The 144,179-nt window shown below is 49.2% G+C and overlaps 1 long non-coding RNA gene across 1 annotated transcript; it reads right to left on the bottom strand.

Annotated features, from left to right (window-relative positions):
• Nucleotides 1–41,627: 41,627 nt before the first annotated feature.
• LOC141160920 (uncharacterized) lies at nucleotides 41,628–100,154 on the bottom strand. The gene is made up of 4 exons (XR_012250573.1): nucleotides 100,107–100,154; nucleotides 49,822–49,951; nucleotides 49,569–49,634; nucleotides 41,628–42,318 (listed from the first exon to the last, which is right to left on the bottom strand). It is a non-coding gene; the product is annotated as an uncharacterized lncRNA (long non-coding RNA).
• Between the last annotated feature and the right edge of the window lie 44,025 nt (nucleotides 100,155–144,179).

Here is a 144,179-nt window from a genome sequence, read left to right as displayed (position 1 = left end):
AGCCTGGAACCCTGACACTAGCAGACATCAGGACGTTCTTTGTAGGCAGAGAGCCCGCACCCTGCTCTCCCTCCCTTGTAACACTGCAGCCGCTGCCATAGTAATCTGTAGTGGTAAGCAGCTCCATTCAGCGTGTTCACCTCCATCAGTGATTGGTAGGTGTGCAGTTCCAGACCCCCACCAATCTCATATTGATGACTTATCCTGTGGAAAGGTTATTAGCATGTCGTTATTGGACAAACTCTTTCAGTTTTTCTTTATGTGGTTATAACATTAAGGCCATGGCCCCACTATCAGTCAGTATTCGGTCAGTATTTTTCCTCAGGAGTGGGAGCCAAAACCAGGAGTGGGTGATAAATGCAGAATTGGTGACTTGTTTCTATTATACCTTTTATCTGATTGTTCCTCACCTGGTTTTGGCATATCTAGGGGAGGGGGGTTTAGCTGGGGCATGTGCCTCAGGCGCAGCCGGCAGGGGGAGCGCAGTTGGGCCGCCTAATGTGTCGGTCCGAAGTGTCTCCCCCCGGCAGCAGCATTCTGCCGCCCCCCCGGACTGAGAGTCAGTCGTTCTCTGAGCCGGGTGTCAAACTGACAGTCTGCTCCCAGAACAGGCAGCGCGCTGGCTCCCAGTGATTGTACTCGCGTCTTTCAGACTGTTTCAGTGATTGTACTCGCGTCTGACTACTGTCTTTCCCTCTCTCCATGCCCAGTACCATATGTACCTGTCAGAGGTAATGGCCCATCTCACGTGTCCTTCCTGGTCGCCGACCCGACCGTCAATCTCTGATCGGACACCTCCGGAGCTTCTGCGATGTCCTGTCACTGGCGTCTGAGAACCGTGCCACCGCAACCTGTTCCCGTTCTGTCGACCAACGTCACCTGGGTAAGGAACCTTGACTAAAGTCGCTCGGGTCTTCGGGGCCTCAGCTCGTTTCCTTGACAACGCTGTACCCAGAGTCCTGATCAAACTCCTCCCCTCTGCCACGCCTGTTCTGGTTCCACAGTGGCTTGTCTCCTTACAGATCTGCAACTTTTGCAAAGCCTGCAAGATCAGGCTTCTGCACAGGAGAAAGAAGAATGGGAAAAGCACTCAGATGCTAAAGAAGAGGATGAACTATGGAAGGCAGACAGTAAGTACTGCCTGCCTAAAGCAACGGCAGGAAAGAGAGATTTATCCAGCACAAAATCCAGAGAAATAATTAAAAACTAGAAAACTAGGAGGAGGATGATGATGATGGGGGCCATATACAAGGAGGAGGAGGATGATGGGAGCCATATATAAGGAGAAGGAGGATGATGATGATGGGGGCCATATACGAGGAGGAGGACGATGAGGCCATATACAAGGAGGAGGAGCATGATGATTATGGGAGCCAAATACAAGGAGGAGGATGATGATGATGGGGCCATATACAGGAGGAGGCTTATGATGATGGGGGCCATATATAAGGAGGATGATGATGAGGGCCATATATAAGGAGGAGGATGATGGACCATATACAAGGAGGATTATGATGGCAGGGCTGTGGAGTTGGAGCCCATATTGGTGGAGTCGGAGTCGGTATAAAACCGACTCAGACTCTGAAAATATACAATAAATTGGGTACAGTAATTCAATGCAGTTTGTGGTGAATATTTTTCATAAGAATTTGAGAAAGTTCTGAAATGTTCTGTAAATGTCTGTCCTATTCCTGATCTAAGGATCTAGACTTTTAGCTGAGATTAATCTGTGCTACAGTAAATTTATCACTTAAACATGAGCCATGTATGAGGGAGTCAGAGTCGTGGAGTTGGAGTCGGTGTCATGGAAATTGAAGAGTTGGAGGATTGGCTTACCAACTCCACAGCCCTGGATGATGGGGCTACATACAAGGAGGATGATGATGAGGCCATATACAAGGAGGAGGAGGAGGATGGGGGCCATATATAAGACTGGGTAGGATGATGGGGACCATATATAAGGAGGAGGCTGATGATGGGGCCATATACCAAGAGGAGGAGGATGATGATGGGGCCATATACAAGGAGGATGATGATGAGGCCATATACAAGGAGGATGATGATGGGGCCATATGTACCATATATATATACTATATATACCCATAGAAGTGCATGGAGCAGGGTCACACATTACACTACTGCTCCTACAGAAATGTGTGACCCTGCTCCATACATTAGCTACTGCGTATCTAATCCCTTCCTGTGTGATACACTCCGCTGAGCGCAATATCTAATCCCATAATGTGATATACTACACTTAGCACTCCTTTATCCTGTTACAAACACCCAGAAGGGGAGGAGAAGAGTAACATCACACACATATGAGCAGTGCCAACTCCAATTTACTGCAGTAGTAATGTGAGCTAGTTGTACACTAGGTTTTCATGGCAAATTTTAGCAGCTGCTCCACCTAGTGTTTAAAAGTGGAAATACCAGACCCTTTTAAATTATTTTTCATATTTTACATCATTAAAAACAAATGATAATATTTATAAAGAAATAAAACATTAATACTTTATTTCTTCAATTGTTAAAATGTATTATTTTTTTATAACTTCCCTTTAAGGATGGTGTAAGAAAAGCAAATGCTCCCTCTCTCCCATCAGTCCCCTCTGAGCCTGACGTCATTATAATACAGACTCAGCCTATGAGGGGGGCACATTATTCTACAGACTCTGCCTATGGGGGGGGGGGCACATTATACTACAGACTCTGCCTATGAAGGGGGGCACATTATACTACAGACTCTGCCTATGAGGGGGGGCACATTATACTACAGACTCGGCCTATGAGGGGGGGGACATTATACTACAGACTCTGCCTATTGGGGGCGGCATATTATACTACAGACTCTGCCTATGAGGGGGGGGGGGCACATTATACTACAGACTCTGCCTATGGGGTAAGCATTATACTACAGACTCTGCCTATGGGGGGACCATTATACTGCAGACTCTGCCTATGGGGGGTGGCATTGTACTACAGACTCTGCTTATGAGGGGGGGGCATTATACTACAGACTCTGCCTATGAGGGGGGGCATTATACTACAGACTCTGCCTATGGGGGGGAGCATTATACTACAGACTCTGCCTATGAGGGGGGGACAAACTGCCTATGGGGGGGCACATTATACTACAGACTCTGCCTATGGGGGGGCATTATACTAAAGACTCTGCCAATGGGGGGAGCATTGCACTACAGACTCAGTCTATGGGGGGAGCATTATATTACAGACTAGGCCTATGGAGGGGGGGAGCATTATACTACAGACTCTGCCTATGGGGGCCATTATACCACAGACTCAGCCTATGGGGGGAAACATTATACTACAGACTCTGCCTATGGGGGGCATTGTACTACAGACTCTGCCTATGGGAAGGGGGGGAGCATTATACTACAGAATCTGCCTATGGGAAGGGAGGGAGCATTATACTACAGACTCTGCCTATGGGAAGGGGAGAGTATTATACTACAGACTCTGCCTACGGGGGGGGGGGCATCTGCCTATGGGGGGGAAGCATAATACTACAGACTCTGCCTATGGGGGGGCATTATACTACAGACTCTGCCTGTGGGGGGGCATTTTACTATAGACTCAGCCTATGGGGGGAAACATTATACTTCAGACTCTGCCTATGGGGGGAGCATTATACTACAGACACTGCCTATGGGGGGGGCATTATATTACAGACTCTGCCTATGAGGGGGGCATTATACTACAGACTTTGCCTATGGGAAGGGGGGGCATTATACTACAAACTCTGCCTATGGGGGGGATTATACTATAGACTCTGCCTATGGGAAGGGGGGGAGCATTATACTACAGACTCTGCCTATGGGGGGGCATTTTACTATAGACTCTGCCTATGGGGGGGAAACATTATACTACAGACTCTGCCTATGGCGGGAGCATTATACTACAGACTCTGCCTATGGGGGAGCATTATACTACAGACTCTGCCTATGGGGGGACCATTATACTGCAGACTCTGCCTATGGGGGGGAGCATTATACTACAGACTCTGCCTATGAGGAGGGGACAAACTGCCTATGGGGGGCACATTATACTACAGACTCTGCCTATGAGGGGGGGGCACATTATACTACAGACTCTGCCTATGGGGGGGCATTATACTAAAGACTCTGCCTATGGGGGGAGCATTACACTACAGACTCTGTCTATGAGGGGGAGCATTATACTACAGACTCTGCCTATGGAGGGGGGGAGCATTATACTACAGACTCTGCCTATCGGGGACATTATACTACCGACTCTGCCTATGGGGGGGAAACATTATACTACAGACTCTGCCTATGGGGGGGGGGCATTATACTACAGACTCTGCCTATGAGGGGGGCACATTATTCTACAGACTCTGCCTATGGGGGGGCACATTATACTACATACTCTGCCTATGAAGGGGGGCATATTATACTACAGACTCTGCCTATGAGGGGGGGCACATTATACTACAGACTCGGCCTATGAGGGGGGGGACATTATACTACAGACTCTGCCTATTGGGGGCGGCATATTATACTACAGACTCTGCCTATGAGGGGGGGGGGCACATTATACTACAGACTCTGCCTATGGGGTAAGCATTATACTACAGACTCTGCCTATGGGGGGACCATTATACTGAAGACTCTGCCTATGGGGGGTGGCATTGTACTACAGACTCTGCTTATGAGGGGGGGGCATTATACTACAGACTCTGCCTATGACGGGGGGCATTATACTACAGACTCTGCCTATGGGGGGGAGCATTATACTACAGACTCTGCCTATGAGGGGGGGACAAACTGCCTATGGGGGGCACATTATACTACAGACTCTGCCTATGGGGGGGGCATTATACTAAAGACTCTGCCAATGGGGGGAGCATTACACTACAGACTCAGTCTATGGGGGGAGCATTATATTACAGACTCGGCCTATGGAGGGGGGAGCATTATACTACAGACTCTGCCTATGGGGGCCATTATACCACAGACTCAGCCTATGGGGGGAAACATTATACTACAGACTCTGCCTATGGGGGGCATTGTACTACAGACTCTGCCTATGGGAAGGGGGGGAGCATTATACTACAGAATCTGCCTATGGGAAGGGAGGGAGCATTATACTACAGACTCTGCCTATGGGAAGGGGAGAGCATTATACTACAGACTCTGCCTATGGGGGGGGGCATCTGCCTATGGGGGGGAAGCATAATACTACAGACTCTGCCTATGGGGGGGCATTATACTACAGACTCTGCCTGTGGGGGGGCATTTTACTATAGACTCAGCCTATGGGGGGAAACATTATACTACAGACTCTGCCTATGGGGGGAGCATTATACTACAGACTCTGCCTATGGGGGGGGGCATTATATTACAGACTCTGCCTATGAGGGGGGCATTATACTACAGACTTTGCCTATGGGAAGGGGGGGCATTATACTACAAACTCTGCCTATGGGGGGGATTATACTATAGACTCTGCCTATGGGAAGGGGGGGAGCATTATACTACAGACTCTGCCTATGGGGGGGGCATTTTACTATAGACTCTGCCTATGGGGGGGAAACATTATACTACAGACTCTGCCTATGGCGGGAGCATTATACTACAGACTCTGCCTATGGGGGAGCATTATACTACAGACTCTGCCTATGGGGGGACCATTATACTGCAGACTCTGCCTATGGGGGGGAGCATTATACTACAGACTCTGCCTATGAGGAGGGGACAAACTGCCTATGGGGGGCACATTATACTACAGACTCTGCCTATGAGGGGGGGGCACATTATACTACAGACTCTGCCTATGGGGGGGCATTATACTAAAGACTCTGCCTATGGGGGGAGCATTACACTACAGACTCTGTCTATGAGGGGGAGCATTATACTACAGACTCTGCCTATGGAGGGGGGGAGCATTATACTACAGACTCTGCCTATCGGGGACATTATACTACCGACTCTGCCTATGGGGGGGAAACATTATACTACAGACTCTGCCTATGGGGGGGGGCATTATACTACAGACTCTGCCTATGGGAAGGGGGGGAGCATTATACTACAGACTCTGCCTATGGGAAGGGAGGGAGCATTATACTACAGACTCTGCCTATGGGAAGGGGGGGAGCATTATACTACAGACTCTGCCTACGGGGGGGGGGGGCATTATACTACAGACTCTGCCGATGGGGGGAAACATTATACTACAGACTCTGCCTATGGAGGGGCATTATACTACAGACTCTGCCTATGGGGGGGCATTATACTATAGACTCTGCCTATGGGGGGGAAACATTATACTACAGACTCTGCCTATGGGGGGAGCATTATGCTACAGACTCTGCCTATGGGGGGGCATTATATTACAGACTGCCTATGAGGGGGGCATTATACTACAGACTTTGCCTATGGGAAGGGGGGGAGCATTATACTACAGACTCTGCCTATGGGGGGGGGTTATACTATAGACTCTGCCTATGGGAAGGGGGGGGGCATTATACTACAAACTCTGCCTATGGGGGGGATTATACTATAGACTCTGCCTATGGGAAGGGGGGGCATTATACTACAGACTCTGCCTATGGGGGGGCATTTTACTATAGACTCTGCCTATGGGGGGGGGAAACATTATACTACAGACTCTGCCTATAGGGGGAGCATTATACTACAGACTCTGCCTATGGGGGAGCATTATACTACAGACTCTGCCTATGGGTGGGGGAACATTATACTACAGACTCTGCCTTTGGGGGGGGGCATTATACTATAGACTCTGCCTATGAGGGGGGCATTATACTACAGACTTTGCCTATGGGGGGGATTATACTACAGACTCTGCCTATGGGGGGACCATTATACTGGTGACTCTGCTTATGGGGGGTGGCATTGTACTACAGACTCTGCTTATGAGGGGGGGCATTATACTACAGACTCTGCCTATGAGGGGGGCATTATATTACAGACTCTGCCTATGGGGGGAGCATTATACTACAGACTCTGCCTATGAGGGGGGGACAGACTGCCTATGGGGGGGCACATTATACTACAGACTGTGCCTATGGGGGGGCATTATACTAAAGACTCTGCCAATGGGGGGAGCATTACACTACAGACTCAGTCTATGGGGGGAGCATTATACTACAGACTCTGCCTATGGAGGGGGGGAGCATTATACTACAGACTCTGCCTATGGGGGCCATTATACCACAGACTCAGCCTATGGGGGGAAACTTTATACTACAGACTCTGCCTATGGGGGGCATTATACTACAGACTCTGCCTATGGGACGGGGGTTGGGAGCATTATACTACAGAATCTGCCTATGGGAAGGGAGGGAGCATTATACTACAGACTCTGCCTATAGGAAGGCAAGAGCATTATACTACAGACTCTGCCTACGGGGGGGGGGGGCATTATACTACAGACTCTGCCTATGGGGGGGAAAAATTATACTACAGACTCTGCCTATGGGGGGGAAGCATAATACTACAGACTCTGCCTATGGGGGGACATTATACTACAGACTCTGCCTATGGGGGGGCATTTTACTATAGACTCTGCCTATGGGGGGGAAACATTATACTACAGACTCAGCCTATGGGGGGAGCATTATACTACAGACTCTGCCTATGGGGGGGGGGCATTATACTACAGACTTTGCCTATGGGAAGGGGGGGCATTTTACTACAAACTCTGCCTATGGGGGGGATTATACTGTAGACTCTGCCTATGGGGGGGAAACATTATACTACAGACTCTGCCTATGGGGGGAGCATTATACTACTGACTCTGCCTATGGGGGAGCATTATACTACAGACTCTGCCTATGGGGGGGAGGGCATTATATTACAGACTCTGCCTATGAGGGGGGCATTATACTACAGACTTTGCCTATGGGAAGGGGGGGAGCATTATACTACAGACTATGCCTATGGGGGGGATTATACTATAGTCTCTGCCTATGGGAAGGGGGGGAGCATTATACTACAGACTCTGCCTACGGGGGGGGGGGCATTATACTACAGACTCTGCCTATGGGGGGGGGAAACATTATACTACAGACTCAGCCTATGGGGGGGAGCATTATACTATAGACTCTGCCTATGGGGGAGCATTATACTACAGACTCTGCCTATGGGGAGGGGGGCATTATACTACAGACTTTGCCTATGGGAAGGGGGGGAGAATTATACTATAGACTCTGCCTATGGGGGGATTATACTACAGACTCTGCCTATGGGGGGACCATTATACTGCAGACTCTGCTTATGGGGGGTGGCATTGTACTACAGACTCTGCTTATGAGGGGGGAGGCATTATACTACAGACTCTGCCTATGAGGGGGGCATTATATTACAGAGTCTGCCTATGGGAGGGAGCATTATACTACAGACTCTGCCTATGGGGGGGGGGGGCACATTATACTACAGACTCTGCCTATGAGGGAGGGCACATTATACTAGAGACTCTGCCTATGGGGGGGCATTATACTAAAGACTCTGCCTATGGGGGGAGCATTACACTACAGACTCTGTCTATGGGGGGAGCATTATACTACAGACTCTGCCTATGGAGGGGGGGGGCATTATACTACAGACTCTGCCTATGGGGGGGCATTATACTACAGACTCAGCCTATGGGGGGGAAACATTATACTACAGACTCTGCCTCTGGGGGGCATTATACTACAGACTCTGCCTATGGGAAGGGGGGAGCATTGTACTACAGACTCTGCCTATGGGAAGGGAGGGAGCATTATACTACAGACTCTGCCTATGGGAAGGGGGGAGCATTATACTACAGACTCTGCCTAAGGGGGGGCATTATACTACAGACTCTGCCTATGGGGGGGACATTATACTACAGACTCTGCCTATGGGGGGAGCATTATACTACAGACTCTGCCTATGGGGGGAGCATTATACTACAGACTCTGCCTATGGGGGGGCATTATACTATAGACTCTGCCTCTGAGGGGGAAACATTATACTACAGACTCAACCTATGGGGGGGCATTATACTACAGACTCTGCCTATGGGGGAGCATTATACTACAGACTCTGCCTATGGGGGGAGCATTATACTACAGACTCTGCCTATGAGGGGGGCATTATATTACAGACTCTGCCTATGGGGGGGGATAATTATACTACAGACTCTGCCTATGAGGGGGGGAGGCATTATACTACAGACTTTGCCTATGGGAAGGGGGGGAGCATAATACTACAGACTCAGCCTATGGGGAGATTATACTACAGACTTTGCCTATGGGGGGGATTACGCTACAGACAGCCTATTGGAGGGATTATGCTACAGACTCTGCCTATGAGGGGATTATACTATATGAAGGACTATCTTGTGCATTATACTATAAGTAGGCTATTTATACAATGTGGGGATTACAGTAAAGGTCAATCAGTGTGGGAGATAATGTGGGGTCTTTGCACAGTGTCGGAGATAATGTAGGGTCTTTGCACAGTGTGGGGGCCATCATACAGTGTGGGAGATAATGTGGGGTCTTTGTACAGTGTGGGGGCCATCATACAGTGTGGGAGATAATGTGGGGTCTTTACACAGTGTGGGGGCCATCATAAAGTGTGGGAGATAATGTGGGGTCTTTGTATAGTGTGGGGGCCATCATACAGTGTGGGAGATTATGTGGGGTCTTTGCACAGTGTGAGGGCCATTATACAGTGTGGGAGACATCAGTTTGGAGGTTACTAAGGGGTAAGTATACTGTGTGGGGGGTACTGTACAGTGAGGGGGCATTTTACTATGTATAGGAGAGCATCATACTGTGTATAGGGGAGCTGTACATGGGGGGAGACTCAGGACATTATTAAATCTTAAGCGGGCAGTTATAGTTATAGGGGAACTCAGGTTATTATGACTGTCAAAGAGGCACACAAAGGGCATTATTACTTTTAAGGGGGCACAATGTGGTCACTGTTTTCTAGGACACTTGCACACGGCATTACTATATTCTAGAGCAGGGGTCTCAAACACGCGGCCCTCGGGCCGCATGCGGCCCCTCCGGCTGCTTCTTGCGGCCCGCAGGCACAGACCCCGTAACTATCTTGGCTCTCTCCAGCAGCCGCCGACATCAGCGCTGTAATGCAGTGTATTGCCGCGCAGAGAATTTCTCTCTGCACAGCAATACCAGTGTCAGCCGCCGGCCTATCAGAAGCCAGCAGCTGACCTCTGCGTCCCAGCGCAGCGGCGTATGACGTCACTGCCATGCGCAGATGTCAGCTGCTGGCCTCTGATAGGCCGGTGGCTGACACTGGTTTTGCTGTGCAGAGAGCCGGTCTCTGTGCGGCAAAACTCAGCATTACAGCGCTGATGTCCGCGGCTGCTGGAGAGAGCCGCGATCGTTACGGGGTCTGTGCCTGCGGGCCACAGATGCAGAAAGGACGCCGAGGGAACGGAGGACAGGTGAGAATCTTTTTTTTTCTCTCCGTCATGTGAAATACAGCACAGGGGACCTGTGCTCAGTATAGGGGGGGGGCACTGTGCGCAGTATGGGGGGACGGGGACCCTGAGTGCTGTATGGGGGGGACGGGGACCCTGAGCGCTGTATGGGAGGACGGGGACCCTGAGCGCAGTATGGGGGAGGACGGGGACCCTGAGCGCAGTATGGGGGAGGACAGGGACCCTGAGCGCAGTATGGGGGGGATGGGGACCCTGAGCGCAGTATGGGGGGGGACCGGGACCCTGAGCACAGTATGGGGGGACGGGGACCCTGAGCGCATTATGGGGGGACGGGGACCCTGAGCACTGTATGGGGGGACGGGGACCCTGAGCACAGTATGGGGGAGGACGGGGACCCTGAGCACAGTATGGGAGAGGCGTGGACCCTGAGCGCAGTATGGGGGGATGGGGACCCTGAGCGCAGTATGGGGGGATGGGGACCCTGAGCGCAGTATGGGGGGGGCGGGGACCCTGAGCGCATTATTTGGGGGACGGGAACCCTAAGCACAGAATGGGGGGGACGGGGACCCTGAGCGCAGTATGGGGGGACGGGGACCCTCAGCGCAGTATGGGGGAACGGGGACCCTGAGCGCAGTATGGGGGGGGACGGGGACCCTGAGTGCAGTATGGGGGGGACGGGGACCCTGAGCGCAGTATGGGGGGGACGGGGACCCTGAGCGCAGTATGGGGGGACGGGGTCCCTGAGCGCAGTATGGGGGGATGGGGACCCTGAGCACAGTATGGGGGACTGGGACCCTGAGCGCAGTATGGGGGGGACGGGGACCCTGAGTGCAGTATGGGGGGGACGGGGACCCTGAGCGCAGTATGGGGGGGGACGGGGATACCGAGCGCAGTATGGGGGGGACGGGGGCCCTGTGCGCAGTATGGGGGGGTGCGGCCCTGTGCGCAGTATGGGGGGGGACCTGGATGGGGGACATGTCTGCAGCATAAGGACCAGGATGGGGGACCATGTCTGCAATATGGGGGCCCATGTCTGCAATATGGGAGACCTGGATGGGGGACCATGTCTGCAATATGGGGACCATGTCTGCAATATGAAGACCATGTCTGCAAAATGGGGGACCTGGATGGGGGACCATGTCTGCAATATGGGGGACCATGTCTGCAATATGGGGGACCTGGATGGGAGACCATGTCTGCTGGATGGGGGACCATGTCTGCAATATGGGGGACCTGGATGGGAGACCATGTCTGCAATATGGGGGACCTGGACAGGAGACCGTGTCTGCAATATGGGGGACCTGGATGGGAGACCATGTCTGCAATATGGGGGACCTGGATGGGGGACCATGTCTGCAATATGGGGGATCTGGATGGGAGACCATGTCTGCAATATGGGGGACCTGCCTGGACAGGAGACTGTGTCTGCAGTATGTGGGACCTGGAGGGGAGACCGTGTCTGCAATATGGGGGACCATGTCTGCAATATGGGGGACCTGGATGGGAGACCATGTCTGCTGGATGGGGGACCTGGATGGGGGACCATGTCTGCAATATGGGGGACCATGTCTGCAATATGGGGGACCTGGATGGGAGACCATGTCTGCTGGATGGGGGACCTGGATGGGGGACCATGTCTGCAATATGGGGGACCTGGATGGGAGACCATGTCTGCAATATGGGGGACCTGGACGGGAGACCGTGTCTGCAATATGGGGGACCTGGATGGGAGACCGTGTCTGCAATATGGGGGACCTGGATGGGGGACCATGTCTGCAATATGGGGGACCTGGAAGGGAGACCATGTCTGCAATATGGGGGACCTGGACGGGAGACCGTGTCTGCAATATGGGGGACCTGGATGGGAGACCGTGTCTGCAATATTTGGGACCTGGATGGGGGACCATGTCTGCAATATGGGGAGTCTGGATGGGAGACCATGTCTGCAATATGGGGGACCTGGACGGGAGACCGTGTCTGCAGTATGTGGGACCTGGAGGGGAGACCGTGTCTGCAATATGGGGGACCTGGAGGGGAGACCATGTCTGCAATATGGGGGACCTGGAGGGGAGACCATGTCTGCAATATGGGGGACCTGGAGTGGAGACCATGTCTGCAATATGGGGGACCTGGAGGGGAGACCATGTCTGCAATATGGGGGACCTGGAGGGGAGACCATGTCTGCAATATGGGGGACCTGGAGGGGAGAACATGTCTACAAGATGAGGACCAGTTCAAAAGGTGTATAGAAAATAAAATGATATCACTAAAAATGTCACTTTGTCATGCAAATAATGCGGCCCCCCAAATTAAATGTTTTTCCGTGTGCGGCCCATATGCCCAGCTGAGTTTGAGAGCCCTGTTCTAGAGGGTTGTTTTACCATCTAGAGAGCACACAAATTGATACAGACACTGAAGTGAAACAAACCCAAGTCCTGACTACAATAATAACCACAGCACAGCGAGAATGCATCTTCTGCAACAAGATGACTGCAGCAGACTTATCGGATTGTATGTTCTGCTCAAAGCCATTGGTCTGAAAAGCAAATCCCACCAGCAGAGGATGGAACCTGATAGATGCTGAACTCTCAGCTACTATTTACTCAAGATACCGAAACATATAACCTATAGTTGTATATACACAGCAGTCTATTATATTAAAGCAGACATATATATAACAATCCCTCTATACATATAGTAACTATACTCAGAAATTAGTAGGGAAAGTAAGGGACAGTGGGTCTGATAACAAATTAATTTGAATGGATGTGACGCGCCCCCTGGGCCATGTTGTTAGGGATACCCGGAGCCGGATCAGATGGGGGTTGTAGTCTCCGAGTGGCTGTGACCCGGTCCGTGCCCAGGGTGTCAAACTCAGTGTGCGGCAGTCCTTGCAGATGTTCTTAGTGTCGACTACGCCACCCGTTGATTTGCGGTCAAAAGGCCGCCGCTGCAGGATGGTCCGCTGAGGCTGGTGGTGTGTGTGCAGCTGTGGTAGTATAACCCCCAACGGGAGGGGTATAGCCTCAGGGGGTCAGACGTGGAGGATGGTGGTTGTGAAGGTGCAGCAAGGAGACTCAGAGTCAGGAGATGCAGTTCAGGGCTTTTACTTACTGGTGTTCTTTTGGTCACTCTGGCCTTGAGTGACCACCCGAGCCGTGCTGCGTCCACCAGGTCCTGGACTCGGCCAACCCCCAGGCAATTCTGGAGCGTGGTCCTGAGCTCCTTTCTGACTCTCCCTTCCTCTGGCCGTTCCCACCAGGGATCCACTTATGTCCGGCTCCCTTGGGTCTCTTGTTGGTCAAGCCTCCTCTGGGCTCCCTGACCCTATGCTCGGTGTGCCTTTCTAGTGGATTTGGTGAGGGTCGTGGCAGATCCTGCCCACAACCTCCGGTTCCTGGTTAAGGTTCGTTTTGGCCTCTGCCAGCTTGGGTTCCGGTACCCTTGTGCGCCAACCCTTCACCCTTTTGTCTTTATTCTGGGATCTTGGGGTTCCCTTCTTGTCTCCTCTCTGGGTCCTTCTTTTCTCCTCTCTCCCTCTGCAGGCTCTGCTCTGGAGCTGGGCCCAGCCGGAGCCACAGCTCCCTGTCAGCCCTCCTGGCTGAGCTCCTCTGCTCTGCTCCTCAGGCTAAACTCTCACTGACTGACCCTGTTCTAAGATGGTGCCCACCTTATATACTCCCTCTATGTGTGAGCTCAGGTGACCAGCACCCAATGAGCTCCTATCTTTACCCAGACTACTCCCCCTATCTGCCCCTACACTACTGGGATGTTCCACCCCCCCTCCCACTCCAGCCAGGGACAGACGCTGTCGTACCTGCACATATACTGGTGGGAGTACCGTCGTTCTGTCCCCCGGAAATGGGATGTATGTAGTGCATGCAGCCTACTAGCTCAGTTCCACACTCCATCCTTACCCGGGAGTGGAATACCACACCTCTGGCTTGAGGTGTAATACCCCTGTAGCAGCCGAGTCCTCAGGGTGCTACAGATGCACAGCAGGACTGGCATCCCACTACATACGGAGGGTTAGCCCCGTGATGTCGTGAAGTAGGTTTAATTTGCAGGCCTAGAATTTAGGTAGGGACATGAGGGACAGACAGTATGACAAGATGATAAAAAGAGGGGAATTGTTAAAATAATGGTTCAGTTTCAATCATTGCCTTTAAGAAGACTTGTTTTTCAGTCAGATAATCCTTATTTAGCAATTCTTTTGTTTGTTCTGATTTCTTATAGTGTTCTCATGACCTTCATAAAGAATTGGCTCATTGGTTTATAATTATCATACTTGTCCTATGTCTGTACACAAAATAAAGTCCCAATATATCACCACCAGGAAACTCCCTAAGTTCACCATGACCTGGACTGTATTCAGTACTATCAGTGAGAAAGGATGTTGGGAGTATCATATGTAGCACCCTGAGGATTCGGCTGCTACAGGGGTATTACACCTCAAGCCAGAGGTGTGGTATTCCACTCCCGGGTAAGGATGGAGTGTGGAACTGAGCTCAGTAGGCTGCATGCACTACATACATCCCATTTCCGGGGGACAGACCAATGGTACTCCCACTAGAGAAATGTGCAGGTACGACAGCGTCTGTCCCTGGCTGGAGTGGGAGGGGGGGTGGAACATCCCAGTAGTGTAGGGGCAGATAGGGGGAGCAGTCTGGGTAATGCTAGGAGCTCATTGGGTGCTGGTCACCTGAGCTCACACATAGAGGGAGTATATAAGGTGGGAACCATCTTAGAACAGGGTCTTTTGTAGAGGTTTGGTCAGACAAGCAGAGCAGCTCAGCCAGCTCCAAGGCCAAGAGAGTGAGAGAGAGGAGAAAAGAAGGACCCAGAGGGGGAGAAGAGGGAACTCCAAGAACCCAAAATTAGACCAGAGGGTGAAGAGTTGGCACAAGGGTACCGGATCCCAAGCTGGTGGAGGGCACTAATCCTTAGCCAGAGACCGGAGGTCGTGGGCAGGATCTGCCACGACCACCCACTAAATCCACCCGGAAGGCAAACCAAGAATAGGGTCAGGGAACCCAGAGACAAGGGTTTTACCAACAAGAGGCCCGAGGGAGCCGGACTTAGGTGGATCCCTGGTGGGGAAGGCCAGAGAGAAGGACAAGTCAGAAAGGGAGCTCAGGAACACGCTCCAGAATCACCTGGGGGTTGGCCGAGTCCAGGACCTGGTGGACGCAGCACGGCTCGGGTGGTCACTCAAGGCCGGAGTGACCAACACAAAAGCAGTAAGTAAAAACCCTGAACTGCACAGCCCGACTCTGAGTTTCATTACCATCCTCACTGCACCTCCACAACCACCATCCTCTGCAACTGACCCCCTGAGGCTATACCCCTCCCGTTGGGGGTTATACTACCTGAGCTGCACACACACCACCAGCCTCAGCGGACCCTGCTGCAGCGGCGGCCGTAGTGACCGCAAATCAACGGGTGGCGTAGTCGACACTAAAGAACATCCAGTAACATCCTGTAGGACTGCCACACACTGAGCTTGACACCCTGGGCACGGACCGGGTCACCGCCACTCGGAGACTACAACCCCCATCTGATCCGGCTCCGGGTATCCCCCAAACAACACTGGCCCAGGGGGCGCGTCAACTTTGGCGTAGTCGGCAGGATTACGTGCCCGCAACAACCGGGTACTGCGTGCCTGAAGAAAAGTTCACCGTTACCTTAAAAAGAAGTCTCCCGCCGGTTCCGGAGGGTCCCCGCCAACGGACCCCATCACAGGTCGTTTTCCGCCGGTTGTCCGCCATTTGCAGCTTTTTCCCGCCATCTATGGAGTTTCCCGCCACTGGGAGACGATTCCCGCCATTTCCAAAGATTTCCCGCCTTGGAAGAGCGGACGCCATTATGGGCGTGCCAGAGGGTGGCAAGAGGTCACCTCCCATCGTGGGCCAGGTCGCCAAAAGCGGAAACCGCGCCCACCAACAGAGACTGTGATGCTGGAAGTGTCCATCAGCGTGAGAGAACTGCCCCTGGAACTGACAATCACAAAGTTGCCCCGGGTCCACCTTCAATGTGGGCGGAGACAGAACAAGAGAACAAAGATGGGTGTCGCCTGGAGCAGTCTGGAGAGAGCGCACCCGGAGACAAGAAGTCTGGAGAGGAGTCCAGAGAGAGCCTACCCGGAGATGGAGGGAGAGTCAGGCAGCACCGACCCAGTGGTCAGGAGCCTGCTACAAGCCACAACCCCACTAGGCCTAGTGGAGGTCCTGGCACAGCTCCCCCGAGACCGGGAGTGTGCACAGACTGCGCTGGAGGGCCTCGCACGGAGGATGGCCCGGGTGCAGCGAGAGACGTTGGCGGAGTGGAGCCGAGAGATGGCCCAGCGGACCGAAACCCGTCAGCGGAGCACGCCACCCGAGATGAGGAGACAGACCGCCTCTGAGGATGGTGCAGGAGGACTCAAGGCCGGAGACGGCGCCGAGAAGGGAGCTGAACGAATGGAGGCAGGTAAAGGGGACGTCTCTACCCCGAGCCGGGAAACTGCGTGCCTGCCCCAGCTCCCCGTCGCAGAGCCCGAAATTCCCCCTGCCGTGCCCGTCGCTGCATCGTCACCGCCGCAGACTAGGCCTCAACCGGAAACAGCGGCCGCGATCCCTGTGACGTCACGCGCTTCGACCCTGAGCGCGGCAAAGCAGGAAATACCATCGGCCTGGTCGCAAGGCCTAGTACACCCGGGCGCCGCCATTCCAACAGCGCCCCCTACCTCCGCGGAGCCACCAGCCTGGTCGCAGGGCCGAGTAACCACGGGCGCCGCCGTTCTTACGGTGCCCTTTTCCTTTAGCGTGCCCCAAGCCTGGTCGCAAGGCCTGGTCAACCCGGGCGCCGCTACCACCACAGCGCCCATAACACCCAAAGTACCGCACCTGGGTGAGGACCTGTTCGCCCAGCATACGTGCCCGGATGGGCAGCCCTTCATATGGCCCCAGGAGTACTACCAACTGGAACTCCAAAGGGCGAGGCCCCTGTGTGAGCCCCTGATTCCGGCTCCGAAGCCCGTCAGGAGGACCCAGCCCACGCTAGAGGAGGCACAATTTGAGTGGGACCCCACCGGAGGAGACCTCATGGGGTTCACTCAGGAGACTCGGGCGGCCGCAGCGGAGCGTGCAGAGTGCTGCCGCCAGCAGCTCGAGGTCTTCGAGAAGGAGCGGAGAGAGAGGCGGGTCCGGGAACAGCAAGCACAGATAAGGAGCGCGGAGCAGAAGAGCCGGACCAGGAGAGATCCCCGTGCAGCTCATGGTCCCCGTACCACCGGGACTGTGATTAAATTCAACCTGCAGCATGGGTGGGGCTTCATAAGAGACCATCATACCCCCGGCGACGTCTTTGTCACCCGCAGAGACGTAGAAAGCCATCTGCCGGAGGGACACAGAGGTCGTGACCTGTATGTAGGGGACGAGGTCACCTTCACCCGGCACAAGTGTGCCAAAGGACCCTACGCCCTCCATGTGCATCGCCTGACGGAGGAGGAGCTGCGGTGTGAGGAGGAGCAGGAGGACCCGGACGGGTCTGAATCCAAAGAAGGAGCAGGAGGACGCCGTCGTTAAAGTACGGTAAAGAGACTGTAAATAGTTACCCATCGGGGTACAGTGAACTGTTGCTGCTTTAAATATGTCCCCGTTGGGACAAGAGTGAACTGTTAACCCGTGTGTCCCTATTCCCCTTTACCTGGCCGAGGACTGAGAGCGGCCATATTCCCCCTGTATATAGTTGCGCTTTCTAAGGCGCCCTCTACAGGTTTTATAGGAAAACCGTGTTTCTAAAGGAGACTGTCGCCTTTTTCCCGGTCACAAGTTGCACCGTGGCCGGAGGAGCAAGAGTGTTTACAAGGATGTTATTTATGAAAAGTTTTATATGAAAAGTTTTATTGCTGATAATATATGTGATGTTTTATATGTTTATGTTTATGAAAAAAAAAAAAATTGTATGTTTTGGATGTTTTTTATATCTTACAGCCCGAGTACGTGCTGTGGTTTACCGGGGGGGAATGTAGCACCCTGAGGATTCGGCTGCTACAGGGGTATTACACCTCAAGCCAGAGGTGTGGTATTCCACTCCCGGGTAAGGATGGAGTGTGGAACTGAGCTCAGTAGGCTGCATGTGTTAGAACCTTGCTGTTAGGTTTTTTTTCCTTTGCTGGTCACATGACCTTGTTGGCCTATTTAATCCTGCTCCGCCCTTCTGGCTTTGCTGGACTTCTTTGTATATCTACTTTCTAGCTAGCCTGTGCTCTGTATCTAACTCTGTTAGTTTGCTTGGTCTACGGACCTCTATGTTCTATCTATTTTGTTTGTTCGTCTGTCTGCTACTATTTCTGTTAGGAGGTGTCACATACTCCTGCTGCGGGGTTGCTTTGTCCTTTGGAGGTCCCCAGTGCTCCTTGGACACATTTGGCTATGGACTTTATAACTGACCTTCCCTCCTCTGAGGGTTTTACTGTCATCTGGGTGGTCGTGGACCGTTTTAGCAAGATGTGTCACTTGGTTCCCTTCGTCAAACTGCCCTGCGCTAAAACTCTCGCTAAGGCCTTTGTCAAGGAAATTGTCAGACTTCATGGCGTTCCTACTGACATTGTTTCTGATAGGGGTCCTCAGTTCGTGGCTCGTTTTTGGCGTGCCTTTTGTGACAGGTTGGGAATTCATTTGTTGTTTTCGTCCGGATATCATCCTGAATCTAATGGCCAGACAGAAAGGAAAAACCAGGATGTTGAGCAGTTCTTGCGTTGTTTTGTGGCAGACAATCAAGAGGGGTGGTCTGAGTTTCTGCCACTTGCCGAATTTGCTCTGAACAATCATACATCTTCTGCTGCTGGTTGTTCGCCTTTTTTTTGTTGTTCTGGGAGACATCCGTCGTTTGGGTCGTTCTCCAAGTTGGGATCTGCCGTGCCTGAGGAGGAGAATTTTTCCGGTGATTTGGAAAGAGTTTGGACGGATGTGCGTGGTAATCTTCAGGAGGCCAACAGAAAATCTAAAGACTACTTTGATAGGAAACGACAGGAGGTTTTGTTCGCTGTTGGTGACATGGTTTGGTTGTCCTCTAGGAATCTGCGGTTGAGGATTCCTTCTAAGAAATTGGGTCCCAAGTTTGTAGGGCCCTTTAAGGTGCTTCAGGTTGTCAACCAATCTGCTGTTAGGTTGGAGGTTCCTACCTCCTGGAGAATTAATCCGGTCTTTCATGTCTCTCTGTTAAAAAAAGCTGTTGTGTCGGATGGTGACGCCTCTGCCTCTGTTCCTCCGGTGGTGGAGGACGGGGAATATGAAATTTCTCGCATCCTTGACTCTAGACGGTATAGAGGTAGTTTGCAGTATCTTGTGGCCTGGAAAGGTTTCGGACCCGAGGATAACTCTTGGGTGAGGTCAGATGATGTTTCCGCGTCCAGACTTATCAGAGCGTTTCACAGGAGATTTCCTGATAAGCCTGGTCCTAGGGGATCCGGAGGATCCTCTTAGAAGGGGGGGTACTGTTAGAACCTTGCTGTTAGGTTTTTTTTCCTTTGCTGGTCACATGACCTTGTTGGCCTATTTAATCCTGCTCCGCCCTTCTGGCTTTGCTGGACTTCTTTGTATATCTACTTTCTAGCTAGCCTGTGCTCTGTATCTAACTCTGTTAGTTTGCTTGGTCTACGGACCTCTATGTTCTATCTATTTTGTTTGTTCGTCTGTCTGCTACTATTTCTGTTAGGAGGTGTCCCATATTCCTCCCAGTCCTTAGTACTTGTAGGGATTCCCTCCTCACATCTATAGGTCTCCGTACAGACTAGATTAGGACTTTAGCAGGTCTGATCGCAGGATCAGGTTCCCTGTTACATCGTAGGGATTCAGCTGAGTCTTATAGTAGGGACAGATCTCCTCTCTTTCCTTAGCTTTGGTAGCAGAACATAACAGCATGCACTACATACATCCCATTTCCGGGGGACAGACCAATGGTACTCCCACTAGAGAAATGTGCAGGTACGACAGCGTCTGTCCCTGGCTGGAGTGGGAGGGGGGGTGGAACATCCCAGTAGTGTAGGGGCAGATAGGGGGAGCAGTCTGGGTAATGCTAGGAGCTCATTGGGTGCTGGTCACCTGAGCTCACACATAGAGGGAGTATATAAGGTGGGAACCATCTTAGAACAGGGTCTTTTGTAGAGGTTTGGTCAGACAAGCAGAGCAGCTCAGCCAGCTCCAAGGCCAAGAGAGTGAGAGAGAGGAGAAAAGAAGGACCCAGAGGGGGAGAAGAGGGAACTCCAAGAACCCAAAATTAGACCAGAGGGTGAAGAGTTGGCACAAGGGTACCGGATCCCAAGCTGGTGGAGGGCACTAATCCTTAGCCAGAGACCGGAGGTCGTGGGCAGGATCTGCCACGACCACCCACTAAATCCACCCGGAAGGCAAACCAAGAATAGGGTCAGGGAACCCAGAGACAAGGGTTTTACCAACAAGAGGCCCGAGGGAGCCGGACTTAGGTGGATCCCTGGTGGGGAAGGCCAGAGAGAAGGACAAGTCAGAAAGGGAGCTCAGGAACACGCTCCAGAATCACCTGGGGGTTGGCCGAGTCCAGGACCTGGTGGACGCAGCACGGCTCGGGTGGTCACTCAAGGCCGGAGTGACCAACACAAAAGCAGTAAGTAAAAACCCTGAACTGCACAGCCCGACTCTGAGTTTCATTACCATCCTCACTGCACCTCCACAACCACCATCCTCTGCAACTGACCCCCTGAGGCTATACCCCTCCCGTTGGGGGTTATACTACCTGAGCTGCACACACACCACCAGCCTCAGCGGACCCTGCTGCAGCGGCGGCCGTAGTGACCGCAAATCAACGGGTGGCGTAGTCGACACTAAAGAACATCCAGTAACATCTGTAGGACTGCCACACACTGAGCTTGACACCCTGGGCACGGACCGGGTCACCGCCACTCGGAGACTACAACCCCCATCTGATCCGGCTCCGGGTATCCCCCAAACAACACTGGCCCAGGGGGCGCGTCACATACATCATGAATATCCTGCAGATGTATTGACAAGCAACTGTTATTTAATTATTCTGTGCCAAAGATAACATATTATTTACATAATCGCATATGCATGTATCAAAGCACAACCCACTTTGTTGGGGTATATAATTATATTACATCTTAAAATAAACAGAATCATTTCTCTTGAGACAGTCTGTACTGAGTGTCTTATTTGAAGCATCATTCCTATAGGAAATCTATATAGGTAATCTCTTTTGTCTACCTGAGAAGAAGTGAGATCCCCTCCCGTCTTTAACAGTAGGTGCAGTAATAGAGACACATACAGCAACAGAGGCTCAGTATTGGATTATCAGCAGGATGAGGGGTTTGTGCTGGTTGGGAATAGATGGGGACGGGGCCTGAAATGTAAGGAGTCAAATGTGTCTTTGTTGTGATCTCTGCAGACCTGAGACTCTGAGTCCTGGATGGAGACGTTGTCGTGTCGGTCTGGGCCAGATGGAAAAGATGGGAAAAGTGAACAATTTAATCAGAAAGAACATCAGCTGTAAGTTACTATATATAACTGTACTGTAATCTCCTATATGTTCTGCAGGACTGGTATCTATCAATATATGTCACCATATGGCGGTAATATCAGTGCTGTATAGAGATTATTTTCAGTAACAACGCGGTCATCTGCTGAGGTTCCCCTACATCCACTATCTGGGTGCGCCACCATAGCTGTTATCAGGATTACCTGGTTAGGGGCCCACTCAGAAGTTTTGCCCCCCCCTACTGAACCAAAACCCTAGCTATACCTCTGGTTTCCACACCTCCAACCACAGACACTGAATGAGACACTCGGTCTCCATTTTATTTACAGGCCCAGGGGTGGATATATGTGAGCAGCCAATCCTTCTCAACTCTTATGACTGTAAAAACCGTCCCTGATGCGCCCTATTAACCCTCTCAGCACTATGTGTGCTGGAGCATGCTTCCCGGGTTTACAGTTAGGTCCATATATATTTGGACAGAGACAACATTTTACTAATTTTGGTTCTAGACATTACCACAATGAATTTTAAACAAAACAATTCAGATGCAGTTGAAGTTCAGACTTTCAGCTTTCATTTGAGGGTATCCACATTAAAATTGGATGAAGGGTTTAGGAGTTTCAGCTCCTTAACATGTGCCACCCTGTTTTTAAAGGGACCAAAAGTAATTGGACAATTGACTCCAAGGCTATTTCATGGACAAGTGTGGGCAATCCCTTCGTTATGTCATTCTCAATTAAGCAGATAAAAGGCCTGGAGTTGATTTGAGGTGTGGTGCTTGCATTTGGATGGTTTTGCTGTGAAGTAAACATATGGTCAAAGGAGCTCTCCATGCAGGTGAAACAAGCCATCCTTAGGCTGCAAAAACAGAAAAAACCCATCTGAGAAATTTATACAATATTAGGAGTGGCAAAATCTACAGTTTGGTACATCCTGAGAAAGAAAGAAAGCACTGGTGAACTCATGAATGCAAAAAGACCTGGGCGCCCACGGAAGACAACAGTGGTGGATAATCGCAGAATAATCTCCATGGTGAAGAGAACCCCATTCACAACAGCCAACCAAGTGAACAACACTCTCCAGGAGAGTGCAGGAGAATTTTCCCACGCTGTCAGTGACATGCATGAGGTGAGCTGAGTTCATTGGACATGAGCTCACCTCATGCACGTCACTGACAGCGTGGGAAAATTCTCCTGCACTCAGCGCTTCAGCATGAGAATTTTCCCACGCTGTCAGTGACGTGCATGAGGTGAGCTGAGTTCATTGGACATGACCTCGGCTCATCTTTATGCCGTCACACCCAGACACTGAGGAGAACAAGCATTCCTGCGCTTCTCAGTGTCTGCGGCATGGCAAGCGGGATGGCAGCTTTCTGCAGCGATCCAGCCTGTCATGTGAATGTAGCAGAGCTGAAGCTGTCGTGGGAACCATGGAAAGGTAAGGATGAGGTTGCTTTATTATTTTACTTTTATTGCAGGAGATCGTTGGCTTCAGCTGGAATGGGCGTGATGGTAAGTATGGTTTAATTTAGAACAATAAAGAATTGTGTGTTTATTTCAATTAAAGGACTTTATTCTGGGTGTTGTGTTTTTTTAAATACTTTACTAGAAATTCATGGCGGTCATGTCTAATATTGGCGTGACCCCATGAATTTCGGGCTTAGGGGCAGCTGATAATACCAAGCTGGCCCTAACCCCTTTATTACCCAGTGAGCCACCGCACCAGGGCCCTGGATGAGTTGGGTACAGCGCCAGAAGATGGTGCTTTTATGAACGCGCCATTTTCCGGGGTGGCTGCGGACTGCAGTTTGCAGCGGGGGGGGGGGGGGCAGAAAGCTTGGGCCTCCCTGCGCTGCGGATTCCAGCCCCCAGCTGCCTAGTTGTACCTGGCTGGACACCCCGGAAAATGAATTTCTAGTAAAGTATTTAAAAAGAACACAACACCCAGAAAAAAAGTCCTTTAATTGAAATAAACACACAATTCTTTATTGTTCTAAATTAAACCATACTTACCATCACGCCCATTCCAGCTGAAGCCAACGATCTCCTGCAATAAAAGTAAAATAATAAACCAACATCATCCTTACCTTTCGATGGTTCCCAGGACAGCTCCAGCTCTGCTACATCGAGATGACAGGCTGGACCGCAACAGAAAGCTGCCATCCAGCCTGTCATCCCGCAGACACTGAGAAGCTCAGGCATGCTTGCGCTCTGCAGTGTCTTGCTGTGTGTAACATACCTGGCGGCGTCCTTGCATAGTGGTCCATCTCCCACTGTGCAAGAGCGCGCACTTGATCTCCAGTCCAGTTTGCTAGCCTGGCTTCCCTCCATGCTGTCTGTTTGTGTCTGTGTCTGCTGCTTAAGGGCGGCGCCCGATCACTTCCTGCTTTTTGTACCTGCTGCAGGCACACCCCTTGTGCGTCCTCAGCCTATTGCTGTCTGTCACCTGGTATTTAAAGCAGCTGCTCCAATTAACCCATGCCTGAGCATCTTGCCCTGTCAGTTGGCTTTTTGTCTCTGACATGCCAGGTCCTGTGTATGTTACCTGTCTTGCAGTATCTGTTTCCGTTTCCGTGTCTGTACTGTGTCCTACCTGTGTACTCTAATCTGCAGTCTGTACACGCTCTCTAGCCTGTTGTCTTCTGCCTATCCTGGAGGCTGTATTTCCAGGCTTGTGTGAACTCGCTCCTAGCCTGTTCGTTCATACCTAGACCCGCTCCTGTATCTTGCTGCTGTGTCTGTTCTTGTCTGTATACTCTCCTAACCCCTTTCCTATTTTTTCTCTATGTCCGTACCTTCCCTTTTTCTGCAGAGTCTGAACTCGTACCTAACTCCTGCTCGTTGTCACTGTACTTCCGTTTGTGAGTTTGTGGTCCATTCGCTACTTCTCTGCAAGTACCCTGTGGGTATCTGGTTCTGCCTTTCCCTTCTAGTCTGTTCCGTGTGAACAGAGCCCTGTCCCTTCCGCGTCTGCGGTTTCGCTTTGCTCAGCTCTGTCCACCGCGTCTGCGGTTTTCGCTTTGCTCAGCTCTGTCCACCGCGTCTGCGGTTTTCGCTTTGCTCAGCTCTGTCCACCGCGTCTGCGGTTTTCGCTTTGCTCAGCTCTGTCCACCGCGTCTGCGGTTTTCGCTTTGCTCAGCTCTGTCCACCGCGTCTGCGGTTTTCGCTTTGCTCATCTCTGTCCACCGCGTCTGCGGTTTTCGCTTTGCTCAGCTCTGTGCACCGCGTCTGCGGTTTTCGCTTTGCTCAGCTCTGTCCACCGCGTCTGCGGTTTTCGCTTTGCTCAGCTCTGTCCACCGCGTCTGCGGTTTTCGCTTTGCTCAGCTCTGTCCACCGCGTCTGCGGTTTTCGCTTTGCTCAGCTCTGTCCACCGCGTCTGCGGTTTTCGCTTTGCTCAGCTCTGTCCACCGCGTCTGCGGTTTTCGCTTTGCTCAGCTCTGTCCACCGCGTCTGCGGTTTTCGCTTTGCTCAGCTCTGTCCACCGCTTCTGCGGTTTTCGCTTTGCTCAGCTCTGTCCACCGTGTCTGCGGTTTTCGCTTTGCTCAGCCCTGTCCACCGCGTCTGCGGTTTTCGCTTTGCTCAGGCCTGTCCACCGCGTCTGCGGTTTTCGCTTTGCTCAGGCCTGTCCACCGCGTCTGCGGTTTTCGCTTTGCTCAGCCCTGTCCACCGCGTCTGCGGTTTTCGCTTTGCTCAGCCCTGTCCACCGCGTCTGCGGTTTTCGCTTTGCTCAGCCCTGTCCACCGCGTCTGCGGTTTTCGCTTTGCTCAGCCCTGTCCACCGCGTCTGCGGTTTTCGCTTTGCTCAGCCCTGTCCACCGCGTCTGTGGTTTTCGCTTTGCTCAGCCCTGTCCACCGCGTCTGCGCTTTTCGCTTTGCTCAGCCCTGTCCACCGCGTCTGCGGTTTTCGCTTTGCTCAGCCCTGTCCACCGCGTCTGTGGTTTTCACTTTGCTCATCCCTGTCCACCGCGTCTGCGGTTTCGAATTTGTCTCCCAGTCTGTACTGGACCCTACCCAGCCTGCGCTCTAGTCTGTCTGTTCCTGTATTCCCCGGTGTGGGTCAACAGCCGTGTCCGGAGTCTGACCTGGAGTAGACCCTGGTTCCTCTGCTCGGTTCCTCCCTGGTGCACTGGCGTCGTATGCCGTCGTGCGACCTTGGTCGGATCGGGCAGATACTTAGTTACGCCCCTCCAGGCACTCTCCGGTTCATGGCACAGTGGAATCACTACATAAACACGCACACGCCAGTCAGTCCGGGCGTGTGCATTACAGCATGCTCAGGCCATGGTTCCCGTTGAGCCCCACGGCCTTCGCTCTTTGAGACGTTTTTCAGCGAATACGTGCATTAAAAATAAATAATTTTTTTTTTTTTCTCTAGCTGAGTTCCAGGCGAATTACGCACCCGTCCAGATGGATTTATCAGCTCTCGTTCCTGCGGATCCGCCACGGTACTATGGGGATCCAAGACAGAGTCGTGCATTTATGGAGCAATGCATGCTACACTTCAAGTTCTACCCTCTTTGTTTTCCCACCGATCGGGTTAAGGTGGGATTCATTATGTCTAACCTAGCGGGAGATGCCTTGGAATGGATCAACCCCCTATGGGAAACACAGGATCCTATCGTCCTGGACATAATGGCCTTCCTGGTGGCCTTTCTAATGGTCTTCGATGATCCTAACCCGGAGGCTCCTGCTGAAGCTTCACTTCCCAATATCCCGGAGCAGCCCCGATGGGTAATGTGTGTGGGTAGCGCAATAGTCCTCCAGCCCAATGAGACTACTGCCCACCCAGAATCCTCACAGGGTGACTACGCTCTCTGGAATACTTCTCCCAGCCTCAAGAGGCAGTCCAGACGTGCTAGACGTAGAGGCAAGCCGTCACGTCAGGGTCTGTCCTCCCTGAGACCTCCTGACCCCAACCTTGAAGTCCCTACTGAAGCTTCATCTCCCTGTATCCTGGAGAAGCCCCAACGGGTAATGTGCGTGGGTAGTGCACCAGTTCTCCTGCCCGAAGAAACTACTGCCCATCCAGACTCCACACAGGAGAACTTCCTGCACCCGGCATCAGATACTTCACCCTCTTTAACAAGTGTGCATGTCCTAGGATGCTCCGAAGCTGTGATTACCTCCGAGTCTGTGCACCTCTCCTACCTGGCGGAGGACCCCCTGTTGCCTCCGGGATACCACTCGATGACAAATGGAGAGAGACTTCTCTACACCCGGTACTCGATACTTTGTCCGCTCCGTCCTGTGAGCCAGACAATGGGTACCCCAAAGTGGTAGTTACCCCCGAGTCTCTACACCCCTCCGACCAGGCGGAGGACCTCCAGTTGTCTCCAGAACCCTTCGGGGTGCTACCTGGTAGTGAAAGGACAGAGACTCTCCTATACTCTGTACCTGATACCTCGCCCATTTCATTCTGTGAGCTTGACAAGATGTACCCCGAAGCAGAGGTTACCCCTGAGTCTCTGCACCCCTCCAACCCGTCGGAGGGCTTCCAGTTGTCTCCTGAACCCTCTGGGGTGCTACCTGATAATAAGTGGAGAGAGACTTCCTTGTGTGCTCTTCCTGGTACTCCACCCGTTTCGTCTGTTGCTGAGGATGGCTGGATAGGAGGTAGCATCCTAGCTACCCAGAGGAGACCAGTTTTTCCGGTGGACAGTGGAAGTGATCTCCTTGATGTAAAGGATTGGCCCTCGAATTCCCTGCGGAATATTCTGGCAGGCCTGAAGAAGAGGGGGCGTAATGTGGGGGGGGGTACTGTAACATACCTGGCGGCGTCCTTGCATAGTGGTCCATCTCCCACTGTGCAAGAGCGCGCACTTGATCTCCAGTCCAGTTTGCTAGCCTGGCTTCCCTCCATGCTGTCTGTTTGTGTCTGTGTCTGCTGCTTAAGGGCGGCACCCGATCACTTCCTGCTTTTTGTACCTGCTGCAGGCACACCCCTTGTGCGTCCTCAGCCTATTGCTGTCTGTCACCTGGTATTTAAAGCAGCTGCTCCAATTAACCCATGCCTGAGCATCTTGCCCTGTCAGTTGGCTTTTTGTCTCTGACATGCCAGGTCCTGTGTATGTTACCTGTCTTGCAGTATCTGTTTCCGTGTCTGTACTGTGTCCTACCTGTGTACTCTAATCTGCAGTCTGTACACGCTCTCTAGCCTGTTGTCTTCTGCCTATCCTGGAGGCTGTATTTCCAGGCTTGTGTGAACTCGCTCCTAGCCTGTTCGTTCATACCTAGACCCGCTCCTGTATCTTGCTGCTGTGTCTGTTATTGTCTGTATACTCTCCTAACCCCTTTCCTATTTTTTCTCTATGTCCGTACCTTCCCTTTTTCTGCAGAGTCTGAACTCGTACCTAACTCCTGCTCGTTGTCACTGTACTTCCGTTTGTGAGTTTGTGGTCCACTCGCTACTTCTCTGCAAGTACCCTGTGGGTATCTGGTTCTGCCTTTCCCTTCTAGTCTGTTCCGTGTGAACAGAGCCCTGTCCTCTCCGCGTCTGCGGTTTCGCTTTGCTCAGCTCTGTCCACCGCGTCTGCGGTTTTCGCTTTGCTCAGCTCTGTCCACCGCGTCTGCGGTTTTCGCTTTGCTCAGCTCTGTCCACCGCGTCTGCGGTTTTCGCTTTGCTCAGCTCTGTCCACCGCGTCTGCGGTTTTCGCTTTGCTCAGCTCTGTCCACCGCGTCTGCGGTTTTCGCTTTGCTCAGCTCTGTCCACCGCGTCTGCGGTTTTCGCTTTGCTCAGCTCTGTCCACCGCGTCTGCGGTTTTCGCTTTGCTCAGCTCTGTCCACCGCTTCTGCGGTTTTCGCTTTGCTCAGCTCTGTCCACCGCGTCTGCGGTTTTCGCTTTGCTCAGCTCTGTCCACCGCTTCTGCGGTTTTCGCTTTGCTCAGCTCTGTCCACCGCGTCTGCGGTTTTCGCTTTGCTCAGCCCTGTCCACCGCGTCTGCGGTTTTCGCTTTGCTCAGCCCTGTCCACCGCGTCTGCGGTTTTCGCTTTGCTCAGCCCTGTCCACCGCGTCTGCGGTTTTCGCTTTGCTCAGCCCTGTCCACCGCGTCTGCGGTTTTCGCTTTGCTCAGCCCTGTCCACCGCGTCTGCGGTTTTCGCTTTGCTCAGCCCTGTCCACCGCGTCTGTGGTTTTCGCTTTGCTCATCCCTGTCCACCGCGTCTGCGGTTTCGAATTTGTCTCCCAGTCTGTACTGGACCCTACCCAGCCTGCGCTCTAGTCTGTCTGTTCCTGTATTCCCCGGTGTGGGTCAACAGCCGTGTCCGGAGTCTGACCTGGAGTAGACCCTGGTTCCTCTGCTCGGTTCCTCCCTGGTGCACTGGCGTCGTATGCCGTCGTGCGACCTTGGTCGGATCGGGCAGATACTTAGTTACGCCCCTCCAGGCACTCTCCGGTTCATGGCACAGTGGAATCACTACATAAACACGCACACGCCAGTCAGTCCGGGCGTGTGCATTACAGCATGCTCAGGCCATGGTTCCCGTTGAGCCCCACGGCCTTCGCTCTTTGAGACGTTTTTCAGCGAATACGTGCATTAAAAATAAATAAAATTTTTTTTTTTTCTCTAGCTGAGTTCCAGGCGAATTATGCACCCGTCCAGATGGATTTATCAGCTCTCGTTCCTGCGGATCCGCCACGGTACTATGGGGATCCAAGACAGAGTCGTGCATTTATGGAGCAATGCATGCTACACTTCAAGTTCTACCCTCTTTGTTTTCCCACCGATCGGGTTAAGGTGGGATTCATTATGTCTAACCTAGCGGGAGATGCCTTGGAATGGATCAACCCCCTATGGGAAACACAGGATCCTATCGTCCTGGACATAATGGCCTTCCTGGTGGCCTTTCTAATGGTCTTCGATGATCCTAACCCGGAGGCTCCTGCTGAAGCTTCACTTCCCAATATCCCGGAGCAGCCCCGATGGGTAATGTGTGTGGGTAGCGCAATAGTCCTCCAGCCCAATGAGACTACTGCCCACCCAGAATCCTCACAGGGTGACTACGCTCTCTGGAATACTTCTCCCAGCCTCAAGAGGCAGTCCAGACGTGCTAGACGTAGAGGCAAGCCGTCACGTCAGGGTCTGTCCTCCCTGAGACCTCCTGACCCCAACCTTGAAGTCCCTACTGAAGCTTCATCTCCCTGTATCCCGGAGAAGCCCCAACGGGTAATGTGCGTGGGTAGTGCACCAGTTCTCCTGCCCGAAGAGACTACTGCCCATCCAGACTCCACACAGGAGAACTTCCTGCACCCGGCATCAGATACTTCACCCACTTTAACAAGTGTGCATGTCCTAGGATGCTCCGAAGCTGTGATTACCTCCGAGTCTGTGCACCTCTCCTACCTGGCGGAGGACCCCCTGTTGCCTCCGGAATCCTCCGGGATACCACTCGATGACAAATGGAGAGAGACTTCTCTACACCCGGTACTCGATACTTTGTCCGCTCCGTCCTGTGAGCCAGACAATGGGTACCCCAAAGTGGTAGTTACCCCCGAGTCTCTACACCCCTCCGACCAGGCGGAGGACCTCCAGTTGTCTCCAGAACCCTTCGGGGTGCTACCTGGTAGTGAAAGGACAGAGACTCTCCTATACTCTGTACCTGATACCTCGCCCATTTCATTCTGTGAGCTTGACAAGATGTACCCCGAAGCAGAGGTTACCCCTGAGTCTCTGCACCCCTCCAACCCGTCGGAGGGCTTCCAGTTGTCTCCTGAACCCTCTGGGGTGCTACCTGATAATAAGTGGAGAGAGACTTCCTTGTGTGCTCTTCCTGGTACTCCACCCGTTTCGTCTGTTGCTGAGGATGGCTGGATAGGAGGTAGCATCCTAGCTACCCAGAGGAGACCAGTTTTTCCGGTGGACAGTGGAAGTGATCTCCTTGATGTAAAGGATTGGCCCTCGAATTCCCTGCGGAATATTCTGGCAGGCCTGAAGAAGAGGGGGCGTAAGGGGGGGGGGGGTACTGTAACATACCTGGCGGCGTCCTTGCATAGTGGTCCATCTCCCACTGTGCAAGACGCGCACTTGATCTCCAGTCCAGTTTGCTAGCCTGGCTTCCCTCCATGCTGTCTGTTTGTGTCTGTGTCTGCTGCTTAAGGGCGGCACCCGATCACTTCCTGCTTTTTGTACCTGCTGCAGGCACACCCCTTGTGCGTCCTCAGCCTATTGCTGTCTGTCACCTGGTATTTAAAGCAGCTGCTCCAATTAACCCATGCCTGAGCATCTTGCCCTGTCAGTTGGCTTTTTGTCTCTGACATGCCAGGTCCTGTGTATGTTACCTGTCTTGCAGTATCTGTTTCTTTTTCTGTACTGTGTCCTACCTGTGTACTCTAATCTACAGTCTGTACACGCTCTCTAGCCTGTTGTCTTCTGCCTATCCTGGAGGCTGTATTTTCAGGCTTGTGTGAACTCGCTCCTAGCCTGTTCGTCCATACCTAGACCCGCTCCTGTATCTTGCTGCTGTGTCTGTTCTTGTTTGTATACTCTCCTAACCCCTTTCCTATTTTTTCTCTATGTCCGTACCTTCCCTTTTTCTGCAGAGTCTGAACTCGTACCTAACTCCTGCTCGTTGTCACTGTACTTCCGTTTGTGAGTTTGTGGTCCACTCGCTACTTCTCTGCAAGTACCCTGTGGGTATCTGGTTCCGCCTTTCCCTTCTAGTCTGTTCCGTGTGAACAGAGCCCTGTCCCCTCCGCGTCTGCGGTTTCGCTTTGCTCAGCTCTGTCCACCGCGTCTGCGGTTTTCGCTTTGCTCAGCTCTGTCCACCGCGTCTGCGGTTTTCGCTTTGCTCAGCTCTGTCCACCGCGTCTGCGGTTTTCGCTTTGCTCAGCTCTGTCCACCGCGTCTGCGGTTTTCGCTTTGCTCAGCTCTGTCCACCGCGTCTGCGGTTTTCGCTTTGCTCAGCCCTGTCCACCGCGTCTGCGGTTTTCGCTTTGCTCAGCCCTGTCCACCGCGTCTGCGGTTTTCGCTTTGCTCAGCCCTGTCCACCGCGTCTGCGGTTTTCGCTTTGCTCAGCCCTGTCCACCGCGTCTGCGGTTTTCGCTTTGCTCAGCCCTGTCCACCGCGTCTGCGGTTTTCGCTTTGCTCAGCCCTGTCCACCGCGTCTGCGGTTTTCACTTTGCTCAGCCCTGTCCACCGCGTCTGCGGTTTTCGCTTTGCCCAGCCCTGTCCACCGCGTCTGCGGTTTCGAATTTGTCTCCCAGTCTGTACTGGACCCTACCCAGCCTGCGCTCTAGTCTGTCTGTTCCTGTATTCCCCGGTGTGAGTCAACAGCCATGTCCGGAGTCTGACCTGGAGTAGACCCTGGTTCCTCTGCTCGGTTCCTCCCTGGTGCACTGGCGTCGTATGCCGTCGTGCGACCTTGGTCGGATCGGGCAGATACTTAGTTACGCCCCTCCAGGCACTCTCCGGTTCATGGCACAGTGGAATCACTACATAAACACGCACACGCCAGTCAGTCCGGGCGTGTGCATTACACTGTGACGGCATCCAGATGAGCCGATGTCATGTCCAATGAACTCAGCTCACCTCATGCACGTCACTGACAGCGTGGGAAAATTCTCCTGCGCTCAGCGCTTCAGCAGGAGAATTCTCTCACGCTCACCGCATGCGCAGGAGAATTCTCCCACGCTGTCAGTGACGTGCATGAGGTGAGCTGAGTTCATTGTCGGCTCATCTGGATGCTGTCACAGCCAGACACTGAGGAGCGCAAGCATGCCTGCGCTTCTCAGTGTCTGCGGGATGACAGGCTGGATGGCAGCTTTCTGCTGCAGTCCAGCCTGTCATCTTGATGTAGCAGAGCTGAAGCTGTCGTGGGAACCATGGAAAGGTAAGGATGATGTTGCTTTATTATTTTTCTTTTATTGCAGGAGATTGTTGGCTTCAGCTGGAATGGGCGTGATGGTAAGTATGGTTTAATTTAGAACAATAAAGAATTGCGTGTTTATTTCAATTAAAGGACTTTATTCTGGGTGTTTGTGTTTTTTTGTAACTTTGACTATGGGGTTAGTAATGGGGGTGTCTTATAGACGCCTCTCCATTACTAACCTGGGCTTGATGTCAGCTGGCATTATAAGCTGACATCAACCCCAGCCCTATTGCCCCACTGCCACCTCTACGGGGCAGTGGGAAGAGTGAGCCTAAGTGCCAGAATTGGCGCATCCTATGGATGCGCCATTTCTGGGGCGGCTGACGGTTGGTGATTCTAGCCTGGGAGGGGGCCAATATTCATGGCACCCTTCCTGGGCTATTAATATCAGCCCCCAGCTGTCTGCCTAGCCTTTGCTAGCTATTAAAATAGGGGGGACCCCACGTCATTTTTTTGGGGGGTTCCCCATTTTAATAGCTAGTAAAGGCTAGGTATTCAGCTGGGGGCTGATATTAGTAGCCTGGGAAGCTCCGTGGGTATTACCCCCTTCCCAGACTTCAAACATCTGCCCCAGCAGTCTGCTTAACCTCCGCTAGAGACTAAAATTACGGGGAACCCCACGGCAATTTTTTTTTTAATAAATCCTTTATTTTAACACTAAATGACAAGTATAGTAATCAACACTGTCACTGTACTTCTTATATATGGGACTGACATGTTTCTATCTATCTAATCTATGTGTGATGCTCTATCTTTCTGTTCTAAATTGTCGGGTACAGATGCTGAATTGCCGGCCGGCTTTTTTAAAGAGACGGTGCATGAAAACATTATTATTTTTTAAAATAAATCCTTTACACTAAATGACAAGTACAGTAAGCAACACTGTCACTATACTTATTATATATGTGACTGACATGTTTCTATCTATCTAATCTATGTGTGAAGCTCTATTCTTTCTGTTCTAAATTGTCGGGTACCGGTGTATGCCGCTGCTGAATTGCCGGCTTTTCATGTTTCACTGTGAGCACTGTTCCCATCGATTTGGGCAACCACCTCCCCCAATACATTCTACATTATTGTTAGTTGTTTTCCTTCATGTAGAATTAACCTACAAGGAAAGAAAGTACAAGGAAAGAAAGGGTTTATTTTCATTCCGATATTTGTGTCCCATTGACTTGCATTGGTTTCCGGTATCGGAAGGCGATATCCGATACTTTTTGAGTATCGGCCCGATCCAATACGATCCGATATTTCCTGATATCAGAAGGTATCGCTCAACACTAGTGATGCCCATGAGTTCAAGACTTCAGGCAGTCATTGCCAACAAAGGGTTTTCAACCAAGTACTAGAAATTAACATTTTATTTGCAATTATTTAATCTGTAAAATTACTTTTGGTCCCTTTAAAAACAGGGTGGCACATGTTAAGGAGCTGAAACTCCTAAACCCTTCATCCAATTTTAATGTGGATACCCTCAAATGAAAGCTGAAAGTCTGAACTTCAACTGCATCTGAATTGTTTTGTTTAAAATTCATTGTGGTAATGTCTAGAACCAAAATTAGAAAAATGTTGTCTCTAACTGTACATCACCGAAGCTACCAACCTCGGTGACACATATCTCCCCTCAGGGACCTGTCTGGCAGCCATCTTACAAGGGATAGGTGGTTAGATAACTGGAGTACCGGATTTTTTGGACCATAAGATGCACTTTTTCCCCCAAATTTGGTGGGAAAAAGGGGCTGCGTCTTATGGTTCGAATGTAGCACAAATACAGTTCTAGTGCTTACTGTGGGGTGGTGTGGGGCGGAAGCGGCGGCGATGGAGCGTGGTCGCGTTCTGGTAGTGGGGTCGCAGGGTCGGGCAGGATGAGGGATCGTACAGCAGGGATCAGCGGCGACACCATTAATGCACTATGGCCAGTCCAGATCACGTGCTGCAGTGACGATACTAAGAGGCAGGGCCGGGACAACACAGAACAGTACAGTGCGCAGTCCCCCCGGTCACTGCAGCACATGATGTGGACCGGAGACCGGCCAATTTATCCTGGCAAGGGCGGCTGTAGTGAATTCATAACAGCGCCGTTCATCCCTGCTGTGTGATCCCTCTTCCTGCTGTGCGACCCAGCTCCCTGCCTATTCGAGACAAACAGTGAGGCAAGCGTTATTCTGCAGTTTAAGTTACAGCACATACAGTAAAACACTGTACCACTGTGGTAAACTATAACTCCCAGCATGCCATAGAAGCTGAAGGACATGCTGGGAGTTATAGTTCTCAGGGCAACCACTTGACATAAATGATACCTATGGACTCTTAAAGAGGACATACTGTACGTGGCTGAAGTCATACAGCCAGTACCTGATACACGCTGCCTGTGGATTGTGGAACATGTATTAGGTGCTGGCTGTATGACTTCAGCCACGTGTATTATGTTATTTATGTTATTAAATATTTTAACACATTTTTTACTTCAAAAGTTTTTTTCCCCTATTTTCTACCTCTAAAACCTGGGTGCGTCTTATGGTCGGGTGCGTCTTATGGTCCGTTGCGTCTTATAGTCCAAAAAATACGGTATTTCATTTCTTGATTCAAGCAGTTTTTGTGATATTGATCATTGCTATAATGATAAAACTTTTTGTGATGATGATAAAGAAAATTCTTGCTTCTAATTGTAAATGTCTTCCAAAATTGACACAGACTCAGACTCAGACATAAAGCAAACTCAAGTGATGACTACAATAATCACTACAGTTCAGCGGGAATGTCTTTTCTGCAATAAAGCAACCGTAGCCGATCTAGCTGACTGCATGTACTGTGGAAAACCACTGGTCTAAAGCAATCCCGAAGCAAGATGATTCCTAACATATATATGGACTATAATAATGGACTTTACTAAACAGTTCTAAAAATTTATTTTTATCCTATTAACCTTTTAATATGTATACGTTTCATTTATTGTCAAGTATTTCCAATATTCATATATACATATAATCCCTCTTTTATAACAACATATACAGTACAGACCAAAAGTTTGGTTAACAAAAAAGTGTGAAACAACTGAAAATATGTCTTATATTCTAGGTTCTTCAAAGTAGCCACCTTTTGCTTTGATGACTGCTTTGCACACTCTTGGCATTCTCTTGATGAGCTTCAAGAGGTAGTCACCGGAAATGGTCTTCCAACAATCTTGAAGGAGTTCCCAGAGATGCTTAGCACTTGTCGGCCCTTTTGCCTTCACTCTGCAGTCCAGCTCACCCCAAACCATCTAGATTGGGTTCAGGTCTGGTGATTGTGGAGGCCAGGTCATCTGGCGTAGCACCCCATCACTCTCCTTCTTGGTCAAATAGCCCTTACACAGCCTGGAGGTGTGTTTGGGGTCATTGTCCTGTTGAAAAATAAATGATGGTCCAACTAAACGCAAACCGGATGGAATAGCATGCCGCTGCAAGATGCTGTGGAAGCCATGCTGGTTCAGTATGCCTTCAATTTTGAATAAATCCCCAACAGTGTCACCAGCAAAGCACCCCCACACCATCACACCTCCTCCTCCATGCTTCATGGTAGGAACCAGGCATGTAGAGTCCATCCGTTCACCTTTTCTGCGTCGCACAAAGACACGGTGGTTGGAACCAAAGATCTCAAATTTATACTCATAAGACCACAGCACAGATTTCCGCTGGTCTAATGTCCATTCCTTGTGTTCTTTAGCCCAAACAAGTCTCTTCTGCTTGTTGCCTGTCCTTAGCAGTGGTTTCCTAGCAGCTATTTTACCATGAAGGCCTGCTGCACAAAGTCTCCTCTTAACAGTTGTTGAAGAGATGTGTCTGCTGCTAGAACTCTGTGTGGCATTGACCTGGTCTCTAATCTGAGCTGCTGTTTACCTGCGATTTCTGAGGCTGGTGACTCGGATAAACTTATCCTTAGAAGCAGAGAGGACTCTTGGTCTTCCTTTCCTGGGGCGGTCCTCATGTGAGCCAGTTTCTTTGTAACAAGAGATAGAAAAGACAGCACACATAGGGCTTTATCTGTATAAAAGTAAATACCAGGTCCCACAATCAGTCTGACTCACCTTCTGAGGTTGTGTGAGTCACAACCAGCTGTGAAGCACCTGTAAGATGGCCGCTGCAGCAGACCCCGCTGATCAGTAAACAATGAGAGGAGATAAGAAGCCGGGCTGATCCTTCGCGCTACAATGACTAAATTAACTCACAACATCGGCACAGACCAGGGGGAAGAAAAAGTAAGAATCTTCATGGGGTTTGTACTATAACCATTAATAATGTAAGTAAACCCCCCAAGACTGTGCAGAGGCCAGAGAAAAAGAAGTCACAGAAAAAAGGCTAGGTGTTATGCACACGCCCGGACTGACTGGCGTGTGCGTGTTTAGTGATCCCACTGGGCCATGAACCAGAGAGTGCCTGGAGGGGCGTAACTAAGTATCTACCCGATCCGACCAAGGTCGCACGACGGCTAATGACGCCAGTGCACCAGAGAGGAACCGAGCAGAGGGACCAGGTGCTACTCCAGGACAGACCCCGGACACGGCTGTTGACCCACACCGTAGAATACAGGAACAGGCAGGTTAGGCTGGCACACTGAGTGGTGGGTATAGGCAGGCACGGCAGGTATGCAGACAGGCGGGCACTGGTAACCACGACTGGTATGCAGGCTGGGAGTACTGGCAAGCACGGCTGGAGTGCCGACAGGGAGGCACTAGCAGGTTGGAGCACAGGCTGGATAAGGTCCAGTACAGACTGGGACTCAGGAACAGAACCGCAGATGCGGTAGACAAGTAGAGCAGAGCGAGACTGCCGGAGCGGTGAACAAGAGCAGAGCAGGGCGAGACCGCCTGGAGAGGTGAGCAAAGGCAGAGCAGAGCGAGACCGCCTGGAGCGGTGAGCAAAGTCAGAGCAGAGCGAGACCGCCTGGAGCGGTGAGCAAAGGATGAGCAGAGCGAGACCGCCTGGAGCGGTGAGCAAGAGCAGAGCGAGACTGCCTGGAGCGGTGAGCAAAGGCAGGGCAGAGCGAGACCGCCTGGAGCGGTGAGCAAAGGCAGAGCAGAGCGAGACCGCCTGGAGCGGTGAGCAAAGGCAGAGCAGAGCGAGACCGCCTGGAGCGGTGAGCAAGAGCAGAGCGAGACCGCCTGGAGCGGTGAGCAAAGGCAGGGCAGAGCGAGACCGCCTGGAGCGGTGAGCAAAGGCAGAGCAGAGCGAGACCGCCTGGAGCGGTGAGCAAAGGCAGAGCAGAGCGAGACCGCCTGGAGCGGTGAGAAAAGGCAGGGCAGAGCGAGACCGCCAGGAGAGGCGAGCAAAGGCAGAGCAGGCAAGAACAGCCGGAGCGGTGAGCAAGGCAGAGCAGGCAAGAACCGCCAGAGCGGTGAGCAAGGCAGAGCAAGCAAGAACCGCCGGAGCGGAGAGCAAGGCAGAGCAGGCAAGAACCGCCGGAGCGGTGAGCAAGGCAGAGCAGGCAAGAACCGCCGGAGCGGTGAGCAAAAGCAGAGCAGAGGGGACAGGGTTCTGTTCACATGGAACAGACTGGAAGGGAAAGGCAGAACCAGAAACACACAAGATACTTGCAATGAAGTAGTGAGTGGACTCTAAACTCACAAACGGAAGTACAGCGACAACTAGTAGGAGTTAGGTGCAGGTTCAGACTCTGCAGAAAAAGGAAAGGTAAGGACATAGAGAAAAACAGGAAACAGGCTAGGAGAGTGTTCAGACAGGAACTGAGTGTACAGACAGAAACTGACACTGTAGCGAGATACAGGAGCGAGTCTGGGTATGCGGCCCCCAGAAAAGGCGGAACGAACAGGCTAGGAGCGTGTTCAGACTGGCCTGGAAATACAGCCTCCAGGAAGGCGAACGGACAGGCAAGAAAACACAGACAACAGGTCTAGGTATGCGGCCCCTAGAAGGCGGGACGAACAGGCTAGGATACAGTTCAGACAGGAACTGCTACAGAAGAGATACAGGAGCCAGTCTGGGAATACAGTCCCCAGAGTGGTGGAAACAGACAAGAACAGAACAGGACCTGGCACATTCAGAGTAAGGCAGCGCACTGAATGATAGCGTTGCTCAGGCCTCAGCTACCAGGTGAAGCTGGTTTAAATATCCAGTGACTGACAGCAATAGGCTGAGGACGCATTAGGGGTGTGCCCACAGCAGCTACAAGAAACAGGAAGTGACCGGGCCACCGCCCTAAACAGTCAGAACAGAGACAAACAGACAGCATGGAAAGAAGCCACGCTAGCAAACTGGACTGATGCGATCTTGCATAGTGGGAGATGGTACCCTATGCAAGAACGCTGCCAGGTATACTACACTAGGATATATACTAACCAAGCATATAAAATATATATTCGATATTCAAATCTCCCAATACTATGAAAAAATACAGAAAATAATCAATTACATCACATTGCGAATGTAAACCACGCACATCATTATGACTCCCGGTATCAAAAAAACTGAGTGTTCACAAAAAATAGAGGCACACAAGAATGCGTGGGTACATACATGATACATCTATGCATAAATATACATGACATAGTATCAAACTGCATCATGATTTCTTGTTACGATGAATTGCCATTTCACACAGGGATATATAATCTTGCTGTATGTCATGAATGGAATGGTTCACGTCGCTACGGCAAAGAGGAAATCATAGAGAGCAAACAGCTGTATACCGACATATTAGAGATGAATGCCACAGGACCAGAGGACCTTGTAAAGAATAAAAATAATTAAAAAAGGGCTATAAACAACACATGGCAAAAACGTGCATGTATAAGATGTGGGCAAAGATCTAAGCTCATATATAACTGGTGATCACAAAAATGGCGCAAAGCTTAGATTTTCATTCAGCCCTGCCGGATGAACAGTATTCAAAGTCCATATCCACCTGGACTCCAATTGGCAATTGGGCCAGGCATTGCGATATCTGTCCACCCCGAATTCCTACTTGGATCAAATCGATTCCTCTCACCCTTAGGAGGTTACCATTGCTCTGATGGTGTAATTTAAAATGACGTGGAATCGATTTCAATGTGGATGTGTCCGTGTGATCCGCTGCTGCAATTATGCCCAAGACGTGTTCTCTTACACATACTTTGAGCTGGCGTGTCGTAAACATAAATTAACCCACCTGGTCATGTGGCATAGTACACAACATTTTTCGATAGACACGTGATATATTTTTTCAGCTCATAATTGGTGGAACCACTAGAATCGAAGAAATCATTACAGCGTTCCACATTAGGACAAGCCACGCAGCGTCCACACGGAACACATCCACTTTTCCTTACAGCACCACCCAAAAATGTCACTGCAGACTCACCCACAAAATGGCTTCTAACAAGCCGATCACGCAGGTTCTTAGACCGTCGAAACACAATGGCAGGTGTCTCTGGTATAAATTTTGAGACTATTGGGACTGCTTTCAAGGTTGTCCATGCTTTACAAAGGGCTTCCCTCATTGCAGGGGCTTGTGAGTGAAATTTAGTTATAAATCTCACCAGATCACCATCCTTGGTGGATCAAGAAACATAGAGAAGATTCTGACGGGAAGAATGTTTAGCCCTGTGATATGCTCTCTTGATCATCCTATGGCTATACCCGCTATAGTAGAACCTATTTTTTAGGTCTTGTGCCTGATTTTTAAAGTCTTGATCCGTGGAACAGATCCTGCGGAGACGCAGGAACTGTCCCACGGGAACAGATTGTACCACATGTCTCGGATGCAAAGATGATGCATGCAAGAGCATATTAGTAGATGTGGGCTTCCTATATATAGGTTTGTATAGCATTCTCACCATCCTTCCTGAGTGTAACATCAAGAAAAACCTCCTTATTAGGATCGTATTGATATGTAATATGGATTTTTAGGTCATTGCCATTAAGGCCGGACATAAAGGTTTCTAACTGTTGAACAGAACCCTGCAAGATCAGCAATATGTTGTCGATGTACCGCGTCCAGGACGCGGTCCATCGACGACTGCTGATCCGACAGGAGGAGGTCCCTCTCCCACAGCCCCAGGAACAGATTGGCATATGAGCGAGCAAACGCGGCAGCCATAGCTCTTCCCTGGAGCTGCAGGAAAAAAGGACCACTTAAAAACAAAAAAATTATGTGTTAATGTGAATTCCAGTAACTCAATCACCAGTTGACGGATATTGACCGGTAAATAAGAGCTGTCCAAAAAGAATTTGGTTGCTCTAACACCATCATTATGCCTTATGTTGGTGACGCGCCCCTGGGCCTGTGTCGCGCTGCGTTGCGCACGCGGGAGCTTACCCGGAGCCGGATCTCTTGAGGGTTGTAGTCTCGTGGCGGTGACCCGGTCCGTGCCCAGGGAGTCAAACTGAGCGGCGATGTAACAGCGGTAGATGTAGGACGACTACGCCACCCGTTGAATGCAGCTATGGAGCTGCTGCTGCAGGACAGTCCGCTGAGGCCGGTGGATGGATGGTGCAGCGTAGATGGTATAACCCCCAACGGGAGGGGTATGGCCTCAGGGCAGCAGATGTGGATGATGGGGGTAGCAGGAACCACTCAGAGACGGTGCGGTGTAATTCAGGGTCTTTACTGGTAACAACGATAGACCCTCCCGGAGTACTTGCTAGTGAACGGGGCCTGGTCAGTCCTTGAGCAGATGGGATCTCCCCTGGCCAGGCGGAGTTGTAGGCCTCCCAAACTGACTGTACTCTTCTGGCTACCTTGCTAGAAGCGGATATAAGTAGCCCACGTCCCTGAGTGTACCGTGTGGTGCTCACCCGTATGGCCGGTGACTCGGGGCCTTCTAATGGCTTCCGCTCCACGATGGCGGTGCTGGTCCCACGCGTGTGACCGTGCCTTCGGGTTTCTGGGCCTGAGGACCTGAAATCCCCTGCCGGTCGGCTTCTGCTGCTGGGTAAGAGTTAGTCCCCACAGCCTCGGACGCCAGGTCCGGTAAGAAAGCTTCTCAGTCAGGGCGAGCTCTGCAGCTGCCAGCCCCTGACTCGTAGTAGTATTCCTTCTGCTGTTTCTTGTCTCTACTCTCCTTGACTGCTCACCCTGCTTCAGCCCCGGGTTTATACAGGGGAAGTTCTTCCCCTCCCAAGACTGGGCAGGAGGTGTGGCATGCACAGGATCCCTGACCAAAGGACCTCCCACCTGCTCTCAGACATAACATTACATTACTGTGGAAAACCAGACCCCTGGGGTGCCACATTCCCCCCTAGTGAAATTTAGTACTCCGGGACTAAACATATTTTAGAAAAAAACATAACAAGATATAACAACAATAATAGTACAATAAGAAGAAACACATAAAGGTGGTCACGGCATGTCCGTAACCGGGTGTAGTCTTTGAAGAAAGCAAGGTGTCCATTTCACCAAAACAGGGAGACGTAACCAGGTAAGGGTCTGTCCTACCCCGAGTCCTTAACAGTCTCTAGTCCATCCTGGGTTACGCTCCAACTATGTACAAGGATTCCCGGTAAATCCACCAAGGATTCCTAAAAATAACTGGAAACACAAAATTATACACAAGCAACAATACACAGATAAACATAAATAAAACAATTTATACACTTCAAATCCTCCAGCGTGCGGGTAACTGGCCTCTAGTGGCCCTAGTGGACCTACGGAGCTGACTGTCTGGCCCTGAACTACAGGGTGTAGGAGCTGTCAAGGGTAAACTGGGCAGCTGTCTACCGGCTCTTTGTCTCACTAGGGGTACGGCAGGCTCACTATAAGCAGAGGGTTGATCCTCCTGTTCTGCTTGTGTGGAGTCTTCTGCCTCCTGGACCGGCTGTTCTTCCAGCTCTACCTGTTGCTCCGTAGGTGCTTGGGATGCTGGTTGGAGGAAGGTGAGTACGGGTACCACAACTGCACTATTGACTTGAGTCCAAGACCGAGGAAAGTCCCCGAGCACAGTACTAACCATATCTTCCCTTTCCTCTACGGGTCGATGGTCTTCTTGTTCCTCTTCAGGGTTCCTCAGTTGTTCGGGACACTTCTTCAGGTGGTCCCGGGATACAATGGCTGTGGTTTCCCCTCCGTCTTTACTGATGGTACAAACCTTCGGGTTCTCGTGGCTTGAGGGCAGTATGGTGTACGGGTCCTTCTCCCACTGGTCATCCAACTTGTGGAGCCGTCTCTTCCTCTTCAAGACCTGCTCTCCGGGTACCAGGGGAACAGCGGGAGCATACTGGTTGTAAGTTTTTTCTTGTCTTTCCCTAGCCTGACAGAGACTTCGCTCCACGCTCTCCTGTACTCTCCGGTACTGCTGCTGCCTCTCTGTGTCCCAGTCTGTTTCTGGTGAAGTGTCCTCGGGTGTCAGGACTCCCATTTCCAGGTCAACAGGTAACTTACCAGGTCTTGCCCTCATTAGGTAAGCCGGGGTACAGTTGGTGGAACCTACCGGGATGTGGTTGTATAGGTCCACCAGATCGGGCAACTTCTCAGGCCACAGACTGCGTTCTTCCAGGGGCAACGTTTTTAGAAGATCCATTACCACCTGGTTCATTTTCTCACAAAGTCCATTAGTTTGCGGATGGTAGGGTGTCGTCCTTATCTTCCGGCAGCCATACAGATTGCAGAATTCCTGGAAGACCTCCGCTTCAAAGGCAGGTCCCTGGTCCGTCAGCACTTGGTCCGGGTACCCGTGTGGACGGCAAAAGTGCTGCTGGAAGGCTCTAGCTGCTGTTTGAGCCGTTAAGTCCTTGACGGGGACGACAACCAGAAACCGGGAGTAATGATCCACGATGGTTAACGCGTAGACGTAGCCACTTCTGCTTGGGGTCAGTTTTACATGATCCAAGGCTACCAGTTCCAACGGTTGCCGGGTGACGATGGACTGCAGGGGAGTCTTCTGGCTGGCACGGTCCTTCCTTCTCAGGTTGCACGGGCCACAGTCTCTGCACCACTTCTCGATGGTTCCCCTCATGCCTACCCAGTGGAACCGCTCGCGCAGCAGGAACTCCAGCTTCTTCCACCCGAAGTGTCCAGCTCCGTCGTGGTATGCCTCCATCACCATGGCTGCGTCTCTTCGTGGCACCACTACTTGCCAGAGTAATTCATGCGTCCGGGAGTTAACCATTCTGCGGCACAACTTCCCTTTGTAAAGGAACAGTCGACTCTTTTCTGCCCATAGTTGTTTGGCTTCCTCCGGAGCGTCTGGTTCAAGGCGAGCCTCGGGCCGAGTCAGCATCTCCTTCACCAGTCGGACGGCAGGGTCGCTGTCTTGCGTTTCCGCCCAGTTGTAGTGGGGTAAGGGGTTCAACGTAGCAGCCTGCTTACTCCTTACCCGGTGGGAATACTGGATAGTCCCATGACGGTGGAATGCAGGGAGTTCAACTTCTTCCAGTCCCTCCGGATCTTCTCCTCCGTCCGGCAGGTTGGGCATCCTGGACAGGGCGTCCGCGTTGGTATTGGAGCGTCCTGCCCGGTATTTGATTGTGAACTCGTAGTTGGACAGACGGGCCATCCACCTCTGCTCCAGGGCACCGAGTCTTGCCGTGTCCAGGTGTGTCAACGGGTTGTTATCCGTGTACACGGTGAACCGGGAAGAAGCGAGGTAATGCTTAAAGCGCTCGGTGACTGCCCATACTACGGCCAGGAACTCTAACTTAAATGAGCTGTAATTCTCGGGGTTCCTTTCGGTGGGTCGCAGTTTTCGGCTGGCGTAGGCAATTACTCGTTCCTTCCCCTGCTGGATCTGGGACAGTACGGCTCCTAGCCCGATGTTACTGGCGTCGGTGTAGAGGATAAAGGGCTGGCTATAATCCGGGTACGCCAGGATTTCGTCCCCCGTGAGGGCCATCTTCAGCTGGCGGAAGGACTCTTCTTCCAGCTCCTCCCATTTGAAGGGCGGTTTCTGGTTCTTGGCCTTCCGGGACTGGCCTATCAGGAGGTCCTGCATAGGTGCTGCCTTTTTGGTGAAACCGGGAATAAACTTTCGGTAGTAGCCTACCAACCCGAGGAACTGCCGCACTTCTTTTACGCTGGAGGGGCTTGGCCATTCCTTAATTGCGGTGATCTTATCAGGGTCGGGAGCCACTCCGTCAGCGCTCACCACGTGTCCCAGGTACTGCACCTTTGGTTTCAGGAGGTGACACTTGGAGGGTTTCACCTTTAGGCCGTAACTTGCCAGAGCTTCGAACACTTCCGCCAGGTGTTTCAGGTGGTCCTCATACGTCTTGGAATATACGATGACGTCGTCCAGGTACAACAGGACCGTCTCGAAGTTTCTGTGGCCCAGACAACACTCCATTAGTCGTTGGAAGGTTCCCGGTGCGTTGCAGAGTCCGAACGGCATGCAGGTGAACTCGCTAAGTCCCATCGGGGTGGTGAATGCGGTCTTCTCCCGGTCCGCCTCTGCTACAGGAACCTGCCAGTACCCGCTAGTGAGATCCAAGGTAGAGAAGAAGTTAGCAGATCTTAAAGCAGCCAATGACTCCTCTATCCTTGGTAAGGGGTACGCATCCTTGTGTGTGATACGATTGATTTTCCGGTAATCTACACACATCCTCATGGTGTTGTCTTTCTTTCGGACTAAGACTAGTGGAGCTGCCCAGGGGCTACAGCTATCCCTGATCACCCCAGCCTCCTTCATGTCTCTAAGCATCCCCTTGGCGTGTTGGTAGTGGGCAGGGGGTACGGGTCGATACCTCTCTTTTATAGGAGGATGGTCTCCCGTGGGGATGTGGTGTTCTACCCCCTTGACTCGCCCGAAGTCTAACGGGTGTTTACTGAACACTCTCTCGTACTCCTGAACCACCCGATAGACTCCTTGTTTCTGATGTGCGGGAGTGGAGTCAGTACCCAGATGTAGTTGCTGACACCAGTCCTCCATGTTTTTCTTAGAGCCGTTACCTTCCTCCGGGTGAGATGGAGGCAAGGGTTCCACAGATTGTATAGAATTTTGGTTAATGGTATATAATTTGGCTAGCGTGGCATACCGGGGCAGGTACACTTCCCTCTCCCCGATATTTATTATGCGAACGGGCACCCTCCCATGGCGTACATCAACCACCCCCCGTGCTGTCAAAATGGTGGGCCTACTGTCCGAGTAAACTGGTTCTACCATTGCCTGGTAATCTCTACCTCTCAGACCAATAGCTGCCCGGCACCAAATCATCATTTCACTTTTTGGGGGCATGGCAATAGGAAAAGGGTCACACATTCTTACGCTACCAATCTCACCGCCGGAGAGTTCCACCTGTTGCCGTCGCATCAGTGCCCGGATCTCTTTCTGGAGCACCCGCTGCTCGCCGGAGCTGGCGTTCTTGGCAACCTGCTGTAAAAGGAAAATCACCTCTGCAAGACAATTTTCAATTACATTAGTTCCTAGAGTTATTTTTGGGTGACTCTCATGTTTGTCAATATCTACAATGATCAGTCCCTGTGCTGCCAGTTCGACTCTACCGATTTTGATGGTCACCTCTTTAAATCCGATCTGTGGCACGGGCTGGCCATTGCTGGCGATGATACTCAAGTCGTCGTCAGGGTAGCGGGTAATATCCGAGTCATTCCAGTACTGCTTAAAGAGCACGTACGGGATAGTGGTGACCTGTGACCCGGTGTCCAGTAGGGCACTCATGGGAATGCCATCCAGTACCACAGGCAAGACTGGACGTCCTCCCACATATCTGTCGCGCCAGTTCGATGGGCCTGGTGATCTTTTTCCTGGGGGTTGGCCCTCTACCCCAGGTTGTGCCCGTTTAAAGAACAGTACCTTGCCATATGTCCAGGTTGATTGCAGCGGCGGCAGATGGGTCGTCCGTCCTCGCTGTATCGGTCACTGGGTCTTCCTCTGGCCGGTGGGGTCCTCCTTGGTCGACGCCACGGGATGTCCTCCGGTCCGGATGCCAGCTGGATCTTCCCTGGGGTGGAAGCCTGTAAAGACTGCACAGTTCGGGTTAGCGCAGCAACGCTCTTAGCTAGCTCTTGGACCTGATGGTGTAGGTCTGGAGCCGGGTCATTGTCCAAAGCCTGCGCATCAGCTCCCACAGGCCCTGCCGACAAGGGCGCCGCCTCCTGGTGGTAAGTGATAGCAGGGCGCTTGTGGGTCACAACGCCACCCGGTGCCGGTTCTCGGAGCACCCGGATGGCTCTGTCCTTGAACTGTGCAAAGCCCAGATGGGGATCCTGTAAGGCCATTGCCCGCAACTGGGTTCGGTGGGTATTACAATACAGTCCCTCTATAAACTGTTCGGTCAACAGCCTGTCCTCGTTTCCCACTTCATCAGGGTCAGTCTGCTTAATGGCCCTCAGGGCCTCTTGTAGGTTTAGTGCATAGTCCCTTATACTCTCATGCGCTCGCTGCTTGCACCCGTAGAATCTAAGCTTAATCTCGGCTGAGGTGCGGGTATCAAAGGTGTCCTTCAGCCGGGTTAGTATCCCTGCGACAGTCTTCCTCCCAGGTGGCCAGGATTTTACTTCCCTTTTGGCTGCCCCGGTTAGTTGGGCCACCAGGATGCTCACTTTTTGCTCTTCTGTGAGGGGGTACACCTGGAAGAGGCTATCCAGCTTTTCTCTAAAGTCATGCAGGGTATGTGACTCCCCTGAGTACTGGGGTAGCCAAGCTGCTCCCGGGATATAGGGCATGGTGAAGGGCATAACTGCAGCAGCGGTGGCGCTGGCGGGGGTTGAGGCAATGAAGCTCTCCTCCGCATCCGACATCTTCCTCCCCCCTAGTGGACCGTGGCCTACCTTGCGATGATCCTGTTCCGTAGGCCGCGGCTCCGCAGTAGATCGTCAGGGTTGAGGACCTTCCGTCGCGCTCCGGTGACGTCGGCGTCTGCTGGGCTCCTTCCAGGACCTTACGCAACGTCCGGACGTGAGGCGGGGCTTCAGTTCTCGCGCGCTTTCGGAGTCCACGCCCCTCTTCTTCCCGCGCGGCGTCCTCAAGATGGCGTCCAACGGCGGGAAAACTCCACGGATGGCGGGAAGAAGGCTGAAGATGGCGCCGGATGGCGGGAATCTTCACAGATGGCGGGAAGAAGGCTGAAAATGGCGCCGGATGGCGGGAATCTTCACCGATGGCGGGAAAACTTCACCACAGGTAAGTTTGAAAAGTCTCTTTTTCAGGCACGCAGTACCCGGTGGTTGCGGGCACGAAATCCTGCCGACTACGCCAAAGTTGACGCGCCCCTGGGCCTGTGTCGCGCTGCGTTGCGCACGCGGGAGCTTACCCGGAGCCGGATCTCTTGAGGGTTGTAGTCTCGTGGCGGTGACCCGGTCCGTGCCCAGGGAGTCAAACTGAGCGGCGATGTAACAGCGGTAGATGTAGGACGACTACGCCACCCGTTGAATGCAGCTATGGAGCTGCCGCTGCAGGACAGTCCGCTGAGGCCGGTGGATGGATGGTGCAGCGTAGATGGTATAACCCCCAACGGGAGGGGTATGGCCTCAGGGCAGCAGATGTGGATGATGGGGGTAGCAGGAACCACTCAGAGACGGTGCGGTGTAATTCAGGGTCTTTACTGGTAACAACGATAGACCCTCCCGGAGTACTTGCTAGTGAACGGGGCCTGGTCAGTCCTTGAGCAGATGGGATCTCCCCTGGCCAGGCGGAGTTGTAGGCCTCCCAAACTGACTGTACTCTTCTGGCTACCTTGCTAGAAGCGGATATAAGTAGCCCACGTCCCTGAGTGTACCGTGTGGTGCTCACCCGTATGGCCGGTGACTCGGGGCCTTCTAATGGCTTCCGCTCCACGATGGCGGTGCTGGTCCCACGCGTGTGACCGTGCCTTCGGGTTTCTGGGCCTGAGGACCTGAAATCCCCTGCCGGTCGGCTTCTGCTGCTGGGTAAGAGTTAGTCCCCACAGCCTCGGACGCCAGGTCCGGTAAGAAAGCTTCTCAGTCAGGGCGAGCTCTGCAGCTGCCAGCCCCTGACTCGTAGTAGTATTCCTTCTGCTGTTTCTTGTCTCTACTCTCCTTGACTGCTCACCCTGCTTCAGCCCCGGGTTTATACAGGGGAAGTTCTTCCCCTCCCAAGACTGGGCAGGAGGTGTGGCATGCACAGGATCCCTGACCAAAGGACCTCCCACCTGCTCTCAGACATAACATTACATTACTGTGGAAAACCAGACCCCTGGGGTGCCACATTGGTATACAGGGACTCTACGTCGGCTGTTACCAACAATACGTCAGGCTCTAAATAGACCCCATCAACCCTCCGTAATAGATCCACTGTATCTTTTAAGAATGAGGGAAGATTCTCAACCAAAGGCTGTAGTTTAGAATCAATCCATCTATAAACGTGCTCCAAATTATTTCCCCTTCCAGATATAATGGAATGCCCCGGAGGTGTCTCTAAATTTTTGTGGAGTTTAGGGAGCAAATAGAAAGTAGGTATTGTGGGCTCTGTGACTGACAATGCTGAAGCCAGATCACGGGTGATAACCCCACTATCAATGGCATTATCAAGGATGGTTTGCAGTTGCTGCCTAAAAGCAGACAAGGGGTTGTATGTAAGCTTCTTATAACATATTTTATTGTTAAGTTGGCAAAATGCCTCTTTCTCGTACATTTGTATCGGTCAGATGACAATATTCCCCTCCTTGTCTGCTGGTTTCAATACAACATCTGTCAAACCACTCAATACCTTAAGCCTATCACGCTTCTCACTAGTGAGATTATCACCCCTAATATGGCGGGGGATCTTTTGAAATTTGTTGGAGACAATCTGCACAAAAAGTTCTACATTTGTACATGCCAAAAGGGGGGGAATTTCTTTGAAAGTTGTTGAATCGATGGCGGTATCTTACCATTTTCAGTTGTGTTATGTTCAACCGACAACTCCTCCAATGTCCTTAGGGCCAATTGTTCCTCCTCTGTGGGGAACAATTGATGGAGATCATCATTATAAAAATGACGTTTGAAAATTAGTGACCGTGCGAAGATGTGCAGGTCTTTTATAGCGGTAAAGCTGTCAAACCCAGAGGATGAGGAGAAGGACAGACCCTTGCTAAGTAGAGAGAGATCGACAGCAGAGAGAATATGTTTACTTAGATTGATTACCTTAATATCTCTCTTTTTCTTTTCTGCTGGTCGAAAGTCATATGGGATGGTAATTATATTCCCGTTGTTTAATGGAGTTTGTCCCGGACCGTGAAACCATGGACGTGGACGGCACATCTGATGTATCACTCTGGAACAACATGGACGTAACAGATGGTGTACGAGAGGATGGAGGACGTGAAGAGGATGCTTGCCACCAGCGGTACACTGTACTAAGTAGGTAATCTCGTATATCTTTATTGAGTTTAGTTGATTGGGTGTCATGAATTTTTTTCACCGTAAAAGCCTGTACTTTTTCAGGTGGACAATTAGATCTAAGATCAGTCTGTGCCGCATTAATCAATTTATCCAAATTTGTGATGGCATTAGTGTTAGATTCAACTAATAGTTGCATAAAGATGTTGGAGCAATTGTCACATACCTCCTCCCATTTCACAACAAACATTACATCATCCACAGGAAAGGTACGAGTAACGTGTACACGAAGACCTCTAGGGATCAATTTACGTTTCATACATTTTTCTAAAAAAGCTCTGTTCCACCAAAGCTTAAGGCCCCGTCACACTTAGCGACGCTGCAGCGATCCCGACAATGATACGACCTGTCAGGGATCGTTGCTGCGTCGCTATGTGGTCGCTGGTGAGCTGTCAAACAGGCAGGCTCACCAACGATCAGGGGAGCAGCGACATCGTGGAAAGAATCTTTCCACGATGTCCTGCTCCTGGTTACGAGCCTGCTGAAGCAGGAGCAGGCTGGTAATCATGGTAAACATCGGGTTACTAGGGGCACACGCGCACCTAGTAACCCGTTGTTTATCATGGTTACCAGTCTGCTACAGTGAGCGGGAGGTTACCGCTCACTGTAGCAGAGTTGTAACCATGATAAACAACGGGTTACTAGGTGCGCGTGTGCCCCTAGTAACCAGATGTTTACCATGGTTACCAGCCTGATCGCTGCTCCCTCTGGTCACACACAGCGATGTGTGCTGACCAAACGGGAGGGCAACGACCAAAAAATGGTCCAGGACACTTTGCAGCGATCAGCGACCTCACAGCAGGTGCCTGATCGTTGCAAAGTGTCACACATAGCGACATCGCTGGTGAGGTCGCTGTTGCGTCACCAAAACAGTGACACAGCAGCGATCTCGCTAGCGATCTCGCTATGTGAGATGGGGGCTTTAGTCCTTTTAATTAATAAAGATTGAATAGTAGAAAATTGATTGTCCAATTTGTGATCACCAGTTAGTTGAGCATCACCATTATCACCACCAAAAACCTGCTCAATCTGAGAAAGCCTTGGCCTTGTAGTCCATTGTTTCTGAAGTTGAGCCTGTGCAAGACACAGCAAATACAATGAAGAGATAGCTAACAGAAATCAGCCATATCTGTAAATTAGCTCTAAGCATGTTAACATATATAGTATTAATGGCTGTCAAATCTAGGACTATCTGGAAGACAAATCATCATACATAACAATGGGGGGAGACGACTAGGTCGCCTAAATAATGATACGGACATCCATAGTATAGAAAGATCAAAATATTGACAGGTTAATGTGAGATAAAAATATCATTAGTAGTGTTGAGCCACCCCCGTAGTGTTCGAGTTCGGTTCGTCGAACACCCGTGTGTTCGCCGAACTGTTCGTCGAACTGTTCGTCGAACACCTTCGAACACCGTTAAAACCAATGGCAGGCAAACAAAAACACATAGAAACACATAGAAAACACCTTCAAAGGTGTCCAAAAGCTGACAAACTGCTCAGAAGACACAACTAACACATGGAAAAGTGACAAGTACATATAGTCATGCGAAAAGAAAAGAGGTGGAGGAGTAAAAGGAGGGGGAGACACAGATATAGGCATGTCATGCCCTTCTAAAATCCAAAAAGTGAGAAGCCGACACGGCCAGTCCGCTCCTGCCCGTGCCACCTCCGTGTCGCCGGGTTTGTGCCAGAGCCGCGGTGAACCCTGACGGCCAGCCCCCCTCTCCCAATACTGGTGCCTGTCCGCTGGTGGGTCGAGCGAGCCCCCCTGTGGTGGAGGCAGCTCTAAGCTTTTTAATTTAAATTGTCTCTCTAATTTGAATGAATACACTTTAAATCCATTTACAAGGACCTATTGGAGGGCAAGTCTCATGCCAGCAGCCGCGTAATTCCAGCTCCAGTAGCGTCCACTAAAGCTGCTGCAGTTAAAAAGCTTTTATAAGGATCGAGCTCGGCTGTCCACCGCAAGGCATCCTACTGCCAGTCCCAGCCCCTATGCCTTGGGATGCCTCCTGATGCTCTTCACTGAGTATCCCGTGGTCCCGAAGCATTTCCTTTGAAAAAATTAAGTGTCCAAACTACAGGTGGTGTAGCTTGCTTAACAGCCGGGATAATCCGCTGACTAGCAGACACTGCTACTAGGCACAAAGTATTTCCTGGGCTAGATGCAGTTAAAAATTTGTAATTAGATACTCTCGTTGGATGCTGAGAAAGCATTCCATAGAGTCTCCTGGCACGCCATATATGATTCTCTTAAAAAGCTTGGGGTAGGGGTCTAGGGGACCCTTTTATAGCCAAAATCACGGCCCTGTATCGCAATACGTCACCTAGGCTGAAGATAGATGGAACTGTAGCACCCTGAGGGCTCAGTTGCTACAGAGGTATTGCACCTCACCCAGAGGTGTGATATCTCACTCTCAGGTAAGGATGGAGTGTGGATCAGGACCCGACACCTGCATGCATTACACCACATTGCCGTGGGGCAGGGCGACCAATATGCCCCTGAGATGGGCACGACAGTCCCTGTCCCTGGCTGGAGTGGTGGGAGGGAACATTGAGAAAGGGGAACCCTGTAGTGCAGGAGCAGGGAGGAAGCAGTTCCTGGGTGCATTGAGAAGGGAGAATAAAAGGTGGGCACCATCTTAGTTCAGTGCAGAGAAGTCTGAGCAGAAGTGACAGGGAGCAGGGGCTCTGCATGAGCTCTGCTCCGGAGGCGGGCCTAGTAACAGAGGCCCAGGCCTGGAAGAGGGAGAAGGAAGGAAGAGGATCGGAGAAGGCTCCAGGAACGAGGAACGAAGGGATCCCAGGGGTGCGGACGGGCGAGTCGCCACCGCACGCCCGAATCCACCTGCGTGGAGGGGTCAGGCCAAAGGGGGAGACCGGTCCCCGAAACTAGTGGAGGCAGGAAACGACCCTCAGCTAGAAACCGGAGGCTGTGACATTTTATGTGGCGCAGCTCCTCGCTACACCTGCTAGGAAGGCACCACATAGGGTCAGGGAAACTGGCGCCAAGTTTACCAAGAGGAGACCCGAGGCAGCCGGACAGAAGGGTTGGTAAGAAAGGCCAGACAAAAGACACACAAAGGGGGTCCTGTGAAGCGCTCCAAAGTTATCTGGGAGTTGTCTGAGCCCCTCACCTGGTGAGCACAGTACGACGTGGGCAGCCGTTACCTGCAGACGTGGTCTGGATAATAAGAACTGTGAGTAAAGGCCCTGGACTGCATCACTGACTCCGTGTCGTTACTGCTGCTGCCCTGCACCATCACCCCCATCCTCCGCATACACTGCCCTGAGGCTATACTCCTCCCATGGGGAGTTATGCTACGCTCTGCTGCACCCACAACACCAGCCTCAGCGGTCTGCCCTGCAGCGGCGGTTCACTCTGACCGCAATCCACGGGTGGCGTAGTCGGACATTTAAACATCAAAACCACATAAATAGTTCCGCCACTGGTTTGACCACTCTGAGCCACGGAACCGGGTCGCCGCCACGGAGACTACAACCACCAGCATCCACCAAAAAGGGTCCGGCTCCGGGTGTCCCAAGGCCCAGGGGGTGCATCAGAACATTTTCATCACCTTTCACAATCACCAATGGGACAAGGCAGGCATGTCACCTGTCCCCTCTCTTATACATCCTAGTGACGGAGCACCTGCTCTCATCAATTCGCCATAACCCCAATATTAGGTGGATTGAGGTGGAAGGCACCGAGTACAAGTGCTCTCTATTTGCTGATGATGTCCTAGTATATATCACTCAATCACATATATCCATCCATGCTGTTATGGCTGAAATAGATCACTTTGTTACATGGTCAAATTTTAAAATCAATGCAGCGAAGTCTGAGGCCCTCGATGTCTCCCTCCCCAAATCCATACAGGATTCCATCCAGTCCAACTTTCCCTTTGCCTGGCCCTCACAGGGTATCAAATACTTAGGAATTCCTATTCATAGAGACCTCTCCCATCTATGTTATCTTAATTTTGGGCCCTTTATTGAACAACTCCATACAGACCACGGTTGGCAAGTTAGAACTGTAAGATTCACTACGTGAACCACTGGTGTTTTGTGGAAAAGCACATGTACACTGTGTTCCAAATTATTATGCAAAAAGTGTTTAGGAGTGATAAGGGAAGAATTTGTTTGTTTGTCAGTTAAACTCATTGATGGTGATGTGTGTCAGGGCTCTTTATATCACTGTAAGCAATTGCAGACACCTGTGCTAATTAGTTTGGCAGGTGTGTCCAATGAAAGGCAAGACTACTTAAGAAGGCTGTCTCACATTATTAAGCAGCCTACATTTTCTGCCAAAATGGGAAAGAAAAAGGATGTGTCGGCTGCTGAGAAGCAACAAATTGTGGAGTGTTTAGGTCAAGGCATGACTACAATCAACATTGTGCGATGATCAGGATGAAGTGTCTTGGCAATCAAGAAGTATGTAGCTGATTCACAGTACACACGTGTGCGTGCTGATAAGGGCAAATTTAGGACTCTTTCCTACAGGCAATTACGTCAGGTTAAAAGAGCAGCGGCAAAAAAGCCTTGTCATAGCAGCAGACAAGTTTTTGAAGCTGCTGGTGCCTCCAACGTCCCCCGAACAACAAGATGCAGGGTCCTTCAGAGGTTTGCAGCTGTGCATACGCCATCCTGTCGACCTCCTCTATCCACTTCACACAAGCAGAAACGGCTCCAGTGGGCCAAACATTATATGAAGACTGATTTCCAAACTGTTTTGTTCACGGATGAGTGTCGTGCAACGCTCGATGGTCCAGATGGATGGAGTGGAGGATGGCTGGTTGATGGACACCCCACGCAAACACGGCTACAGCGCCAACAAGGAGGAGGTGGAGTAATGTTTTGGGCTGGAATCATGGGGAGAGAGATTGTCGGCCCCTTTAGGATCCCTGAAGGGGTAAAGATGAACTCCATAATGTATGTGGAGTTTCTCAAACAGCACTTCCTGCCATGGTTCAAGAAGAAGAACCGTGTATTCCACAGCAAGATCATTTTTATGCATGATAATGCACCATCTCATGCTGCACATAAAACATCTGCATCTCTGGCTGATATGGGCATAAAAAGGGGACAAACTTATGGTGTGACACCCATGCTCCCCTGACCTCTACCCCATTCAGAACCTCTGGAGCATCATCAAAAGGAGTGTCTATGATGGCGGGAGGCAGTTCACATCTAAGCAACAGCTCTGGGAGGGTATTCTGTCCTCATGCAAAACAATTGAAGCAGAAACCATCCAAAACCTGACAAATTCAATGGACGAGAGAGTTCAGAAGCTCCTTTCGAACAAGGGGTCCTATGTGAAAATGTAACATCACCTAGAATAAAGTTTTGAGTTGAAAACTGTTTGATTTCAGTTTCTAATAACCTGCTAATGCTTATAATTTCAAAAATGACCATTTTTTTGGTCTTTATTAAAATGAAAAGGTTGATCGAAAAGTTTGGGGGATCTAAGAGTGTGGCAACCCAGTAGTCAGGATTACTTCGAATTCTGACAATATGAGGGTCATGTTGCAGGTAGTGCAGCAGGAAGGCACTTATGTGTCTTGCGCATCTCGGAGCCCCAAAATTATTTTCCGGGCTAGATGCAGCTAAAAATTATTATTAATTTTAAATCTGGTGGAGCTTAGTATAGATGGCCTAATAGAATCAGTGCTGCACACTGCTACAAAGCCCAAATTATTTTCCAGCCAAGGTACAGATAAACATGATTAGTAATTTTAAATCTGGTGGAGCTTAGTATAGATGGCCTAATAGAATCAGTACTGCACACTGCTACAAAGCCCAAATTATTTTCCAGCCAAGATACAGATAAACATGATTAGTAATTTTAAATCTGGTGGAGCTTATTATAGATGGCCTAATAGAATCAGTGCTGCACACTGCTACAAAGCCCAAATTATTTTCCAGCCAAGATACAGATAAACATGATTAGTAATTTGAAAGCTTAAAATGGTTGGTGAGGTGATTTTAACCAATCATCAAGCTTTTACTCTCCCCAGGATGACACAGGGGTAGAAAAGTCGTTTCGGATCCATGATTTGTTCATCTTTATGAACGTAAGTCTGTCTACATTATCAGTGGAGAGCCACGTGCGCTTATCTGTCAGCACACCACCAGCAGTGCTGAACACACGTTCAGACAGAACGCTGGCTGCGGGGCATGACAAGATCTCCAAGGCGTAAGTGGCTAGCTCCGGCCATTTATCCAGATTGGAAGCCCAAAAAGAGCAAGGGTCCAGTGACACAGTCATGGCTTCAATGTTTACTTGGAGATACTCCTGTACCATCGTCTCTAGGCGTTGACTATGTGTCAGACTTCTTGTCTCCTGTGGCCTTGCAAAGGATGGGCTAAAAAAGTGGTGAAATGATTCCGCAAAATTGATGTTACCAGCAGATACTGTGGTTCTGTTACGGTTTGAGTGCTGAACACTCGACGGTCCCACGGTTGGCAAGTTGGAACTGTGAGATTCACTACGTGCACCACTGGTGTTTTGTGGAAAAGCACATGTAAGATTCTGCAACAGTCTCTGCTGATACTCCTGCATGCGTGCATCCCTTTCTATGGCAGGAATAATTTCTGCAAATTTACTTTTGTACCGGGGATCTAACAGTGTGGCAACCCAGTAGTCAGGATTATTTCTAATTCTCACAATTCGAGGGTCATGTTGCAGGTAGTGCAGCAAGAAGGCACTCATGTGTGTGGCGCATCCAGGAGCACCAAGTCCCTGTTGTGTTGGTGGCGAGGTTACAATCATGCTTCCTTCCTCTGTCCTCTCCCCCCAACCTCGCACAACAGAAATGTGATCAAGGTCTCCCTCATCTGATGAGTCTTCCATCAGTTTGTCCTCCACTTCTTCCTGGGCTCCTGCACCTTCCTCACTAGTTTGGCTGCTACCATGCGCCCTGGTAAAACCATCTCCCCCACCCTCACATGCCTGCCGCCTTGGTGCTGCCGACCGTCTGGACCTTGCAGATGTTAGCCCTTCCGCATACAACTCCTCCTCCTCTACTTCCTCCACCTCCTCTTGTGCCACCACCTGACTCCGAATTCTGTTTAACATGTGCTCCAGCATGTAAATCACCGGAATAGTCATGCTGATAATGGCATCGTCAGCACTAAACATCTTCGTCGCCATTTCAAAACTGTGCAGAAGAGTGCATAGGTCCCTGATCTGAGACCACTCCTCCAGCGTGATTTGCCCCACCTCTGGATCTCGTTGGCCCAGGCTATACGTCAGAACGTATTGCACCAGGGCTTGTCGGTGCTGCCACAGTCGCTGCAACATGTGCAGAGTTGAATTCCACCGGGTAGGCACATCGCATTTTAGCCGGTGAAGTGGCAGGCCCAACGACTTCTGTAGAGATGTAAGTCGCTGAGCTGCGGGATGCGAACGGCGGAAGTGAGCACACAGCGACCGTGCCCTCTGCAGAAGGCCATCTAGTCCGGGATAGTGGGCTAAAAATTGCTGGACAACCAGGTTCAACACGTGAGCCATACAAGGCACGTGTGTAACATTGCCCTGGCGAAGGGCCGCACCCAGGTTTGCAGCATTGTCGCACACGGCCTTCCCTGGTTTCAGGTCCAGTGGAGACAACCATTCATGAAATTGGTTCTCCAGAGCTGACCACAACTCCTCAGCTGTGTGACTCACATTTCCCAGACATTTCAAAGTAAAAACCGCCTGATGACGTTGAGCCCTACTGCCAGCATAGTAAGGAGGTGTGCAGGATCCCTTCTGCGCAGTTAGAAAGCTTGTGGCATGACCAGACAGGCTTTGGGTGCAGGTGGAGGACCGAGAGGAGGTTGAGGAGGCAGAAGCAGTGGAGGAACTTTGAGATAAAGAGGATGGACGCACAACTCGTGGGGACGGCAAGACTTGGACAGCAGCCCCTTGTCCTGCTGTCACCATAGTTACCCAGTGCCCAGTCAGCGACATGTAACGCCCCTGTCCATGCCTACTCGTCCAAGTGTCTGTGGTGAAATGCACCCTGTCACACACAGAGTTTCTCAAAGAAGCGGTGATGTTGTGTGCCACATGCTGGTGGAGCGCAGGCACACCTTTCTTTGAGAAGTAGTGCCGACTGGGCATCTGGTACTGGGGCACTGCGACGGACATAAGGTCTCGAAAATCCTCTGTGTCCACCAGGCGGAAAGGCAGCATTTCTGTAGCCAAGAGCTTGCAGATGGTGAAATTCAACCTCTTAGCTTTCTCATGGCTAGGAGGAAATGGTCTTTTACTTGTCCACATCTGAGGGACCGAGGGCTGGCTATTGTGCTTAGACGGGGTTGATAAGGGTGTCCCCGGCAAACTGCCGGTCTGTGAGGAAGATGCAGGCGGACATGTTAGGTTGCCTTGATCCAAAGTTGGTGCTATCGATGTCGGACAGCGCTCAACACCAGCTGGTGTTACCACCTCCAAAGAAAATGATGACCTGCCAATCACGCTGGCTGTTGCGGGTAAAGAGGTGGCAGGTCTGCGCCCCAAAACAGGTGTGACTGCTGTCCCCCCAGTCACAGAGGATGAAGAGGCCGCGGATGCACAAGATATGGCAGACGGTGGTTGGCCCGGCCGGCTAGGCCGCATTGTAGCACAATGAGCTTCCTACTACAACTTATGCTTCATGTGCATGTGCCGGTTCATGCATGAAGTACTCAAACTATGTATTTTTTGGCCTCTACTTAGCTTTTGCTGACAAATGTTACAGATAACACGAGTTGGGTCATCTTTATCGATCTGAAAAAATGCCCAGGCTATGCAAGGCTTAGCACCCATGCGACCTGAAGAGCCACCACGACTTGTGGTGAGAGGCAGAGTTGTGTTTGAGGATGCAGTTGTTGACGTGTTTCCAGTACTACGTCTCTGTCCAGGAAGGCGCAACCTGACCTCGTCGTCACTAGCATCCTCCTCCACCTCCTCTGCTGACCTCATCTCTTGGCTGACTGTGGGTTGACAGTAAGTGGGATCTCCAACCTCATCATCATCACCCTGTGCGTTATCACACCCGTCGTCCTCAGAGCCAACCTGTTCCTGCCCTGACAAAAAACTAAAGTTGTCGCTCCAATCAGGTATTTGAGTCTCATCATCGTCTTCCTCATTGTCTCCACCAACAGGAGTTACAGTTTGGGAATGAGGGTCTACATTATGGTCAGAACCTTCTGCGTCTGGTCCTGGATCCGACTCATAAAGATTCTGGGCATCAGTGCAGATCATTTCCTCGTCTGGATTCACAGAAGCGCTGGAGTCGACCTCTGATTCCCAGGCTATAGTATGAGTAAACAGCTCTGCAGACTCAACCATCTGTTCTACCTCATACTCAGACGGGCAGCTGGAGATTTGGGAGCTGTGAGGAAGCAAGTGCGATTGGGGTGACACCTTTGAGGACTGGAGTATTTGTGATGTTGAAGTTGATGTGGAGGAGAGCCCACTTAAAGGAACACTTGATATCTGTTGAAGCACCTGCTGTTTTTGTGCCTCATCTGGAATTTGTAGCGATTGGCGTGGCCGTAAGAAAGGGATCTTATCACATTGTCCGCTAAAAGAAGTAGACATTCTAGTTTGGCTGGAAGATGGTCTTTATTCTGCAGATGTTGCTTTAACACCTACCCCACGGACACAACCTTTTTTCCCCTTCCCAACACGCCTATTCCCCTTTCCACCAGTAGCAGGCCTTTTTCCACTCATTTTGGTGGTTAACTAATTCACAACTCTGGAGTTGTTTGCACAAAAAAACAATGGATGGGAACCGAGCAGAGCTGAGTGGCCAAACTGTGGTATTAGGCCAAAACTTTTGGCTGGGCTAGATGCAGAAAAAAATTATATTCAATTTGCAACCTGATGGAGGTCAGTATAGATGGACTAATAGAACAAGTCCCACACACAGCTAGAAGCCCAAATATTTTTTCAGAGGTAGATGCAGAAAAAAAATATATTCAGTTTGCAACCTGATGGAGGTCAGTATAGATGGACTAATAGAGAAAGTCCCACACACTGCTAGAAGGCCAAATATTTTTTCAGAGCTAGATGCAGAAAAAAATTATATTCAGTTAGCAACCTGATGGAGGTCAGTATAGATGGACTAATAGAGAAAGTCCCACACACAGCTAGAAGGCCAAATATTTTTTCAGAGCTAGATGCAGACAAAAAATTATTTTGAATTTGCAACGTGATGGAGGTCAGTATAGATGGACTAATAGAACAAGTCCCACACACTGCTAGAAGGCCAAATATTTTTTCAGAGGTAGATGCAGAAAAAAATTATATTCAGTTTGCAACCTGATGGAGGTCAGTATAGATGGACTAATAGAACAAGTCCCACACACTGCTAGAAGCCCAAATATTTTTTCAGAGCTAGATGCAGAAAAAAATTATATTCAATTTGCAACCTGATGGAGGTCAGTATAGATGGACTAATAGAATGATGCTATGCCCAAAAGATTTTACTTCACTAGGTGCAGTAAAAAAATTGGTATTCTATACACAGGTGGTATATCTTGCAACACAGATAGGCTACTCCACTGACTAACACACTCTGCAATAGGCCAAAAAGGATTAGCTTTGCTAGATTCAGCCAAATGCTGTGAAAAAAACTTGCACAGCACTGGCACAGACCTGCCTGGCAAAAACTGATAGGAACTGATGTAACCTAGTCCTGAAAAGGACTGCAATTACAATTAGTCTTTACTCCCACAACCTATCGATTTAAGAGCACAGACCTGCCTGATAAAAGTCGTAGGAAATGCTGTAACCTAGTCCTTAAAAGGACTGCAATCACAACTATTCCCTACTCCCAAGCTATCTGTAGATTTGTGCGAAAATTGGCTTGAAATTAACAAGGTATAGCGCACACAGCAACAGCGGTGCCGTCTAACACGCAGCTGCAGCAGTGAGAAAATGGTGGCGACGGGGAAAATGGCTGGGTCTTATAGGGCAAGGACATGTGACATACACTGCCAATGACACATGCCCTTGCTTGTGTGAAAAAAAGCACTTCACTCCGTGTGTGCGCTGCTGATAGGCTGACAGATTGCACCGCCCCACTGTAAATGCGGGAAAGAGAAAAAAAAATGGAGATCTTCATTATTCCTGCAGAGATCCATCCCCTGCCCCTCCCCCTGCCCCGCTGTACACTCAAACTGCGTATTAACATTAATTTTCATCATTACTGAGAAAAAATCCAGTTATGATTTTGGTGCACGAACAGTTATCGAGCATAACCTCGAACAGCCGAATTTTTCTCAAATCGTTCGTGTTCGCCGAACGGCTCGAACACCTCCCAAAACAGCTCGAATTTGAGATTGGCGAACAGTTCGAGTCGAACAACGCTCATCTCTAATCATTAGTAATTGCCATATGGAAAAGAGAAAGAGGCATTTCGCCAACTTAACAATAAAATATGTTATAAGAAGCTTACATACAACCCCTTGTCTGCTTTTAGGCAGCAACTGCAAACCATCCTTGATAATGCCATTGATAGTGGGGTTATCACCCGTGATCTGGCTTCAGCATTGTCAGTCACAGAGCCCACAATACCTACTTTCTATTTTCTCCCTAAACTCCACAAAAATTCGGAGACACCTCCGGGGCGTCCCATAATATCTGGAAGGGGAAATTATTTGGAGCACGTTAATAGATGAATTGATTCTAAACTACAGCCTTTGGTTGAGAATCTTCCTTCATTCTTAAAAGATACAGTGGATCTATAATGGAGGGTTGATGGGGTCTATTTAGAGCCTGACGTATTGTTGGTAACAGGGGACGTAGAGTCCCTGTATACCAACATAAGGCATAATGATGGTCTTAGAGCAACCAAATTCTTTTTGGACAGCTCTAATTTACCGGTCAGTATCCGTCAACTGGTGATTGAGTTACTGGAATTCACATTAACACATAATTTTTTTGTTTTTAAGTGGTCCTTTTTCCTGAAGCTCCAGGGAACAGCTATGGGTGCCGCATTTGCTCCCTCATTTGCCAATCTGTTCCTGGGGCTGTGGGAGAGGGACCTCCTTCTGTCGGATCAGCAGTCGTCGACGGACAGCGTCCTTTCCTGGACGCGGTACATCGACGACATATTCCTGATCTGGCAGGGTTCTGTTCAACAGTTAGAAACCTTTATGTCCGGCCTGAATGCCAATGACCTAAATATCCATATTACATATCAATACGATCCTAATAAGGAGGTTTTTCTTGATGTTACACCCAGGAAGGAAGGTGAGAATGCTATACAGACCAACATATATAGGAAGCCCACATCTACTAATATGCTCTTGCATGCATCATCTTCGCATCCGAGACACATGGTACAATCTGTTCCCGTGGGACAGTTCCTGCATCTAAGCAGGATCTGTTCCACGGATCAAGACTTTGAAAATCAGGCTCAAGACCTAAAAAATAGGTTCTACGATAGAGGGTATAGCCATAGGATGATCAAGAGAGCATATCACAGGGCTAAACATTCATCCCATTAGAATCTTCTCTATGTTTCTCGATCCACCAAGGATGGTGATCTGGTGAGATTTATAACTAAATTTCATTCACAAGCCCCGGCAATGAGGGAAGCCCTTTGTAAAGCATGGCCAATCTTGAAGGCAGACCCAATAGTCTCAAAATGTATAGCAGAGACACCTGCCATTGTGTTTCGACAGTCTAAGAACCTGTGTGATCGGCTTGTTAGAAGCCATTTTGTGGGTGAGTCTGCAGTGACATTTTTGGGTGGTGCTGTAAGGAAAAGTGGATGTGTTCCGTGTGGACGCTGCGTGGCTTGTCCTAATGTGGAACGCTGTAATGATTTCTTCGATTCTAGCGGTTCCACCAATTATAAGATAAAAGAATATATCATGTGTCTATCGAAAAATGTTGTGTACTATGCCACATGCCCATGTGGGTTAATTTATGTTGGTCTTACGACACGCCAGCTCAAAGTACGTGTAAGAGAACACGTCTTGGGCATAATTGCAGCAGCGGATCACACGGACACATCCACATTGAAAACGATCCCACGTCATTTTAAATTACACCATCAGAGCAATGGTAACCTCCTAAGGGTGAGAGGAATCGATTTGATCGAAGTAGGAATTCTGGGTGATCAGATATAGCAACGCCTGGCCCAATTGGAGTCCAGGTGGATATGGACTTTGAATACTGTTCATCCGGCAGGGCTGAATGAAAATCTGAGCTTTGCGCCATTTTTGTGATCACCAGTTATATATGAGCCTAGATCTTTGCCCACATCTTATACATGCACGTTTTTGCCATGTGTTGTTTTTATCCCTTTTTTAATTTATTTTTATTCTTTGCAAGGTCCTCAGGTCCTGTGGCATTCATCTCTAATATGTCGGTATACAGCTGTTTGCTCTCTATGATTTCCTCTTTGCCGTAGCGACGTGAACCATTCCATTCATGACATACAGCAAGATTATATATCCCTGTGTGAAATGGCAATTCATCGTAACAAGAAATCATGATGCAGTTTGATACTATGTCATGTATATTTATGCATAGATGTATCATATGTATGTACCCACGCATTCTTGTGTGCCTCTATTTTTTGTGAACACTCAGTTTTTTTGATACAGGGAGTCATAATGATGTGCGTGGTTTACATTTGCAAATTTGATACCATGTGATGTAATTGATTATTTTCTGTATTTTTTCATAGTATTGGGAGATTTGAATATCGAATATATATTTTATATGCTCGGTTAATATATATCCTAGCCTTTTTTCTGTGACTTCTTTTTCTCTGGCCTCTGCATAGTCTAGGGGGGTTTACTTACATTATTAATGGTTATAGTACAAACCCCATAAAGATTCTTACTTTTTCTTCACCCTGGTCTGTGCCGATGTTGTGAGTTAATTTAGTCATCGTATATATTGATTGAAAGCTGGTATTGATTCCTACACCTACTTTTAGATTGATAACGTTTATACAATATTCTAATGATCTGTTTTGTGTACATACCGGACTTCTATTATCTTACTTTTAGCTGTAGTATTTGGATGTCGGTTCTGACTAGTACGCATGCGCGCCATGGTCCTGGCACCTCTGGTGGCTTTCGGCATCTTCTATACTGTCTGACATGCGGTCACGTGATCTCCCGCCATTCAGTTTTGATGCCAACGCCGCTGAGCGCCCCGGTTACCATGACAGCGTGTGCGTCATTTCCGGTACACATCCGGCATTCCTAGTTAGCTTCACTGCGGTACCATGACATCAGATGTCACTTCCGTGGCGGGCATGATTTTGATTAGCCCACTGTTTGCCACACAACGATTGGACACACTTCCTTTAAATACATGCTTTTGGTATTTACTCATTGCCCCTTGACAAAGGCCCACGCCGAAACGCGTGTGGGGGTTGAGCTCACAGGCTAGGATTCCTCCGGGTACACATCTTCATATAGGTAATATACTTGCATTTCATATGGCTTAGTTTGGCATTAGACATTATCGTGCATGTACACATGTACATCGATTACCTACTATAGTATACCCGTGTTTGTGACTTCATTCATGTAATGTATATGTGCAGAAAATAGATATTGTCATCTTCCAGATAGTTTATGGTAGCCATATACATGTTTACTCAGTCTTCCTGTGTGCTCTTTTTCCATATGGCAATTACTGATGATGTTTTTATCTCACATTAACCTGTCAATATTTTAAATTAATGAAGTTTATTTTGATTTTTGTATACTATGGACGTTCCTATCATTATTTAGGCGACCTGTTGCCAGAGTGACTGTAAAAACTAACTGCGGCGCTGAGTCCCATGAGGTTGGAGTGGTTAAAGACCTGCTACACCAAGTGATAATAGGGCGGGACTTTAGCTTTTTCTGGGACTTATGGCGGAAGGGAGGGCCCAAATAACTCAGACAGGAGCCGGGTCAACATGATGAATCCCCATCAGAGGTGGATGAGTTCCACCTGTGTGTCTTTGCTGGTGAGAAGAATGAGACGGTGACCGATCAGGCCGAGATTCCTGAATAGGTGGTTTCTGAGGAGAATTTTGGGACTGCTCAAATGCGGGATCCTACTTTAAAAGGGGCATTTGACCACGTGTCTGTGATAAATGGGGTCGCTCAAGAGCTGGGGGCTGACACGAGGTTTCCACATTTTGCTTTAAATGAGGAGCTGCTATATTGGGTCACTAAACTAAGAGAAGAAGTGATAGAGCAGTTGTTGGTGCCGTGTCCCTATAGGTGTAGGGTATTAGATTTGGCCCATTCTCATGTCTTGGGTGGGCATCTAGGAGTTGAGAAAATCCAAGAGCAGGTCCTGCAGAGGTTTTACTGGCCTGGATGTCACAGAGACATTGTTAATTTCTGCCGATCCTGCCCTACCAGTCAGCTAACTTCTACAGTATCCCACTTCTGCAGTCCCCTAGTGCCATTGCCCATTATAGAGGTCCCATTCGACCGGATTGCCATGGACATTGTCGGACCCCTGGTTAAGTCCGCCAGGGGGCATCAGTACATTCTAGTTGTGATGGACTATGCAACACGGTACCCAGAGGCGGTACCCCTGAGAAATTCCTCTGCCAAAATCATAGCCTAAGAGCTAGTCCATGTTTTCTCCCGGACGGGCCTACCAAAGGAGATCCTGAAAGACCAAGGAACTCCTTTCATGTTCAAAGTGATGAGGGAGTTGTGTAAGGCTCTCCAAATTACACAACTCAGGACGTCCTTGTACCATCCGCAGACAGACGGCCTGGTGGAGAGGATCGGCAAGACCCTAAAATCCATGCTAAAGAAGTGTCAGGCCAAGTGTGGGAAAGACTTAGTGCAACACAGAAGGAAGAGGGAAAGCGAACTCAGACATTAGGGAAAAGTGGGAATGGAGACCTCCTAGTTTGGTCTAGTGTCAACCTGTCTCAACTACCGTCCCTACTGTATATTGGCTCTGTACCAATCGCCGCACGTGTGCCTTGCCCTGACTTTCCCTGGCATAAGGCTATAGCTAGGGACGGGAGGAGAGGAGCACTAGTCGATCTCCACTAGACTCTATAGACAACAAGGGTAGACAAACAGGGGGAATTGCTTCGCTTTAGATGACTCCAGACAAATGCGCATACGGCCTCAAGAGAGGACAAAGTACTGCTCTTGCTAAAGCCTCACAAGTAGTAATGAATATCGCCAGCACCTCCCTCTCAGACACACCAGGCATTTATACACCCAGGCCAGGAGCTAATTAACCAGAGGGAGGTATCCGCTGGGTCCTAGAAACAGCCAGCCTCTAAGAAGCCAAACATAGAGATCTCCTGCAACCAACTGCAGGGCGACTGTCTGTCACCTCTGATACACACGTGACAAGAAGGTCGTGGAGAAGGATGGCTGACACTGGGATTTCCTACTCCCCTACCTGCTATGCTCAATTAGGGAAGTTCCCCAGGCCTCTACGAGATTTTCCCCCTTCGAGCTGCTTTACGGACGGCACCCTCAGGGACTTCTGGACATTGTAAATGAGACCTGAGATGCCGAGGTAACACCCCACCAGAGCATCATTGAACATGTGGCCCAGATGCAGGACAGGATCATAAAGGTGATGCCAATTGTGAGGGAGAGCCTCCTTCAATCCCAAGAGGCCCAAACAAGGGTCTACAACCGATCGGCGAGACTGAGACAGTTTAGCCCTGGAGATCGGGTGTTGGTGTTGATCCCCACGGTGGAGAGTAAGTTCCTGGCCAAGTGGCAAGGGCCATACGAGGTGGTTGAAAAGTTGAGTGATGTCAACTACAAGGACCACCAGCCGGGTAGAAGAAAGCCATACCAGGTATACCACATCAACCTGCTTAAACCATAGTGAGACAGGGAATCGGTGGAAGCTACATGTCTGGGAGCTAATCGTGAAGCCAGAACCGAGGATATTACAGTAGCTGAGACGCTGTCACCAGCCCAGAAGCAACAGTGCCGAGAACTGCTTCAGCGGAACCGGAATCTGTTTTCGGAGTTGTAAGGATGTACGCAGATTGTGGAGCATGAACTCCTGACGGAACTGCATGTACGGGTGATCCTCAAGCCACATCGGATTCCTGAAGCACGCCGTGATGTCATCTCAAAGGGGGTGAGGAGAATGTTGAGCCTGGGCGTCATCGAGGAATCAAAGAGTGGCTAGTCAAGCCCCACTGTCCTAGTGCAAAAGCCTGATGGAGAGTTGCACTTTTACAATGATTACAGGAAGCTAAATGAGCCAGATACATCACCATCCTGGACCTAACAAAAAGGTACTGGCAAATTCTCCTATCTCCAAGGGCCAAGGAGAAGACGGCCTTCTCTACACCTGACAAGTGCTTTCAATACACCAGGATGCTGCTCGGTTTGCAGGGAGCCCTAGCTATCTTCCAGAGAGCCATGGAGCTGTTCCTAGTCTCTCACAAAAAGTATGCCGCAGTTTATCTGGACGACATTGTGATCTTCAGCCCGGATTGGGGAAGTCACCTGGAGAAGGTCTAGGCAGTACTGGAGGCGCTGAGGAAGGCAGGGTTTACTATAAACCCAAAGAAGTGTGCCTTAGGAAAAGAAGAGGCAAAATACTTTGGCTACATCGTTGGAAGAGGCGAAATAAAACTGCAAGTGAAAAAGATGAAGACAATCCAATATTGGCCACAGCCGGTCTTGAAGAAAAAGGTTCGGGCGTTTCTGGGAATTATGGGATACTATAGGCAATTTATCCTGAATTTCGCCATGATAGCCGCAACCCTAACCGACCTTCTTAAAGGCACAAAGACGTTGATGGCCAAATGGCTTTCAGAAGCAGAGATGGCGCTCCAAGAGTTGAAGCTTGCCTTGTGTAAGCAGCCGGTCTTGGTCGCACCGAACTTCAGTAAGGAGTTTGTAGTCCAGACGGATGCCTCAGAGGTCGAGTTAGGAGCCGTGTTGTCCCAAAAAGTAAACTGGGAGGAACATCCCATCTTTTCCTTGAGCAGAAAACTCTCTGTGAGAAAAACTACACCATCCTGGAAAAGGAGTGCTTGGCCATCAAGTGGGCAATTGACAGCCTGAGGTACACCTGTTAGGCCGAAAGTTCAGGCTAGTGTCAGATCATGCACCCCTGAGATGGATGAGGGAAAGAAAGGGGAAAAATACCTGGGTGACAAGGTGATTTCAAGCCTTCCATGACTTTAGTTTTGATGTGGAGCACATGCCAGGGAAGCTACACAATAATGCAGATGCCCGGTCTAGACTTCCCTGTTTGATGACTGAAGGTGCCAAAACCCCCAGCTTTGGGCAGAGGGGGGGGAGGGTATGTGACAAAGTCATTTGCAAAGTACTGGAGGGGAGCCATGTCTCACTGAGGCTATTAGCTTCAGTGAGTTGAAACCTAGGAGTTTGCTCCAGCACGCTATGTGTCTAGGGGTTAATCGGCCATTTTTAATGGGCTAGAATTTTATGTGAACAGCGGTACAGCGGGTGGGAGGCTGTTCTCCATATCTCCACCCCAGGGTATGGCCTGGACTATAAATAGCCTGCCTTTTAAATCATTCAGTGTTCAGTAGGACTGAAGAGAGGAACTCCAGCGCTTTGTGTCCTGACAAGGAAAAGCTGAAACATTTGTTTGCCAAACTTTGAGGGGGCGGATTCCCGCTACCACAGGGACTCTGCTTTGTGCTACAACTTTGCTTTGTTTTTCTGTTTTTGCTCAAAGATCGTGTTTATTTTTACTTCACCACGGTTTATTCTGCCTGTATAATAAATCTGGGAAGAAGTTAAAGAGACAGTGTTCCCGTGTCTACCTCTGCGTGCTGTCGAGTAAGCGGGTCAACCACACAAACAATTTGTCCTTTATGAGATTCTGTAAAAAACGCAAGATTCTGGGAAAAAACACAGGAAATAAACATGAAAAGGAATTCTTATGTAGACACAGATACAGATAATAACCATATGAAAACCAAGTATAAAGGTTATTTTTCTGATATGTTCTGAAAAGTAGAGTGTAACAATTTCTTCAAAACTGGGACTCTTGATTTAATATGGATTGATTTCTTCCCCCTCAATCTCAGAAGACACACTGTGTCGGCTCATGCTCTGTCTAAACCATGGGTGGGCAATTATGAGTGACTGTGATTGTTGTGGAGGGCTGAACCAATAGGCTAACATTAATTCTGCTCAATATTAATATTAACATTAATTATAATTATTTTATATTAATTGTATGACTTAATATTGAGCAGAATTAAATATGCTGACAACCGTATGAGCTCCCACACAGCCCCCACGTACAGTATGAACACCCACACAGCTCCCCCACGTACGGTATGAGGCCCCCACGCCACCCCCCACTTCAGTATTAGCCCCTCACGTACAATATGAGCCCCATATGTACAGTATGTACAGCCCCACACAGCCTCCCACATACAGTATCAGCTCCCCCACATACAGTGCCTACAAGTAGTATTCAACCCCCTGCAGATTTAGCTGGTTGACACATGCGGAATTAACTTGGCATTGTGACATTTGTACTGTAGATCAGCCTGGAAGTGGGAAATGCACTGCAGCAAATTTTTTTTTTTAAAAAAACGTTAAAAGTTAATTCAGAGTGTCATTTATTATTCAACCCCTCAAACCACAAGAATTCTGTTTGGTCCCCCTAAAGTATTAAGAAGTAGTTCAGGCACCAAGAATAATGAGCTTCACATGTGTGGATTAAAGATCTCTTTTGCCAGCCTTTTCTGACTATTTAAGACCCTCCCCAAACTTGTGAACAGCACTCAGACATGATCAACATGGGAAAGACAAAGGAGCATTCCAAGGCCATCAGAGACAAGATCGTGGAAAGTCACAAGGCTGGCAAGGAGTACAAAACCCTTTCCAAGGAGTTGGGCCTACCTGTCTCCACTGTTGGGAGCATCATCCGTAAGTGGAAGGCTTATGGAACTACTGTTAGCCTTCCACGGCCTGGACAGCCTTTGAAAGTGTCCTCCCGTGCCGAGGCCAGGCTTGTCCGAAGAGTCAAGGCTAACCCAAGGACAACAAGGAAGGAGCTCCGGGAAGATCTCATGGCAGTGGGGACATTGGTTTCAGTCAATACCATAAGTAACGTACTCCACCGCAATGGTCTCCGTTCCAGACGAGCCTGTATGGTACCTTTACTTTCAAAGCGTCATGTCAAGGCTCGCCTACAGTTTGCTCATGATCACTTGGAGGACTCTGAGACAGACTGGTTCAAGGTTCTATGGTCTGATGAGACCAAGATCGAGATCTTTGGTGCCAACCACACACGTGACGTTTGGAGACTGGATACGACCCCAAGAATACCATCCCTACAGTCAAGCATGGTGGTGGCAGCATCATGCTGTGGGGCTGTTTCTCAGCCAAGGGGCCTGGCCATCTGGTCCGCATCCATGGGAAGATGGATAGCACGGCCTACCTGGAGATTTTGGCCAAGAACCTCCACTCCTCCATCAAGGATCTTAAGATGGGTCATAATTTCATCTTCCAACAAGACAACGACCCAAAGCACACAGCCAAGAAAACCAAGGCCTGGTTCAAGAGGGAAAAAGTCAAGGTGTTGGAGTGGCCTAGTCAGTCTCCTGACCTTAACCCAATTGAAAACTTGTGGAAGGAGCTCAAGAATAAAGTCCACATGAGACACCCAAAGAACCTAGATAACTTGGAGAAGATCTGCATGGAGGAGTGGGCCAAGATAACTCCACAGACCTGTGCCGGCCTGATCAGGTCTTATAAAAGACGATTATTAGCTGTAATTGCAAACAAGGGTTATTCCACAAAATATTAAACATAGGGGTTGTACAATAATTGACCCACACTTTTATGTTTAAAATTTAATAAAATTCAACTGAGCAACATAACTTTTTGGTTTGTAAGATTTATGCTTCTGTTCATAAAACCTACTCTCGTTTGCAGTTTGAAGGCTCTAACTTATTTGCATCTTATCAAACCAGCTAAATCTGCAGGGGGTTGAATACTACTTGTTGGCACTGTACAATGAGCCCCCACACAGCCCCACCACGTACAGTATGAGCCCCCGAACAGCCCCTCCACGTAAATTTGAGCCCCCCACACAGCCTCCCAATTTCAGCATGTGCCACACGTAGCCCCTGATATACAGAATGTGCCCCATGTAGCCCCATATATAGAGCATGAGCTCCACCTACAATTTATATACAACATGAGCACCACATAGCTTATATATACAGCATGAGCCCCACATAGCCCCCTATAACCAACTTAAGCCCCACATAGCCTCTTACATACAGCATGTGCCTGCCAACTCTACCATCTCTGGCCGTGTCTGCCTCTTGTCTCTTGGGGGTCAGCTGCCATCCACCCAAGGTCAGTCCCAGTGTAGCACCTGGTGAAGCAAGCCTCCCTCAACTCTCCTCTCATCACGGAGTCGTCAAGCTGACATTCAACGAAGGTCGGACTTGGTGAGGTCCCTAGTCATGCCCCTCCTGGTTCTCCTCGGCAGAGTGGTTCCACCACCCAGCTCCTTACAAAAGTATAAGGTAGGAAGGGTTTAATTTTCTTTCTGAGTCGGTAGGTGGAGAGGGCTTGGAGTTTGAGTGGGAAAAGACAAGAATGTGGATTGGGGGAAAGCAAGGTAACGTTCGTGGGTCAGGATACTAGATAAGGGGTTTATATATAAGATTTTGACAGGTTAATATGCCATTTACTGTGAGGACTATTGGTGTCACATCATGTCTGAACTGTTCAAGCATTAGAAGCCAGACAGCATTATAGGGACCTGTGGTGATACAGCAGCAGCTTGCTGTTGTATCCGTTGCTCAAGGTACCCCTCCATCTTCAAGGTACACTGTTAAGTCCCATGATTTGGACATTTTACAGACTGTATTGCATGTCTTTCAATTTCCATTTATTGCCAGTTGTTGCTATGCAGTAATGTTTACTTTCCTTGAAGTTTGTCCCTTCTCTCTCCCTGTATCCCTCTCATGTGACTGTGATGTAAATAATCCCTCCCTTCTTCTTCCTGCTTTTCCTCATTCTCCATCTTGCCACCATTAGGTGGTCATGTGCTTACAGCCTGTCTCAGGAAAAGTTCTTTTTACCTGCTGCTGATACATGTATTCTTACAAGATTTCTCAAGAAAAATAAAGATTCTTCTGAATTCTTCACAACGTGCCTGCCTGCAGCCGAGCTAAAGCTATCTGCGACCATCGCCCTTGTAAGTAAGGTGAAGAGACATCATCCCACAGTGCCATATATTTACAGCACAGCCATGGGGACAGAATATACACGAGGGCACATCGTTCTCGGCCCTAAGAGAGACTTAGTCCATCCGCCTCACCCAAGGGCGGGCTAGGACAGGGGACTGGGGGTAGAGGGGCACATACCCCCTGAGCCGGTCCCCAGACATCTATTAAGTGTCGCTGGGGGACTGGCACTGTACCTGTGAATGTGGTTGGATGCCGGCTCGGCCACATCAGAGTGAGGCAGACACATCCACTGTACTGCACGTAGTGTGCGCTGTGCCTGCTGAAGAGACGTCACACAGTACAGCGTCCCTGGTGCTGCTTCATTTCATCCTGCCGGAGGGGAGCCTGGGGATCAGATCTCAGTGGATGGCGGTAAATATGAGGTGTCAGGGCAGGAAGTTTCCAGTGAGGCGGCAACATGATGCTGCTCACCTCCTGTTGATCTCCCACAGGATTCTGTATTGTCAGCTTGGCGGCCGCTCTGCTGGGGCTCTGTGTGAGTTATGGCAGGAGTCTGAAGTTTGGTGCAGATCAGGTCGCACTGTTAAATGTCAGGTCATCGGTTCCAGTGTCACCCGATCTGCAGAAAAATTCAGACTCCTGCAATAAATCACCCTGAGCTCCTGCAGAGCAACCACAGACCTCACTATATAGAATCCTGCACTGACTGATCAACCCTGAGCCTACATAGCCTGAAGGCTATGTAGGCATCAGTCTTTATACTATACTGCCCCATATTTAATATGTGAGGTCCTGTAGGCAGGTGTGATCAGTACAGTACATTGTATATCCCTGTACACAGGGTCGGACTGGCCTGGCGGGGTACCAGTGAAATGCTCGGTGGGCCCCAGAGAAAGAAGGAGAGGATGAGGAAAATAAATATTTTTTTTAGGGACACAGTCCCTTTAAAACCGTGGGAGGCCGGGGCGCGCGCACGCATGCATGAAGACCTGACCCGCCGCGATTATCATGGCCGGTGTCACCACCTGGCACACCCAGGCAAGTGCTGGGGCCCCAGGGGGAAGGGACACCGGCACACTATTGGACCCATCAGTCGGGAGAGAGAGAGACCCCCCATCCAGGGAGGGAGAATGAGGACCCCTCCCCTCCTCCTCAAATGCACACCTCTCCTTGTTACTCGCAGCTCCAGTGACGTCAGCGTCTTATGATTCTTACGTCTCAGGGCAAAGGGCGAGGTGGCGTCACTACCGCCCTCCTTCTCTGAGCACTGCAGAATCAGATTGCACGCTGAGCATACCGTACCTGCAGGGAATGGGAGAGGTGAGTATTTTATTTTTTTTTATGTATGCAGCATTACATGGGGCCCATTATACACCGTATGCAGCATTACATGGGGCCCATTATACACAGTATGAAGAATTAAATGGGGCCCATTGTTATTGGTTCTGATCCTGTATACAAGTAGCAATCCATAATTTGTAAGATTACATGGCCATGTTAATAAAGTATTGTACCATCTGACAAGTTAAGGGTTACTACGTTTATATTTATGTTAGTAGCATTAAAGGGGTTGTCCATGCTTGTGATGAAAGTCTGCAGTCACTCTATGTGACTGTAGACATCTGAATCCTCATGGGCTGCACACTGCATACTGTCAGGATTCTCTGGGGACGGCAGTGAGAGCCTGAGGTCACGTAACTGCAATTATGTTCACAATTCATCTGAACTGAGCTAGACTGCGCATTTTTAATCAGAATGTGGCTGAAAGTATGCAAATCACAAACTTACAGTCACATGACTGCCAGCTCTCAGCATGGGAGAACCTTGACAGCGTGCAGTGCACAAACTGTGAGGATTCAGAAGTATGCAGTCATATTGATTGACTACAGACTTTCATCATAAACCTGGACAATCTCTTTAATTGTAAAATTGAGCCCTGTAGCATTCCCAATCCTAACAGTGTGTAATATACTCAATGTCAGGATTCGGCTCTGCTTGCTGGCTCCAGTAGTCATCACATTCATATAAGATTTTCATACTTACAGTCACATGACAACTAGCTTTCGCTTCTGTCAGTGAAGCCGGGGCTGCAGTATTTCACTGAACATTGAGAGAATTAGGAAGAGCAACTCGTCGGCATGTGACTGTAAATGTGCAAGTGGTCGCATGAACGCTACTCAAACTACTTGTGCTGTGTATAGGAGAAGGCACCAAACTGAATTTTTGCCCCCGCTCCAGGAAAACCTAGATCCGCCTCTGACACTGTATGTGGTATACTGTGTGACCAGATATCAGGTATTATGTACAGGTTAATATACAGAAAGAAAACCAATATATAGGTGTTTCCACTCTGTGATTCCAAGACTCCAATGTTGTAAAAAATAGTTTTGTATACGAAACAATTTAAATAATGTAGTAATCAGGGACGGACATACCGCCAGTGCAGCTGCATCGGGGCCCAGAGGCAGAGGGGGGTCCTCGCAGGCAAGGGCATACTGCCCATAGCAGCAGCCCACGCAGCCACTATGGGGCCCTTCAGCGAAGGGGCCCAGTGCTGCTTGACACCGGGCCCCTCTCTCTCCAGCACGCGCTCGGCTATTTCTATTAATTCCATATACAATGAATAGAGCAGAAGTCAAGCATGCACCCCTCTAATCCATTCATTGCTGAGCTTCAGAATCCTGTTCTCAGGATTGCTGGGGGTCCCAATGGTCAGTCCCCAAACAATCAGTTATTATCCCTTATCATCGGGATTGGGGATAACTTTGAGTTATTTGGGGAATAACTCTTTCAGATCAAATGACCTCTGTTCAGCATATTCACCATGATGCATATGTTGAACAGTTGCATCCTGTGGATGCAAAACAGTAGTTGCAACATCCACTGTAAAAAAAAAATCTATACAGTATATTTTAAGTACGGAATAGTGCAATCTACTACAATATTCCACACTTTTATTTGTAGTATACTATCAAATACTAGACAGTATAGATACCAGACATAGAATTTAATATAATATATACATGGTTGAGCTCAGCAGAACAGAATCTTAACGGAGATGTTGCCTGCTGCTCAGAGCCCGAGTCTCCGGGGGTCCCATGGCCAGATTGCCCTCATCATCAGCAGAATGCAGAGCAGGGAGGGGGGCCCAGACATATTTTTTACACAGGGGCCCCAAGCTGTCAGTGTCCGCTCCTGGTAGTAATAAACTCCAAAATTCAATGCGATTTATTCTAAAGACATTGATAAAACACAACGGGTTTCGGCTATACAACCTTCATCAGGTGCATAGATCAGGTGCCTCATATAACCTATTTATAACGTCCCGTGTTGAAGGTGATTGGGCTTATTTGCATATCAAATTCTTTTAATCTCCTTGCCTTCTCTCCTTTCTTTCTCATACACATTTAAATAGTAATCAGAAGATACAATACAATTATTGCAATAAATACATTATATATAAATGTATCTGCAGTCACATATTAAAACAATTCTGGAAAACAATTCTACAGAACACACTCAGTACTAATAGACCTTAAGTAGAGTATGATACAAAAAGATCTACAGTATCAAACCCATTATGGGTATGAAGATCTATATTCTTTATTGATGATTTTTCCCTACTGTTGATTTTTTTTAGGGATTAATGTCACTGGTTGAAGAATGATTTTTTTGAGTATTGAAACATCTTGTTAGTGTAATGTTCACGCAGACATAAAATACTGCTGACATCAGATGTTATACACATGATAATATGTGACTGGTGTAATATGTGATGTCAGTAATCCTAGTATATTATATATATCCTGTGTATAATATCTGATGTGTGTAGTCATGATATATCATATACCAGTAGAGGTGAGCACATTGATTGGCAGGACATATATTCTCCTGTATACTATGTACACTGTGTGCACAGATATCAGGGGGTACACACAGGATAATAAGTGACTGGTACATCATATACTATAACTTTTTTTCATTGCTGTGGAGTTAAAGTTTACATTGGTGACTTAGTTGAGCGAGTACAGTATGTTTGAAAAAAATCACACTAAAAATATTCAGACCTATCAGTCTAGTATACCTATGCTTCTCCCCCTCCCATACTGATAGTTCTGCTTCTCGTCACTTGTCTTATTTATTCCATTATTCCTTTGTCCTGTTGTGTATAAATATGTGACTTCAGATTTTGTTATACTATGCCTGATGAAGAGACCTAAGTAGTCTCGAAAGCTTAATATTTGTCACAATCTTTTCAGTTAGCCATTAAAAGGTATCAACCACTGAATACTGTTACGCTCATGCCCGGACTGACTGGCGTGAGCGTGGTTAGTGGTCCCACTGGGCCACGAACCGAGGAGTGCCTGGAGGGGCATGACTAGGGGCCTCGCCAGATCCGACCACGAACACACGGCGGCTTAATCGACTCCTTGGTCTGAGGAGGGACGTGGGAGGTGGCCCAGGTGCTACTCCAGGTCAGACCCTGGTCACAGCTGTTGACCCACACCGGGGAATGCAGAAACGGGCAGGCACGGCTAGAATGCAGACAGGCAGGTACTGGCGGGTATGCAGACAGACGGGTACTGGCAGGTAGGAAAGCCGGCTGGATAGGGACCTTTACAGACTGGGACACAGGAACAAACCCCAGGTGCGGAGGACAAGCAGGGCAGAGTGAAACCGCAGGTGCGGAGGACAAGCAGAGCAGAGTGAAACCGCAGGTGCGGAGGACAAGCAGAGCGGAGCGAAACCGCAGGTGCGGAGGACAAGCAGAGCAGAGCAAAACCGCAGGTGCGGAGGACCAGGAGAGCAGAGCGAAACCGCAGGTGCGGAGGACAAGCAGAGCAGAGCGAAACCGCAGGTGCGGAGGACAAGCAGAGCAGAGCGAAACCGCAGGTGCGGAGGACAAGCAGAGCAGAGCGAAACCGCAGGTGCGGAGGACAAGCAGAGCAGAGAGAAACCGCAAGTGCGGAGGACAAGCAGAGCAGAGCGAAACTGCAGGTTCGGAGGACAAGCGAGGCAGAACAGAGCAGAGCGAAACCGCAAGTGCGGAGGACAAGCGAGGCAGAACAGAGCAGAGCGAAACCGCAAGTGTGGAGGACAAGGGAGGCAGAACAGAGCAGAGCGAAACCGCAAGTGCAGAGTACAAGCGAATCAAAACAGAGCAGAGCGAAACCGCAGGCAGACAGGACAGGGCTCTGTTCACATGGAATTCACATGGAACAGACTGGGAAACACAGGAAGATAGTTAGAACACCGGAGGTAGATATGGAGGCAGGGAAATGGGACAACCAGAATTAGATACACACAAGGTACTTACAATGAAGTAGCGAGTGGACACAAAACTCAAATAGAAGTACAGAGACAACGAGTTGGAGTTAGGTGCAGGTTCAGACACTGCAGGAAAAGGAAAGGATCGGACATAGAGACAAACAGGTAACGGGTTAGGACACAGTTCAGACAGGAACTGAACCAGGAACAAGACACAGGAACGAGCCTGGGAACTCAGACCCAGTGTGGCGGAAACAGACCAGAAGTCACAGATTCTGGTAACGGACCTGGGTATACAGCCCCCAGTGTGGTGGAAGCAGACTAGAAGTCACAGATACAGGTAACAGGCCTGGGTATACAGCCCCCAGGGTGGTGGAAACAGACAAGATACAGGACAGGACCTGGCAACTCAGTTGCACAGAACACACTGAAAGAAAGTGTTGCTCAGGCGCCTCCTACTGGGTGGAGGGGGTTTAATTAAATTAAAATAAATAAATCTATCACGCTAGGATGGGTAGAATGTGTAACATACCTGGCGGCGTCCTTGCATGGTGGTCCATCTCCCACTGTGCAAGAGCGCGCACTTGGTCTCCAGTCCAGAATGTCTCTCTGGCTTCCCTCCATGCTGTCTGTTTGTGTCTGTTTCTGCTGCTTAAGGGCGGCGCCCGATCACTTCCTGCTTTTTGTACCTGCTGTGGGTCACACCCCTTGTGCGTCCTCAGCCTATTGCTGTCTGTCACCTGGTATATAGCTCAGCTGCTCCCATCTATCCCTGCCTGAGCATAGTGTTTCATTCAGTGTGTGCTTGCACTCTGAAGGTGCCAGGTCCCGTTCTTTGTCTCCTGCCTTGCGGTATCAGTTCCCGTGTCTGAACTGAGTCCTGTCTTTGTCTCCTGCCTTGCGGTATCGGTTCCCGTGTCTGAACTGAGTCCTGTCTATGTCTCCTGCCTTGCGGTATCAGTTCCCGTGTCTGAACTGAGTCCTGTCTGTGTACTCTTGCCTGCTGCCTCTCCTGGAGGCTGTATTTCCAGGCCTGTCTGAACACGCTCCTAGCCTGTTCCTCCCGCCTTCTAGGGGCCGATTACCTAGACCCGCTCCTGTATCTTGTCTGTCCTGTCTGAACACGCTCCTTGCCTGTTCGTCCCGCCTCTCTGGGGGCCGTATTCCCAGACCCGCTCCTGTATCCCGCTGCAGTGTCGGTCTCCTCCGTACACTCAGTTCCAGTCTGAACTCTCTCCTATCCTTTACCTGTTTTGCCTCTATGTCCGTTCCCTTCCTTTTTCTGCAGAGTCTGAACTCGTACCTAACTCCTGCTTGTTGTCTCTGTACTCCCGTTTGTGAGTTTGTGGCCCACTCGCTACTTCACTGCAAGTACCCTGTGGGTATCTGGCTCTGCCTTTCTCTTCCTGTCTGTTCCGTGTGAACAGAGCCCTGTCCCCCCTGCTCTGCCTTGCTTGCCGCTCCGGCGGTTTCCGCTCTGCTCCTGCCTTGTTTGCCGCTCTGCGGTTTCCGCTCTGCTCCTGCCTTGTTTGCCGCTCTGCGGTTTCCGCTCTGCTCCTGCCTTGTTTGCCGCTCTGCGGTTTCCACTTGGCTCCTGCCTTGTTTGCCGCTCTGCGGTTTCCGCTCTGCTCCTGCCTTCTTAGCCGCTCAGCGGTTTCCGCTCTGCTCCTGCCTTGTTTACCGCTCTGCGGTTTCCGCTCTGCTCCTGCTTAGCTTGCCGCTCTTGCGGTTTCTGCTCTGCTCTTGCCTTGCTTGCCGCTCCTGCGGTTTCTGCTCTGCTCCTGCCTTGTTTGCCGCTCTGCGGTTTCCGCTCTGCTCCTGCCTTGTTTGCCGCTCTGCGGTTTCCGCTCTGCTCCTGCCTTCTTAGCTGCTCTGCGGTTTCCGCTCTGCTCCTGCCTTGTTTACCGCTCTGCGGTTTCCGCTCTGCTCCTGCCTTGATTACCGCTCTGCGGTTTCCGCCCTGCTCCTGCCTTGTTTACCGCTCTGCGGTTTCCGCTCTGCTCCTGCTTAGCTTGCCGCTCTTGCGGTTTCCACTCTGCTCTTGCCTTGCTTGCCGCTCCTGCGGTTTCTGCTCTGCATCTGCCCGCTGCTCCGGCAGTCCTGTCCTGCTCTGCTTCTGCTCGCTGCTCCGGCAGCCCCGTCCTGCTCTGCATCTGCTCGCTGCTCCGGCAGTCCTGTCCTGCTCTGCTTGTGCTCGCTGCTCCGGCAGTCCCGTCCTGCTCTGCTCTTGCCCACCGCTTCGGGCGTTCCCTCTCTGCTGTGTTTGGCTACCGCATCTGCGGTTCTGTTTCTGTGACCCAGTCTGTACTGGGTCTTGTCCTCTCTGTGCTCCAGCCCGTCCTTTCGGCCAGTACCTCCCCGCCTGCATACTCGCCTGTATCCACCCGTCTGCATACCTGCCGTGTTCGCTTATATCCACCAGTCTGTGCCAGCCTAACCTGCCTGTTCCAGTAATCCCTGTGTGGGTCAACCCCCGTGTCCGGAGTTTGACCTGGAGTAGCACCTGGTCCCTCTGCCCGGTTTCTCCCTGGTGCACTGGCGTCGTATGCCGTCGTGCCACCTTGGTCGGATCGGCCAGATACTTAGTCACGCCCCTCCAGGCACTCTCCGGTTCATGGTCCAGTGGAACCACTACTCCCGCACACGCCAGTCAGTCCGGGCGTGTGCATAACAGAATGATGCCAGGGAAAAAAGGAGTGGGGAAGAAAAAGGAGGGAGTGGATGTGTTTGAAACTAATCCCCCACCTTATGATGGAGATATCTATAGTGGATCCAATAATATTTTAATTACACAAATAGGAAAGTGTGGGTGCTGACAGGCAGGGGATATACCAAGGAATAAATACCTACAGTAGATAATAGAATAAAAATGACAATAAAAATTCCAATGGTAAAAATCACTCAACAGTCCTTATAGTTATAAAAATAGTCCATAGTCAATTATGCCAAACTGATGTTTAGTTGGCAAATGAAGGGAATACAAATACCATAGGCATAATGCAATACAAATAACTAGATCATAGATCATTCATGCATGTAAAGAAATCTAGAACACTCCTAAATGAATACTTGAAAAGAGGAGGAGCAAAGGGAGTATGTATAAAATATAATTTTTTAGTAAATGCTAGTTAAAAAGATTCAATTTTACAAATAACCAGGACAGGCAAAATAGCAACAAGCAAAAACCCTGGTGTAGGGAACACACATGCAACATGCAAATATAGAAGGTATTATATTATGACTGATAGGATACATGTCAAGGTTTCACCTATGTCACACGTGTCAATGAAAGTTTATAAAAAAAAAAAAACACCATTGAATATTTCAATAAAAGAAATCTTACCCATGTGGCAGGTGAAGCCCCCCTAGGGAATGCGCAAGCAGAAAGTGCAGAGCCCTACATACGCACGTTTCGCGTGTTAAACACACGCTTTCTCAAGGGTAAGTCAGTTAGTTGGCAAATGAAATAGAATATCCTGGGAAATCCGGTGGTTCTTAGTGCAATAGGTAGCACTCCGTATTCAAAGATCAAGTCATTTAAATCTCCCTTATCTACTATATAATTGTCTTATCCCATCTGTCTGTCTGTCTGTCTGTCTGTCCTGGAAATCCCGCGTCGCTCATTGGTCCGGCAGCGGCCAATCAGCGCCGCGGGATTTCTGAAAAAAGATGGCAGCCGCTAGCGGCTCATCTGCGGGACGGAGCTCAGCGGCGATGCAGCCGGGAGATGACCGGTGCGAGGCGCTCATCTCCCGGCCGGTACCAGCAGAAGGACTTCGACCGCTGGACCCATCTGCGGGACGGAGATGCAGCCGGGAGATGAGCGGCGCGAGGCGCTCATCTCCCGGCCGGTAGCAGCGGAAGGACCGCCGGCGTCGTTGACCTCCATGCGGAAGGGAGAACCGGGGAGCGGCGCTGCGGGTCGGGATACTTCTGCTGCAAGCGCCCGCTCATGTCCCGGGTTCTCGCTGCGGAAGTACCCGCACAGGCAGCACCGCTCCCCGGTCCTCACCAAGACGATTCGATGATTGGTCGCGATCTTCGGACCCGACCAATCACTGACCTTACCGCAAAAGTTAAACACTACTGTGCTGATTGGTCGCGGACGCTGCCCGCGACCAATCACCGATATGGGCGCCAAATTTAAATGTCCGGACCTTTGTAACACCATGCGGATACTGTGGGGACATCAGCGGCTAGGGTGTGAAGGGAGGACCGGGGAGCGGCGCTGCGGGTCGGGATACTTCTGCTGCGAGCGCCCGCTCATGTCCCGGCTTCTCGCAGCGGAAGTATCCGCACAGGCAGCGCCGCTGACATCCATGCGGCTAGGGTGTGAAGGGAGGACAGGGGAGCGGCGCTGACATCCAATTGGTCGCGGCCGCTATTTAAATGTGCCGCACAAATCGGTGATTGGTCGCGGTCTTGGCCCGCGACCAATCACTGATCTTGCCGCAAAAGTTAAACACTACTGTGCGACCAATCAGCGATTTTGGCGCCAAATTTAAACACCGCTCTGCTGATTGGTCGCGACCGCCGGCCGCCACCAATCAGCGATTTTGGCTCCAAATTTAAACCCCGCTCTCCTGATTGGTCGCGGTTGCCGTCCGCGACTAATCAGCATTGTTGCCGCCAAATTGCCGGCTGCGACTAATCAGCATTATTGCCGCCAAATTTAAACACCGCTCTGCTGAATGGTCGTGGCCGTGACCAATCACCATTATTGGTGCCAAATTTAAACACCGCTTTGCTGATTGGTCGCGACCACCGGCCGCAACCAATCAGCATTATTGGCGCAAAATTTAAACCCCGCTCTGCTGATTGGTCACGTTCGCTGGCCGCGACCAATCAGCATTATTGGCGCAAAATTTAAACCCCGCTCTGATTAGTCGCGTCCGCCGGCCGTGACCAATCAGCGAGATGGGCGGAAAATTTAAACGCCGCTCTGCTGATTGGTCGCGGTAACCGGCCGCGACCAATCAGCGAGATGGCGGGCAAATTTAAACGCCGCTCTGCTGATTAATCGCGGCTGGCCACCGCGACCAATGAGCGAGATGGGCGGCAAATTTAAACGCCGCTCTGCTGATTGGTCGCGGTGGCCGGCCGCGACCAATCAGCGAGATGGGCGGCAAATTTAAACGCCGCTCTGCGGCCACCGCAACCAATCAGCGAGATGGCCGGCAAATTTAAACGCCGCTGTGCTGATTGGTCGCGGTGGCCGGCCGCGACCAATGATCGAGATGGGCGGCAAATTTAAATGCCGCTTTGCTGATTAATCGCGGCCGGCCACCGCGACCTATCAGTGAGATGGGCGGCAAATTTAAACGCCGCTGTGCTGATTGGTCGCGGCCGGCCACCGCGACCAATCAGCGAGATGTCCGGCAAATTTAAACGCCGCTCTGCTGATTAATCGCGGCCGGCCACCGCGACCAATCAGCGAGATGGGCGGCAAATTTAAACGCTGCTCTGCTGATTGGTCGCGGCCGGCCACCGCGACCAATCAGCGATATCGGCGGCAAATTTAAACGCCGCTCTGCTGATTGGTCGCGGTGGCCGACCGTGACCAATCAGCGAGATGGGCGGCAAATTTAAACGCCGCTCTGATTGGTCGCGGTGGCCGGCCGCGACCAATCAGTGAGATGGGCGGCACATTTAAACGCCGCTCTGCTGATTGGTCGCGGTGGCCGGCCGCGACCAATCAGCGAGATGGGCGGCAAATCTAAACGCCGTTCTGCTGATTGGTCGCGGCCGCCAGCCGACCGCGACCAATCAGCGAGATTGGCGCCAAATGTAAACACCGCTGTGCTGATTGGTCGCGGCTAGCGGCCGCGACCAATCAGTGAGATTGGCGTCAAACTTAAACAACGCTCTGCTGATTGGTCGCGGCTGCCGGCGACCGCTACCAATCAGCGAGATTGCCGCCAAATTTAAACAACGCTCTGCTGATTGGTCGATTTTATCGCCAAATTTAAACAAGCTCTCCGGTCCTCACTAACACAGTTCGCTGATTGGTCGCGGCCGCCACCCGTGACCAATCACCGATATTGCCGCCAAATTTAAACACCGTTTTGCTGATTAGTCGCGGTTGCCGGCCGCGACCAATCAGCGATTTTGGCGCCAAATTTAAACAACGTTCTGCTGATTGCGCCCGGTCGGCCGCATACATATTCTAGAATACCCGATGCGTTAGAATCGGGCCACCATCTAGTCTAATATATATAATTGTCTTATCCCGTCTGTCTGTCTATCTGTCTGTCTGTCCAGGAAATCCCACGTCGCTGATTGGTCAGGCCGCCGCCAATCAGCGACGCGGGATTTCAGAAAAAGATGGCGGCCGTTAGAGGCTCACCCGCACACGCTCACGCTCACCCTCAGACGCTCACCCTCAGACGCTCACCCTCAGACGCTCACCCTCACGCTCTGACGCTCACGCTCTGGCGCTCACGCTCACGCTCTGGCGCTCACGCTCTGACGCTCACTCTCACGCTCTGACGCTCATGCTCAGGCTCTGCCGCTCATGCTCAGGCTCTGACGCTCATGCTCAGGCTCTGACGCTCACGCTCTGACGATCACGCTCGGCCGCTCACGCTCTGACACTCACGCTCGGACGCTCACGCTCTGACGCTGATGCTCTGACGCTCACGCTCGGACGCTCGCGCTTAGACGCTGACGCTCTGACGCTCTACCGCTCACGCTCGGGCGCTCACGCTCGGACGCTCACGCTCACGCTCGGGCGCTCACGCTCTGACACGCTCACGCTCGGACGCTCACGCTCGGACGCTCGAACACTCACGCTCTGACGCTCACGCTCTCACTCTGACGCTCACGCTCATGCACACGCTCTGACGCTCACGCTCATGCACACGCTCTGACGCTCACGCTCGGACGCTCACGCTCAGACGCTCACGCTCAGACACTCACGCTCAGACACTCACTCTCTGCCGCTCATGCTCAGGCTCTCACGCTCACGCTCTGAAGCTCACGCTCTGACGCTCATGCTCACGCTCTAACACTCACGCTCGGACGCTCACGCTCACGTTCGGACGCTCACGCTCTGACGCTCACGCTCTGAAGCTCACACTCGGACGCTCACACGCTCACGCTCTGACGCTCACACTCGGACGTTCACGCTCACACACTCACGCTCTGATGCTCACGCTCAGATGCTCATGCTCACGCTCTGACGCTCACTCTCGGAGGCTCAGCTCACTCTCGGATGCTCACTCTCTGACGCTCACGCTCTGAAGCTCACACTCGGACGCTCACACGCTCACGCTCTGACGCTCACACTCGGACGTTCACGCTCACACACTCACGCTCTGATGCTCACGCTCAGATGCTCATGCTCACGCTCTGACGCTCACGCTCGGACGCTCACGCTCAGACGCTCACGCTCTGATGCTCAGACGCTCATGCTCTGACGCTCACGCTCGGACGCTCACGGTCTGACGCTCACGGTCTGGCGCTCACGGTCGGACACTCACGGTCTGACGCTCACGGTCTGACGCTCACGCTCACGCTCTGACGCTCATGCTCAGGCTCTGACGCTCACGCTCAGACGCTCATGCTCAGGCTCTGACGCTCACGCTCTGACGCCCATGCTCTGACGATCACGCTCGGACGCTCACGCTCACGCTCAGACGCTCATGCTCACGCTCTGAAGCTCAAGCTCAGACGCTCATGCTCAGGCTCTGACGCTCACGCTCTGACGCTCACGCTCGGGCGCTCACGCTCGGGCGCTCACGCTCGGACGCTCATGCTCAGGCTCTGACGCTCATGCTCACGCTCGGACGCTCACGCTCGGACGCTCACGCTCATGCTCACGCTCTGACACTCACGCTCACACGCTCATGCTCAGGCTCTGACACTCACGCTCTGACGCTCATGCTCAGGCTCTGACGCTCACGCTCTGACGCTCACGCTCGGCCGCTCACGCTCTGACACTCACGCTCGGACGCTCACGCTCTGACGCTCATGCTCAGGCTCTGACGCTCACGCTTGGACGCTGACGCTCGGGCGCTCACGCTCGGGCGCTCACGCTCACGCTCGGGCGCTCACGCTCGGGCGCTCACGCTCATGCTCTGACGCTCACGCTCGGGCGCTCAAGCTCGGAGGCTCACGCTCGGACGCTCACGCTCACACTCTGACTCTCACGCTCTGACGCTCACGCTCGGACGCTCACGGTCGAACGCTCACGGTCTGACGCTCACGCTCGAACGCTCACGCTCGGACGCTCACGCTCTGATGCTCACGTTCGGACGCTCACGCTCTGATGCTCACGCTCGGACGCTCACGCTCTGACGCTCAGACGCTCACACACTCACGCTCTGACGCTCACGCTCAGATGCTCACGCTCACGCTCTGACGCTCACTCTCGGAGGCTCAGCTCACTCTCTGACGCTCACTCTCTGACGCTCACACGCTCACGCTCTGACGCTCACGCTCGGACGCTCACGGTCTGACGCTCACGGTCTGACGCTCACGCTCGGACACTCACGCTCACGCTCTGACGCTCATGCTCAGGCTCGGACGCTCACGCTCGGACGCTCACGCTGAGACTCTCACGCTCAGACGCTCACGCTCGGGCGCTCACGCTCTGACGCTCACGCTCTGACACTCACGCTCGGACGCTCACACTCACGCTCGGACGCTCATGCTCGGACGCTCACGCTTGGACGCTCACGCTCAGGCGCTCACGCTCGGACGCTCACTCTCGGACGTTCACGTTCGGACGCTCAAGCTCTGATGCTCACGCTCTGACGCTCACGCTCTGCCGCTCGCGCTCGGAAGCTCGCGCTCTGACGCTCACGCTCGCACGCTCACGCTCGGACGCTCACTCTCGGACGTTCACGTTCGGACGCTCAAGCTCTGATGCTCACGCTCTGACGCTCACGCTCTGCCGCTCGCGCTCGGAAGCTCGCGCTCTGACGCTCACGCTCGCACGCTCACGCTCGGACGCTCACGCTCGGACGCTCACGCTCGGACATTCACGCTCTGAAGCTCACGCTCTGACGCCCACGCTCTGACGCTCACGCTCTGCCGCTCACGCTCTGAAGCTCAAGCTCGGACGCTCACTCTCACGCTCACGCTCTGACGCTCACGCTCTGACGCCCATGCTCTGATGCTCACGCTCGGACGCTCACGCTCTGCCGCTCACGCTCGTGACACTCACGCTCTGAAGCTCACGCTCTGATGCTCGGACGCTGACGCTCTGAAGTTCACGCTCGGACGCTCACGCTCGGACGCTCACACTCTGATGCTCGGACGCTCACGCTCAGACGCTCACGCTCAGACGCTCACACTCAGACGCTCACGTTTGGACGCTCACGCTCTGACGCTCACGCTAGGACGCTCACGTTCGGACGCTCACGTTCGGACGCTCACGTTCGGAGGCTTACGCTCGGACGCTCACGCTCTGACGCTCACGCTTTACCGCTCACGCTCGGGCGCTCATGCTCGGATGCTCACCCTCATGCTCTGACGCTCACGCTTAGACGCTCACGGTCTGACGCTCACACTCAGACGCTCACACTCAGACGCTCACACTCAGACGCTCACGCTCAGACGCTCACGCTCGGACGCTCACGCTCACGCTCTGACACTCACGCTCTGACACGCTCGGACGCTCACGCTCGGACGCTCACGCTCTGACACTCACGCTCTGACGCTCACGCTCTGACGCTCACGCTTGGACGCTCACGCTCTGACGCTCACGCTTGGACGCTCACGCTCTGACGCTCACGCTTGGACGCTCACGCTCTGACGCTCACGCTTGGACGCTCACGCTTGGACGCTCACGCTCTGACGCTCACGCTTGGACGCTCACAGTCGGACGCTCACGCTTGGACGCTCACAGTCGGATGCTCACGCTTGGACGCTCACAGTCGGACGCTCACGCTCAGACGCTCACAGTCGGACGCTCACACTCACGCTCTGACACTCACGCTCTGACACTCACGCTCTGACGCTCACGCTCTGACGCTCACGCTCTGACGCTCACGCTTTGACGCTCACGCTCGGACGCTCACACGCTCACGCTCGGATGCTCACGCTCTGCCACTCACGCTCACGCTCTGCCGCTCGCGCTCGGACGCTCACGTTCGGACGCTTATGCTCACGCTCAGACGTTCACGCTCTGATGCTCACGCTCTGACACTCACGCTCTGACGCTCACCCTTTGACGCTCACGCTCAGAAGCTCACGCTCAGACGCTCACGCTCAGACGCTCACGCTCTGACGCTCATGCTCAGGCTCTGACGCTCACGCTCACACACTCACGCTCGGTCGCTCACACGCTGAAGCTCGGACGCTCATGCTCACGCTCTGACGCTCACGCTCGAACTCTGACGCTCACGCTCTGACGCTCACGCTCGGACGCTCACACTCTGACGCTCACGCTCACACTCTGACGCTGACGCTCACGCTCGGGCGCTCGCGCTCGGACGCTCACGCTCTGACGCTCACGCTCGGACGCTCACGCTCGGACGCTCATGCTCGGACGCTCACGCTCACGCCCTGACGCTCACGCTCAGACGCTCACGCTCATGCTCAGACGCTCACATGCTCACGCTCAGACGCTCACGCTCAGACACTCACGCTCAGACGCTCACGCTCAGACGCTCACGCTCAGACGCTCACGCTCTGCCGCTCATGCTCAGGCTCTGACGCTCACGCTCTGATGCTCACGCTCTGACGCTCATGCTCACGCTCTGACACTCACGCTCAGACGCTCACGCTCAGACACTCACGCTCAGACGCTCACGCTCAGACACTCACGCTCAGACGCTCACGCTCAGACGCTCACGCTCAGACACTCACGCTCAGACGCTCAGACGCTCACGCTCAGATGCTCACGGTCTGATGCTCACGCTCTGACACTCATGCTCAGGCTCTGACGCTCACGCTCAGACGCTCACGCTCTGACGCCCACGCTCGGACGCTCACACTCTGACGCTCACGCTCAGACGCTCGGACACTCACGCTCGGACACTCACGCTCGGACACTCACGCTCGGACGCTCTCGCTCGGACGCTCTCGCTCAGACGCTCACGCTCAGACGCTCACGGTCTGATGCTCACGCTCTGACACTCATGCTCAGGCTCTGACGCTCATGCTCAGACGCTCACGCTCGGACGCTCACGCTCGGACACTCACGCTCGGACACTCACGCTCGGACGCTCTCGCTCAGACGCTCACGCTCAGACGCTCACGCTCTGACACTCATGCTCAGGCTCTGACGCTCACGCTCAGACGCTCACGCTCGGACGCTCACGCTCGGACGCTCACGCTCGGACACTCACGCTCGGACACTCACGCTCGGACGCTCACGGTCTGATGCTCACGCTCTGACACTCATGCTCAGGCTCTGACGCTCACGCTCAGACGCTCACGCTCGGACGCTCACGCTCGGACGCTCACGCTCGGACACTCACGCTCGGACGCTCTCGCTCAGACGCTCACGGTCTGATGCTCACGCTCTGACACTCATGCTCAGGCTCTGACGCTCACGCTCAGACGCTCACGCTCGGACGCTCACGCTCGGACACTCACGCTCGGACACTCACGCTCGGACACTCACGCTCGGACGCTCTCGCTCAGACGCTCACGCTCAGACGCTCACGCTCAGACGCTCTCGCTCAGACGCTCACGCTCAGACGCTCACGCTCTGACACTCATGCTCAGGCTCTGACGCTCACGCTCAGACGCTCACGCTCGGACGCTCACGCTCGGACACTCACGCTCGGACACTCACGCTCGGACGCTCACGCTCGGACACTCACGCTCGGACGCTCACGGTCTGATGCTCACGCTCTGACACTCATGCTCAGGCTCTGACGCTCACGCTCAGACACTCACGCTCGGACACTCACGCTCGGACACTCACGCTCGGACACTCACGCTCAGACACTCACGCTCAGACGCTCACGCTCAGACGCTCACGGTCTGATGCTCACGCTCTGACACTCATGCTCAGGCTCTGACGCTCACGCTCAGACGCTCACGCTCGGACGCTCACGCTCGGACGCTCACGCTCAGACGCTCACGCTCAGACGCTCACGGTCTGATGCTCACGCTCTGACACTCATGCTCAGGCTCTGACGCTCACGCTCAGACGCTCACGCTCGGACGCTCACGCTCGGACACTCACGCTCGGACACTCACGCTCGGACGCTCTCGCTCAGACGCTCACGGTCTGATGCTCACGCTCAGACGCTCACGCTCGGACGCTCACGCTCGGACACTCACGCTCGGACACTCACGCTCGGACACTCACGCTCGGACACTCACGCTCGGACGCTCACACTTGGACGCTCACGCTCGGACGCTCACGCTCAGACGCTCACGGTCTGATGCTCACGCTCTGACACTCATGCTCACGCTCTGACGCTCACGCTCAGACGCTCACGCTCGGACACTCACGGTCTGATGCTCACGCTCTGACACTCATGCTCAGGCTCTGACGCTCACGCTCAGACGCTCACGCTCGGACGCTCACGCTCGGACGCTCACGCTCGGACACTCACGCTCGGACACTCACGCTCGGACGCTCACGCTCAGACGCTCACGCTCAGACGCTCACGGTCTGATGCTCACGCTCTGACACTCATGCTCAGGCTCTGACGCTCACGCTCAGACGCTCATGCTCGGACACTCACGCTCGGACACTCACGCTCGGACACTCACGCTCGGACACTCACGCTCGGATACTCACGCTCAGACGCTCACGGTCTGATGCTCACGCTCTGACACTCATGCTCAGGCGCTCATGCTCAGGCACTCATGCTCAGGCTCTGACGCCCACGCTCGGACGCTCACACTCTGACGCTCACACTCAGACGCTCACGCTCGGACACTCACGCTCAGACACTCACGCTCAGACACTCACGCTCAGACGGTCACGCTCTGACGCTCGGACGGTCACGCTCAGACGCTCACGCTCTGACGCTCGGACGGTCACGCTCAGACGCTCACGCTCTGACGCTCATGCTCACGCTATGACGCTCACGCTCTGATGCTCACGCTCGGATGCTCACGCTCGGACGCTCACGCTCGAACTCTGACGCTCTGACGCTCGGACGGTCACGCTCACGCTCTGACGCTCGGACGGTCACGCTCAGACGCTCACGCTCTGACGCTCGGACGGTCACGCTCAGACGCTCACGCTCTGACGCTCATGCTCACGCTATGACGCTCACGCTCTGATGCTCACGCTCGGATGCTCACGCTCGGACGCTCACGTTCTGACGCTCACACTCTGACGCTCACGCTCTGACTCTCACGGTCAGACGCTCACGGTCAGACGCTCACGTTCTGACGCTCACGCTCGGACGCTCACTCTCGGACGCTCACGCTCTGACGCTCACACGCTCACGCTCTGACGCTCACGCTCGGACACTCACGCTCACGCTCTGACGCTCGTGCTCAGGCTCTGACGCTCACGCTCAGACGCTCATGCTCAGGCTCTGACGCTCACGCTCTGACGCCCACGCTCTGACGCCCACGCTCTGCCGCTCACGTTCTGCCGCTCACGCTCAGACGCTCACGCTCTGAAGCTCACGCTCAGACGCTCACGCTCTGACGCTCACTCTCACGCTCTGATGCTCACGCTCGGACGCTCACGCTCACACTCTGATGCTCACGCTCGGACGCTCACGCTTGGACGCTAACGCTCTCTGCCGCTCACGCTCGGACGCTCACGCTCGGACGCTCACGCTCATGCTCGGACGCTCACGCTTACGCTCGGACGCTCACGCTCTGATGCTCACGCTCTGACGCTAACGCTCTGACGCTCACTCTCGGACGCTCACGCTCTGACACTCACGCTCACGCTGAGATGCTCACGCTCAGACGCTCACGCTCTGACGCTCACGCTCACGCTGAGACGCTCACGCTCAGACGCTCACGCTGAGACGCTCACGCTCTGACGCTCACGCTCACGCTGAGATGCTCACGCTCAGACGCTCACGCTCTGACGCTCGGACGCTCACGCTCGGACGCTCACGCTGAGACGCTCACGCTCAGACGCTCACGCTCAGACGCTCACGCTCTGACGCTCGGACGCTCACACTCTGACGCTCACGCTCTGACGCTCACACTCATGCTCTGACGCTCACGCTTACGCTCGGATGCTCACGCTCTGATGCTCACGCTCTGACGCTCACGCTCGGACGCTCACGCTCGGACGCTCACGCTCTGATGCTCACGCTCGGACGCTCACGCTCGGACGCTCATGCGCTGACGCTCACGCTCGGACGCTCACGCTCGGACGCTCACGCTCTGATGCTCACGCTCGGACGCTCACGCTCGGACGCTCATGCGCTGACGCTCACGCTCGGACGCTCACGCTCTGATGCTCACGCTCTGACGCTCACACTCATGCTCTGACGCTCACGCTTACGCTCGGACGCTCACGCTCTGATGCTCACGCTCTGATGCTCACGCTCTGACGCTCACGCTCGGACGCTCACGCTCGGACGCTCACGCTCTGATGCTCACGCTCGGACGCTCACGCTCGGACGCTCATGCGCTGACGCTCACGCTCGGACGCTCACGCTCTGATGCTCACGCTCTGACGCTCACTCTCGGACGCTCACTCTCGGACGCTCACTCTCGGACGCTCACGCTCTGACGCTCACGCTCTGACGCTCACGCTCACGCTGAGATGCTCACGCTCAGACGCTCACGCTCTGACGCTCGGACGCTCACGCTCGGACGCTCACACTGAGACGCTCGGACGCTCACACTCTGACGCTCACACTCATGCTCTGACGCTCACGCTTACGCTCGGACGCTCACGCTCTGACGCTCACGCTCGGACGCTCACGCTCGGACGCTCACACTCACGCTCGGACGCTCACGCGTTGACGCTCACGCTCGGACGCTCATGCGTTGACGCTCACGCTCGGACGCTCATGCGCTGACGCTCACGCTCTACTGCTCACGCTCTACCGCTCGCGCTCAGGCGCTCACGCTCGGATGCTCACGCTCTGACGCTCACGCTCTGACGCTCATGCTCAGGCTCTGACGCTCATGCTCAGGCTCTGACGCTCACGCTCGATCTCTGACGCTCACGCTCGAACTCTGACGCTCACGTTCTTCTGACGCTCACGCTCTGACGCTCACGCTCGAACTCTGACGCTCACGCTCGGACTCTCACGCTCTGACGCTCACGCTCTGATGCTCGGATGGTCACGCTCAGACGCTCACGCTCTGACGCTCGGACGGTCACGCTCAGACGCTCACGCTCTGACGCTCATGCTCACGCTATGACGCTCACGCTCTGATGCTCACGCTCGGATGCTCAGGCTCGGACGCTCACGTTCTGACGCTCACACTCTGACGCTCACGCTCTGACTCTCACGGTCAGACGCTCACGTTCTGACGCTCACGTTCTGACGCTCACGCTCTGCCGTTCACGCTTAAACGCTCACGCTCGGACGCTTACGCTCTGCCGCTCACGCTCAGACGCTCACGCTCTGACGCTCACGCTCGGACGCTCACACGCTCACGATCTGCCACTCACACTCGGACGCTCACGCTCTGACCCTCACGCTCGGACGCTCACGCTCTGATGCTCATGCTCAGGCTCTGACACTCATGCTCGAACTCTGACGCTCACGCTCAAGCTCACGCTCGGACGCTCACGCTCTGAAGCTCACACGTTCACGCTCACACTCAGATGATTACGCTTGGATGCTCACGCTCGGACGCTCACGCTCAGACGCTCACGTTCTGACGCTCACGCTCTGACACTCACGCTCGGACGCTCACGATCTGACGCTCACGCTCGGACGCTCACGCTCGGATGCTCACGCACGGATACTCACGCTCTGCCGCTCGCGCTCTGCCGCTCACGCTCGGACGCTCACGCTCGGACGCTCACGCTCGGACGCTCATGCTCACGCTCAGACGCTCACCCTTTGACGCTCACGCTCTGATGCTCATGCTCAGGCTCTGACACTCACGCTCGGACGCTCACGCTCGAACTCTGACGCTCACGCTCTGACGCTCACGCTCTGCCGCTCACGCTCTGACGCTTACGCTCTGCCTCTCACGCTCGGACGCTCACGCTCAGACGCTCACGCTGAGACGCTCACGCTCTGACGCTCACGCTCACGCTGAGATGCTCACGCTCAGACGCTCACGCTCTGACGCTCGGACGCTCACGCTCGGACGCTCACGCTGAGACGCTCACGCTCAGACGCTCACGCTCAGACGCTCACGCTCTGACGCTCGGACGCTCACACTCTGACGCTCACGCTCTGACGCTCACACTCATGCTCTGACGCTCACGCTTACGCTCGGATGCTCACGCTCTGATGCTCACGCTCTGACGCTCACGCTCGGACGCTCACGCTCGGACGCTCACGCTCTGATGCTCACGCTCGGACGCTCACGCTCGGACGCTCATGCGCTGACGCTCACGCTCGGACGCTCACGCTCGGACGCTCACGCTCTGATGCTCACGCTCGGATGCTCACGCTCGGACGCTCATGCGCTGACGCTCACGCTCGGACGCTCACGCTCTGATGCTCACGCTCTGACGCTCACACTCATGCTCTGACGCTCACGCTTACGCTCGGACGCTCACGCTCTGATGCTCACGCTCTGACGCTCACGCTCGGACGCTCACGCTCGGACGCTCACGCTCTGATGCTCACGCTCGGACGCTCACGCTCGGACGCTCATGCGCTGACGCTCACGCTCGGACGCTCACGCTCTGATGCTCACGCTCTGACGCTCACTCTCGGACGCTCACTCTCGGACGCTCACTCTCGGACGCTCACGCTCTGACGCTCACGCTCTGACGCTCACGCTCACGCTGAGATGCTCACGCTCAGACGCTCACGCTCTGACGCTCGGACGCTCACGCTCGGACGCTCACACTGAGACGCTCGGACGCTCACACTCTGACGCTCACACTCATGCTCTGACGCTCACGCTTACGCTCGGACGCTCACGCTCTGATGCTCACGCTCTGACGCTCACGCTCGGACGCTCACGCTCGGACGCTCACGCTCGGACGCTCACACTCACGCTCGGACGCTCACGCGTTGACGCTCATGCTCGGACGCTCATGCGTTGACGCTCACGCTCGGACGCTCATGCGCTGACGCTCACGCTCTACTGCTCACGCTCTACCGCTCGCGCTCAGGCGCTCACGCTCGGATGCTCACGCTCTGACGCTCACGCTCTGACGCTCATGCTCAGGCTCTGACGCTCATGCTCAGGCTCTGACGCTCACGCTCGATCTCTGACGCTCACGCTCGAACTCTGACGCTCACGTTCTTCTGACGCTCACGCTCTGACGCTCACGCTCGAACTCTGACGCTCACGCTCGGACTCTCACGCTCTGACGCTCACGCTCTGATGCTCGGATGGTCACGCTCAGACGCTCACGCTCTGACGCTCGGACGGTCACGCTCAGACGCTCACGCTCTGACGCTCATGCTCACGCTATGACGCTCACGCTCTGATGCTCACGCTCGGATGCTCAGGCTCGGACGCTCACGTTCTGACGCTCACACTCTGACGCTCACGCTCTGACTCTCACGGTCAGACGCTCACGTTCTGACGCTCACGTTCTGACGCTCACGCTCTGCCGTTCACGCTTAAACGCTCACGCTCGGACGCTTACGCTCTGCCGCTCACGCTCAGACGCTCACGCTCTGACGCTCACGCTCGGACGCTCACACGCTCACGATCTGCCACTCACACTCGGACGCTCACGCTCTGACCCTCACGCTCGGACGCTCACGCTCTGATGCTCATGCTCAGGCTCTGACACTCATGCTCGAACTCTGACGCTCACGCTCAAGCTCACGCTCGGACGCTCACGCTCTGAAGCTCACACGTTCACGCTCACACTCAGATGATTACGCTTGGATGCTCACGCTCGGACGCTCACGCTCAGACGCTCACGTTCTGACGCTCACGCTCTGACACTCACGCTCGGACGCTCACGATCTGACGCTCACGCTCGGACGCTCGCGCTCGGATGCTCACGCACGGATACTCACGCTCTGCCGCTCGCGCTCTGCCGCTCACGCTCGGACGCTCACGCTCAGACGCTCACGTTCTGACGCTCACGCTCTGACACTCACGCTCGGACGCTCACGATCTGCCGCTCGCGCTCTGCCGCTCACGCTCGGACGCTCACGCTCGGACGCTCACGCTCGGACGCTCATGCTCACGCTCAGACGCTCACCCTTTGACGCTCACGCTCTGATGCTCATGCTCAGGCTCTGACACTCACGCTCGGACGCTCACGCTCGAACTCTGACGCTCACGCTCTGACGCTTACGCTCTGCCTCTCACGCTCGGACGCTCACGCTCAGACGCTCACGCTCAGACGCTCACGCTCTGATGCTCACGCTCAGACGCTCACGCTCGGATGCTCACTCAGACGCTCACGCTCTGTCGCTCACGCTCTGACGCACAGGCTCTGGCGCACAGGCTCTGACGCTCACGCTCGGACACTCACGCTCGGACACACGCTCGGACACTCACGCTCGGACGCTCACGTTCGGACGCTCACGCTCGAACTCTGACGCTCACGCTCTGACGCTCACGCTCGGACGCTCACGCTCTGCCGCTCACGCTCTGACGCTTACGCTCTGCCTCTCACGCTCGGACGCTCACGCTCAGACGCTCACGCTCGGATGCTCACTCTGACGCTCACGCTCTGACGCACAGGCTCTGGCGCACAGGCTCTGACGCTCATGCTCGGATGCTCACGCTCACGCTGAGACGCTCACGCTCAGACGCTCACGCTCTGATGCTCACGCTCTGATGCTCACGCTCAGACGCTCACGCTCGGATGCTCACTCTGACGCTCACGCTCTGTCGCTCACGCTCTGACGCACAGGCTCTGGCGCACAGGCTCTGACGCTCATGCTCGGATGCTCACGCTCACGCTGAGACGCTCACGCTCTGACGCTCACGCTCTGCCGCTCACGCTCTGCCGCTCACGCTCGGACGCTCACGCTCGGACGCTGACGCTCACGCTCGGACGCTCACGCTCGGACGCTCACGCTCGGACGCTCACGCTCTGATGCTCACGCTCTGACGCTCACGCTCTGACGCTCACTCTGACGCACAGGCTCTGACGCACAGGCTCTGACGCACAGGCTCTGACGCTCACGCTCTGACGCTCACGCTCGGATGCTCACGCTCGGATGCTCACACTCACACTCGGACGCTCACACTCGGACGCTCACGCTCGGACGCTCACGCTCGGACGCTCACGCTCGGACGCTCAGGCTCACACACTCACGCTCGGACACTCACGCTCGGACGCTCACGCTTTGACTCTCACCCTTACACGCTCACATTCTCACGCTCACATTCTCACGCTCACACTCTCATCCTCACACGCTCACCCTCACACGCTCCCATGCTCACCCTCACACGCTCCCATGCTCACCCTCACACGCTCCCACGCTCACCCTCACACTCTCCCACGCTCACCCTCACACGCTCACCCTCACACGCTCACCCGCTCCCCCTGTGCTAGCCGGTCATCTCCCGGCTGCTCGCAGCAGAAGTTCCCCAAGCGGCGGCCTCGCTCCCCGGTCCTCCAAAATTCATTAGGGTCCCTGGGGGGATACATTGGGGGGTTAATTTAAAGTAGTGCACAACCCATTTAAGCACTGCTTCGATGATTAGTCACGCCTGGTCGGCCGCATACATTTTCTAGAATACCCGATGCGTTAGAATCGGGCCACCGTCTAGTCTAATATATATAATCGTCTTATCCCGTCTGTCTGTCCTTCTGTCCAGGAAATCAAGCGTCGCCGATTGGTCCGGCCGCAGCCAATCAGCGACGCGAGATTTCAGAAAAAGATGGCGGCCGTTAGCGGCTCATCTGCTCGCAGCAGAACTACCCCAACCGGCGGCGCCGCTAACCTCCATGTGGCTACCGCCGGGAGATCAGCGGCTAGGGCCGCTGATCTCCCGACCCGCTGAGCTCCCGACGGCAAGTGTGAAGGGAGGACCGGGGAGCGGTGCCGCCGGTCGGGATACTTCTGCTGCGAGCAGCCGGTCATCTCCCGGCTGCTTGCAGTGGAAGTACCCGCACAGGCAGCGCCGCTCCCTGGTCCTCACTAATACGATTCGCTGATTGGTCGTGGCCGCCGGCTGTGACCAATCAGCGATATTGGCGCCAAATTTAAACACCGCTCTGCACAGAGGTCAGCGGCGATGCAGCCGGGAGGTGACCGGTGCTAGCCGGTCATCTCCCGGCTGCTCGCAGCAGAAGTACCTCGACCGGTGGCGCCGCTGACCTCCATGCGGCCACCGTCGGGAGATCAGCGGCTAGGGCCGCTGATCTCCTGACGGCAAGTGTGAAAGGAGGACCGGGGAGCGGCGCCACCGGTCGGGATACTTCGGCTGCGAGCAGCCGGTCATCTCCCGGCTGCTCGCAGTGGAAGTACCCGCACAGGCAGCTCCGCTCCCCGATCCTCACTAATACGATATTGGCGCCAAATTTAAACACCGCTTGGCTGATTGGTCGCGGTCGCCGGCCGCGACCAATCAGGGATTTTGCCGCCAAATTTAAACACGCTCTCCGGTCCTCACTAACACGGCTCGCTGATTGGTCGCGGCCGGCAGCCGTGACCAATCAGCGATATTGGCGCCAAATTTAAATACCGCTTTGCTGATTGCGCCTGGTTGGCCGCATACATATTCTAGAATACCCGATGCGTTAGAATCGGGCCACCATCTAGTACAAGATAATGTTGCAGAGAGAGTACGGTGAGCTGGAAATCCTGCTGGTATTGCGCAATGGATATGATGCTTTCTTGGACCTACGTGTTTCGCGGAATTCGTAGTTCCCTTCGTCCCCTTCGCGTAGGTCAGCCTTTTGGGCTCTTGGACTTGCCATACATGTGACGTCACCCGCTGTCTGCTTTCCAGTATGCATCGTGCAGCCAAGATTAGTAACCAGGGACGCTACCGGCCGGAGTGCCCCTGGCACTGCTAAGCTGATTTCCTCCTTCCGTGATGCAAGCATTCACCAAAGAAGCACGTGGACGTCTCCCTGCTAGCGCGCATACTTACCTCCCCACGGCTAGCATCGGTTTGCACCAGCGCAGTTAGGACGCCGGCGTGGATCAGGAAAAAGAAGGTAAGCCTCAAAGCAGCATCTGCATCTACCCACCTACCGGTGCCCCACTAAATCCACGTAAGTATCATTTCCATTGCACAATACCAGCAGGATTTCCAGCTCACCGTACACTCTCAGCAATATTATCTTGTATAAGGGAGATTTGAATGACTTGATCTTTGAATACGAAGTGCTACCTTTTATTAAGAACCACCGGATTTCCCAGGATATTATATTTTATTTGCCAACTAAACATCAGTTTGGCATAATTGACTATGGACTATTTTTATAACTATAAGGACTGTTGAGTGATTTTTACCATTGGAATTCACATGGAACAGACTGGGAAACACAGGAAGATGGCTAGAACACAGGAGGTAGATACGGAGGCAGGGAAATGGGACAAGCAGAACCAGATACACACAAGGTACTTACAATGAAGTAGCAAGTGGACACAAAACTCACAAACAGAAGTACAGAGACAACGAGTTGGAGTTAGGTGCAGGTTCAGACACTGCAGGAAAAGGAAAGGATCGGACATAGAGACAAACAGGTAACGGGTTAGGACACAGTTCAGACAGGAACAGAGCCAGGAACAAGACACAGGAACGAGCCTGGGAACTCAGCCCCCAGTGGGGCGGAAACAGACCAGAAGTCACAGATTCAGGTAACGGGCCTGGGTATACAGCCCCCAGGGTGGCGGAAACAGACTAGAAGTCACAGATACAGGTAACAGGCCTGGGTATACAGCCCCTAGGGTGGCATAAACAGACAAGATACAGGACAGGACCTGGCAACTCAGTTGCACAGAACACACTGAAAGAAAGTGTTGCTCAGGCGCCTCCTACTGGGTGGAGGGGGTTTAAGTATCCAGTGACTCACAGCAATAGGCTGGGGACGCATTAGGAGTGCGCACACAGTAACTTTAAGAATCAGGCAGTACCTGCGCCGCCGCCCTAAGCAATCAGACAAGAGACATGCACACAGCAAGTAATGGAGCAAAGTGTGCAGCCTGGACTGATAGGTAAGATATCGGTCTTGCATGGTGGGAGGTGGTAAGCCATGCCAGCACGCCGCCAGGGATGTTACAAGTACTCTCATCTGAACTAGTCCGAGTGCTGGCATTTTTTTTCACGGGCAGCACTCAGGCAAACAGTAAGGTTGTGTGAACATAGCCTACGAAGCAGCTGGAAGTAAACGTGTTAAGGATGGGCGGTTACCAGGGGTGGGCATATCATTGTTGCAACCTGTGTGGCTGCACAGGGGCCCAATAGGTAAGCGGGCCCATTTCTACCTTCAAAGCAGGTGCAATTTTGCATTTTTAGGAGCTCTTGGGCTGCAAAGGGCCCATATATTATTCTTGCACAGGGGCCCTTTTCTCTCTATGCCCGCCAGTGGATGTTACTCATGGGCCACTGTTGTGATTGCCCCCCAGGCTAATATTTACCAGCCAGCCACTGGCCTCACATATCAGAAGAGACACAGGGTTTCCTTACTTACCAGTTTCCAGAGCACAGACAAGGAGCGCAGGGAGAAGGAAGTCTGCGGGAGCCAAGGTCCGGACAGACAGGAGTCGTCAGACTCAGGGGCGGAACTACCGCCCGTGCAGCCGGTTCATTGAACGGGGGCCCCGAGGGAGAGGGGGCCCCTCCAGCCTCCAGCAGGGCCGCCATCAGGGCATGACTGCCCTGACTCCAGTATGGGGCCCGGCCGGTAGGGGCCCCCTCGGGGGCCCCCCTCTTGTGCGTCTCTCTCCTCATGGGGCCCCCGGCCCCATGCTATGCGCCGGGTCCGGGACATTTCAGCGCTGAGCTGCGCTGTTGCAGCAGCGCCTTCATGATTCCCCTGACTTCCGGTCATGTGACGGTGCCGTCACATGGCCGGAAGTCAGGAGAACCTGCTGTCAGCGATTTGGACGAGCGCCAGGATTCTGCAGGGATCGCATGGGGGTAAGTATAACAAGTTTTATTTTTTTTAAAATACAATTAACTAGGAGTGGAGAGATGGGAGAAGCACATGTGTGTGTGTATGTGTGTGTGGGGGGGGAGATGGGAGATGCACATGTGTGTGGGGGGGGAGATGGGAGATGCACATGTGTGTGTGTGGGGGGGGAGATGGGAGATGCACATGTGTGTGGGGGGGGGAGATGGGAGATGCACGTGTGTGGGGGGGGAGATGGGAGATGCACATGTATGTGGGGGGGGAGATGGGAGATGCACATGTGTGTGGGGGGGGAGATGGGAGATGCACATGTGTGTAGGGGGGGGAGATGGGAGATGCACATGTGTGTAGGGGGGGAGATGGGAGATGCACATGTGTGTAGGGGGGGAGATGGGAGATGCACATGTGTGTAGGGGGGGGAGATGGGAGATGCACATGTGTGTGTGGGGGGGATGGGAGATGCACATGTGTGTGTGGGGGGGGGATGGGAGATGCACATGTGTGTGGGGGGGGATGGGAGATGCACATGTGGGGGGGGGATGGGAGATGCACATGTGTGTGTGGGGGGGGATGGGAGATGCACATGTGTGTGGGGGGGGAGATGGGAGATGCACGTGTGTGGGGGGGGGAGATGGGAGATGCACATGTGTGGGGGAGATGGGAGATGCACATGTGTGGGGGGGAGATGGGAGATGCACATGTGTGTGGGGGGGGAGATGGGAGATGCACATGTGGGGGGAGATGAGAGAGGTGCACATGTGGTGGAGGGGGATGAGAGAGGGGCACATGTGGGGGAGGGGGATGAGAGAGGGGCACATGTGGGGGAGGGGGATGAGAGAGGGGCACATGTGGGGGAGGGGGATGAGAGAGGGGCACATGTGGGGGAGGGGGATGAGAGAGGGGCACATGTGGGGGGGAGGGGGTGAGAGAGGGGCACATGGAGGGGGATGAGAGCTGCACATGGGGGGGTTTGAGAGCTGCACATGGGGGAATTGGGAGTAGGGGGATAATGAGCTGCACATAACGAATGTGGGGTGGGGGAGAGTAAATGATAAATGATGATGGGGTGGGGAGAGCACGGACATGATATAATGAATTGGGGCAGGGGGTGCATGTAAATATTGAATGCGGGGAGCAGGAAGTATAGAGTAGGGGGCGTTGCGGATGCAGGAGTGTGACTGGTAACAAATTGGCGGAAAGAGTAGAGGTTCTAATTAAATTATATATTAAGTGCCTATTTACAGTTAATGGGGGCACAGTGGTGGATTACAATTTATATTTGGAATGGTAGGTTGCCTAATAACTAACCATATATTGATGGTGGATGCACGTCTGTATTCAGCTGCGTAATGTAGAAGTTGGGGAATGTGCTCTAGATAACTGTGTTATTTTATGCAGAGACGAGTCCTGGCTGGAAGACGTGATGGCGGTCTGTGCTGGATGAAGGAGAAAAGTGAAGATTAAGGACTTCACCTAGAGACGTCACCGGTGAGTCAGTCTATTACATGTACACTGTGTATAATGTCACTGGTGATCACTGTATTACCTGTACACTGACACTATATACAGAGCTCCTGTGTATAATGTCACTGGTGATCACTGTATTACCTGTACACTGACACTATATACAGAGCTCCTGTGTATAATTTCACTGGTGATCACTGTATTACCTGTACACTGACACTATATACAGAGCTCCTGTGTATAATGTCACTGGTGATCCCTGTATTACCTGTACACTGACACTATATACAGAGCTCCTGTGTATAATGTCACTGATGATCACTGTATTACCTGTACACTATATACAGAGCTCCTGTGTATAATGTCACTGTATTACCTGTACACTGACACTATATACAGAGCTCCTGTGTATAATTTCACTGGTGATCACTAGATTACCTGGACACTTACGTTATACATACCATGTATAGAGCTCCCGTGTATAATGACACTTATGGTAATATTAGTAATGTGGTGGTAATATTAGTAATGTAGTGGTAATATGTGGTCTGGTCATGGTGTGGCAGTTTTTCTCCCTTCTGTGTGGTATTATTCGGTCACTATGTTGTGGTAATATGTGGTCTGGTCATGGTGTGGCGGTATTCCCTGTATGTGGTATTATTGGTCATTTAAAAAAAAAATGTATATGACACATTCCCTTAAAGAAAACTAAATAAAAATATATCTAAAAAGAGTATTGGATATTTTAAGAAAATTTTAATAGGTTAGAGTAGGGCCCGGCCAGAAGAGTCTAACTTATCGTGGTGGCGGCTTTAAAAATCTTTTGGCCAAAACAAAAGCTGATGGCTATGTATGTGGCGCCGTCACATGGCCGAACGTCAGGAGAACCTGGTGGCAGCGACGTGGACGAGCGCCAGGATTCTGCAGGGATTGCATGGGGGTAAGTATAACAAGTTTTATTTTTTTTAAATACAATTAATTAACTAGGAGTGGGGGGAATCAGAGATGCACGGGGGGGATGAGAGATGCACATGGGGGGGGATGAGAGATGCACATGGGGGGGTGAGAGATGCACATGGGGGGGTGAGAGATGCACATGGGGGGGTGAGAGATGCACATGCGGGGGGTGAGAGATGCACATGGGGGGGTGAGAGATGCACATGGGGGGGTGAGAGATGCACATGGGGGGGATGAGAGATGCACATGGGGGGGATGAGAGATGCACATGGGGGGGATGAGAGATGCACATGGGGGGGATGAGAGATGCACATGGGGGGGTGAGAGATGCACATGGGGGGTTATGTTTACATAACTTTGTTGCCTTATGAAGGGCAGGGGGGGCCCCCCAAAATTTCTTGCACAGGGGCCCACTACAGTCTGTGTCCGCCCCTGGTCAGACTGATGTGCGGATTCTCCAAGCGGAGGGCACAGGGGCCCTTTAGTGATGGCTTGTCAGCACCTTCAGTACAGCAGCCAGATGTTACACCAGGCAGTTAGGAGACAAGTAATGGCTGACACAGATATTCCAGCTACTACAGCTCTTGAAATAAAAAGTTTCCTTTCTTTAGAGCCTTGGTCTTCAAATGAGCAGCCTCGCCCCCCAGCTGTAAGCAGTGGCAGGAGTGAGGATCCAGCGCCATCTGCTGTTCTATTTGAGTGTCGGCCTGGCAGGAGATGTTAATGCTGCTGTTTTGTCGCCACCTGCTGGTGGAGATGAGCAGTATACTGGTGTTCTGTTTAATTTACAGGTGCCTGGTTCCAGAGGTTCCAGAGCTGCGCAGCCAGAAGAGGATTTACAGCAGACACTAGGACGGTCAGCATGCACTATCAATCAAGTTGTTGGTGGTGGACTCGGTCATCAACTTACAGATTGACACATGCACATTTAACAATTCAAGGAAAGAAATTCCGGCATCCGCAGAAAATAAAGTTATTAAAACATGACTTTTAATAGCGACATTAAAAATATCTAAGATTAAAAAAAACCCCATCAAAAATAAAATAGAAAAGGGGAGAGAGAAGTGGTGCCCCGTCTCATGCTGCACATAACACATCTGCATCTCTGGCTGATATGGGCATAAAAGGGGACAAACTTATGGTGTGACCCCCATGCTTCCCTGACCTCAACCCCATTGAGAACCTCTGGAGCATCATCAAAAGGAGTGTCTATGATGGCGGGAGGCAGTTCACATCTAAGTAACAGCTCTGGGAGGGTATTCTGTCCTCATGCAAAACAATTGAAGCAGAAACCATCCAAAACCTGACAAATTCAATGGACGAGAGAGTTCAGAAGCTCCTTTCGAACAAGCGGTCCTATGTGCAAATGTAACATCACCTAGAATAAAGTTTTGAGTTGAAAACTGTTTGATTTCAGTTTGTAATAACCTGCTAATGCTTATAATTACAAAAATGACAATTTTTTTGTTCTTTATTAAAATGAAAAGGTTGAAAACTCTGCTGTGCATAATAATTTGGAACATGCATTTTGAGTGCAGTTTGAGTTTTTTATTTTTTTAAAAATATACTGTTATCATAGGCAGTTTGTACAAAAACCTTTCAATTGTACTCTAATAGTTATTTGACTGGAAAATTACAATGACTGCAATTCATATAGGTAATTTGGGAAAATATGAGAAAATATTATTTGCATAATAATTTGGAACACAGTGTACACTATATAAAAAGACACATATGCATGTTTTTCTCAATATCTGACATGAAATCAGAATAAACCTTTCCAATTTTAGGTCAGTTAGGATTACCATCATTTTTAATATTTGCCAAATGGCAGAATAATGAGAGAGAGAATGTTTTAATGTATTTTTATTACTTACTGCAAAGTCAAAAGTTTACATACACTAAGATTACTATGCCTTTAAACATTTCTGGACTGCCCATATGATGATGTCATGCGTTTGGAAACATCTGAGTTCATTAGATGCACACCTGTGGATGTATTTTAATGCATACCTGAAACACACTGCTTCTTTGTGTAGCATCATGGGAAAGTCTAAAGAAATCAGCCAAGATATCAGGAAGAGAATTGCGGACTTGCACAAGTCTGGCTCATCCTTGGGTACAATTTCAAGAGACTTGAAGGTGCCTCGTTCATCTGTACAGTGTATCGCTGGCTACCGGATAGATGTGACTATTCTATAAGTGAGATAGTTGTGGGACACTCTGCATTACCTGGATTACAGTGGATAGGTGGGGGATATGGTGGTTTATTATTTTTTCTTTTTTTACAGGTGACATGGGCATCGAGATTAGGCATTAAGGTCAGTATATGATTTTATTTTACAGGGGACAATGGCATCGGGGATTAGGTGTGGGTGAGTATAATGTGTTATTTATTTTTTATATTTATTTATTAATGTTAACTTTTTTTTTTGAAGCACTACTCCTCCCATCAGCGGCGCCTGCACTCGCTGTTTACAGTAGTAGGGTGGAAGTCTCATTAGCTGATGCCTGTCAGTCGTGGTAAGCTTTTTACTGTGGGTCACAGTCACAGCTGCGGGATCAAGCTGACATCTGACAGCATGATCCCGCAGCACTCTAACCGGCGGTAACTATGTTACCGCCAATCAGCCCCTGTTTCCTGTGCTGTCACGCTAATGACCACTGATGTTCAGGCACGGACGTATTTTGCCTATTTTTGAGTAAAATGCTAAGGGGTCCAAACATATTTGCTCATCTTTATGACAGGTATATGTACAGTGGGTACAGAAAGTATTCAGACCCCTTTAAATTTTTCACTCTTTGCTACATTGTAGCCCTTTGGTAAATTCTAAAAAGTTCATTTTTTTCTCATTAAAGTACACTCTGCACCCCATCTTGAATGAAAAAAATCAGAAATGTAGAAATTTTTGCAAATTTATTAAAAAAGGAAAACTGAAATATCACATGGTCATAAGTATTCAGACCCTTTGCTCAGTATTGAGTAGAAGCACTCTTTTGAGCTAGTACACCCATGAGTCTTTTTGGGAATGATGCAACAAGTTTTTCACACCTGGATTTGGGGATCCTCTGCCATTCTTCCTTGCAGATCCTCTCCAGTTCCGTCAGGTTGGATGGTGAACGTTGGTGGACAGTAGTGATGACCGAGTATGTTCTGTTAACCCTTTCGCCGAGTATGCTCGGGTGAGCACTGAGTAGTTACAGCTGCTCGGTGTTATGTTTGAATCAGTCCCGTGTGCATGATTTGCAACTGTTTGACAGTTTTATTACATGGGAGCAATGTCTACTTCTTACACATTCCTAACATGTAGTAAAGCTGTCAAACAGTTGCAAATCATGCACATGGGACTGATTCAAACATAACACCGAGCAGCTGTAACTACTCAGTGCTCGCCCGAGTATACTCAACGAAAGGGTTAACAGAACATACTCGCTCATCACTAGTGGACAGTCATTTTCAGGTCTCTCCAGAGATGCTCAATTGGGTTTAGATCAGGGCTCTGGCTGGGCCAGTCAAGAATGGTCACAGAGTTGTTCTGAAGCCACTCCTTTGTTATTTTAGCTGTGTGCTTAGGGTCATTATCTTGTTGGAAGGTGAACCTTCGGCCAAGTCTGAGATCCAGAGCACTCTGGAAGAGGTTTTCATCCAGGATTTCTCTGTATTTGGCCGCATTCATGTTTCCTTCAATTGCAACCAGTCGTCCTGTCCCTGCAGCTGAAAAACACCCCCCATGGCATGATGCTTCCACCACCATGTTTCACTGTTGGGATTGTATTGGGCAGGTGATGAGCAGTGCCTGGTTTTCTCCACACATACTGCTTAGAATTATCACCAAAAAGTTCTATCTTTGTCTCATCAGACCAGAGAATCTTATTTCTCATAGTCTGGGAGTCCTTCATGTGTTTTTGAGCAAACTCTATGTGGGCTTTCATATGTCTTGCACTGAGGAGAGGCTTCCATTTTTTCAGTCAAGATGGGGTGCAGAGTATACTTTAATGAGAAATTAAATGAACTTTTTAGAATTTACCAAATGGCTGCAATGAAACAAAGAGTGAAAAATTTAAAGGGGTATGAATACTTTCTGTACCAACTGTATATACACAGAGCACATACAGACATGTACAGCGGGTGAAATAAGTATTGGACAAGTCACAAATTTTCTAAGTAAATATATTTCTAAAGATGCTATTGACATGAAATTCTCACCAGATGTCAGTAACAACCCATCCAATCCACACAGGCAAAGAAATCAAACCATGGATTTCAATAAATTAAGTTATATGTAATAATGAGAAATGACAAAGGGAAAAAGTATTGAACACTCTAACTGAAATTTAATTAATAGTTCGTACAAAAGCAGTTGGTGATGACAGCTTCAAGATGCCTCCTGTATGGAAAAATGAATCGCATACATTGCTCAGGTGTGATTTAGGTTAATTCTTCCACACAAACACTCTTCACATCCTGAAGGTACTGTGGGCTCCTTCTATGAACTCTAAACTTTAGTGCATTTCATAAATTTTCTATTGGATTCAAGTCAGGTTATTGGCTGGGCCATTCTAGCAGCTTTATTTTCTTTCTCTGAAATCAGTTGAGAGTTGTCCACTCTCATTTCTTCCTCATCATCCTTGTAGATGGCAGCAGATTATTTTCAAGAATGTATCAGTACATTTGTCCATTCATCTATTATATTATTATATATGTTATATTATTATATATATTATCATATATATTCAATTATATGAAGTTTGCCAGTGCGGTATTCTAAAAAACAGATGTTGGTGGGAAAACAGATGTTTCCACCTTCAAACTTCATTGTTGGTAAGGTATTTTTGGGGTGACAAGCAGTGCCTTTTGGCCTCCAAACATGTTGGGTATTATGGCATTCAAAGAGTTCAATTTTGGGCTCATCTGACCACACTATATTCTCCCAATATTTCACAGGCTTGTCTAAATGTTGTTGAGCAAACTTTAAACGTGCTTGAACATGCTTTTTGTTTAGTAATGGAGTCTTGCGTGGTGAGCGTGCACAACGGTCATGGAGGTTGAGTGCATTACTTATTGTTTTCTTTGAAACAATTGTACATTCTGGTTCCAGGTCTTTCTGTAGCTCTCCACAGGTGGTTCATGGACACATCTGATAATTCTTCTCACTCCTCTGTCTGAAATATTACGGGGAGCACCTGGTCGGTGGCCGGTTTATGGTAAAATTATGTTCTTTCCACTGTTGGATTATGGCCCCAACAGTGCTCACTGGAACCCTCAGTAATTTAGAAATTCTTCTGTATCCAATGCCATGAGTATGTTTTGCAACAATAATGTTGCGAAGGTCTTGAGACAGCTCACTTTTTTTCCCCATCATGAGATGTTTCTTTTGTGGCACCCTGGTAGTGAGACACCTTTTTATAGGCCATCAGTTGAACAAACTGATATTATTTTTCAATAAGTGGCAGGATTGCTTTCTAATTACTGATAGATTTCAGCTGATGTCATGACTTTCCATGACTTTCTGCACCTTTCTTTCTTCATGAGTTTGATTCTTTTTTCCTGTGTCATTTCTCATTATTACTAGTGTTGAGCAAACATGCTCGACACTGCTCGGTACTCGCCCAAGCATCACGCTACTCGGGATGTTCGGCGAGCACCGAGCATTTCCGGGTTACTCGGATGGGAGCTCGGGTCTCCGCCCTGCATGTTTGGCGCTCTTTACAGAGCCAATGAACATGCAGGGATTGCCAGCCAGTCACTGTAATGCCGCAGCCATGTTGGTTGTGGGCATTACATTGATTGGCTGGCCGCACAGCGTCACCTCGAGTATTTAAAACCGGGCGCCGCCATCTTGGACACAGATGGCTGGGATCAGACAGTGTAGGGACAGCGCTGCTGATTTAGGGAGAGATATATACTGCGAAATAGTTAGTGTAGGGTCTGTAAAGGCTACCAGATCAAACAAACAGTCCTTCTCAGGACTAATATCCATCCCATATATCAGGCAGGCAGGCTGTATAGGAGACGCAGTGGTTATACAAGCAAACGCTGCATTACAGTCCTGTGTGCTCCTGTTGCTGAAATTGCTGGACTTAGCTCCAGGTCTCGGGGGCCAGGAAAAATCCTTTTTTTTCATCTAAATCCTCTTTTTTTTTTTCCTCCTTCACACTGTACAAGTACCCGTCTTATTAATCCCCCCCCACCAAAAAAAAAAAAAAAAGTGTGTCTGTGACAATTCAGACACAAATATATCTGTTGAAAATAGTCTGGTGTAGGCCAGAGAAACAGAAGTGTGGTTTTGCAGTTCCACGGTTCAAACCTCTGTATTATCCACTTTTGGGCCATTTGTATCTAAAAAAAAACAGTTTGAGTGTGTCGCTCACTGTTCAGCCGCAAATATATTTATTTTAAAAAGTCTGGTATACACCAGTAAATTATAACTGTGGTTTTGCTGTTCCACGGTAAAAAATCTCTATTATCCTGCTCTTGGCATTGTTTGCCATAAAAAAAACTGTAATAGTGTCTCCCTGATTTTTCAGACACAAATATATTTGTTGAAAATAGTCTGGTGTAGGCCAGAGAAACACAAGTGTGGTTTCGCAGTTCCACGGTTCAAACCTCTGTATTATCCACTTTTGGGCCATTTGTATCTAAAAAAAACCAGTTTGAGTGTGTCGCTCACTGTTCAGCCGCAAATATATATATTTAAAAAAGTCTGGTATACACCAGTAAATTATAACTGTGGTTTTGCTGTTCCATGGTAAAAAAAATCTCTATTATCCTGCTTTTGGCATTTTTTGCCGTAAAAAAAACCTGTAATAGTGTCTCCCTGATTGTTCAGACACAAATATATCTGTTGAAAATAGTCTGGTGTAGGCCAGAGAAATAGAACTGTGGTTTTGAAGTTCCACGAGTCAAATCTCTGTATTATCCTGCTTTTGACATTTTTTGCCGTAAAGAAAAACAGTAATAGTGTCTCCTGATTGTTCAGACACAATATATCTGTTTAAAAGAGTCTGGTATACACCAGTAAATTATAACTGTGGTTTTGCCGTCCCACAGTAAAAAATCTCTATTATCCAGCTTTTGGTAATTATTCCGTAAAGAAAAACAGTAATAGGTTCTCCCTGATTGTTCAGATTGTTTAAAATAGTCTGGTGTAGGCCAGAGAAATAGAACTGTGGTTTTCCTCTTCCACGATTCTAATCTACTTTTTACTACCCTTTTTCCATTGATAGTGCGAGTGTAAGCTATTTTACTTCCTTTACAATGGGCAAGGCGCGTGGCAAGGGACGTGGAACTGGACTTTCTGGTGATGGTGCGTGCAGAGGTCAGGGCCGTGGCCAAGGTGAAAATGTGCCACAACCAACAGCCACATCTTCTCGCTCCCACTTCTTGACCGAATTACTAGGGAAGCACAGAACAACACCAGTATTGCGAACTGATCAGTGTGAACAGGTTATTAATTGGATAACAGATAATACTTCCAGTTATCTGGGCACCACCACCTCCGGTCTGTCTTCCACACGGTCAAATCTTAGTAGCCGTGAGTCTCGACCGCATACTCCTCCTCACCCTGATGCTCCTTCCTCGCACCATGCCGAGTGTCGTCAGACAGAAACTGATCCCACACTTGGACACTCTGAAGAGCTGTTCACTGTTCCATTTCCAGATTTGTGCCCCTCGCCTGCTCTCCTTGAAGTGGTGGAAGAGGAGATCCCATGTAGCGATGCCCAAATATTTGAACAGCCACGGCCACAGGAAGTCGACGCTGGCAATTTGTCACAAGAGGTGGACGTCTCTTCCAAGGGGCATTAAAACCGTCTTGTTAAACCACTCTGAACTCCACAGCTCTTCCAAGGGGCATTAAAACCATCTTGCTAAGCTACTGTGACCTCCACATCTCTTCCAAGAGGCATTAAAACCGTCTTGTTAAACCACTCTGAACTCCACAGCTCTTCCAAGGGGCATTAAAACCATCTTGTTAAGCTACTGTGACCTCCACGTCTCTTCCAAGGGGCATTAAAACCATCTTGTTAAGCTACTGTGACCTCCATGTTTCTTTCAAGGGGCATTGATATTGTCTTTTTATTCCACTGCGACCTCCACCACTCTACCAAGGGGCATTGATATTGTCTTTTTATTCCACTGCGCCCTCCACCACTCTTCCAAGGGGCATTGATATTGTCTTTTTATTCCACTGCGACCTCCACCACTCTTCCAAGGGGCATTAAAACCGTCTTGTTAAGCTACTGCAACCTCCATGTCTCTTCCAAGGGGCATTAAAACCGTCTTGTTAAGCTACTGTGACCTCCACGTCTCTTTCAAGGGGCATTGATATTGTCTTTTTATTCCACTGCGACCGACCTCCACCACTCTTCCAAGGGGCATTAATATTGTCTTTTTATTCCACTGCGACCTCCACCACTCTACCAAGGGGCATTAAAACCGTCTTGCTAAGCTACTGCGACCTCCACGTCTCTTCCAAGGGGCATTAAAACTGTCTTGTTAAGCTACTGCGTATGTAAAGAGAGGAGAGAACAAGGCGCAATGGGTGACTCAGTATTGAAATTTGTAGAGGGGTGTGGGGATGGCTACTAACCTTATGAAGTTGTGCACCTCTGCACAACCCCAGTGTAAAGCTCCACAAGCTCCGCTCTGTTGGTGGCTGTCATCTATTTCCAGCGGCGTTCACAGATCCTGATCTCTTGGTGGTATATCACGTGGTCAGATTAGTAGCATGTAATGCCGAGATAGACGCCCAGCTTCACCAACACCCCAGGCAGCGCTCCGGAGGGGTTAAGGCAGCGCAGCTTGGAAAACCAGGGTAGTAATTTTAATTAAATTGCTCCCACAGGTGAAAAAACAATAGATTAAAGGCAGCTCTACCGCACCCCAACAGGGGGAAAAGGACAATCAGTGAATATGAATAGCGGTACCAGAGCGCCAATAACAGGGCAAAAATATTAAAAGGACTGATTTATTAATACACACACAACGCGTTTCGGTGGACACAGCCACCTTCATCAGGTGTGACAAGCAGCAAACAATTGATCCTTATATACATTTGACTAGGTATACAATTACTTAAAAGGGGCGGGGCCAGATACAGAGTAATACCTCTATATTAACTCCTTGAGTTCATATATGCTCAATAGAGTAAAAAGGATTGTTATAAAATAATGCCTAATGAAGCATATAGGGTTCTTATAAAAAGGATTCGCTGTAAAAAAAAAACAAAACTTGTGAATCCTATAATCTTAATACTTCATAGGATATATTGTCATCTACCACCCTATATTTTAGATTATATAAAAAAATAATAATAATAATTTTTACATACAACAAAAAACAATGCATAAATATAAAGTATAAAATTACAATCAGTTTCTATCATTATAATTAGGAAAAGTAGACGAAGAAAGGAAAGAGAAAAAAAAGAGAAAAAAAAAAAAAAAAAATTCCAAAAAAATAAAAAATAAAAATAAAAATAAAAAAAAAATAAAAAATTTTTCTTTAAATTTCTTCTCCCTTCTCTCTCTCCTCCCTCCTCCCCTCCCTCTCTCCTTTCCCCTCTTCCCTCCTTCTCTCTCTCCTCCCCCCTCCTCCTCCATATAAAAGATATATATAATAAATTTGCTAAAATATGAAAACAATTATTTAAAAAGTTGTCTTCTCTATATTAAGGTTCAAACCTTCAGGAGACAAGGTTCCCATTTTGAAAATCCAATAATTTTCACGTGTAATGAGACGATTTAGTCTATCAGGGTGTGTATCAACTATATGATCAATGATAGTTAGTTTTAGGTTATTAGGATTTTTTTGATGTTCTTTTAAGAAATGATTAGAAACACTATGTAGGGGAAAGCCGTTTCTAATATTTTGGCGATGTTTATTTAGTCTGGAGTGTATTTCCTGGATAGTGCGGCCAATGTATTGCAGGCCGCAGGTGCACTGGAGCAGATAGATCACATATGAGGACTGACATGTAAGTCTAAAGCGAATGGGACATATCTCTCCAGTGACCGCAGAGACGAATGTTTTGGCTCCGTTATCAATGGATTGACAGCATAAGCATTTAGGGACATTACATTTATAACATCCATTATTGCTAATAGGAGCTGAATGGTTCGGTCTTCTACCAATTGTTGTATTGCTAGGGGCTATATAGTTTCCTAGATTTTTACTCCTCCGATATATGACATGAGGAAATTCCGGTAAATGACCAGTTAATATTGGATCATTACTTAAAATGAACCAGTATTTTTTTAATAAACTGGATAACACTTGCGTAGGTTTACCATAAATAGTAATCAGATTTAAATTGAAATCGTTGTTTGGCTCTTGGCTGGTATTCTTGGATTTGTTGATACACAGGTTCTGTGATAGGGATCTAGTTTTGGAGAAAGCATCCTCTAATAATTTCCGGGGGTATCCCTTAGCTCTAAAACGTTTTTGTAAAACCTTAGATTCCAGAAAAAATCCGAATCATGTGTACAATTTTTTCTGACACGCCAATATTGACCATATGGAATATTTCTAATCCAGCTGGGTAGATGGCCACTGTCAAATTCAAGATAGCTATTTACATCCACTTCCTTAAAGTGGGTAGATGTGGATATTTTACCCGAATTGTCTATATTTATCTGAAGGTCAAGATATTGAATATTACTCTCAGATATGGTAGAGGTAAAGGAAAGACCCCAGTCGTTAGAGTTTAATTCATCAATAAATTTGGCAGCCTCCACAGTATTTCCCCTCCATATGATAAACAGATCATCTATAAAGCGGCGGTACATAACGATGGGTTTATCGGCGCCGAGGGATTGCGCGATGTGGATAGACTCGAATGCCCCCATATATAGATTTGCATAACTGGGGGCAAACCTCGTCCCCATCGCGCAGCCCCTCAGCTGCCGATACATCACCCCCTCAAAAGAAAATACATTGTTCTCAAGAATGAAAGTTATACCCCTCAATAAAAAATTTTTTTGAGGATCTTGTAAGTTAGGGTCCTCATCTAGGAATATTTTAATTGCCTGTAAACCCAATACATGTGTGATATTGGAATAAAGAGAGCTTATATCGAGTGTAATAAGAAGACAGCCTGGAAGAGGGGGTAATTCTCTCAATAGTCTAATTAAATGTGTAGAATCCTTTAAATGAGAATCTAGGGATAAAACGTACTTCTGTAAAAAAAGATCAATATAGTGGGATAAGTTGGATGTGATAGAATTAATACCAGAAATAATAGGACGTCCAGGGGGATTAAATTTATCTTTATGAATTTTGGGTAAAAAATAAAAATAAGGGACTTTGAATTTTTTAATGTCTAAAAAGGATTTTTCTTTTTTATTGAGGAAGCCAGCTGTAGAGGCCCCTGCTACAAGTCCTTTGTACTCCAAAAAAATGGTTACAGATGGGTCTGCTTCTAATTTCACGTAGTAGTTTGAGTCGTCTAAGATTCTGAGGCCCTCCTTGATGTACCAGCCCCTGTTCATTATCACAGTCCCACCTCCCTTATCTGCTCTCTTTATAATTATTTCTTTATTATCCTGAAGGGTTTTTAATGCACATTTCTCCTGGTAGCTCAAGTTGTTCACTTTTTTTGAAATTGGGGGGAATGTCCTAAGGTCCCTCAAAATTAATTGTTGGAAAGTTTCAAGGTGTGAACCTTTGTGATGTAATGGATAGAAATTATTTTTCCCCTTCACATTTACATGAGTGAAAGGGTCCAGTAATGGGGGGCCTGGTATATTAGATTCTTGAATGGAGGGGGATACTGTTGAGCATGAACTAATAGGATGTGATTTTCTCTTATTTTCCAATAGAAAATGCCTTTTTAGTGTCAATTTCCTTATAAATTCATTTAAATCACAGAACAGAGTGAAATTATTAAATGGGACAGCTGGACAGAAAGATAATCCTCGACCTAACAAGGATTGTTCAGCTTCAGATAGCACATAGCTAGAAATATTAAAAATACCCCCACAACCGATAGGGGTTTCTATCTGCAGGGAATTTGTATTCTGGTTCATTGGCAAGATTTCATTTTCTTTATATTTGGATTGTGTCTCAATTTCGGCATTTGGACTATTTTTGTTGTTGACACCTCGGGTTTTTCCACTCCCTCTACATCCCCTAAATTTCTTCTTCGTTTTGGACAACGTCCGGGGACCACGTGAAAAAAATGTGTAATTTTCGTTTTATTAGTTTGAGATGCAACTGCATTCTGTGTTTGAGGATTTATCAAGATACTATTCTCATTCAAAATCGGAGATAATTCCAAGGATGTCATTCTGTTTATAGGGGGTTTTATGTGGTTTATACCACTTGTTTTATCAGAGGGTCTCCCTTGATTAAAAATATTCAGTGTATCCGCTATCGGGATCTGTCCAGATGACTCCCCAGCAATAGGAGTCTGTATTGCACTAGAAAGCTCTGAGATATTAGATCCACTATGGGATATCTCCTGTGTGTTAATATGTAATGTGAAGTTCAGTTCATCAATATCTGCTACTTGTGTGGAAATAGTAGACGGATTAGCAATAAATTCTACATCTGCTGCTTGTGTGGATAAAATAGGTGGATCAGTAATCAGTATGGAGGGAGGAGTAATTTCCATACACATTCCCTCTATTATAAGGTCATTATTTTTTTCCAAATTAGAATTAAATGCAGTATTTTTCTTGTAATTATTGTTAATGGATAACTTCTTTTTATGAGTCTCATATATTGCTTGTTGTTTTTTATTCATAAAAAACAGTTTTTGAAAACTATTCACTTGTTTTGTATGGTTATCAGTATCATTGCTTAGAATAGGGGATGATGGATTATCCCTAGTTGTTCTCTGCATAGAGATGATGGGAACAGGTGAAATTTGAAGTGGTGATTGGATTTTTTCTTTTTTAGAGTCTTTTATATCTCTTTCATATTTTTTTGCTTTTTTATTTATTAAATCATTTTCAGACTTAGCCAGTCTTAGTTTTACCTCATTATCTGTGGCAAAATATTCCGTAGATGAAGAAAAGAACTCCAAATCCCCTTTAATTTTAGCTATTGTTTCTAAAGCATGCATAGCCAGAGTATTCCTTTTATCAATCAACAATCTGATCAGTGTTGTTGAGCAATCAGAAATACACCTGTCTACTGACTACTAACTTCATAAGGTTAGTAGCCATCCCCACACCCCTCTACAAATTGCAATACTGAGTCACCCATTGCGCCTTGTTCTCTCCTCTCTTTACATATTGAGTCTGCTATTGCTGGGGGCTTAGCCTCAAGACCAGGAGCTGCAAATTGGGCGACCCAGATTGTTCTACACATCGAGAGACGGAAAAAACTTGCAGAATCATCAACAGATAAGAACTGTGTTTAAGACTTTAAAATCTAAATTGCTGGATCATTATGGACTTTTATGTGACCAATAGAGAGAAATTTAGATTATCTCTGATCAATACAGCCCTTAGTAAAGACTTTAAAGATGGCGACAGATGCATATATAATAATCCAACTATGCTGAATGATATAGATCAAAAAAGGTTACATGGACTGTTTTTGAACTTAGAAAATAATAGCAAAATAGAAATAACTAATCACGTAGACACGATGTTTTTAGAACATTACATTAAGGATAACATAATACCTAAGGGATTGAGAATGAATCTCAATTCATCCTTTCCTCAGGATATTGTTTTTACTGAAAGATGGGACAGGTGTATTTCTGATTGCTCAACAACACTGATCAGATTGTTGATTGATAAAAGGAATACTCTGGCTATGTATGCTTTAGAAACAATAGCTAAAATTAAAGGGGATTTGGAGTTCTTTTCTTCATCTACGGAATATTTTGCCACAGATAATGAGGTAAAACTAAGACTGGCTAAGTTTGAAAATGATTTAATAAATAAAAAAGCAAAAAAATATGAAAGAGATATAAAAGACTCTAAAAAAGAAAAAATCCAATCACCACTTCAAATTTCACCTGTTCCCATCATCTCTATGCAGAGAACAACTAGGGATAATCCATCATCCCCTATTCTAAGCAATGATACTGATAACCATACAAAACAAGTGAATCGTTTTCAAAAACAGTTTTCTATGAATAAAAAACAACAAACAATATATGAGACTCATAAAAAGAAGTTATCCATTAACAATAATTACAAGAAAAATACTGCATTTAATTCTAATTTGGAAAAAAATAATGACCTTATAATAGAGGGAATGTGTATGGAAATTACTCCTCCCTCCATACTGATTACTGATCCACCTATTTTATCCACACAAGCAGCAGATGTAGAATTTATTGCTAATCCGTCTACTATTTCCACACAAGTAGCAGATATTGATGAACTGAACTTCACATTACATATTAACACACAGGAGATATCCCATAGTGGATCTAATATCTCAGAGCTTTCTAGTGCAATACAGACTCCTATTGCTGGGGAGTTATCTGGACAGATCCCGTTAGCGGATACACTGAATATTTTTAATCAAGGGAGACCCTCTGATAAAACAAGTGGTATAAACCACATAAAACCCCCTATAAACAGAATGACATCCTTGGAATTATCTCCGATTTTGAATGAAAATAGTATCTTGATAAATCCTCAAACACAGAATGCAGTTGCATCTCAAACTAATAAAACGAAAATTACACATTTTTTTCACGTGGTCCCCGGACGTTGTCCAAAACGAAAAAGAAATTTAGGGGATGTAGAGGGAGTGGAAAAACCCGAGGCCTCAACAACAAAAATAGTCCAAATGCCGAAATTGAGACACAATCCAAATATAAAGAAAATGAAATCTTGCCAATGAACCAGAATACAAATTCCCTGCAGATAGAAACCCCTATCGGTTGTGGGGGTATTTTTAATATTTCTAGCTATGTGCTATCTGAAGCTGAACAATCCTTGTTAGGTCGAGGATTATCTTTCTGTCCAGCTGTCCCATTTAATAATTTCACTTTGTTCTGTGATTTAAATGAATTTATAAGGAAATTGACACTAAAAAGGCATTTTCTATTGGAAGATAAGAGAAAATCACATCCTATTAGTTCATGCTCAACAGTATCCCCCTCCATTCAAGAATCTAATATACCAGGCCCCCCATTACTGGACCCTTTCACTCATGTAAATGTGAAGGGGAAAAATAATTTCTATCCATTACATCACAAAGGTTCACACCTTGAAACTTTCCAACAATTAATTTTGAGGGACCTTAGGACATTCCCCCCAATTTCAAAAAAAGTGAACAACTTGAGCTACCAGGAGAAATGTGCATTAAAAACCCTTCAGGATAATAAAGAAATAATTATAAAGAGAGCAGATAAGGGAGGTGGGACTGTGATAATGAACAGGGGCTGATACATCAAGGAGGGCCTCAGAATCTTAGACGACTCAAACTACTACGTGAAATTAGAAGCAGACCCATCTGTAACCATTTTTTTGGAGTACAAAGGACTTGTAGCAGGGGCCTCTACAGCTGGCTTCCTCAATAAAAAAGAAAAATCCTTTTTAGACATTAAAAAATTCAAAGTCCCTTATTTTTATTTTTTACCCAAAATTCATAAAGATAAATTTAATCCCCCTGAACGTCCTATTATTTCTGGTATTAATTCTATCACATCCAACTTATCCCACTATATTGATCTTTTTTTACAGAAGTACGTTTTATCCCTAGATTCTCATTTAAAGGATTCTACACATTTAATTAGACTATTGAGAGAATTACCCCCTCTTCCAGGCTGTCTTCTTATTACACTCGATATAAGCTCTCTTTATTCCAATATCACACATGTATTGGGTTTACAGGCAATTAAAATATTCCTAGATGAGGACCCTAACTTACAAGATCCTCAAAAAAATTTTTTATTGAGGGGTATAACTTTCATTCTTGAGAACAATGTATTTTCTTTTGAGGGGGTGATGTATCGGCAGCTGAGGGGCTGCGCGATGGGGACGAGGTTTGCCCCCAGTTATGCAAATCTATATATGGGGGCATTCGAGTCTATCCACATCGCGCAATCCCTCGGCGCCGATAAACCCATCGTTATGTACCGCCGCTTTATAGATGATCTGTTTATCATATGGAGGGGAAATACTGTGGAGGCTGCCAAATTTATTGATGAATTAAACTCTAACGACTGGGGTCTTTCCTTTACCTCTACCATATCTGAGAGTAATATTCAATATCTTGACCTTCAGATAAATATAGACAATTCGGGTAAAATATCCACATCTACCCACTTTAAGGAAGTGGATGTAAATAGCTATCTTGAATTTGACAGTGGCCATCTACCCAGCTGGATTAGAAATATTCCATATGGTCAATATTGGCGTGTCAGAAAAAATTGTACACATGATTCGGATTTTTTTCTGGAATCTAAGGTTTTACAAAAACGTTTTAGAGCTAAGGGATACCCCCGGAAATTATTAGAGGATGCTTTCTCCAAAACTAGATCCCTATCACAGAACCTGTGTATCAACAAATCCAAGAATACCAGCCAAGAGCCAAACAACGATTTCAGTTTAAATCTGATTACTATTTATGGTAAACCTACGCAAGTGTTATCCAGTTTATTAAAAAAATACTGGTTCATTTTAAGTAATGATCCAATATTAACTGGTCATTTACCGGAATTTCCTCATGTCATATATCGGAGGAGTAAAAATCTAGGAAACTATATAGCCCCTAGCAATACAACAATTGGTAGAAGACCGAACCATTCAGCTCCTATTAGCAATAATGGATGTTATAAATGTAATGTCCCTAAATGCTTATGCTGTCAATCCATTGATAACGGAGCCAAAACATTCGTCTCTGCGGTCACTGGAGAGATATATCCCATTCGCTTTAGACTTACATGTCAGTCCTCATATGTGATCTATCTGCTCCAGTGCACCTGCGGCCTGCAATACATTGGCCGCACTATCCAGGAAATACACTCCAGATTAAATAAACATCGCCAAAACATTAGAAACGGCTTTCCCCTACATAGTGTTTCTAATCATTTCTTAAAAGAACATCAAAAAAATCCTAATAACCTAAAACTAACTATCATTGATCATATAGTTGATACACACCCTGATAGACTAAATCGTCTCATTACACGTGAAAATTATTGGATTTTCAAAATGGGAACCTTGTCTCCTGAAGGTTTGAACCTTAATATAGAGAAGACAACTTTTTAAATAATTGTTTTCATATTTTAGCAAATTTATTATATATATCTTTTATATGGAGGAGGAGAGGGGAGGAGAGAGAGAAGGAGGGAAGAGGGGAAAGGAGAGAGGGAGGGGAGGAGGGAGGAGAGAGAGAGAAGGGAGAAGAAATTAAAAAAAAAAAAAATTATTTTTTTTTTATTTTTTATTTTTTGGAATTTTTTATTTTTTTTTTCTCTTTTTTTTCTCTTTCCTTTCTTCGTCTACTTTTCCTAATTATAATGATAGAAACTGATTGTAATTTTATACTTTATATTTATGCATTGTTTTATGTTGTATGTAAAAATTATTATTATTATTTTTTTATATAATCTAAAATATAGGGTGGTAGATGACAATATATCCTATGAAGTATTAAGATTATAGGATTCACAAGTTTTTTTTTTTTTTTTACAGCGAATCCTTTTTATAAGAACCCTATATGCTTCATTAGGCATTATTTTATAACAATCCTTTTTACTCTATTGAGCATATATGAACTCAAGGAGTTAATATAGAGGTATTACTCTGTATCTGGCCCCGCCCCTTTTAAGTAATTGTATACCTAGTCAAATGTATATAAGGATCAATTGTTTGCTGCTTGTCACACCTGATGAAGGTGGCTGTGTCCACCGAAACGCGTTGTGTGTGTATTAATAAATCAGTCCTTTTAATATTTTTGCCCTGTTATTGGCGCTCTGGTACCGCTATTCATATTCACTGATTGTTAAGCTACTGCGACCTCCACGTGCCTTCCAAGGGGCATTAAAACCGTCTTGCTAAACCATTCTGAACTCCACAGCTCTTGCAAGGGGCATTGAAATGTTGTTTTTAATTAACTCTAACCTCCATGACTCTTCCAACGGGCGTTGCATTTCCTCCTAATTTTAGTCAGCTTTTGCTTTTCAATGCATAGGCGAACACTAAGGGAGACCCACTCCCCAATAATGGGTAGAAGGTTTTTAGTACGCTGTGATCCACGTCTGTTTCAAGGGCCATTGCAGTTCCTCATAATTTTTGGAAAGCCTTCCATTCACTGCTTAGGCCAACAGTGTACAGGAGACCCAGTTGCTATAAATGGAAAAAACAGTTTAGTTAAGGCCCTCTGACCTCCATCTCACTTCCAAGGGGCATTGGAGTGGCTCGAAATGCTTGGTAGGCATTGCACTCACTGTATGCCCTATAACTGTGTAGCCGAACCGCTCCATTTGGTACAGAAACATATCCTACAAGACATGTGTGGTTGACTGGCCTGATATTGATGTGAATGGTGCCTGTTCCTCCTGCTCTTTCTCCTTTGCCACCACCTCATCCATCATTCATGACCTGAAGCTTTGTTTTAACAGGAGTCACTGGGATAGTAGCAGGAAAACATCCAGCAATCCTCGGAGGAGGTAGGATATGCGCCAAAACGCTGACCACCTCAGGCCTAGCCGCTACTACATACATGCGCTTGCATTCCAAGGAACAGAAAGCTAAGGATATGGATGGTCTCATGATCATTAATAATATACTCGTTGTGTAGGAGGTCGATCACTGTGCTGTCTACCTTCTGAACTTTGTGTTGAAGCCTGATTGACCCAGGACCCGCAATCCTCTATGTCTGGAGGACGTGTTGCATCCCAGTGTCCAACTGTGTCCTGGCTTCCACAATATTAACCCAGTGTGAAGGTGTCAGTGAGATGGACCATCTCTGGCCACATTCACTTGTCCACGTGTTTGTGGTTAGTCTGTCCTTCAAATAGGGGCGGCTGGGGACCGTTTATGGACACCCGGCCGCTCCCTGGCGGCTGGGGACCAAGCGTGGACACCCGGCCCCCTGGCGGCTGGGGACCGAGTATGGACACCCCGCCGCGGGGTAGCTGGGGACCGAGTATGGACACCCGGCCGCCCCCTGGCGGCTGGGGACCAAGCGTGGACACCCGGCCTCCGGGCGGCTGGGGACTGAATATGGATACCAGGCCACCGATGCAGTCATGGCGTGGTAGCCAGATTCCGCCTCCACATGCCTAAAAGGCCCAATTTCAAGTGCAAGCAAGTTAGCAGTATGGTATTGCAGCCTGGGGGTGGGTGGGTGGCAGGCTGCACACTTACGCTTGCATTCCAAGAAAACAAAGCAGATGCTAACTTCTATCATCATCATGCTCCTCACCTTGGCACTCTCAACTTCCCTGATGGATAAGCCAGGGCCCACCAGAGGAGTCTGGTTGTCTGATGGGCTCGGCCAATGCTGCCCTAAAGCAGGCCAGGCTAAGAAAAGTGTGGGGAATATTACTGGGACAAATTGGGGCGGCTGGGTACCGTTTATGGACACCCGGCCGCCCCCTTTCGGCTGGGGACCAAGCGTGGACACCCGGCCGCCTGGCGGCTGGGGACGGAGTATGGATACCAGGCCGCTGACGCAGCCATGATGTGGTGGCCAGATTCCACCTCCACATGCCTAAGAGGCCCAATTTCAAGTGCAAGCAAGCTAGCAGTATGGTATTGCAGTCTGGGGGTGGGTGGGTGGCAGGTTGCACACTTACGCTTGCATTCCAAGAAAACAAAGCAGATGCTAACTTCTATCATCATCATGCTCCTCACCTTGGCACTCTCAACTCCCCTGATGGAGAAGCCAAGGCCCACCGGAGGAGTCTGGTTCTCTGGTGAGCTCGTTCAATGCTGCCCTAAAGCAGGCCAGGCTAAGAAAAGTTTGGGGGAAGTTCAGCGGAGAAATAGGGGCGGCTGGGGACTGTTTATGGACACCCGGCCGCCACCAGTCGACTGGGGACCGTGTGTGGACACCCGGCCGCCGGGCGGCTGGGGACTGAGTATGGATACCAGGCCTCCGACGCAGCCATGACATGGTGGCCGGCGTCTGCCTCCACATGCCTAAGCAAGCTAGCAGTATGCTATTGCAGCCTGGGGGTGGGTGGGTGGCAGGCTGCATACTTGCGCTTGCATTGCAAGGAATGGGGGAGGTACAATTGAACACTGCTCTGGGAGAAGGACTTGCACGGGGATAGTTGCAAGTCTGCATCTTCTGATGCGGCAAGGATCACTTCTGATGGGCACACTTTTAGACAGTGACCTGGGAGTCAGAGATGCTTCCAGGGGTCTTCCCCATGCTGTTCCCATGTCTTTTCAGCACTGTATGCATGTGTCACACAGCACATGGCCAGATAAGGTTGTAAAATGTTAAAATGACATTTCCCGGTGAATGCAATGGTCACGGTTGAAAGCAATACAGAAGTGCAAAAATGAATAAAAAATGCTACTTGTGAACATAGCCCAAGGTGTGGAGGAGTATTTTTGTTTTTAGTTATTTTACCTTATACACAAGTCTTTACCCTGGAAAGGAAATTCCTTAACATATTTCACAGGAAAGCACTTTCAGTTTAGTTTTTGAATGTTTTCTTGTGACCCCGTAAAAGTGGCTTAATACCTCTGACCACGTTGTTGACAGCAGTGACCTGGGGGTCAGAAATGCTTCATGGGGCGATCCTCATGCTTTCCTAATGTCTTTTGAGCACTGTCACTATCGTTTTGGCACTTTTTAGGCTTTCTACAGACTGCCGGGGGTGCCGCCGCAAAAATGCTCGGGTCTCCCATAGACTAACATTGGGCTCGTTGCTCGGGTCGAGCACCCGAGTATCACGGTGAGCTCGGCCCGAGCTTCGAGCACCCGAGCATTTTAGTGCTCGCTCAACACTAATTATTACACATAATTTATGGACATCTATGGTTTGATTTCTTTTCTTGTGTGGAATGGATGGGTTGTTACCGACATCTGGTGAGAATTTCATGTCAATAGCACCTTTAGAAATATGAAAGATAAATGTTCCACAATCGCCCCACCAAAAAAGAGGAGCGGGAAGCTGCAGATAGACAAGCAGATCTTGTGTGAGAATCTGCAAAAGCGGCTAATTAAATTAAAATAAATAAATCGATCACGCTAGGATGGGTAGAATGATGCCAGGGAAAAAAGGAGTGGGGAAGAAAAAGGAGGGAGCGGATGTGTTTGAAACTAATCCCCCACCTTATGATGGAGATATCTATAGTGGATCCAATAATATTTTAATTACACAAATAGGAAAGTGTGGGTGCTGACAGGCAGGGGATATACCAAGGAATAAATACCTAAAGTAGATAATAGAATAAAAATGACAATAAAAATTCCAATGGTAAAAATCACTCAACAGTCCTTATAGTTATAAAAATAGTCCATAGTCAGTTATGCCAAACTGATGTTTAGTTGGCAAATGAAGGGAATACAAATACCATAGGCATAATGCAATACAAATAACTAGATCATCATAGAGGAGGAGCAAAGGGAGTAAGTATAAAATATAATTTTTTATTAAATGCTAGTTGAAAAGATTCAATCTTACAAATAACTAGGACAGGCAAAATAGCAACAAGCAAAAACCCTGGTGTAGGGAACACACATGCAACATGCAAATATAGAAGGTATTATATTATGACTGATAGGATTTATTGTATACATGTCAAGGTTTCACTTATGTCACACATGTGTCAATAAAAGTTTGCAAAAAAAAAACCACCATTGAATATTTCAATAAAAGAAACCTTACCCATGTGGCAGGTGAAGCCCCCCAGGGAATGCGTAAGCAGAAAGTGCAGAGCCCTACATACGCACGTTTCGCGTGTTAAACACACGCTTTCTCAAGGGTAAGTCAGTTAGTTGGCAAATGAAATAGAATATCCTGGGAAATCCGGTGGTTCTTAGTGCAATAGGTAGCACTCCGTATTCAAAGATCAAGTCATTTAAATCTCCCTTATACAAGATAATGTTGCAGAGAGAGTACGGTGAGCTGGAAATCCTGCTGGTATTGCGCAATGGATATGATGCTTTCTTGGACCTACGTGTTTCGCGGAATTCGTAGTTCCCTTCGTCCCCTTCGCGTAGGTCTGCCTTTTGGTCTCTTGGACTTGCCATACATATGACGTCACCCGCTGTCTGCTTTCCAGTACGCATCGTGCAGCCAAGATTAGTAACCAGGGACGCTACCGGCCGGAGTGCCCCTGGAACTGCTAAGCTGATTTCCTCCTTCCGTGATGCAAGCATTCACCAAAGAAGCACGTGGACGTCTCCCTGCTAGTGCACATACTTACCTCCCCACGGCAAGCATTGGTTTGCACCAGCGCAGTTAGGACGCCGGCGTGGAACAGGAAAAAGAAGGTAAGCCTCAAAGCAGCATCTGCATCTACCCACCTACCGGTGCCCCACTAAATCCACGTAAGCATGTAAGCATCATTTCCATTGCACAATACCAGCAGGATTTCCAGCTCACCGTACACTCTCTGCAATATTATCTTGTATAAGGGAGATTTGAATGACTTGATCTTTGAATACGAAGTGCTACCTTTTATTAAGAACCACCGGATTTCCCAGGATATTATATTTTATTTGCCAACTAAACATCAGTTTGGCATAATTGACTACGGACTATTTTTATAACTATAAGGACTGTTGAGTGATTTTTACCATTGGAATTTTAATCTGTATTTTTATTGTCATTTTTATTCTATTCCCTACTGTAGGTATTTATTCCTTGGTATATCCCCTGCCTGTCAGCACCCACGCTTTCCTGTTTGTGTAATTAAAATATTATTGGATCCACTATAGATATCTCTATCATATGTTGGGGGATTAGTTTCAAACACATCCACTCCCTTCTTTTTCTTCCCCACCCTTTTTTTCCCTGGCATTATTCTATCTGTAGCGCCAAGAGGGTTCGGTTGCTACAGGGGTATTGCACCTCAACCAGAGGTGTGATATTCCACTCCCAGGTAAGGATGGAGTGTGGACCAGGGCTCAGTTAGCTGCATACATACACTACACACTCCCCATTTCCGGGGGACAGCTTGACGGTGCTCCCATATAATTTTAGGCACAACTGACCATGTCCCTGGCTGGAGGGGGGAGAGAACCCAGTGATGTAGGAGCAGAAGGGGACGGTTTCTGGAGCATAGGAAGGAGCTCATTGGGTGCAGGTCACCTGAGCTCAGACACAGAGAAGCAGATAAAAGGTGGGAGCCATCTTAGTTCAGTGTTCAGTACAGTGGAGAAGTGACAGAGAGCAGGGGCTCTGCTCAGAAGGCAGGCCTAGAGAAAAGGCCGGGGCCAGAGAGGAGAAGAGGAGAAGGAAGGAAAGAGGAGAGACAGAGGAGTAGAAAGGCTCCATAAACAAGAAGGCAGAAGGGACCCTAAGAGAGCAGAACGGACAGCAACCGTTGCAAACCCGCGTTATATCGGGTGAAGGGTCATGCCGTGGAAGGGTACCGGATTCCCAAGTTGGTGGAGGTAAATTATCCCTCAGCCAAAAACCGGAGGTCGTGATCATCTATTGGTGCGACCCCCTGCTACACCCGCTAGGAAGGCACCACATAGGGTCAGGGAAACTGGCGCCAAGCTTCACCAAGAGAAGGCCCGAGGCAGCTGGAAAGAAGCGTGGTCACTGGTGGGGCACGAAAGGCCAGAGAAAGGATAGAAGGGAGTCCTGTGCCATACTCCTGAACTGCCTGGGGGTTGACCGAGCCCCTCACCTGGTGGATGCAGCACGGCTTGGGCAGTCATTGCTGACAGAAGTGACTTGGATTTCAACTGTGAGTAAAAGGCCTGAACTGCACCATTGGACTCTGTGTGATTTATGCTGCGCCTGCACCATCACCCCCAGCATCCACCTACACTGCCCTGAGCCTACACTCTTCTCGTGGGGAGTTATCCTATCCCTGTGCTGCACCCCAACACCAGCCTCAGTGGTCTGCCTTGCAGCGGCGGTCATCCCTGACCGCAATCCACGGGTGGCGTAGTCGGACATTCATAACTCTACAAATAGACTGCCACAGCATTTTGTCTGACCACCCTGAGCCACGGGATCGGGTTGCCACTACTACCCCCATCATCGCATTAAAGCCCGGTTCCGGGTGCCCCATGGCCCAGGGGGCGAGTCATATCCATTTAAGCACGATAGATTTATTTATTTTAACCTTTAGAAATATATTTACTTAAAAAATTGGTGACGTGTTTAATACTTATTTTACCCGCCGTATACTTTCATACATATACGAGAGGCGTTCATTAAAGATTTCCCCTGACCCACTTCTATTTATCACAGGACGCTGAAACTTTACATGTGTAATAATATAAGTCTCTATAGGTTACGTGCCAATTTGCAACTCAGAACTGATAACGGTCTTGATTTTACAGGTGTTGAAGTGATGTGAGGTTTGATAATGGACCCAGTGGAATACAGAGCAGTCATCAAGTTCCTTTACTTGAAAGGCCTCCCACCAAAGGAGACGTTTGATGAGATGAAAGAGGTTTATGGTGATGATTCCCCATCATATCATGTAGTCAAGAACTGGCATTGTCAATTGAAATGTGGTGTGACTTCGGTGCCAATAGCTAGAATTCCAGGGTGACTGCACTCTGCTATTGATGAACACACCATCCAGCAAGTGGAGGTCGCCATTTTGGAAAATCGCCACGCAACCATTCACCACCTAGACAAAAATGTCAAGATTGGGGTCCTTGGAAAATCATCCAAGACCATCTTCACATGCATAAGGTATCCGCTCGCTGGGTTACCGGGCTGCTCACGCCTTTCCAGAAGCAGGAACGAGTCGAATGCTCTCAGGCTCTATTGACGATGTGCCATGGAAACCAGGAGGACTTTTTCAACAGAGTGATCACACAGGATGAAAGCTGGGTCCATCACTATGACCCTGAGACTAAAGTCCAGTCGATTCAATGGAAGCATCATGACTCACCGCCTCCAAAGAAGGCATGTGCCCAACCCTTGGCAGGCAAGGTCATGCTCACAGTATTTTGGGACCAGCACGGAGTAGTATTGATGGATTTCCTAGAAAAGGGTACCATGATCACTGGGGCATACTATGCTTCACTGCTGCAGAAATTGCGGGAGGCCATCAAAACCAAGAGACATGGCATGCTCACCAAAGGTTTCCGTCTTCTGCAAGACAATGCACTAGTTCACAACTCACATGTTGCCCAAATGGAAGCATGCTCTTGTGGCTTTGAAATTCTACCGCATCCTCCTTATTCACCCGACCTCGCACCATCGGACTTCCCCCTGTTTCCAGAAATGAAGTTATTTTTGAAGGGCAAGCATTTTCCAGATGAAGAGACTCTGATTTCCGAAGTCACAGCGTGGCTTTTGTAGCAACCTGTCGACTTCTACAAGCGAGGTGTTTACAGTTGCTTAAAGTGATGGGAGAAGTGTGTGTCCCTAGGTGGCACCTATGTAGAGAAAGACTAATAACTGTGCCAAGTTTCATTGCTCTCAGTCCACAGGTAGTGGGTCAGGGGAAATCTTTAATGAACGCCCCTCGTATATATGCACAGTGCAAATACACATGAAGACATACATATAACACATAGAGACATGTATACACAGAGCACATACACACACACACATATATATGTAGCTCCTCTGTGACTGTGGTGGCAGGGCCAGTATCTCTGTGCTCTTTACATACTTACATTCAAAGAAATGAACAATAATTCTTTGTTCTTCAGATCTGATCTTTAGATCTGATCTGTATTTGAACGCTCAACCTCAAACATTAGTAGCAGCAGCAAAGGACATGAGACTGTGTGAGAATTTTTTTTTACTTAAAAACAGGACAAGTGTACTTGGGATACATCACTATACACCAGTCAATTTCTATGTTTCTTTATTCAAGGGGTAAAATAAAAGTCAGATTTTTTTTTACTATCAAACTACTAAAAAATAATGAAAAACAATCACAATAATGATATTTTTCATGCACTTAAAAAAAAATAAACATCACAAATCAGTAAATAACATGCATATTTGGTATCTCTTTAACTGGTTCCGCCGATGGTAGAAAAATGTTGGCGCTTGCTGGGCTCGACGGTTGTCTACGGTCAGCGGTCCCACAGCACTCAGGACCCCCTAGCACTGCTATTCCGGTGCAGCGCGACAGCTCTGACAGGTGACATCATCGAGACCTGATTGGATCAGGTCCCAATGATGTTAACCCGTTCCTATCTTCTATATACCGCGATCAAAAGAGATCGTGGCATTTAGAAAATAGTGAGAGGAAGAGGGGTCATCCACTCACCTTGCCGCCCCCCCCCCCCTTAATGTAATGTGATCACATCACGGGGAGGTAAAGGTTGTCATGGCAGCAGGAGGTCACATGATGACCTCCTGGTCTGCCAGCTATGCTGGCCTGGCAACAGGGGCTGGCTGGCAGATTTTGTCTTGGGGGCAAGCATACAGTAGTGGCACATGAGCAGCGGAACAGCCTCACTGCACAGGCGCGGGACCAGCGCGGGACCAGCGCCGGACATGTAGAAATGTAGAAATGCACATGCGCCTCACAATAATAGCGCTTGCTGGGAGCAATATTCAAACATGTGGGCGGCGCCAGCAGTGACTGATGCAGCGCCACCCCTGACTGAATGCAGCGCCACCCCTGACTGAATAACAGGATCACACCCCTGTGACTGAAAATGAGCAGGTATATAATGTTATAAAATCATTATACTACCACCAATTTTAATGAAAAAAAGCTTGTTAGTGATGCACATTGCATCACTAACAACGCTATGGGGGGCAGTGTACAGAGCAACTAGGACGTGACAGGTTCCGTTTAAAGCCAGGGATGTCAAACTCAAATACACAGGGGGCCAAAGTTCAAAGCTTGGACAAAGTCGCGCACCAACCTTGATATTTATTAAAAAAGTGTCTACAATTGAGGAAGTTTTTCTTTATCAAATATAACGATTAATTTAAAAATTATAGTGGAATATTATAATATGTTATGTAAAAGCAGTAAAAAGCATATGGTCCAATGGCCTAATTTAAATATGTAATTTATCAGAGGATAAAAATCCTTGAATGAAACAGATAATAATGTATGATGCAAGCAAAAGTGCCCCAAACACAGTATGTTACACCCAGAGTGAATTCCTGAACACTCACAGTATGATGACCCTACTGTACCCCCCTCCCTCAATCCCCTCAACAAAGAATGGTGACTCCATCACAGTATGATTCTCCAACTGTAATCCCCGCACAGCCCTCCATACAGTATAATGGCCCCACATAGGCCTCCATACAGTATAATGGCCACAATGAGTCCTCCATACAGTATACTGGGCCCCACATAGTCCTCCATACAAAATGGGCCCCTCATAGTCCTCCATACAGTATACTGGGCCCCACATAGTCCTCCATACAAAATGGGCCCCTCATAGTCCTCCATACAGTATAATGGCCCCACATAGTCCTCCATACAGTATAATTGGCCCCACATAGTCCTCCATACAGAATAATGGGCCCCACATAGGCCTCCATACAGTATAATGGGCCCCACATAGTCCCCCATACAGAATAATGGCCCCACATAGACCTCCATACAGTATAATGGCCCCATATAGTCCTCCATACAGTATAATTGGCCCCACATAGTCCTCCATACAGAATAATGGGCCCCACATAGGCCTCCATACAGTATAATGGGCCCCACATAGTCCCCCATACAGAATAATGGCCCCACATAGACCTCCATACAGTATAATGGCCCCATATAGTCCTCCATACACTATAATGGGTCCCACATAGTTTTCCCTACAGAATAATGGGCCCCACATAGTCCGCCATATAGTATAATGGCCCTATATAGTCCTCCATGGAGAATAATGAGCCCACATAATCCTCCATACAGAATAATGTGCCCCACATAGTCCTCCATACAGTATAATGGGTCCCACATAGTCATCCATACAGTATAATGGGCCCCACATAGTCCTCCATACAGTATAATGTGCCCCGCATAGTCCTCCATACTGTATACATGGCCCCGCATAGTGCTCCGTACTGTATATATGGCCCTGCATAGTGCTCCGTAATGTATACACGGCCCCGCATGGTTCTCCGTACTGTATACACGGCCACGCATGGTGTTCTGTACTGTATACACGACCCCGCATAGTGCTCCGTGCTGTATACACGGCCCCGCATAGTGCTCCATACTGTATACACGGCCCCGCATAGTGCTCTGTACTGTATACATGACCCGACATAGTGCTCAGTACTGTATACATGGCCCCGCATGGTGCTCCGTACTGTACATATGGCCCCACATGGTGCTCCGTACTGTATATATGGCCCACATACTGTTCCGTACTGTATACAGTTATATGAAAAAGTTTGGGCATCCCTATTAATCTTAAGCTTAATGTTTTAATCTACTCAGGCATTCATGCAGAGGAACAATTACAATGTTCTGGAATGGCCATCCCAGTCCCCAGACCTGAATATTATTGAACATCTGTGGGATCATTTGAAGAGGGCTGTCCATGCTCGGCGACCATCAAACTTAACTGAACTGGAATTGTTTTGTAAAGAGGAATGGTCAAAAATACCTTCATCCAGGATCCAGGAACTCATTAAAAGCTACAGGAAGCGACTAGAGGCTGTTATTTTTGCAAAAGGAGGATCTACTAAATATTAATGTCACTTTTCTGGTGAGGTGCCCATACTTATGCACATTTTCTGTTAGTACAATAAACCTCATTTCAAGGCAGAAACATTACTGTGTCCAACAGTTATTACATATATCAAACTGAAATAGCTGTTGCAAAAACACCAATTTTAAGAAAACATTAAGCTTAAGATTAATAGGGGTGCCCAAACTTTTTCATATAACTGTATATGGCCCCGCATAGCGCTCCGTACTGTATATATGGCCCCGCATAGTGCTCCGTACTGTATACATGGCCCCGCACAGTGTTCCGTACTGTATACATGGCCCCGCATAGTCCTCCGTACCGTATACATGGCCCCGCATGGTGCGCTGTACGGTATATATGGCCCCGCATAGTGCTTCATACTGTATACATGGCCCTGCATAGTGCTCCGTACTGTATATATGGCCCCGCATTTTGCTTCATACTGTATACATGGCCCCGCATAGTGTTCCGTACTGTATACATGGCCCTGCATAGTGCTCCGTACTGTATATATGGCCCCGCATAGTGCTTCATACTGTATACATGGCCCCGCATAGTGTTCCGTACTGTATATATGGCCCCGCATAGTGCTCTGTACTGTATATATGGCCCCCGCATAGTGCTCCTCACAGTATAATGGCCCCATATTAAAAAAATAAATAAATACTCACCCCTGCCATTCCATCGCTGATCCCTACTTACCTATGGGCCCACGAGCCATCCCTCTTTCACTAGAGCCGCGGCCACCGGCCACTCTCCTCAGCACGTGCCCGCGCGCTCTCCCAGCGGGCCGCGCGCCCTGATGGGAGGGCGCGTGCAGAGGAGAATGGCCAGGGCAGTATTGCCGTCAGGTGCCGCCCGGCCGAGGCAATGGCTGGCGGCCGAGCGGCCCAAAACCACTGCTGGAAGACTGCCCTAGGGGGCAATTGCCCCTCCGCCACCTGGCCCAGCCCGCCTCTGCCTGGCAGACTCACCCAGCAGCTGAGTCTTAACAGGTGATCTGACAGTGTAAAACTGTCAGGTCTCATGCATTGCAATACATATGTATTGATCTGAAAAATAAAAATTGAAGTCCCAGACAGGGACTAAGTAAAAAAGTAAAAAAAAAAAAAGTTAAAAAATGTTTTAAAACTATTAAAAAAAATCCCAAAAGAAAAAAAGGAAAAATATTAAATAATAAATATGTATATTTATGTAAAAACAAAAAAGTACACATATTTGGTATCGCCACGTCCGGAAAAATCTGATAAAACTGTCACATTAGTTAACCCCTTCTGTGCTCACCTTAAAAAAAAAAAAAAAAAAGGAGCAAAAATCTATGCTTTTTCATCATACCGCGAAACAAAAAGTGGAATAAAATGCGATCAAAAAGTAAAATGGAAATAAAAATGGTACCGCTGAAAACGTCATCTTGTCCTCCCAAAAAAAAGGCACCATACAGTTAGGTCAGTGGAAATTTAAAAAAGTTATAGCTCTCAGAACAAAGCGATGCAAAAACAATTCTTTTTTGTATAAAATAGTTTTTATTCTGTAAACGCGGCAAAACATAAAAAAATTATATAAATGTAATTTCGCTGTAATCGTACTGACCTGAAGAATAAAGCTGCCTTATCAACTTTACCACACATGGAATGGCATTACAAAAAAAAATCAAAAAACAATTCCTGAATTGCTGGTTTTTGTTCATTATGCCTGCCAAAAATCTGAATAGAAAGCGATCAAAAAATGTCGTGACTGTAAACGATAGCAATAAAAAAGCCAAATCGTCCTGCAAAAAACAAGCCCTCACATTACTGTGTCGGCAGAAATATAGAAAAATTATAGCTCTCAAAATGTGGCGATGCAAAAAAAAGCGTTTTTTAGTGTGTGACAGCAGCCAAACATAAAAGCACGATATAAATCTGGTATCGCTGTATTCGCGCCGACCCGAAGAATAAAGTCACTAAATCACTTATATCGCACGAGGAACTGCGTATAAATAAATAAAACCAATTCTTCACCTGCTGTTGATTTGTTCTGCCTCCCAAAGATCACAGTAAGGCTCAGCTCACATTTATCCGGCACTCTACGCTGAGCGCTTACACCAGTATTTCCGCGTAAATATCTGAAATACGTGATTCAGAAGGAACCCGAGGTGAAAGATTCCCTATGATGAGACAGATGGGGACACCGTGGACGTCGTCTGGCCTGTGATCTGGCGGTGTCCATCTTTTGAAGCTTGCAGGAAAGCATGGTCAGGCCAGTTTTGTGCACTTCTGAAAACAGAGGCCAGAAGGGGTCCAGAGTAACTCGGCTGTCTTATTATAGTGAATGGATCCCTCAGGGGCTTCATCTGAATCACGTCACTTGGAGATTTACATGGAAGCCCCGATGTAAGTGCTCAGCGTTGAGCACAGGATAAATGTTATCCCCAATATTATGTAAAATATTCCGCCAAAAAAGCTTCAAATCAATCCACAAAAAAGCAAGTCCCCACTCAGGTCCATCATCTGTCAACGGATATATAGGGGGCTTCCACGCTACTGGTAGTACAAAGGCTCTGGAGAAGTGCTATGGCTACTCGCTCCCCCAAAAGAAATCCAACTAATTCTGCACTCCCATATCCAAATGTCCCGTCCCTTCTGAGCTCCAGTGTGTCTAAACCACATATAGCGTCCACATGTTTGGCATTTATGTAGCGATGAAAGCCTGCCTAATTTATGGGGGCTTGTCTCCAGAAGCACAAGCTGGGCATAATGTACTGGTCACTACAAAGTACTGGTCACTACAGTGTACTGGTGTAATTTCCAAAATGGGATCACTTGAGGGAGGATTACGCTCTTTTAGCACTTAGGGGCTCGGTATATGGAGTCTGCAAACTATTCTACAATAATTTGTTTTCCGAGAGTCAAATAGCGCTCCTTCCCTCCCAAGCCTCGCCGCATGGCTAAGCAGTACTGTACAGCCACTTATGGAGTATTGCCACTTTCAACGTTCAGCAGAAATTGTGTGACACATTTTGGCACCATTTTTGCTCATTGTCCCCTGCAAAATGTAAAATCTGGGGCTAAATCAATTTTTCTGTGGTAAAATTAAATTATTTTTTCTTCACCGCCCAATGGTATAAATTTCTGTGAGGCACATGTGGTGTCAATATAATCATTGCACCCCTAGATGAATTCATTGAGAGGTGTAGTTTGTAAAATGGGGTCACCTATGTGGGAGTACTGCTGTTCTGGAACCTCAGGGGCTCTGCCAATGTGACATGACACCCGCAAACCATAACAGCAAAATCTGCACTGAGCTGTACCTCAAAAGTAGTTTTCGACCACTTATGGGGTATTGATGTACTCAGGAGAAATTGCGTAACAAATTGTACTGTTCTTTTTCTCTTATTACCCCTTTTGAAAATTGCAAACTTGGGGCCAAAGCAACATTTTAGAGGAAAAAAATAGTAATATTTAATTTACTCAGCCCAATGTTATTCAAGTTTGTGAATCTCACTACTCCTCTAAATGAATTTCTTGAGAGGTATAGTTTACAAAATAGGGATACTTGTGGGGGTTTCTGCTGTTTTGTCAGGGGCTCTTCAAATGTGACATGGTGTCCACAACCTATTCTTGCCAAAATAGCACTCCTTCCCTTCCGAGCCCTGCTGTGCGCCCAAGTAGTTTTCCACCACATATTGGGTATCGGCATACTCAGGAAAAATTGCACAACAAATTTTTGCTTACATTTTCTCTTGTTACTCTTGAGAAAATGAAAAAATTTGGGCTAAAACAACATTTTTGTGGGACAAATGTGATTTTTTATTTTCACGGCTCAACACTATAAAATTCTGTGAAGCCCCTGAGAGTTCAAGGTGCTCACCACACATCTAGATAAGTTCCTTGAGGAACCTAGTTTCCAAAATGGGGTCACGTGTGGGGGTTTCCACTGTTTAGACACTTCAGGAACACTTGATGTCCACTATCGATTACAGCCAATTTTGCATTCCAAAAGTCAAATAGTGCTCCTTGCCTTCTGATCCCTGCCGTGCGCCCAAACAGCAGTTTTCCACCACATATGGGGTATCAGCATGCTCAGGAGAAATTGCACAACAAATTTTATGTTGCATTTTCTCCTGTTACCCTTTTGAAAATGAAAAATTTGGGGTTAAGTGACATTTTTTGGGGCATAGGTTAAACTTTAATTTTTTCCTTCCACATTCCATTAATTCCTGTGAAGCACCTGAAGAATTAATAAACTTCTTAAATGTGGTTTTGAGAAATGTGAGGGGTGCAGTTTTTAGAATGGTGTCACTTTTGTGTATTTTCTGTCATTTAGACCCCTCAAAGTCACTTCAAATGTGATGTGGTCTGTAAAAAATGGTTTTGTACATTTTGTTGAAAAAATAAGAAATGCTGATCAACTTTAAACCCTTATAACGTCCTAGCAAAAAAAAATTATGTTTCAAAAATTGTGCTGATCTAAAGTAGACATGTGGGAAATGTTATTTATTAACTATTTTGTGTGACATAACTCTCTGATTTTTATGCATAAAAATTCAAAGTTTGAAAATTGCTAAATTTTCTAATTTTTCACCAAATTTTCAAATACATTTTACCACTATAATGAAGTACAATATGTCAAGAGAAAACGAGCCCAGAATCACTGGGATACGTTGAACTGTTCCAGAGTTGTTTCCTCATAAAGGGACACTGGTCAGAATTGAAAAAATTGGCCTTGTTTTAGTAGTGGGGAAGGACGTAGCCTTCATTTGGCACTGATGTAGTTAAAAGAGAATGTTCCTGGAGTTAGACCTCTCTGAACTGTTGTTAGACCAAGCTGAAGGGTTAGCTGCAGTGGTCCAGTCAGTAGAGTAGGGGGGGAACTTAGTGCTATGATCAGACATTGAGTGTGTCTGGAGCTTAGTTTAACATAATTCATTGTGGGCTGCAGTACTTGTAACCAGCCACAAGATGCCACTGTAGGGTACAGCTGTTAGTGAGAGTCTACTAGCAGGATGATAGTGAAGAGTTAATTGGGTAAAAGGACAGCCCAGAGAGGGTGGGCACTCTAGGCAAAGAGTAGTGAGTTTGCAGAAAGGTGAAGTGAGAGTTTGGACAGTGAACCTTACGGACAGCCTACTATACTCCTTACGCAAGAGTCCTGTTAGCCGGCCGGAGAAACTCAACGGAGGTATTGAGGACCCGGGGCACTTTCAGTCTGCAGTCAGCAGAGGAAGATAGGACTCCAGGCTAAGAGGTGGGGGAGATATAGGATCCGGATCCGGATATACTGTCGCTGGTGAGGAAGATTCTCTTGGGCTAGAGAATAAAGTCATACAGATGCTTCACTTAAAGAGGGAACCAGGGCTGAAGATGTTTCCAGCGCCTGTGAAGGAGATGACAACCTGTCGGGCCTTATGCATTATATTTGCCTGTAAATATTGTGGTTATAGGAAGTTTTGCCCCCAGCAGTTCGCCCCCAGCAATTTGTCCCCAGCAGTTCGCCCCCATCAGTTCGACCCCAGGTACATTTCGCCCCCGCACATTTCGCCCCTATCATTTCTCCCCCAGGAAGATTCGCCCCCGCACATCTCGCCCCCGGACGTTTCGCAGGGCGAAACATCCGGGGGCGAACTGGGGCCAAATGCTGAGGATGAAATGTGCGGGGGCGAAATGTACTCGGGGGCGAATTGCTGGGGGCGAACTGCTCGGGGCGAAACATCCAATTCCCAAATATTGTATATATTCCTCTTCCCCAAGTAAAGTCCCAGTTATGGTTAATAACCTCGTGTCCTCTGAATTTATTGCTGCCCTGGTCCCAGAAGAGAAATGCCTGGAGACAACTGCGATCGGATGGTCTGAAGTAAGTGGAGAGCACCACATACACAGCCACACATTAGAGGGAGGACAAGTATTGTCTGTAGGGTGCCAGAGCGAGCAGGGGCTACAGCTCGCCCACGACTACCTCGCTGAGGCACCTTACATTGTCACAAAAGCGAAAACAGGCTCTGATGCGAAAGGGTTAAGTGTAACAATCCATATAACACAGTGAACAGGTTGTTTATGATGATTGGTGAACGGCTTTAAAAAAATGGTGTGATATTTTTTTCTCCCTTAAACCCATCAAAAATGTAATAAAAATGCATTGCTGAGGCTTTGTTCACAAGTACCGTAAATTCGGCATTTTTTTCTGCTGCTTTTTATCTGCATGTTTTTTGCAAGTGTCCACATCACACTAGTCAATAACAATCTTGTCTGTGGTTTGCTTAATTTTTTATTGCATTTCCCTTTATTTCATGTGTTTTTGTTGCAGATTTCGAATCAACAATTTTAATGCTGTTTTATTGTGCAGAAAAGCTTTGATTCTGCACTTAAAAATTAAAGTGTTTTTTACATGCATTTTTTTCAGGCTCGACATAAAAGCTTTTAGAGAATAATGCATCAAAATCGCACAGTCCAACAGCATCTTTAGATGCACAGTGGGCAGAGTTTTCATGAAATCATGCTACTGAACTGTGCAGTTTTGGTGCTTTTTTTCTTTCCATAGTTTTCTGTGGAGACCCTGTAAAAAATATATACCACCACAAGAAAAACAATGGGTGCCTAATGTCTCAAATTGATATCTTTATTTAAATAATGCATATATATATATATATATATATATATATATATATATATATATATACAGTACAGACCAAAAGTTTGGACACACCTTCTCATTTAAAGATTTTTCTGAATTTTCATTACTTTGAAAATTGTACATTCACACTGAAGGCATCAAAACTATGAATTAACACATGTGGAATTATATACTTAACAAAAAAGTGTGAAACAACTGAAAATATGTGTTATATTCTAGGTTCTTCAAAGTAGCCACCTTTTGCTTTGATGACTGCTTTGCACACTCTTGGCATTCTCTTGATGAGCTTCAAGAGGTAGTCACCGGAAATGGTTTTCACATCACAGGTGTGCCCTGTCAGGTTTAATAAGTGGGATTTCTTGCCTTATAAATCGAGTTGGGACCATCAGTTGTGTTGTGCAGAAGCCTGGTGGAAACACAGCTGATAGTCCTATTGAATAGACTGTTAGAATTTGTATTATGGCAAGAAAAAAGCAGCTAAGTAAAGAAAAACGAGTGGCCATCATTACTTTAAGTAATGAAGGTCAGTCAGTCCGAAAAATTGGGCAAACTTTGAAAGTGTCCCTAAGTGCAGTTGCAAAAACCATCAAGCGCTACAAAGAAACTGGCTCACGTGAGGACCGCCCCAGGAAAGCAAGACCAAGAATCACCACTGCTTCTGAGGATAAGTTTATTCGAGTCACCAGCCTCAGAAATCGCAGGTTAACAGCAGCTCAGATTAGAGACCAGGTCAATGCCACACAGAGTTCTAGCAGCAGACACATCTCTACAACAACTGTTAAGAGGAGACTTTGTGCAGCTGGCCTTCATGGTAAAATAGCTGCTAGAAAACCACTGCTAAGGACAGGCAACAAGCAGAAGAGACTTGTTTGGGCTAAAGAACACAAGGAATGGACATTAGACCAGTGGAAATCTGTGCTTTGGTCTGATGAGTTCAAATTTGAGATCTTTGGTTCCAACCACCGTGTCTTTGTGCGACGCAGAAAAGGTGAACGGATGGACTCTACATGCCTGGTTCCCACCGTGAAGCATGGAGGAGGAGGTGTGATGGTGTGGAGGTGCTTTGCTGGTGACACCGTTGGGGATTTATTCAAAATTGAAGGCATACTGAACCAGCATGGCTACCACAGCATCTTGCAGCGGCATGCTATTCCATCCGGTTTGCGTTTAGTTGGACCATCATTTATTTTTCAACAGGACAATGACCCCAAACACACCTTCAGGCTGTGTAAGGGCTATTTGACAAAGAAGGAGAGTGATGGGGTGCTACGCCAGATGACCTGGCCTCCAGTCACCAGACCTGAACCCAATCGAGATGGTTTGGGGTGAGCTGGACCGCAGAGTGAAGGCAAAAGGGCCAACAAGTGCTAAACATCTCTGGGAACTCCTTCAAGATTGTTGGAAGACCATTTCCGGTGACTACCTCTTGAAGCTCATCAAGAGAATGCCAAGAGTGTGCAAAGCAGTCATCAAAGCGAAAGGTGGCTACTTTGAAGAACCTAGAATATAAGACATATTTTCAGCTGTTTCACACTTTTTTGTTAAGTATATAATTCCACATGTGTTAATTCATAGTTTTGATGCCTTCAGTGTGAATGTACAATTTTCACAGTCATGAAAATACAGAAAAATCTTTAAATGAGAAGGTGTGTCCAAACTTTTGGTCTGTACTGTATATATATATATATATATATATATATATATATATATATATATATATATGTGTATATATATATATATATATATATATATGTATATATATATATATATATATATATATATATATATATATATGTATATATATATATATATATATATATATATATATAAACACAGTGTCAATTCAACAGAGAGCCCACAATGGAGGGCCACACACCACCTAAATATGACTGTCACAATTGAGAAATCAAAGATGGTTAATATTTTTGTTCTAGCTTAACAAACAATATCACATTCATATGTATGAATATCATTTCCATGCCACACAGATTGGCTCTGTCAGCACAAAAACTTAGTACTTCTTCTCATGTACTGCTTAATGTAAGTTTCAAACAAAATTGATTCATATGTTGATGTGTCTAAGGTACAGGAAAATAGTGACAAGGTAAACGTACATGTCCCAGTGGACTTGTGTAGGATGTGGCCCTTGTGCTCCGATGTACGTTTCACCCTTGCTTCATCAGGGGGCGTGTAAAAAATGTAGTTGCTTTTTTAAGTGCAGAATCAAAACTTTTCTTCAAGTAATTAGGGAAAAGGTGTAACAAAATACAGCAAAAATGAAATAACCAGAGAAGATTGTTATTGCACTTACAAAAAAAAAACACAGCGGCCTTACAAACACAAAAAAGAAAGACGTCATATAGTGAAGCTTACGTAACAATGAGAAAGTTATGGTTGTTACAACTATGAACGAATTAACAAAAAATTAAATCCATGGGTCTCAACCGTCCAAGATTCAGTGGGACAGGCTTGGATTTGGGTCTATGCCTTGCAGTCCAAGGCGGTCTTCTGAATGTCCTTCTCTGCTATCCTGCCCCCTTGTACATGTCCAACTAGGGTAGAAAGAAATGGTAAATGGTGTGACTAGGGGTGTGGTCAAAATTGCCACAGCACGATACGTGCACTACATAATTTGTCCCTATTTCTGTTCTCTAAATGTTGTGAGTTATGTATATGCACATAGAGCACATAAACACATATGTATATACACAGAGCACATAAATACACTATAGAAAACTTACCAGCCTGTCTCCTTGTTGAGTTCTTACAGACTCCTGCTGGTTACAGGTTTTTTGGTCACATGAAAGCAAATGATAAATGTCACCGAACAACCTGCTACACTTTTAACATCGAAAACTGCACTGATAATGCAGGACTGCTATTATCAGTGCAGTTTCTGCTTTTTATCCTTGGTGGTACTTTTAGGGATAGGAGCCCTGGGCAATTGGTTAGATTGCCACCCTATCAACGGAGGCCGTGCACGTGGCCCAGTTTAGTCTAAAATAATGTAATAAAACACCAGTCTCCCGATACCCCTCTCTTATTGGTAGAGCCGTATGTACAGCTTCCGCTGACCAAGATTTTATTAATCATCTGAGTACCCAGGACAACAATCAAATATTTCTGGGCGCCATACAACTAAACTCAAAAAACCCTCTTCTGAATTATGAAGGCTGTAGCCAATGAGTGTTTGTTGATATTCTGTGGCACATCTGGGACATAGATGTCGGTTGAAAAGGGGAATAGGCATTCGGCACACAGGGGCATTCAGAAGGGATGGGTGTTACGAATTGTGGCGGTCGCAAACGCCGCCATTGTCCTGACCCTGGAGGCAGAGTTACCACTTGTGCTGTGAAACTGTCCCAATCTTGTGGAGTGTGAGGACGCGGGTCACCGTGTCTCTCACCGACTTCTCTGCCAGGGGAAGATGGGATGCCGTCTTTAAGGGTTGCCAAGCAAAACAGGACGCTGCTTTGTTTGGCAATAAGCATTTGTGGCATTTTGTCCAGCCTGCTGTTGAAGCTAGCAGGGTGTGGCTTTCTGGGGATGATTGGGAGGTAATCAACACCTGATCATTAGGTGGGCTATATATTCCTGCTACCTGCTCAGTTCCTTGCTGTTTATTGCAGTTTCCTGTGTGCTTGGAGATGAGTGGTGCGGACATAAGGTTTTGCTATCTTAGCAGGGTTTTCTCTCTTTCCATTTTGGTTACACTTCCCCTGCGACATTTGGCCTGGGAAGGCCTCTGCCTAAGTCCCCCTTCCATCTCTGGGAGCTGGATGAAGAGAACTTCCGACCCTCAAGGACTCGCCTAGCTGGGCAGCTTGTGCCAAGTGCATCTGTGGCTACAACTTTGCTGATTTGGTGCCAGTCTTGCTGGGTCCCTCTGTGAAGCGCATAACAATGGGTTAGTAGCATGGCCGCCATCAGGGCATTACTGCCCTTACTACTGTATAGGGCCTGTTGGACAGAAGGAAAAAGGGGGGGCCCTGGCCAGCCTGAGCCTGTGGGCCCCGTGTCCCCAGCCAGCCCGGGCCCCCCACTCTTTGTCTCTACTCACCGGGACTCAGGGGCAACAGTTGAGATCTTAATGCACCCGGAGGCCGAAAATGAGCGCTATACCTTTAAACCGCCGCCGGGTGAATCATGGTCCTTATGCCGGTCATGTGACACACTGCACACTCACTTTAATTTTGGAGCAGAGCAACAGCATGCCACATGTGCACTGGGATCGGGGACAGGCAGGCAGACAGAATTCTGCGGTGGCAGCATGTAGGCAGGCTGTGTGTGAGTGTGTGTGTCAGTGTCAGCGTGTGTGTCAGTGTTTGTGTCAGTTTTACAACATGATCCCATTGAAACTTGATAATAAATAATGTCTATACCCAATGCATAGTCAGTACATCATTAATACAATTGGGTGTTTACATATATCAGATTATTGCACGAAAGATAGCAGTATCTATAATAAGTAGGAGTGCTGGGCAGTGAGGTCTCCATACTAATATGGCACATGGTGTGTATGAGGCTTGATAAATGACTATTATAGTGCCTAATCATATCATACCTAATGCTATTTTCACAAATTATTTAATAATCTGTACATGTTGATATTGCATTGTTTGGTTATAACTATGACTGCAATTATATGATCAGTTATTGATTTCGTGCAATGATGTGATATATATAAACACCCAATTGTATTACTGATGTACTGACTATGCATTTGGTATAGACATTATTTATCTTTGGCGACGAGGGCGCGGAGATCGCGGACCATGTGCTATGCTGGCTTCGTTATATTGATGTTATTTTGTTTTTTTGGCGTGGCTCGGTGCAGCAGCTCGAGAGTTTTATGGCGCAACTAAATTCCAATATGTGGGGAATTAGGCTGATGTACAAGTTTGACACACACAGGATCGAGTTCCTGGATGTCTGTCTCGAGGTGGACACTCATGGTCACCTCCAGACGGACATCCTACGTCGACCAATTCCCTTATTCATGCCAACAGCGCACATCATCCAACTACTATTAGGGCCGTCCCAGTCGGGCAATTCCTGAGGGCGAGGCGGATCTGCTCTTCAGACCTCAAGTTTGAACAGTATGCCACTGACCTGAAATCTAGATTCGAAGCACGTGGTTACAGTAAAAGATGTATTAAGCAGGGTTACGACCGAGCCAGACGTACCTCAAGAAACCACCTATTATATCCGAACAAACAAATTAACAGGGGTGATAGGCAGAAAAAGATATGCTATATATCTACTTACAACCACGAGTGGGAGAACATGAGAAGTATTATGATGAAGCATTTTAATATCTTGACGACCGATACCTCCCTGGGACCTATTCTTGGGGACTATCCCCTTATGACCCCCAGGCGATCTAGTAACTTAAAGGATATTCTGGTCTCCAGTCACTATATCCCAGCTATGTCCAATCCCTTTGGCTCCCATGGTCCTACTTTGGGCATGTTCCCCTGCGGCCACTGTCGTGCCTGCACCAATGTCCTGCGCTGCACCACGTTCACGTCCTCGGATGGTACAAGACAATTCGATATTAGACATTACATCTCATGTGGCACTAACAATGTGATCTATTATGCCACATGTGACTGTTCTTTGGTCTGTATCGGACTGACATCCAGAGAACTCTGGGTACGTGTGCGGGAGCATGTGTGGGATATTCGTGCGGCCAGGACAGTGGCCGATGTTACTGAATTAAAAACAATTCCGAGACACTTCAGGGCTGCTCACAATTGTGACCCGAGGTGCCTAAAGATCCGTGCTCGAGGTGGTAATGTGCAAAAAGCCTTGGCTCAAGCCGAGGCAAAATGGATCGTCAGATTGGGCACCCTATCACCAAATGGCCTCAATGAGTCCTTATCATTCTCTTC

The sequence above is a fragment of the Phyllobates terribilis genome, unplaced genomic scaffold (assembly GCF_046119375.1).
Source record: "Phyllobates terribilis strain yellow unplaced genomic scaffold, ASM4611937v1 Scaffold_9__5_contigs__length_417890890, whole genome shotgun sequence".
NCBI classification, from domain to species: Eukaryota; Metazoa; Chordata; class Amphibia; order Anura; family Dendrobatidae; genus Phyllobates; species Phyllobates terribilis.
Note: the sequence above shows the minus strand (reverse complement) of the source record. Positions and strands in the feature narration are given on the sequence as shown.